The 144,179-nt window shown below is 39.6% G+C and overlaps 2 protein-coding genes and 2 long non-coding RNA genes across 9 annotated transcripts; 3 read left to right on the top strand and 1 right to left on the bottom strand.

The window, feature by feature from the left end:
• Positions 1–22,069: 22,069 nt before the first annotated feature.
• Positions 22,070–30,961, top strand: LOC109144051. 4 transcript variants are annotated; one of them, XR_002044536.3, is made up of 4 exons: positions 22,070–22,213; positions 22,342–22,432; positions 22,537–27,066; positions 28,448–30,961. It is a non-coding gene; the product is annotated as an uncharacterized LOC109144051 (long non-coding RNA). The 4 variants fall into 4 exon arrangements; XR_002044537.3 differs by having other exon boundaries at positions 22,342–22,770; positions 23,115–27,066; XR_002044534.3 differs by having other exon boundaries at positions 22,342–23,328; positions 23,472–27,066.
• Positions 30,962–68,878: 37,917 nt separating this feature from the next.
• Positions 68,879–74,196, bottom strand: LOC109144072. Of its 2 annotated transcripts, XR_002273332.2 has the most exons (4): positions 74,111–74,196; positions 72,446–72,515; positions 71,465–71,540; positions 68,879–70,169 (listed from the first exon to the last, which is right to left on the bottom strand). It is a non-coding gene; the product is annotated as an uncharacterized LOC109144072 (long non-coding RNA). The 2 variants fall into 2 exon arrangements; XR_002044563.3 differs by having other exon boundaries at positions 71,465–72,515.
• A 52-nt stretch (positions 74,197–74,248) lies between these two features.
• Positions 74,249–133,103, top strand: MAP3K1 (mitogen-activated protein kinase kinase kinase 1). Of its 2 annotated transcripts, none has more exons than XM_039566697.1 (20): positions 74,249–74,427; positions 109,354–109,504; positions 111,494–111,697; positions 113,392–113,592; positions 114,362–114,478; positions 114,992–115,140; positions 117,518–117,639; positions 118,385–118,466; positions 118,593–118,770; positions 119,215–119,505; positions 119,945–120,066; positions 121,033–121,124; positions 121,338–121,527; positions 121,842–123,108; positions 124,017–124,169; positions 125,448–125,610; positions 127,035–127,166; positions 128,200–128,342; positions 128,832–128,963; positions 130,247–133,103. In XM_039566697.1, exons 2-20 carry the CDS (start codon positions 109,361–109,363, stop codon positions 130,394–130,396), a joined length of 4,032 nt encoding a protein of 1,343 aa, XP_039422631.1. In that variant the 5' UTR covers positions 74,249–74,427; positions 109,354–109,360; the 3' UTR covers positions 130,397–133,103. The 2 variants fall into 2 exon arrangements, with proteins under 2 accessions (XP_039422631.1, XP_010393588.2); XM_010395286.4 differs by lacking the exon at positions 74,249–74,427 and adding an exon at positions 94,051–94,149.
• Positions 133,104–135,710: 2,607 nt separating this feature from the next.
• On the top strand, positions 135,711–143,148 carry SETD9 (SET domain containing 9). Its single transcript, XM_010395288.4, has 6 exons — positions 135,711–136,099; positions 136,786–137,150; positions 138,782–138,905; positions 139,851–139,966; positions 141,097–141,202; positions 143,003–143,148. Exons 1-6 carry the CDS (start codon positions 135,726–135,728, stop codon positions 143,088–143,090), a joined length of 1,173 nt encoding a protein of 390 aa, XP_010393590.4. The 5' UTR covers positions 135,711–135,725; the 3' UTR covers positions 143,091–143,148.
• Positions 143,149–144,179: the final 1,031 nt, after the last annotated feature.

Below are 144,179 nucleotides of genomic sequence, written 5' to 3'. Positions count from 1 at the left end.
TGGAGGCACACAAAGAAAGCAGATTTATTTATTCTGCGTGTCATTTCATCCTTTTCTTTTATAAAATGAAGCATTTCTGTTAAAAAAAGAGCAAGACAGTCTTACAACTTACATTGTAATGGAATCAGCTTACTTTAAAATAAAGCATGTGACAGTGTACTAAAAAATAGGGTTTGTTTATCTTAATGATACCTCAGCCATATGTAGAGTCCCAGAAGCCTGAGATATTGCAATCTTCTGTAGTATCATGGCACTCACTTGGGCTATTATACTCTACCAAAAAATACAAAATATAAAAATACACCATAATTTCACTGTTAACATATCTGCTTTGGAATCAGTCCCTGCTCTGGAAAGCAATTTAAAATGAAGTGGGAGAGGGGAAGAGGTATTTTATCTTCCATTTTGCTCGTGGAGATGAGTTGATTTGGCTCCTAATTCAGAACTCAGTGACTCAAGGACAGCCCTTCCCAGTGACTTGTTGAAAGTCATCCAAGGAAATTGTCAGAGTATTCATCAAATGCCCACATGTGCTGTGGGGGAAAGAGTTTGAAAGGATAGGAGGAGAAAGACACACTTGACATGCTATGTATTCTGCAAACTCCAGAACATCTCATGCTCACAAAAGCTAGGAATGAGTTTTATATTGCAATAAGTTTGTAAAAATCTGTCAGAGTTCAAGTCACAGCTTGTATGCAAAAACTCTCTTTTCCCTTAATGTTGCAGCCTCTCCCATTATCAGATGAACAAACAGATTATGATGTTTGAGGCAGGATCTGCAGAAAACGTTTTTAGATTTAACGGCTTCTCTGCTGGTCATGTCTGATCATGAATTTCAAGTACATACATTGCAGTATAACAGCTCAGGCAGACACATGCACAAGATATAATTCAGCCTTTCTCACGTGGAAGGACCCTGGGCCAAGCAAATGCAGAAAAGTTGGTTGTCTGTATTCTTATTTTTCTTTCTCTGCAAGAAGATATCATTTATTTTCAGGATAATTGAGCCTACTTTGTAGATCACTGTGTTGCAGAAGATTAGCAAATCACATAACCTGATTCAACCTGAATCCAATGCTCAAGGAAAGAATTCCTCTGAAGTGAGAAACAGGAAAAAAATAGAAGCCTTTAATAGCAGACAGCTGAGACTTGATGGTCCTCTTATGAAAAACCAGTAATCTCAAAAAATTGCACAGTTTACTTGTTTTGCTCCCATATAGTTATTAAATGGTGAAGTTCTAGATTAGAGAATATCTATAAATAAACTGCTATTAAAACAGCTGGCAACTTTTTCATTGCAGTCCAAGTTCATGGCCTTCTTTTACTGTCTGATATGCTTTGCAACTCCAAGTAATATACAGTAGTTTGTTCAAGAAGCAGCTGTATCTCTATTGACCAAAATAGAAATAAATTTCACAACACCTAGGGGAGATCAAATTGAAACAAGAATTGAGAAATTACACTTCAGAACAGTAAGAAAATTAGATTTTAAAAAGTTCATATCAACCCTTGGGGAATTAAAATCTTTAATCTTTGGCTGGTAGAATTATTATTGCTCCTACACTTCCATCTCAGGATTAAAGAATGAGAGTTACTGTAAAAACCTTACAGGTACTGCTATAAGAGCAGGTGTAATAAATTAGAATCTCATTGAAAACCAGATCATCAAGACCAGCTAGCATTCATTCAGTTATGCTGAAGGAGTATAGGAATAAATTGATTGCCTGGTAAAAAAAAAGGTAATTTTGATTACAATTAATAGATGCAAGGATTTTAAAACCAGATACCATGAGCTAGTCTGATCCTTGAAAAGCACAAATTAAAGATTTTACTGAGATGTTTTCTCTGTCACATTCGTACCACTTGAGTGAGACATAGTGCATCTATTCAGAATGCAGTAGTCAGCATCTCAATGTATTTTGTATAACATACTAGCAATTAGACTTAAAACCCCCTCCAAATTGCTGCTATTCTGGTCCTTCCATCACAATAAAGAAAAGGCATACAAAGTACCATAATAAAAAAAGTTATGCTGGAAAAAATTAAAAACTTAGTTCAAGTGAAGAACAAAGTAATGTATTTGTTTATACCACAGAAGTTTTCTCAATATAATATCCTAAAGTCAAAAGATTAAAGGATTCAAAAACATTAAAAGCACTCTCCTGGCTAGTGACAATACCCTCAATTACACTATAGATCATAAAACTTAGTGAGTAAATGTATTAGTAATGCAAGCATTTATACTTTCTGTTAAAAGGCAGTAAGGAGGCACTTGGAATAGAAGTGTAACTGTGGCAGATTGTTAGATATTTTTTCTTTATTTGTTTATTGTACCTTCATCAGATTTCTCTGCTAGATCTGGATCAAAGACATATCTGGCATCCAAGGCAATAATTTGTGGGTTCCAAAAATGAGAAATAAGTCTTATGCAGATTTCAAATTTGAGGATCTAATTGGGAAATATGATGCATAAATTTAAATGCAAAATACTTATGATGCATATAAACAGGTTTATGATTTAATCTCTGCAGCTGTGATAGCCTTGGGTTTGGATCTTGAGCTGAAATCTCTCTGGAATTTGCAGTCTCAAATGATTCTTGGTTTATTTATCCCTTATTTGGTCACACTGCTTTTTGCCACTTGATATACAGTCATAGAGCAATCAGCTACTTACTTTTCAATAAAAGTAGGGGGGTTAGTTTCCATCTAAACCTTGCATTGTGAACTGGTATTTCTTCATGGCATAAACTCCCAGAACCAGCTGTAACACTTATTTTCCACTGGAAGCCTTTCTGTAGTAAGGTGTCTGCTGGCTACATGAAGGTGTGTGTGAGAAATGGGATAGGAAAGGCAAATGCACCTAATTGTGTGACCATCTACATGACATTTTAAATGGGGTTCAGGCCTGCATTAGAATGAGCTTGAGGTGCCTTACCTGAGGAAGTGATAACCACTGCTCTAGAAATATAAGAGTAGCAAAACTAAAACTAATTTCACTGTAGCAGAAAGTCAGTAAATAAATGTGTAGAGGTGGAAATGTGTTTTAACACAATTTATGCTTTCTCAGAAACATTTGACTTGAGGTAATATCACTTTCAGAAGTCAGCACTACATGCTCAAAATTAGTGTGTTGATGTTGATGTGCCTTAGCCTTAATTATATCGGAGAAAAGTGAACTAATAATTGCTTTACTTCAGAGGCTCCACACCCAAAAGACTCTCAGGCTCCACAGTCATCATAAATACTTGTAATGAGGAACTTTTTCTGTAACTTTTGTTTACACAAGCTTACTACTTCTGTGTCAGAGCCTGCCCCTGCTTCCCTTGAAATCAACAGGAGTTTTGCCATTCCCTCTAATAAAAGTAGCCCCTAGCACCCTGTTACTCTTGATGATGATGGATCACTACTCCTTCCTTGCAAGAACAATAGTGCAGCAACCATGCCAGCAAATATGCATGTGCTCAGCTGTAAGCACCTGAATAGTCTCACTGGTTCCAGTGGAATGGCATAAATTGTTGACGTTAAATGCTCTTTCTCTTTGCTTTAATCTAGCCGACCGCTGGAATCCTCCTCTGTCAATTAACATGTCTTTCATTAGGACACATACAAACTTGGCATAATCTAGATGCTATCAGCAAGCATACGGTTGGTCTGGCTTAATAGTACAAGTCATGCAACAGATTATGCAAAAAAATAAAAACCTGAACATAATAAATTTGTTGGACAATGAAGTTTATGTTTTGGGGATTTTACAGTAGAAAAGGAAAGCTAGTAGTGTTTAAATAGAATGTAATTCTGGATGGAAGTGCAGTGTATTGGGTCATCCCACCAAATATAGGAAACATATGTTATTCAACATATGTGAGTCACACAATGAGTAATGTAGTCTAAAGGGTATATTCTATTCTGTGAACAGACATAACTCCCAATAACTAGTAATCCCATAAATCCCAAAGGTCCTTATCTAGCTGAAAGTGTCTGCAGCCTTGTGAGCTGTGCAGACTGCACAGGGCCACAGATGTCAGCTCCTCATCACCAGGCTACCCCTGCTTGTCCTAGGAAAGCAGTGGTTCACTGACAAGCAGTTGCAGAGCCCAAGGTAGAGCCTCCCTTGTATGATATGAGAGGAGGTTTGCTGCCACTGGTTCCTGTATTCCAGCTCCACAATTCTCCTTGAGTTGTGACAATAACTGGAATCTTGACTATAAAGCCAGTTTGAAAGTGATCTGTCTGTGTAAGAAAGCTGGTCTTCTTGGCATGGAGGGCTTCAAGCTCCTTGCCATATTTGGAGAGGAGCCATGTATTCATCATTGTAATTGCTACATTGGCCTCTTCAGACTTTGTTGGTGCTATATTTTTGACTGAAGCTTCTCACTGAGGAAAAAAGAATTATAAATACCTACTAAGGAGCATCAAACTTCTACAAGTTACTACCTGGAACTTGGCTGGGTGCCTGGGAGAGGGACAACTTGTGTCACATATCATAAGGCAGGCAACGAAAGGGACTGTTTTGCCTTTTGAAATACGGAAAAACTATAGCCTGCGTTCTGGACTGGTAGAATACTACAAGTCACTGTGCAGCCTCAGCTGACAGACAGGAATGAAGAAAAATTTCAAGTGTAGAGCTTTGTACTCTCCCTGAGCTATAAAATACACTGATGTAATTTTCTTCTGGGCCAGAAGGGCTTGGAAATTATAGCCCTCCTGTAAAAAAAAAGAGTTGATGTGGTCTGATTTCAGCCATATTTCTCAGCAAAGAAGGGCATATGTGTTCATACCATCCCAAAATACACACTTCTGTGGAGCTGCCTCTCAGTCCTTTTTCAGTAACCTTTGAACAAATCTTGACAAAGCAGTGAACGTATCCAGAAAGTCCTGCAAGTTCTGTGAAATTAGGTCTTTGGGTAGAGAAGGAAAAAGAGGCTTATTACTGCCTCAGCTGTAAGCTTTTATGAGACATCTGGAAAGGTCCATGAGAGAGACATGCTCATCTGTACTGCTGAAAGAGGTTCATGTAGAAGCTTAGCTTCTGGATAGCCACTGGTCTGCAGAGCTCATTTCTTTGTTCACCCCTTAGCTTTGCTTTACAAGACCACAGCTAGCTTTCTTCAATACTACACCCAGACTTGACTTGGGAAGTAGTCTGGTCAGGGTTTGTTCCGAGGAGGTACCATGAATAACCTCCTCTTCTTCTTAGACTTAATTCCTCATTCCTTCAACACTTTCCCAAAGGCACTGAACCATCGCTGTTCACATGCTCTACCCAAGGTCATGCAATGCATATACTAAATTTTATACTAGAAAACAACTGTTTATGTGAACTGGCAGCAAAGTATGACCTTTTTTTTCAAGCACCTAAAAAAACCCACCCTATAACACACTAAGAATAACAATTGTTTCTTAGGGACCATCCAGAAGTAGGTGGTGGTATAGAATGACTCACTTTACTTTACCTGTCCTCAGGACCAAGAATCAATTACTGGCTCTGTTTGTTTTGGTTTTAAAGAAGACTTTCATGAGTCATGCAGTCTAAAGGGTTAGTCTTTAGACAATGTCACTGCACTTGCAGAAAAACATGCCAATCTTGGACTCTCAGCACTTCTATCAGCAGCTGTCCATTTTCAAGGTTTATTGTTTGTGGAAAGAGCTAGAAGATTCCAAATGCCAAAATTAAGTCTGTGCTGAAGGAGCCCCTCTAAACTCAAGAAGATGTGCCAGGACCTGCTGAGTGCCTTTCAGCTCAACCCCTCATTCACAGTTAGCATCAAGTATTCCCAGGAGTCCCTGCTTCACACACAGTACAAGTAATTTGATCAAATAAATGCAATGCTGGGCAATAATTGGACAGTTAATTGAAACCCTTTCCTGCCCGTGGTCTCCCCAATATGTAGAGTGTGTTGAGAGGCATCTTGAGCTTGTGACCTGCTGCTGCTTGGAAGCCTCAACTGAACTGGTGATGCACCTGCAGGACCCTGGTAGGGATAACTGGCCAGACCTCATTCTGGGTGTTTGGGGGAGCAACGATTCCTGGGAAGGTGGGTTCTGGTGTTTATTTTAAATTCCCAAGGAGTTAAAAGCTCCTTTTCAGCATTAGCCAGAATGTTGATTATAAACCCACAATTTTCTGTAATTGGGCCTCATTAATAAATTCCTCAAGTGTTCCCAAAGGCAGGAGAGGTAAAACAAGAGCCACAGGGATCAGAGAAACAGGGAACTGTGAGGATTCCTGAGTATGTTGTTAATTCCACTTAATCAGCTCAGAGAAGCTCTATTCAAAAGAAAATAACCATGACTCACAAAATACTCCTGCCAGCAGGGAATAGGATTCTCTCCATTTATAGTAATATTTTCCCCAATTTTTGTCCTTTCTTCCACTCCATTTTTAAGTAAAGAAAAAGACCCTCCCTCAGGCACCCTGAACACCTTCCACATTTCTGGGCCTCAGTGAAGACTGGAAGAGCTGTGCTCCCAGGGAAAGTCCAGCGTGGGTCCCTCTGAGCTTCTGGGAGACCTGTTCTGTAATCCAAATGTGCCAGAGGGCTTTTCCATCAGATCCAGACTGAATGGAGTGTGAAGCAGAGGCATAATGAGGCAGATACAAGATTTATTGCTGTTTGAAGAGGACTCAGATAGTAGCAAACTTCGAGACAGAGCAGGCCCCGTTCTCCACTCTACACTGCTTGCCACTGAAGGTAGACAAGTCAAACAAAGACAAGACAAATTACAGGGATAAAAACTCAGGTCATGAGAAAAGAGGGATTAAAAAGGATAAGGAGGCAGGAGGGTTTGCCAGGAGAATGGAGATTTCTGAAGGTGGCATGAAGGAACACCTGAAGGGGCAGATTCCCCAACACTACATGGAGAGCCTAACGTGCTGGACTTTAAAAACAAGAAAGGCAGAATGAGAGGCAAGAAAGGAAATGGAAAGCTTTTGAGGAAAAAAAAAGGTAGGGAATACAAAATATTTGGTTAGAGAAGGTTTGCACTGGATTTGCAAGGTGCCTATAAATTTGGGTGCATAAGATTGTGCAAGCAGATGAAAAGCAAGAGAGTTTGTGAAGCCATCAGAGCCCCTACTCAGGCTGCTTGAAAACCTTGTCTCTGCACTCCTCCTCACCCTTCCTTCTCACAACAGAATGTGAAGGTACAGGGTACTGCTGTGTCCTCCATGGCCTGAAGGGATGCCTGAATATCACAGAATCACTTAGGTTGGGAAAGGTGTCTGAGTTCAGGTGGTCCAACCTTTGACTGATCACCACCTTATGAATTAGGCCATAGCACCAAGTGCCACATCCAGTCGTTTGCTGAACCACCTCCCTGGGAAGCTCATTCCAATGTTGGACAATCTTTTCAATGAAGAAATTTCTCCTGATATGCACCCTGGACCTCCCCTAGCACCGCTTGAGGCTCTGTGCTCTTGTTCTGTCAATGGTTGCCTAGGAGAAAAGACCGACCCCCACCTGGCTACAGCCTCCTTTCAGGCAGTTGTGGAGAGTGATAAGGTCACCCCTGAGCCTCCTTTTCTCCAGGATAAACATCCCCAGCTCCCTCAGCTGCTCCTCACAGGACTTGTGCTCAGAACGTTCCCCAGCTCTGATGCCCTTCTCTGGAGACTCACTGCATGCAGCACCTCAATGTCTTTCTTGCAGTGAGGGGCCTAAAATTGGACCAGTGATTTGAGGTTCAGCCTCACCAGTGCCCAGTACAGGGGTACAATCACTGCCCTGGTCCTGCTGGCCACCCTATTGCTGGTCCAGGTCAGGATGCCATTGGCCTTCTTGGCCACCTGGGCATACTCTGGCTCATGTTCAGCTGCTATCACCAGCACCCCCAAGTTCTTTTCCACTGAGCATCTTTCCAGCCCCTCTGCCCCAGCCTGTAGCACTGCTTGGAGGTGCTGTGATCCAAAGGCAGGTCCAGCATTTGGTTATCAACCTCACACCATCGGCCTCAGCCCATCAATCCAGCCTGTCCTGATCCGTCTGCAGAACCTTCCTGTCCTCCAGCAGATCAACGCTCCACCTAACTTGGTGTTATACTCAAATTTACTGAGGGTGCACTCAATTCCTTCATTCAGGTCATTAATAAAGAGATTGAATAGTACTGGGCCCAATACAGAGCCCTGGGGGAGACCACTTGACCAGCTGCCAACTGGGTGTGGCACCACTCACCGCCACACTCTGTGCCCGACCATCCAGGCAGTTTTTACCCAGCAAAGAGTGCACCTGCCCAAGCCATGGGCTGTCACATTTTGCAGCAGAATGCCACTGAAGACAGTATTAAAGGCTTTGCTGAAGTCAGGTAGGCTATAACCACAGCCTTTCCTTCGTCCACTAGGAGTGTGACCTGGTATTAAAGGAGATCGATTGGTCAGGTAGGAAGGACCTACCTTTCCTAAACCTGTACTGCCCGAGTCTGGTCCCTTGGTTATCTTGCATGTGCTGTGTGATTGCATTTAAGATGATGTGTTCCATTATCTTGCCAAGCAGTGAAGTCAGGCTGACAGGCCTGATATTCCCAGGATACTCCTTCTGGCCCGTTGTGGGTGGGTGTCACACTGGCCACCTTCCAGTCATCTTTGTATATTTATATATACAAGATGCCTGTGTATTGTGCTATATCTGGGCATGTTTACCTAGTTAAGGATCACATGCAGAGGTGGCTGCATATGTTCAAGGAAGCTCTGTGGTCTCCTTAGTGCTTCCATGTGTGATTCATCCAGTAAATGCATTGATAGAAGTCGATAGAGCACCTTGCAAGGGGGAAAACACATCACACACAACCCATCTCTTTTATAGCCAGCATGACTATGGAAAATGTGTGCTGGACAACAGGTCTTTTCTTTAGACACACCAGCATAAAAATCTTCCTTGAAACATGTGACTTGTATGTCTTGACAAGCAGCAGAAGGGGAAATAGTATAAATGAAAACAGCTTCAGTAACTGACCCTTATTTCTTTCTCTTTCCCACTCACAGACTTTCTCCCCTATTTGATATTTGGGAATCCTCTGGTCTCAGCATCTATTTACTTTATTTTATTTTTATGAGTGTCCTTGAATGTAATGGAAGAATAAACATTTCAGTTTTCACAGCCTTGTGGCTTTTCATGGGAGCTTAGCTGCATCCACTGTGTTTACAAAACAGAACTGCGTCATTGTGTTTGTTAATTTGATGATTCTTGGATTGTCCATATTTTGGGCTGCAAAACTCCCATTTAAATGTAGAGTTTGTTATGTTTTCATAGGCCCCAAGAGGAATTTCTAGATTAAAGTTTTAGAGGGAAACAGGACCAGCCAGTTTTACAACTCACAGAATTACCAAGTTGTCAACATCTACAGACCGCTGGTGGGAACTCTGTCACAGCAAGGAGCCAGCCACGCATGTCCACTCCGGAACCCACACCAGGCTCCTGCACTCACTCAAGGGAAATGTTAGCAGGCTGAAACCCTTACCCTTGTGCAGGTCTCTCTGTGCTGAGATCAGAGGAAGAGCCATGATTGTGGTTGAAGTCCCTCTTCCCTATCTTAATCGTGAGAGACAGAATCTTGGAGGAAGGGCGTTAAGCATACAGACTTAAATCTAAAAAACACTGGAAGTGATGAATTACAGTAACACAGAGTTCAAGTCTGGGTAAGCAGGAAATACAAAATTAGGACAGGCAGCACCTTCAGGTAGTGGGGAAACAGGGAATGGCAGCACTGGCACAGGGAGGAAGACGTGCTGGCCTGCAGTGAAGGGACAGTAGATGGACCATGGATATGGCTGGAAAAACTTGGCTGGAGATGCAGGAGAGGAATATTTGGCTCAGTGTTCAGCTCAGCCAAAGAAAACAAAGGACCCTTCCTCTCCAATTGCCATTTGTACACAGGTAAGCAAAAGCAAGCAAGCATACTGTGGTTTCTAGAGAGTTAATGTCTTACAGAGCAGTTAAGATGAAAATTATGACATGGATAAGTGTTGCAAAATGTGTTAAGGGAAGAACTAAAGAGAGGGAGAGAGCTGTGTCTTACTCTTATTATATGAGAGATACTGTGACCAGCAGGAATGGGGTTCTAATGGGGTTTGGTTTAGAACCCTCTGTATGGCTTATTCTGCTCTGACAGCAGCTGTGCCCTGTAAATATCATTTGTTTCAGTCCTGTAAAGTATAAGGCAGAACTGGAAGATTTCCACAGAATTTTAGCAGATCCTTTACCTACAACTAGGCACAAAATCATGCCACCTCCACAACCAGGGAGTAATGACAGATTCTTAAATGTGTATTAAGGAGAAAATAGCTTCTTTTAAATGCTATGGAATTTGCTGGCAGAGAGGTGCACTACTGCGGTGCCAAGATTATGCACTTCAGAGTACTCACCTCAGCAAAACCGAAAAGTTCTGAAAACCAGGACACATGCTAAGCATATTAGCTCTGTCCCATTTGAGCAATGCCCCAGCTTGCCCGTTGTACTTATTCTGCCTTTGCACCACTGCCGAGCTCCTGGCCCATGACCATGGGAAGCAAATGGAGGAGAGCTGCTTCTCAGTGAGTGGTACCTGCACCTGTCTCATCATCATGTACTGAACCAGCTTCCCTGAAACAACATCAAACCTATTGCATTTTATAACCCATCTTTCATTATGGAAACAAGCCAAAAACCTGTCCAAGGCAATACTTTCAGTTTAATGTCTTTAACTGAAAAATGTCTATTAGATCTCATCTTGCTCCTGGTTCTCTCCATGCCAAGAAGACCTTTGTAGTTCACGATGTCATAAAATTATGTCATTATACTTCAATCTTTTCCCTCTAATCACACCTACGTTAGCAGCCTGGAGGAAGATTTGGTTCCTTCACTCAGATCTGCCCAGTTACTCTGCAACTGTGGCTGCTGTCCAGGGCACCCTCAACACACATCACCAAGCATTGCAAGCCCTTTGTGTCCTCCCTTTCTCTGCTTCTAAAGAAAGCTTTTAGACATCTCAGAACAGAGAAACAAAAGAGAGACAAGCTTTAGACTATGAGCTGAACACTATGTGTACCTGTGCCAGAAGCAGAAAAGGGATAGAGAAGGATGAGGATGTATCTCCTGCACCTTGACTCACGTGAATAGTCCCCCTGTTGTAAGGGGAAGTCAATACCTGAACTAAGGCATATCCACATGAAGTAGGGGTTCAGCAGATTTTGAGGGTTAAGTATTTAGACTTGAACTGATGGTCAGGTAGCGCGCAGTCTAGAAAGAGTGTGTGAAGGCATGGTGGGGAAAAGAAAATGCCTGAAGTTTTCCACCCCTGTGTGTGAATGGAGTCCCTGAGCATGGAAAGCTTTGCAGAAATACCTATGACCAGAGCTGAATTAGCTGCATCAAATGGGAAGGAAAAACAAGGGATACACAAAAAATAAAGCTGAATAAAAGTAGACAGTTTACCTGGAGAAAGGGTGATTAAAGGAGTCCTGCTCTCCACAGGCTCCAACAAGTCCATGAGCTACTCCTGCTGTATGAGACCTGTTTCCTCGCACTATTGCCTGGGCAGCACAGCTGCAGGGTGTTTGCCATCTGGGCCTCTTTCTTAAGCCACAGAGGAGGTTACTTAAGTAAGGGGCAGGAGGGAGAGGCAGGAAGAAACATGATTTCCTTCAGTCTGAGCAAACTTGACAGCCTGGGCTGAGGCTGCCTTGAGATTAGGACACAACCTATCAGCCCTACTGGTGTATCCTCACTGGGAGCGTACGACCCTGTGCACACGCACAGCCCCTGTCAGTGAGTGGAGACACAGTGGTGCCATTGAGCAGCCTGAGAGCACTGTTAGCTGTCTGACTCTTCCATCCTGTCCTCTCCTGTGAATGCGTTGTTGATGGTGATCACAGAGCTGAGGAACCTGCAGCTTGCCTTGTGCATGGAGGCACCAGCTGCAGCTTTACTGGAATGTTACTGCTGGCACCGGGCATCCTCCCATTGTAGCAGGAGGGAGAGGTGGGGAGGAGAGGCACTTTCAGACCAGGCTTGCCACTGCATTGCACTTACAACTGAATTTTCCCTTGGGATTACAAACTACAGCCCCATGTTTTCCAGGGCTTCAGCACCCAGCCTTCAGTGTTCCCTCTTGTCCACCCCGCAGTAGAGCTCCCACCTGCAGAGTGCAATGTCATCCCACATGGTAGAGAGATTGTCTGTCTGTCTTGCTCACTGTGCCTGCAAGGAAAGAGGGTCTGACAGTGAGTGTCATGTGGGGTGCTGACATCCTGCCCAGCTGCTGGGCATGTATACAGCCTTGGGAGGCACAATGGGCTAAGGGAAACTGTGACAGTGGTCAGTGAAAGACATAGAGTGCAGAGGCCTCACTACAGTGGACCCACATGTGAACCTTTAATATGATGGAGAAAACCTGGCTCTTCTAGGGATCAGGACAGGACAGTGTGAACTTCACTGCAACCCAGGAAGCCACTAAAAATTGCTGCATCTGAAGTGGGGCTTGTCTCTCTCTGTGCAAAGTGTGGAGAAGTGTTTTATTCTATATCACACATCAAGTCTGGGTTTTCCCATTTAAAGACCATATTCCTGGGTTTGTGATATTCTGACAAAGTTGACCCAAGAGACTGGAAACCTGGGGTAGTTTTAGGCATGCTTAGCAGTGTGACTGCCGTACCACAAGACTCTGGCCACTGCATTGCATCTTGTGCTCTTCCACCTTTAGCACTGCCCAGACCTAGGTGTTGCTGAGATCTTTAGTCTCAGAAATAATCAGCAACAGAGGAACCAGCCCCTGGCTTTTTCCAGCATGGAGCAGTGTGCTCTTACTCCACATTGTAATGGTCTGGCAAGATAGTGCACCATTATGCATTGCAGAAAAGGCCCTTCCTCCCACATCCCCGTGTGGACAGCCTATAGAATAAGAATAAGAATAAGAATAAGAATAAGAATAAGAATAAGAATAAGAATAAGAATTAGTTCATCTTTGTGATCCTTTTACCACAATCAAAAATTGGCATAGCTAACAACCTCTCTCTTTCATCTATTTCTTTGCTATTAGAAGAAAAAAATCCATTGGTATTTAACTAAGAATTGCAGAATAACAGAAACTACGACCTAGAAATTTGTTCTTCTCATTCAAGCCAGGATTACCAATCTACTATCTAGGAAAAGACACAAAATACATAGTAAATTATGTAAGGAGTCACTTAAAATGCAGAATTCAAAGAATCAAAGAAGTTTTCCAAAGCAGAAGATTAGTTAGCTAACAAGTTTAGTGCTTGCTTTAGTCTGCAAGCTCTTAGTATATGTCTGCCTCTTAAAAATGCCCAGGGCTGTTGTGTCTTAAATTGGGAGATGACAGTGAAAAGTGATGGGGAAATGGTGGAAATGTTGTCCAGGCCAGATGAAGGACAATTTCTAAATCAATTCCTGCCTTACACGCAGAGACTGTGCCTCTTCTTAAGTATTAAAATTATTTTCTGCCCTTCCGGCTTTAGAGGGAGGAGAATGTGTTGGTTGGATATGCAGAGAGATGCAGTTCTCAGGCTCAGTTCTTTCCCACCAGAGGCAGGTATGTGCTACACCCATCCCATTAATTAGTGCCTGCTCTGGGCCTCTTGTGGAGGAGGACTGCAGTTTGAAACAGCTCTCCATGTCATTGTGAGTGTTCCCATGAAAGTACTCTGGATTGTTAAAACATTCAAAACCAAATATGTGCCTGCCAGATAGAGGATCACTCCAGCTACAAATGAAAAATGTCTTAGATCAGAGAGTCCATCCCTATGCTTAGGAATCGCTATAGCTCTCAACAGAATCACATATTTCTGTTATCCTTCTTGATTTCTCTGCAGGATGCATGCCAAAGGTTTTTATTGTCAATCCAGAAGAGGATCTACACAAGAGAAATTCCAAAACAGCATCAGGGAATAGTATGCTTTTTTTCTTCCCTCTCTTGTTATTTCCTCACATTAAACAATTCATTGACTTTATTGTTCTTGCCTGAGGCAAAGAAGCCTGGCAAATTTGAAAAGTATTTTTATTATTAGTTAGGTGAGTTTACTTTCCCAAGTTCTCTGAACATCCTACTCATCAGTTGCTAACAAAGGCCCCATTCACACAAGGGCTACCAAACAGGTTTGCAGCACAGTTTACAACTGGCCAAGAGGGAGAGCTCTCAGGGCCCCCACTCTGTCTGCTGCTTTGGCATCCAAGGTAATTGACCATTAAATAGGACACTTAAGCCTCAGCAAGGAAAGGACTTGTCTAAAGGAAGGCTTAAGTGGAATTGTGGTGCCTCATAACAAAATAGTAGTTCCAAAAGTTCCTCTTCTTAAACACAGTTGCCTCTGGTTTTTGGCAGAACACTCCCAAGTTACCTCAAACTCTGCCTATGCGGATCCAATGCACATTGGGCAGTCCCTTCTGTATGCAGCCAGTAATTACTCCTTCTCTAATTTAATAGCTCCCCAAATAGGAGATATGGGCTCATCTCCATCTTTTGGCCAAGGGAATTTATTGTCTGTTGCCTGTTTTCCCAGGGAGTGGCCCAGGCACCAAAGCATGGAGGGCAGGAAGACTTTGTCCTACCTTCTAGCTGAAGCTGGACCCAAAAGCTGAAAATAATATTAAATCCAAGAATTTTATAGAAGAGTGAGGGTGAGTCTGTAGAGTTTAGGAGATGACTTAAATAAGACTTTTCACAGTGAAGGAGGAAGTCGGAAGTCCAGGTGCTGCTACCTCAGCTGTGAAGGTGGGCTCTTTACTAGTAGGAGTCCTCAATTTGTCCTATCAGGCTCTGAATTTAATCTGGGGACCCAGCTGCGCTGCAGAGGCAGAGCAACTGCCAGGCAGCTGCGAGGCTCTGCTGGAAATTACCCCGGGGCAAGGAGTGGATGTGCAGAGGAGTGTGAAGGAAGGATCTGCTCAGAAGTTCTGTTTGAAGTTGAATGCAAATTAACTTGTTGGTAACCTCTGCCTTGCTTTTGATCCTTTTGGTTCAAGCAGGAATTAGGTCCAAAGCACTTAGATATGTGTTTGTCTGTAGCTGGCACAGTCGTGTACAGGCCAAATGATAGGAGGATGCTGCTGGAGTAGTCTAGCAGAGGTGATGTGGCTGCCAGGCAATGTCCCAGTAGGACCTGGGAGTGGAAGCAGAGAGGAGATAAAGAGAAAAGGATAGCTGAGCCCTCGAAAGGTGGTGAAGATTCTCTTCCACTTTGCACAAGTGTAGAAGTAAAGCTGCCTGAGAGTTGACATCAGACTGCTTTTGTGCAGGTGCTCTCTGTTACCTGGGGATAAAAGATCTGTGTCACACTTCAGGAGTGCTTGAGATTATGCGGGGCTGCTCCCGGGGCACTGTGCTTGTGAGGAGTCCAAGTTTAAAAACTTTCCTGGAAACAAGAGCAGCAGGGAGTGCAGACCCTGACATGAAGGTCTTCACCGACTCTATGCTGTTACATGGATTTCTCAAACACACCAGACAGGAATCCTGTACAACCCATATAATATTGTATTGCAATGAACAGGACAGTCCGACTCTTCATGACATGAGAGAATCCTTTTAATCAAACGTGGCTGGAAGCAATTTTGCTGAGACTGCCCATGAAAACCAGTTAGAATTTTTTGTGTTTTCTGCCCAGGGAAAATCCAGTTTGACTGTTCAGAAAGCACAGCCTATGCAGTCTGCCCCTTCTGTGCCCTCCTCCCTATAACACAGACTGTGCCTTAAATCCCACAATATATCCTTTTATCTGAATGTAATGCATGGGGCAATGTGAGATGGAGCTGCTGGTAGAAGAGGTCATGAAGTTCCATTGCGCTAGCATTTTAAAAGGGAATCCTATAAAAAAACAGCCCATGACATGGCTGCAGAGAAAGATCCTGCACTCTGTCAATGTCTTGGCATGGAGTTAGCAGGGAGTATGGGACTGGACACAAGCAGGGAGTGGGCTTTTTTTGGCATTGGCCACAATGAGTGTGGTTGTCCAAGGAAAGACTGTGGGGGAGGCTGAGGGGATAGAAGACAGACATGTTAAAGGAAAGTGTGTTCCTACATAATGAGACATTGTACCACATGTTTAAGAAAAAAAAAAGGAGGAAAAAGAAAAAGAAGTCCAGGGTGGTGAAAGAATTTCCCCAGCAATGGGGTTGAGCTGAACATAGCTTTGGCTTACCATTATAGTCTATTGTGTCTTTGTAGGCACAGGGATCTTACACTGGACCAGCCTTTGTGTCAAATCTAGCTGCAGTGCCTGAGTCCCCCAAGCTGCCTCTCATCTGTGAATCAGCTTTGGTTTGTTTCTACCCATGCAGCTGCTATTTTTTATTTAGTCTAATTTTAGCATATCTACCAGCAGCTGCAAATGTAAATGGTCCCCTTTGGTATCCAGCATGCCCAATTAGAGAAGTGGCCCACGTGAGGTATGCTGGGTTCCCCTGCTCCGCATAACTTTAAAAATAGACAAGTAATAAACAATTTCTGCGAAGTGTGATGTTATTACAAACTGCATTGCACAATTTTATGGGGTTTAATTTTTTTCTGATAAATTGTGAACACAAATTGTAAAGTTCACACACAAATATTTCCTCTCAGAATTGGGAAACAAAGGACTTTGTCCCTGAGATGCCACATTGGGCCTGGAGACTGAAGCTCACTGCGAGCACAGAAATAGGGCAGAAAAACAGACTTCTGTCAATGAGTGGTATTTTCACATAATGTTGTGTTTATTTCTGGGGAAAGGAAATTAACCGCCTAGGAGGAAAAAAGGATGATCAAAGAAAAATGCAGGTAGCCATAGTAATAAATATAATACTAATAAATAAATTTTTTCATAAATTTAAAAATAATAAATATCATTGTTTAATATTTAACTTGTAACAGTAAGTGCTAGTCTTCCAGGTTCAAGACAGCAGTTGGGAAATCCCCTGGACTGTCTGGGGGAATTGCTATGTCACTAGGCTTTTGATATATTTTTGGTGCATTTTGAGATACGCGGTTTCTTTTCCCTGCTGACTCTTCTGCTCCCCCACCTGTGGCTGCACCCAGCACCCACCTCCTCCCACAACCCCAGCGTTCGCCTCACACGTGAAGACCAGCGTGTGTTTGTCTCCTGCCAGTATGTGGGTCATGGTCTGCCAAGGGTTCACATATATTGCTGAAGTGATGCACCAAAACCAAGACAAGAACATTAAGACAAGAATCTCTGTCCATTCTTCAGTCACTGTACCTCCACTGTAAGAGTAAAAACCCTTTTATTCCCCTTGCTGACACAGCAGATGGGTGCTTCCCTTCTTTGCTCTTCTGTGCGTGCTGTGAAAGTAATTCAGAGGTGGATATTTTTTATGCTTAGCTAAACTCATATGTTTTAGTTGTTGAACAAGGTTTCTCACTTGAGTTACTCTTTCCTATTCTTTCAACAGAAAAAAAAGAGCAGTGTAGGCCCTAATCTTAAGACTATGCCTAATGATTGCTTATTTGGAGACATGCTTTGATGTCTTGGCTTCTCCCAAATATATTTCCATTTTCTAGCCAGGGACTTGGCAATGTGGGATGGTTATACAGACCCTCGGATCAGCCCTCTGCTGCCCTGCTGGTGTTTTACTAATCCTATTATGGCTCTATGTATGAGAAGAGAGACCAAACTAGTTTCTGTTTATTTTTGTCTGTGTGCCATGAGACAGACTAGTTGGGTGGGAGTTTGAGAATAATAATTATCAGAACGTCAGTACAATAAAATTATCTTGTACCTTTTCTCTTTAGTCATTGTTGAAGTTTCATGTTGAATACTTGAAACCAGCAACCGAACTGTGATCTCACAGACCACTGGCGGTCTTTGCTCATTAATCTTGCTGAATGGGAAGCGAAGATCTGTTACAGACATTAAGTAAGGCCTATCATCGATCCTTGTGAGGATGAACATTGCACCTGGAAGAGACTGTGCCAGTTGAGGGAAGCAATGCCAACAGTATTTGTGGGGTGAGTACATGGGGAATTCAGTATTCTTGCATGAGTACCGGGTTGGCCTATGTTATGTTTGGCCAACACTTTTGGGAGTCTTTACTGATTGACTTTTTATTTTCAGCCATGAACATGCTACATACTAAAATTACTCCTAAATGTACCTGGTGTCAAAAGCAATCCAAATCAACTTCAGTTATCCTCACACACTTGAACAGCAGAGTGACTTCTGTATGTGGTACTTTTCCTTTTTGATTCAAGCTTCAACATCGTTATAGGATTGTCAATACCTGTCAATACCAGATCCACCATAGTGAAAATCGAGTAAGTATGACTTTTAAAATCAGCACAGCAGAATCAGGCCTTTAGGTGTAAATTGTTCACACTATTTGTGCAATGGAAATGACAACCAGGCAAGCAATCCTATAACCAAGATAATTGGAGTTCTAAGTGAGAAGAGGCAGTGAAGTTCATTGACACCTGCATGTGTACTGCCCACTTCATTGTCATCACCATAAAATTCCAACATAAATAAAAGTTGATATAAAACCCTCATCATGGCAGCCATAAGCCAGCCACAGCTGCAAAATTCCGTGCTACGAGGGTGCTGAAAGGCAGCTGAGAAGCAGCAACGTCTGCATACATTGCAGGGGACAGATATCTTCCCAGCACTGCCTCTCTGACAGGGTGCTGCAGCCTGGTGGGGGAGCCTGCAGGGCATCTCTCTGCTGCCTCCTGATGTGAGTGTCCACTTGAGCTGCAGCCTTCCTGTGGAAGAGTTTCCTATGTATATATATATATATATATATATATATATATAAAATATCCAGAATTCTCTTTTAAAAAGTTTCAGTCAAGCAGAAACACAACACAGAACACACTGGGTAGTGCATGGTTTATAGGACTGATAACAAATGGTTAATAATAACAGCTTGTTATTCAGCCATACATCAATACTGCTTCCATGTGCTTCCATATCAGGCAAATACCTAAAAATAATTTTACCTCTCAAATCAGATCACTAACAAATAAAGCACTCAAAATGATATTGCAAAATATTCACAAAAAGTAATTTTACTAACTCCAGCTAACATGAGACAAAGTTGAATTGATCTATTTTTCAATGTAACGTGTTATTTATGTAATTCACTGAAAGAAAATTTAATACAACTGGAAAGAGGCACTGGAGAAAAACCACTAAAATTCCTCAAAGATAGATATACTACTCTGTATTCCTTTATCACCTTACTGAAAACAGGGACAGGGTTACTGGAAATGTGAAAAAAATCAAGATCACGGTTTGTTGTGGTTAATATCAATTTTTTTAGTCATGTGATTTTATTTGCTAAATTGCTAGTGACTGCTGCTTAGCCTTTGCTAAGGGGACCAGTCCCTTGCTGAGGCCCCTGCCTCACCAGCCATCAGTCCCACTCTGCCAAAGAGTGGTGCAGATTCATGAGAGGAGTCATCAAGTCTAAAATCACTTCAGATGACAAAGTCGGCTCTTGCTCACACTAAAAATTTTTCCTCTTTAGCATTCTCACATTTGAAGGTCAGCTGCTGCCACCTCTCCCAGCTCTCTTTGTGCTGCAAGGACCATCCTGCCTGGGCCCTGGTCTTCCAACCCAGATTGTGAACTGCGCAGGGTAGCCTTTAGTTTCATGCATCACCAAAAGCCCAGCTTCACACAAGTCAGGCTTAGGGGACTGGTAGGCCAGTGGCTCTGCAACTCTCACAGCTGGGCTTAGAGACTTTAGAAGCTGCAGAGTGATGGACCTCAATAAAGCTCTTGTCTTCTCTGACTCCTCAACCCCTTCATCTTTGCTGATGGAGCTCCCACATGGGTGGGATCTGCCTTGCCAGCACAGTGGGTTTGTCTGGGGGCAGTCGGAACGGGGCTCAGTGCCTCATCATCCCTACAGGATACATCCTTCCTTTTTGTGCCTCCCAGAAACTCAGTATGCTCATGGGTGCTGGGCTGGCTGGAGCCCTGTGTCTCACCCTGTATTATCCTGCATTGCACCACACTACCAGCACAAACCCACAGCAGCTGAACTCCCTGCCTGTTTTCCCCCGTTTCAGATGGTGTTACTACCTCTCACAATGGACCACTATGATTCATGAGTGAACATCTCTGACATGCTCTGCAAAGAAAAGGTGCTGCATGCTCTCAGTGCTGTTCATTTCTCAGAACAAAGCTGCCTAAGAGCACAGGACTTGTGCCATGTACAGTAGACATTTCTGGCATAGCTTTTACTGAGGTTAATATAATATTCATAACACTGCTAAAGGACTGCTTGTTGGACAAAAGGATTTTGCTACTGGCATTTATCTATAGAAAAGTTTTTCTGTTTTATGCCCACATACTAGCATATAATTATAGTAATAAAGTCTAGTCCCTTGCTTGAAGTGACTGCTGCCAGTATTATGAAATCATGGCAATGGTTGTAAAAATAAAAGAGGTCATAACCCTTCCACACACACACCCCCACTCTGTAGCTGATATGAAATAGCTTTGGTGGGAAAATGCAGACCTTTAAACTTTCTCTACCAAACTCAATGCATTCTGTATTTAACTTATCCTCTAAAACAGTTTGTGTTATAGGAATTTGAAAACTGCATATAACCATGGAAAAAGTCTGTATTTAATTAGCTACTGAGTTGAGCTCAGTTTAAGCAAAATAACAACCACTTCTTTGTGCTAACTTTTTTTAATCGTATGCGTTATATGCATCAGAATGTCCTTATGCCAAGGCTATTCGAGCATCGACTTCTGCTGCACTGTTCTGGTTTTGGCAAAGAGAAGCATCAGGAAAGGTCTGTATGAAGATGCTTTTTCATGTCTACGAGGGCAAGGACATTTCTTTCTCAGGAAAAGAGGCAGATATTTCAGAATTGCCATGACATCAAGCACAATGCATTACAAGCTCCCAGGTGCCTCATGGTAAAGCAGTGGAGGGAAGATGGAAAAGCTGCTGCCCATATTCTTTGCAGGGATTTCTGTAGCAAATACTCCTTTTTCCCCATTATAAATACAAACATTAGAAAAAAATTTTTAGAGGAGTAATGCACCAGCCATGCAAGAAGGAAAAGCAGAGTGGGCACAGTCTGAGCCCCAGTATGTCACACCAAAACACAGCAAAACATTCTTACATGCAGAACCCGGGATGGAACTAGGTTGTTTCTTGCTGCTGAGCATCTCAGGATGCAAGACTGCATCTAAGTCTTTTTGGTTCCTTTCTTTTTAGAATACTTTCACAGAGACCCTGGTTTCACTAAGTGTTTGAGCCACCCTGGTGAAAGAAGTTGAACTTCCTCAGTTGTTAAGAGTAGATCTCCAAAAATCATGCTCTGCTTGTGAGTCTTACTCCTGACATTACTTTTCACTCAAAAAATTCCAGCTTCAAATTGGGCTCTGTCCAAAAGATGGCAGAATTGAAGGTGTAGTCAGAGAATAAGAAGAGGAATTAAGAGGAATTAGAGATAAATCAAATGAGAACAAGACTGCTGCATTTGACAGCCTCTTCCTGTTCCCTCAGCTCTTCATATTTTGTAGAGTGTCAGAGGCATACAGTGGAGACAGTTGAAAAGTACAATTCCCAGCATGGCCCTGAGGAAGCTGTCTTGTTTTGTTTTCTTAGCTGAGGCCTCTGGAGCCAGTGGGAAAATAAAAACAACAACAAAACTCTCTGTTGTTCACTCTTGTTTACTGGAAGTGGAAAATAAAGAAGAATAAGCAATGTAGAGGGGCAGGAAGGTAGCAATAATAATTTACAGGTTGCCGAGGTGAGAAAAGAAGTTCAGAAAGAGTGATACAGGACATAGGCTTTTGGAGAATGCTAAGAACTATGAAAAATTCAATTGAACGAAAAACCGGAGACTTCTTAAATTTTCCCTCCTGCTCCTTTGACTCATTAAGAAGACAACAATTCTGTGCATTCAGAAAATGAGTGCACACAGGGCACAAACAGGTTAAGCTTAGGGAACAGAGTCAAAAATATGGTGACAGATCCTGCTCTTGTTTATCTGGGGTGAATTTTGAATTGTCCCCTTGGGACAGCTCTGGGTTTGCCTCAGCACGACTGAAAGCAGAATGTGGCCCTTGCACAATATGTCCAGATGTTCCTTTTTTCTATGATGAAAATGTGAGAGTTTCAAAGAGATCTCTCAGACTGACGAAATTCACAGCCTCCACCCTCTCCCCATGTAGCTCTACTTAATTCAGCTGGTTACACCAGAGACTGCAAGACTTTTGGCTCACTGAATAGTTTTTTTCGATGTTTTACACTGCAAACCTACTATACAGGTTTGTTGGTGCCTGAAATTTAGCAAACCAAAGCTATCCTGGTGCTTTTACAAAGACAGCTGGCCCAAGGGAAACATTTCTGATGCCTGGGACAGCAACGTGTTTTTTGCTTCTTGCCTTGTCCACAGACTGCAGAGACTACCAACAACCTGCCGAAGGGAATACTCCCCTTCTCATCTTGGGCACTATGACAGCCACAGATAAGCAGCAGGCAGAGAGGTAATTGTTCATTATTTACTGCTGAATTGCCTGGTGCAGGTGTGTATCCTTCATTTCAGTTGTCTCTCTCACTCTCTTTGGCTGAATGATCTCATTTTGCACAGATTCCTTGCACTTTGTAAAGAATCCCAGAGATATGGAAAGGATCCATCATTTTACACTCCCATGCCAAATTCTGGCAGTGTCTAAGCAGGTACTCAGACATGCTGGATATCCAGAAAATCAAGAAAATTGCAAAAGAAGATGGGTAGTTGGTTTGACTCACTGCATTTTGTGGATGTGCTCGTGTATATTGCAGGAGCCAAATACTGTCCTAATGAAACAGTGCACAAGATTTGGTGAGAACAAAGGGGAAGGGAGTGGGCAGGGGTGGTAAATGTGTATAATTCTTCCATTTTCTTTCCCTAGAAAACCCTCCACATTTTGAGGCTGAGGGGGTCATGGCTGGGAAACAAAGGTGCCTTGTCTTGCTTGGCAGCGCAGGCAGATGCCTTCTCTACTTTCCAGTTAAATGCCAGGCTCTGCCAGGCTCTGCCTGGGGCCAGCTGGACCTGTCCATGACTCAGAACTTGCCCTCTGCAGTGTGGCTGTCCAGGGAGATGGCACAGCTGGAATGGCTGTATGATACCCACAAACATCCCTTACCTCCTTGCTCTGACAATATTCCATTGATCTTCTCCAGCAGTTAAGCTGTGGTCTGACACTCCATTTGGAGTTTCGGCTGGGCAGCCAAAAAACTTCTGCTGTTCTTCTGTTGTCTTCAAAAGAAAATGATCTCTGGCTATCTTGTCCCTGATGAATCCAGCTGCAGAAAGGGAGGAGTTACTCAGTCACCACGGCCAAAGAGGCAACTTCCCTACCCTCACTTAAACTACATGACTGCTGGCAAGACACTGGTACAGTACCCTTTGCTCTCTCACCAATTTTAGCCACGCAAACTTCTTCATACCTGATCACCTATTACTATTGCATCTGTAGGGTCTGATCCTATCACATCTGGGGCCCTTTATGGCCCTTAAAATGCCTTTGCATTGTACAGGCAATCCCAGGACTGGTTATACTGCTCCCAGGTTTGATCAAGTGAAGATCAAATGTGTGGAGGGCTGTGCTTATGAGGTTCAGCCCTGCTCCCACAGAAGTTAACACTAATTCCAGTTTTCACAACAGAAGATGTCCTCCACAAACTTGTAACTTCAGCAAGCCAGGGCATTTTTAAAATCAATAATAAAAGATAAAAAATAAAGCATGGCGGTCCATCAGTGAAATAATTTATCTTTCTTCTGTTGCTGAAACAAGAATTCTCTCAGTTTCTCTGGTTGCTTCTTTCCTGGAGCACCACAGTGTCCCCTCCTGCTGCGCAGTATCCCTTTGGTTTACCATGGTGGACCTGGGCTGTAGCATGGTTGCTTTGCTGTCTGCAAGTGGTGCTACGGGAAGGAGTGGGACAGGCAGTGGGCTCCCCAGAAGATTTCCCACTTCTGCCAGGAAAGAGAACCATCACGAGGCCAGTGAGATTAAGCAGAGGGATTTGTGGTCTTGGGTTAGTGTCACGACTCACACCTCATACACATCTCTTGCTCACTGAGAACCTCCTCTCAGCTGATGAATCTGGCCATGGTAAGCTGGACATCAAACTGGGTGCTGGTAATTGGTGTTACTGTATTCTGGGTCTCTGAGTTAACCCCCCACCCTCCCAGGGCAGTGGCACTACAGCAGTGCAAGATGGCCCAGCAAACCTGACACCATCTGAGACTGCTGCTCTGACACTCAACATTTTGGGATAAATTTAACTTACATCAGCAGCTATCTGAGCACACTTCAACTCCAGTCTGTTCTTCCTCTGCAGAACCAAGGTTCTGCAGGGCAAGCACACTTTCTGGTTGTGTGCTTGCACGATGTCCACCAAAACAGGATTGAGTCTACAGATGTTTCCCTAACACACTTGAGAACAGTGACCAAGCGGGTTCCTCGGTGAGCACACAGCACCTGAAATAAATCCTCCATGCCAATGCTAACCCAATTTTTAGCTGCCTAATCGGGGAATAACAGCAGAAAAGCAGAATTGTTTAATACCTTTGCTCAGAGAAATATCCCAACAGCCAGGGAGAAAGAAGTTGCCCTTGGGCACAGACTTTAGATACACAACAGTGAGACACAGGAGTGGGGACAACACATGACATTGCTTTTGGCCAAAACCTATTTCTCAGGGAGATGTTTAGCAAAACAACAACCATCACCACCACAGAGCTCACTGGGTTGTCACAGAAGATGATTATACTGATTAGCCTTGAAGTTAAAATCAGGAAAAAAATAGTTTGGATCGATTCTTGCAAGCAACTGAAAAGAGACTCATACTGCCCTATATGGTAAAAATGCAGCTCACATTCAGTGGGAAAATGTGGATTTTATTTTCTTCAGTTACAGCGGTTAATCCTGTCAGTTCATTTTAATAATGTTTTTTACAAAACCATTCTGATCCAGATGTGCTGTTATTGTGCTCTTTTCAGGGATGCTGGGCATTTAGTCCACGTTTACAACACATTAATGATGCTCACAGAAAAAAAGAAGGGATTCAAAAGCTATGGTCCAATGATTATTTTTAGCATTTTCCAGTATCTTTTTCAAAATGCCTAAATTCACTTTATCTCTACTTGTTGATAAGGCTTGTCTGCATACCAGGTTTGAAAAAAAGATGAAAGATCCTGGCTTGACCTGAGGATGACCTCTCTGTACACAAGCTCCGTTATTGTAGAGGAACTGAAAGCAGCAGTGCTTAGCAAAACCAAACCAAACAAGCCTGAGAAGCAGGCGGAGGGGCTGGAGCTGCTGCCCTGCAGAGAGGTGAAGCTCAGAGCACCAGCCCCTGCCCCTGTGCTCTGCCTGTGCCTGAGTGCCCGGGAGCCAAACCTCAGTGCGGACCTCGGGGGACCTGTGTCAGCAGTGAACCCCAACAAGTCAGGTTCCTTCCCAGCCCTGGAAAGACTTGTGTCTAAAAGCAGATCCGAAAAACTGTGGTATTCTCTCACTTCTGCTGCTCTGAAGAAAAGTGTGGGGGGGTTTTAGGTTTTGGTTTTGGTTTGGTTTCTTTGTTTGTTTGTTTGGGGGGTTTGGGGTTGGGTTTTTTTTTAGTTGAAGTTGCTGTAAGCCTCCTTGATTTCATCATCCTGCGCAGGGCATGTTCAAAGCAGGCTGCAACTGCTCAGAGATTGCTGAGGAATTTGGACTTGCAGTTACTTGCAGGAATTTAGATAATTACTCGTCCTTTACATCTGAGACATTTTTATACCCATGCAGCTCCTAATTACATAAGGAGCATCAAATTTGTGATACCCAGTAGATGTTTTTTAGTGAGAACTGCTATATGATATGAGGATTTTTCACACAGACATACAAATATACTTCTGTCTTCCTGGCATCCTTCCCATATACGAACCTTTGGTGCTTTGACTTTGCTGGGAGAAGCTGCTGACCATGCTCCTGCTCTGCAGATCTCTGCTGCTTAGCAGAACAAATTGGGAAGTGATATTTCCCTCAAGAGAATTTTTTCCTTCAACTGAAAAACAAACCACTTTTTAAAGAACTGCTTTGTCAAAAACTGGTCATGTTTTTTTCTGGAAAAAGCAAAAAAGCAGGTCTCTCTGTAAGAGCCTAGAGATGGGGGAGTCACAGTGTATGGTAGGTGCTCTGTGGTAAGGGCAGCTTCAGGGTTGAATGTGAGATGAGATTCTTCTCCATTTTCTGGTGCCGTGAGCCTGCTGGTAAGGCTGGACCATGTTCTCTAGGATACAAGGGTTTGGCAAACATTTCACAGTGCTGTCCCACCCTGAACTACTAATCCTGGGGTTGGCTGCCCAGAGGAGCTGAGAGACCCTCTGCACCCCAGTGAGAGGCCCAAGAGAGCATTCTGCTCCAGGGCACCCCAGGGCCACCCTTGCCCATAGGCATACAAGTAGGCAGGCAGTATCCCTGATTTTTGTGCAGTTGTTCACAAGTGATGTGGTCAGGATCAGGCCAGAGAAGTCTCGTTCTTACAGCTGGCTGTATAAAGGTCCCTGTGTCAACACCAGGTTTCTTTACAACATTCAGTGCTTCCTTTCCCAGTTCTGGCAGATCCTTGGCCTCCCAAGGTACGGGGAGATTATAGATGAAGAAGCTGAAAGGAACAACATGACCCTCTCCCAAGAGGTACCTTACTAAAGCAGCAACTCAGCTTGTGCTCTGTAGGAGTGGGGTGGTCTTGCTGTGTCAGAAACAGTGCAGCCACCCAAGCCACTGAGTTATTAACATGCTGCATCAATTAATGTGCTTCCTGAATGAACTGTATTTTACTTTTATCAGCCATCTGTTTTTCAGACTTGACATTGATGGTTTCGGTTTTGCTGCTAAAATGCACCTTGCACTCTCGAAAATATTTCCTGTTCGGGTTCCTGCCCAAGTGACTTACAGAAACTGCAAGAGATCAGACAGCAATGGAAACTGTGACCACGTCCTCCTGCAGCTGCTCAGCAGCAGAAAAGCAGACGCAGCTGGCTACTGAGTGGCGGTACACATGGCAAAACCATTGCCTGCCAACCCCTCTGCTGAGAGCAAGCTTGACAAGAGCCTACATGGAGGAGGGAGTGAGACCAGTCTCTGTGAGTCTGACAGACCGATCTCTCCTGTCCTCAGGATCTCTGTGAGCAGACCCCCCTCCCGCACCCAGCAGCAGGGCCAGCGGGAGTGCATCTGCCAGGATGTGTGTGTGATGTCCTCTAGCACCTTGGCCCCGGAATATCCCCTTGCTGCGCCCTGACCTAGCAGCACACTCCCTGGGGCCATCCTGACCCAGGACACAGTGCTCGGCCCTGGCCCCGTGCCCTCCTCTGCTTCCTGGCTTCCCGTGAGCAAACCCAGCTTCTCCCAAGGCAGGGGCTGCAGGAAGCAATGGGGTGTCCTGCAGGAGGAAGGCATCTGGGTAAATGCAGGCGGACGACTGTTGAAAGCACAGGGACATTTTACTTCACCTAAATAAATAAAGGAAGATGATTTAGCAGTTGCAGGCAGTTTCACACTTCAAATTGTCGTGCAATGAGGCTGTCCCATCACGTCCGGGCTCTGTGTAAACTGTGGGTGATTTCACACTTAATATCACTTATATTTATTTCTTGCTAATATTTATATCATGCATAAATTTTCATAAATGAGTACAGAACCCACAGGGTTGCTCATAAGGCACTACTTGCAAACCAGGGAAGAGCAAATCTAAGAAGTCAGTGCAGTTGGCATAAGGGCCACTGGTGAACATGTTGTGAACCAAAAACCATCAGAAATGTTCATCATGGGACTGAGGCATATGTAGGTACACTGCTACAATACCAGTGGGAGCAAACTTACTCAGACCAACATTTCAGCAGTTTATTAAGGCTGAGTGAATAATTTGGAAATAACCATCAATAATTTAACCAGCTATTTCCTGAAACACTAGAGAATTTAAATTATCGAACAAACATTGTTTGACTAATTTATAGCTGGATCTGTATTGTGAAAAATTAATATTCAAACAACTTGAATGACAAATTATGGATATTATTTGACCGAGCTAAACAGAACACAGATGTATCACTCATTTCTTAGACGTATTAATGCCCAGTGCCAAAGCTCTTCTGTTGTGGGCATGCTCCTGTCAAACACACATACCTGCCTTGTACACCCTAGTAGGTGTACATGCCATCCCTGCATGGCTCACCATCTCCTGCTGCCATAAACACTCTGAAATCTATTGAATCAGGCTAAATGGTGATGTTTCTCCTCTTTCCCTCCCTACTAAATTGATCAATGTTTATACTAATCTTGCTATTAGCTAGTTGACACCAGTAAGAGGTGTGTGGTCATTCCAGAATCTGTTTAACCTAAATAAAGCATTTGGGTTTAGCTGTCAGTGCCTGTTCTAACACTTCTGGGAAGGCAGGATCCTGGGTTCAGGCAGGTAGTACCAGGTTGCTCAATAGCATGCTAGATAACCATCTTCTCTTACAGACTTTTCCTGGAACATTGGGCATTTGATTGCCACTAGAAGACTGAAGAAATCTTCTTTGAAGTCGCTGCAATTACTTTGTCTGGACTATACTGTATGGCTATTTTTTGATCTCGTCAAGCACAGGCTGCTTGCAATCGATACAGAAAGAAGGGACGAAGGAGAAGAATAGAAAAGGAATGGAAAATGCCATGGTAAGGTCACTGAAACATAGGTTTCGGATATGTGAAGAATACCCACCAGGATGAAGCATTCATCTCTTCATAAGATTTTCAGAAGTTTTTCCAAAACAAACACTGAATGTCACAACAATAATTAATTAACATGGTCAAGCTCCTTACTCCTATTGTTCACATAGCAGTCTGTAAAAAACAGAAAGCAAAAACATTGAAAAAGCAGCACTTTTATGGCATTCATTGGGTTCGCTCTTGATCAGGCAGCATTCTTTATAAAGCAGCAAACGGAGCAACATGGGAATCTACAAATTGTAACAGACTCTTGCAAAAGAACTGACACTTTATCTTAATGTACATCTGCAATTATAAAAGTTGTGAGAAAGTTTCAAAATAAACCGCAACCCTGGAAGACCTGTTTCTGCACATCTAACTAAGGGAAGCTGACAAAAACCCCTTTATATGAATCTCAGAAAACACTGAAAATTGAAAATCAGGCCTGTATGTTCTTTGTGTATCCAAGCAATTTCCCAGAAAGATTTCAAGTTTTACAGTTAGCTTTTGTACAGAAATAAAAAGAAAGATAGTAACCGTTACAGTGAATGGCAGGTCTGTGAAAGCACAATACTGTGAGAAAACATATTATATTACATATTGCATCATGAGGTAAATTAATTAATTGGACAATATTAGTTTCTGTTGACATCAAGTATTCTTACTTTTCCAAATCAAATCATAGACAGTTTCACAATCAGAACAACATGTTTTTCATCAGAGAAAAAAGGAGGTAATTATACTTTAACATCATGGCCTCAATTCTCAGGTTGCATTAACCTTCATTCTGTGAGAGATTTGTGGAATGGATTTTACCTTGGACTGCCACCAGCTAGGACTTCCTCTACATTCAGAGAATTATGGTTTCTCCATGTTACTAGAAAAAACAATCTGTGTCTGAGCTGTGAATTAGATCCTTCTTCCTCATCAGCATAATTTATTGGATAAATAATGTGGTCTGGAAGCCAGAGATAGGCCTAGGAGACAGTCTTCTGGGTTATGTGCCTGGCTTTGCTACCAGGGCACTTTACAAACCTTCAGCAAACCCATAATCTTTCTGTGCCTCTGCTTTTTGAATACGGACCATAATAACTTCAGCTTTTTGAGCAGTATTTAGAGGAATGGGTAAAGGTGTTATTTTTATCCTAAAAATTATCATTGTTAGTACTGAAATAAATTTAAAAAAAAAAAGTAGTTGCAATATACGCAGGAAGGAAACTTCCTAATTAAAAGATATAGTAGGATTTAGATCACGTAGCAGAGGAGGCTTAGTGCAGTAACAGTTGGAAAAATAGAGCTAGAAAGCTCTACATTCCCATATAATTATAGGGACATAAAGCCGTATCAAGCATAACCACAGCATCCCAGACAGTATTTGTACATTGACAGGGACATAGCCATGGGGAAGATACGGTTGCCACAATGATCCTAAGCAACTGTAGAAACTACCTCTGGAGTTAGAAAATTTTCCTTCTAACCATGCAGACCTTTAGTTAACTTAATTACGTCTTATCCCACTTTTACTGAATTTGGCAAGCAGTTTATTCTTGGATTTTGTTCCAGTTATAGCCAAAGTATGTTCCTTTCCAGTACTGTCATTTGAGTCAGAAAAAATCCAGGTCCCCAAAAGCTGCATTTTCTCTTTTTGGTGTCTCAACTGCTTTGGACTTTCTGTATTTGTTCATAACTTTAAGTGCTGAGTCCAAGTGTAGAGAATTCCCTTTAGTTGAAAAGCCTTACCCAAGCAAATACAACAGAATTGCCTCCCACGGTTTTCACATGGTAGCCCTGATAATATTTAACAGCATAACTGTTGCCATTTTTGTCACAACCTTTTGCTCTTGCCTCCACCCTAATCCTAATGGCCTACAGTGAGACCACTGCCTACTCACTTTGCATTGTACACAGATCTCTATTTCATAATATATCACAGCTGTCTTTATTAAATGCCATTTCTTCAATTTTAGTCCTGTTTTCAGTCTAGAAAGGTCTTCCTTTTTTTTTTTTTTTTTTTTTTGTTATTTTTTATCCTGTCCTCCAAAAACCAGGCAATCTTTTTCGGCCAATTTTGTAGGTGCATCCCTTATTCCCTTATCAAAATTATGGTTGAAAACACAGTATATGGAGAGTATTCAGGTACAGATCACTGTAGACATCAACAGATTTTCAAATTGTTGATGGCACCTCTGTGATTACAACTTTTTGGCTGATTATGAATAAAACTATGCACAAATCAAATTATGCACTTCATATGTCATAATTTGCTCATCAGAATAAAAGTTCTTTCAATTAAAGCCTGTAGCCATATTAAAAATAAGGACTATTTTTCTTCTGTTTTCATCATGTTTTAATCTGAAAGAAACACAGAAGTAAACAGGGTTAAAATAATCCATTACTGTTTCTACACTTAATCACAAATCTCTCTACCATAAGTGACCGGTACTTCCACAGCCACTGAATGTTTTAAGCTAATTTTCATGAATGTAACTGTGTTGAAGTGAATTTTAAGAATAACATGTCCCTGGATTTTGGCTGGCTCCCCTTTAGAGCTACGTATGTCTTCAACCTTTTTCGATCTCTCCGGGGGCATTTAGGTGACTGGGCTTCCATCTCCATTCTCTGACAGCAAAACCTTGTAGCTCATCTCTTGATCTCACAACAGTTACCCCTCCCCTGCTCATACATTTGCCTCATGATCTCAGCCTGCTAGATCTGCCTAGCAAAAATTCCATTTGGAAGCTATGACAACACTCATCCCAAAACAGTCTTCGTAACAGCATCATCCATTTCTATAGAAGTTGCTGCAGCAAGCAGCCCACATTCCTGAAGGAAGGCATGCTCCTCTAGTTCTGTATCCTGGTGGGTCTGATAGGGGGTTGTTAGGTGTCCCATTCACCCCGAGGCTGGATGCCAGGTCTGGGCAGGGAGCAAAATTCCTTCCCCTTCTGGCCTGCCTTCAGCAGGACTCATGCTTATCTGGCCCTGTGTGTGAGCACAAAGAGCACAAAACTCCTGCATCTTCAGCAGCAGCAGGTAATGCTTGAGATTGTGAAAAATGGGTGCCCAAGATAAACTTCCCAGTCCTGCCTCATTTCCTTAAGCTGTGGACGCCTTACTGCTCTTACTGAGTGCACTTGGCTTTGTAGAGCCACGGTGATACAGCACAGCAGGGTTGGAGCTGGGGGCAGCAGAGGCAGTCAGTTTGTTAGCACAGTCCTTTCCTCCTTGTAGTGCTACTGTGGTTTCTGCTGCATGCAGCTGCCCTAAAATCCATCTAAAGTCGCCTGCTTGCCTTTCCACTTTAGACATTGTGTAAAACATCTTAATGGCAGAATTGGACTCCTGTTTTGCACTGATTTAACAGCCGGTGAGGCACTGGAGAATCGGGGTCTTTTCCAAAAACATACAGTCTGACAGCAGTGCTGACATTGTAGCCTTAATGTGGTAGGTACAGAGAAGCTTATAACATCCAAAGTGAAATCACCACATTTCCATGCTGAGCAGCTAGTGCTAGACAATGTATATTCATCTACTCCAACCCTTCCCTGGTAACAAAGAAGAAAGACACACCTAGAGAAAACAATGGAGCAAGATGGTTTTGGATACTATATTAAGACTAAATGCCACCCTGCCTCTGCTGAAGACCATCTGAATGTTGCAGCTGAGTCAATAATGTCTTTTCAAATCAGCTTATTCTTTTGCAGGCAGTTGCCCAAGCCAACGCCTGGAACAATCAATCCCAACCTATGGAACCTGTTTTCTGCAGGCTGCTCACTCTTAGCCACAAGATAAACGGCAGCTGGCTCTGTGGCTGCAAAAAAAGTGAGCACCCTGCAGAGGACATGCTAGAGACTGCACTCGGAAGGACAGCTCTGGGGCAGAGGAGTCGCTGCTTTTCACCGCTGTCATGTAGAACTGCTGAAATCCGTGTGGGCTGGAGCCTCAGCCTCCCCACACCGCAGGGGTGCTCTATGCTGAAGCAGCACATGAATGCAAAGTGTGCTCTCGAGGACCTCCTCTGCTCTGCGAGCACTTTACCTTGGATGCTGCTGTGGATCAAAGATCTCAGAAGGATCATGGGAACAGCAAAACAGTGTTTTCAAGTGGTCTGTTAATTGTGGATGTGCAAAATTTGCCTTTAGTACAAGCACATCCCACATGCAAGCGAGACAGCTAACCCATCAGTAGGTGCAAACATTTTGCCCTAAGCAAAACTAACCGTTAGACTGTTCCAAAACACTTCTCTTCAGCATGTTTTCTCCTCTAGCCTTATTGCTGCGATGAGCATCCATGCATTTCCCTAGAGGCATCCACAAGAGCTGGCAGTTCAATATGCCCTGGACACAGCATACGATAGCAAGTTTTTGGGTTTGCTACTTGTGCTTCCTGCAAACCTGCTCTCCTTTTCAGATGTTTTAGTTGTTATAGCCATCTAATGAAAGTAGAGGAACATAAAACCACTTGGCAGTCAATCATAGATGGTGTAGCACAGCCATTTTAAGCCAAATTTTCTGCCGTTGCTGAAGACACTTGAACGTTTGACAGTGGTGAGAGGTCTTTCGCAGGCAGAGAGAGGAGGTGATCACCCAGACTCCTTCCTGCCTCACAGTTCTTGGATTCTGTGAGTAACGAAATAACTTCCTAAAGGCAGTTGTGCTGAGTGCACTAATAGAGGTGGTTAATTCATGAGACTGTCCATTAATAATGAAGCAGAACATTGCTATGGAGACAATACTGTACTAATTACCAACAACTCTCCAGAGATCTGCGGGATTCTGTTTCTTTTAATAAATAATATATAACTCTGTTATTTCTGTAATATTATACAACTAAATAAGATTTCATTTAACTGTTTCTGCTCATCCTCTTTCACCTGCTATATTATTGTTGTGGTTTGTTTAGAGAGGTTTACTTATCTCCCCTTACCTGCTACATAAAACATTATCTTTTATCTTGACTGTTATAACACTACTTTTTCTGAAGGAGCAACATTCATATTGCTCCTGATATATTAGCCAATATCAAAATGAAAGGCTGAACTTGGGCAATACATCTCCACTGATCATTCATCGCAGTCCTGATTGCTTGTGCATGTCCGTACTGAAACGCGTACCTTGCTTTGCGTTAACACACTGCACTTTCCTCTCTCCCACAAGAGAATTAGCAATGTTAAGGAGGAAGAACAGGTTTTAACCCTGCACAGAGTTTGCCAGTTTGAGGTGAGGAAGGCAGAGGTATATGAAATACATTCAGTGAATAATTTGGCCCATGCTGTGCAATCCCATTTGGATTTGGATAGCTGGGAATGCAAGACTGCTAAGACAAATGTAAAGCTCAGTGGCGACTCTAGCCTTACAACATTTCTCTGACATGAGTAGGATAGACATGTGTCTGGAGTAGGAACCTGATAATTTGCTTCTCTGAAAACGGAGTTTTCTTTAAACCATTGATATGCTCTGACATGGTGTCATATTATATCAAAGCATTTTCCATAAATCAGTTTTGCATATGTGAGAGATGCTATCCATAACAGGCTCAAGGCTGAAATATTTAAATTACTTAAATATTTAATATATGAGCTGTTTACAAACATAAACTTCAATTCTTTTGGTTTTCCCTGGATAATCCATTGTGTCTCCTCTTTTCCCCATGACTAATTGGCTGCAGCCTGAATATATAGAGAAGGTCTGTGTTCTCTGCAGTAACACGCAAGGCCACTATCAACAAAGAAAGTTCTCCTGTTTGGCTTTTACCAGTGTGGGCTCAACATGAAGATAGAGAGTGCTTTAAATTCATATCCATTCTGTTACTTGAAAAGTGGTGTTAGAAAACCTAAAACTAAAAATTGTGTTATCTCTCATCTAGTAGCTGATCTCAACCCCCCTTCAGGCAGTGGAAGAACTTCTGTTCGCATAGGCGGGGGCTTTTTATCCATCTCTGTTTCTGTCTGCAAGTAAGAGCTCCCGTTTTCTGCTGATTTCTGCTTAAGATAATGAGGGATTCCTCTGAGTTTCACTCGAGATTTTAAACATTCCTCCTCACTGAGACATAACTATTAGTTTCAAGTTTCTTGAACAAAACTGTGGGGGAAAACTACCTAAACAAAGTAATTCATGGCATCTAATAGTGTATGTAAAACAACTACACATCATAAAGTTAGATGGAGATGTTGACAATGCTCAGATCTGTCAGGCATTTTTCAATAGACTCCAGGAATCATAATAACCGTATAGGTCAAAAATCAGCTGCAGTGAAGAAGTCTGCTTACAGGTAAAATAGTAGGTCATTATAATGGCTCACAAGTTTTTTTCTGAGATTTGCTTAGATCACCCATTGTGAAAAGTGATGAGCCCAATCCAGTCATAGCAAGAGAACAAAGTGGTGTAAGCCATAGCAGCAGCAATTGCTTTATGAATCTGCCCCTAGGGATGCCTGGTGAGCTCTGTCCTGCAAATAGTCACACTGATGCAGAGAGAGGATGGACCAGGCCCGGAGGCTCACAGCTGCTGCAACACTTTGGGAACATTTTGGGAAATCCCACTTACTGCCTGTTTCTGCAGCATGCAGACCCACTCTGCTGAGTCCCTCACACCTTGAAAAACAAAACAGGTACCAGGTTAATGCCACCAGGTGAGACAAACTGCCTATATGCCAGGCCAGCACTGCATGGGACATATGCTGCAAGGAAAAGTTCTGGCTACATCTAAGTGAATGGATCAATCCATTAAACAAAGATCTCAAATTAGACTCAAAATAGTGCTGAGGAGCTCCAGTGCTGCATACACTGGTTTCAGGTGACTATTTTGCAAGAAAACAGTTTTTAAAAAAACCTGTCTAACCTGTTGAGGCACTTGAAATACCAAAAGCACTTACAGTTTCTGGCAGAAATATCCTTAGGGAACAGTAGCTGTGCTATCTTGCATGCCCTGTAGCACCTCTCTCTTGGCTAGTGTCACTATCTAGGTACCCACCTTCTTGCCTGTGGCACTTTAGGGTGCAGAAATTAAGTGCCCCTATGCCTAAATCCCCTGGAGAGCACTATTTTTCATGCATACCAGGACACACCTAAGACAAACTGAGAGGCTACCTCTATGCTGCTGAAGAAAATGGTTTCTCTAGCCCTCAAGGCAGTTAGCATGGCACATCGTGCATGCATTCTTCGCTTCACCCTGCTTTCCTCAAGCTGTTCCCTGGGAAAGTGGCCGGCTGTGGGCTAACTCTGAACTGCTCCTCCACCTCACCTGCTGCAGTCTGAGGTCTCAGGAGCCAATGCTCTGTCAGGGCTCTGTTAATTAATAAACATTATGCAAGCTGCTGCTCAGATCTGTGTCTGGCTCTGCTTAGTCTATTAGTACAGATCCCCTGTCCTGAACAACTCAAATGCTAGGATGCTTCACTCAGACCGTGGTTTAGGGCATTTGCCTGGAAGTACCCTGCAGTGGTATGGAGAAGTATAATTTCATTTCAGACCCTGTTGCACTGTTCTCAAATATAAGCAGAACAAATAAATGGTCTGATTTCAGAGAAAAACTTGAGATTCACATTTTTACTTTTGCAGTTCAGATGCAACTGAACAGAGAACACTACTTATGACAGATGAACTGTCCCTGCAATTCCCTCCCCAGTTGCCCTAAGGCTGACACTGTAGCTTGGAGATAACTTAATCTGTAAATATTATTTTGAAATATTGGGTTTTTTTCTCTGTTCACAGACAGATTAGAACCACAAGAATATGCTGATTAGGGCCATGATCATTATCCAAGTGATAGGACAAGGGTTCTTCTTCTCAAAGATAATGCAAGCCTCCAGAAGAATCCCTGTTTCCTGAACTCAGGAAACAGAAGTGTGAAATAGGATCCTGTCTAGAAAGGATTTTGATTTACTGATCTGAGGATGAAGGACCTGCCTTCACATTGTGCCTGAGAAGACCCATGAGCACTGTGAACCCTGCAGGGATTAGCTGCTCCCTGACTACTCAAAGAGCAAACTGCTCGAGGATCCAGCCTGAGGGATTGGGAGTTATTCACAGTAATGGCTTTCGGTGCCGCTGTGTTTCACACTGTTCTGAAAAGTAGTTATGACAAAGAAAATTTGCCAGGCCTCCAGCAAAAGCCTGGATTAATGAATAACTTCATTCTGGGCAGAAATATAAAAATATGATCTTGTGAGCTCTGCTCTCAGCCATTTAGGTTGAGGTGCAACAACAGCAATAGACATGATGCAAAGCTTATGTGTCTGTGTTTTAAGATCCTGGCTAGGAAATCAGTTTAAAAGGCAGACAGAAAGGAAAGGTGTTTGAGGATGGTTGAGGTGGGAAAAGATTTTAAGCAGAAGAGGCAGAAGTGAAGAGAGGAGCTAGATGCAGGAGAAGGAACAAGCGCCAGTGACACGCCTGAGAAATTCATAGCACTCCTGTTAGGCACTTAGCAGAGCAAGATCGTCAGCAAGACAGGAAGGGGCTGAAAATGCAAGGGGGAAATCAGTGAGGGGTGAGCACAGCAAAATAGTTGAACCTGGAGATGTTGGGAACAGAGCAGAGGCCAGTGTTCTTGTACACAGCAGAATGCTACACCAATGGGTGCAGAGACAAAACGTGCTCCTGGGTGCATGCCTGTATGTCAGGCTCGAGCTCCAGCAGCCACCTCTCTGTGCCAGCTCCGTTTATTCCTTGTTTCAAGAAAAAGTGAGTTGCACAAGGTCGGTGTGTGTTATCTCCAAATAAGGGCCGGGAAGAAGTCGACGCTGGCAGCTGGGGCTGTAGGGCTGCCATGGCACAGGTGCTGTTGGCAGTGGGCACAGCATAAGGCTGCCTGGCCCTTCTCCCTGGACTTAGCTGCTAAGGTGGGAAGGACTGCCAAGCCTGAGGCCAGGACTGAAAGGAGAGTTTGTTGCCAAACCAAGCACTGAAGTTGTTAGAGAAAAAAATTGTCAGCAGTTCTTAAACAAATATCTTTCACAAACATGATGCTGCCTGGAGTGTATTGTTATGAGCATGCGTGTGTGTTGCTGACATTAGCTCACATATTTGCCTTTCAGAGGTTCAGGGAGATGTGTGCTACATGAGCCTGAACTTGAAAGACAGCAGTCTCTCTCATCCTGTGGTTGGCATCTCCAGTAGGTACCTGGTCGTCTGCAGCATCAGACTGCTGCTTGGGCCCTTCCTCACCAAGGCTACAGCCACATGTTTCAAGGGATGAACCAGACTCTCCCAAGAACTGAGTCAGTGAGTGATGTAGAGTCATTAAGAATATTCACAAGTCACTATTTAGCTATTCAAAGGGCCCAAAAATTTTAGATTAATTAGGCCATGAAACGCTCTGACTTTTCTAGAATAGAGTGCCTCAATTTGTTGCATACAGAGTACCTTACTCCCAAGGACTTATATATCCTCAAATGAATAATTCTAGGTATGTAGGTAGCAACATAGCTTCTCCTCTGAGGTGACTCTTGAAGCATATAGTCACCAGACATACAGTTGGAGCTACTCTAGAAATTAAGCCCCTTTGTCAGCTACCTCTATGCTTTATTGGTGTGTCCGGTTATGCATTAAAATGAAATGTAGTTCAGAGGGTTAATGGGAGTGATCTTTTTTCATCCATGCTTCTGGAGATTTCACCAACACAATTAGGTCATCCCCGTTTGCTAGTCACCAAGTTCTCTGCTCTGTGTGCTGCTGACCCTCATTTCCCTTGCCTTGGCCACAGCTGCACCCTCTGCTTGGCTCACGTGGCACCAGTGCGAGTGCAGGTCAGCCGAGGTGCTGGTGGCTCCGTGCGGCACAGCTCCCTGGGGTGCATTTTGGGGAGGCATGTCGGGAGCTTTGCCAAGCGTGGAGATCTGACAGTGTTGCCTAAGAGCTGCGGGTCCTTCTGGCGAAATAAGGCTTTTCCTGGAGGTCTTTATTGCGCAACCCGCAGTGATTAAGGCTTCCATGTTCTCAAAAGGAAGTGAATATTTTGCAGGCTACGTAAGGAAGAATTCAGGAACTTAGGAGGCTAGGAGGGAAAGAGTACACAAGCATGTAATTGGGTGAAAGATGAAAGCTTTCAAAAATTGCTTCAAAGGTTGGAGAATGAGAGAGTGAAATGGTTCCTGTTAACAGCAAATTCACTGAAAGTGTTAGTAACAGGAAGAAACAATTTGCAAATTTTTACTGGGTTCGCCAATCACCTTTGTCTAGAAAACAGAAGGCAATTATACAAGAAGTTAAAATGTTCCAAAGATTTTGAATTGCTGTAGTTCATTCTGAAAAAGTCAAGTATTCATTTTTCAAATCATAGAAGCTTTGCTTTTCCACTCTTTATTTAGTAGAGACTTTTAAAATAGACCTAAGCATTAAAGAAAAGTGAATAAATATGCATCTTGAAGAAAAATGAAACATATCAGATAAAAAGAAACAAAGTATTTTTTGATGATTATTTTTTCAGGAAAACTGAAAAGTTCCATTTCAGTTTGACCTGCTTTACATCTGTTCCTCTCCATTTGTCAGTGTGGTCATCAAGGCAGTTCATAGTACAGGTCTCTCTAACAATTGAGTTAGAAGCCCTTCTTAGGAGCAGCCTGTATAAGAGATGGATCTGTTGTGTGAAATCCTGTTACTACTGTGAAGTGTCCTCCATATTGAGATGTTTAGCAAACCTTTTTATCTTTGGCATGTCTGGTGCACGTTGTTGTGCCAATAACATTACTGAAAACATAGAGAAGGCATCTTGGCCTGTTATATGATAACCAAAACTAATTGCTAATATTTGAGTCCAATAGTGGAGTATGGGAAAGCTTCCCATTCCAATAGATCATTTCTTATGTGTCACATTGAAAACGCAGACTGAAAATCTTGTTCTTCATCCTTTTACACCTTTTGTGAAAGTTATACCCATATATTCCCAATGGAATACTGGAACACAACATGTTTCATTCTGACTGCATCATTTCTGACCATGCTGCAGAGGTAGCTTAGGCACAGTAGCAGCTCATTATTAAAAACAGTCCAGAACACATTGTCTGAAAAGTCCAAGGAGGAGGAACTCAAATATTTACTGTAACTTCTGGAGCAACCTGGTCTAGTGGAAATTGTCCCATGGCAGGGGTGTGGAACTACATGATCTTTAAGGTCCTTTCCAACCCAAACCCACAATCCTATATTTCTTCATAATAAGTACCATTGTACTGCTCAAAGTTTAATGAGCTTTAATAGTACCACTTGAAGGAAGGGTGTTGTCTTCCTCCACAGAAACTGCCTTGTGAATCTGTACAGAAGTGTCCTATTCTTCATTCAGTGAACTAAGGCTTTGGTTAAGATCAGTTTCAGTGATGAATTTCAGGAATGGGGGGGGGCGGGGGGATAAAGCACATTTTTATGTTGCTGTACACACTGGGAGAATTTACTGAAATATTTCTTGTGATGACACTTCCATAGCTGTACATGGAAATCTTATTAAAAATTATTTTATTTATTTACTACTATTTTGAAACAGGTATCTGGAATCAACAAATTATTTTGATAAATGTTAGCAGGAGGGAGTACTTGATCTTGAATAGTCTCATATTGCCTTAAATTTTGATTATATGGTAGGTAGTATAAACATGAGCACAATATGCATAATACGATAATAGATACACTGAAACAGCATTTAAATTAATACCAATTCAATCAGAAATATTAGTTAGAGAGAAGGGACACTATATTGAAATGAAAATAAATCTTCAAAGAGAAGTAGCAGTTTAGTCATTTGAGACATCTGAAAGACTACAGGGAGTTAATTTAAAGGCAAGAATCTGTAAATATATATAAATAGCTGCTGGCTGACACCTCTTACAATGGAAGTCAAACCTAAGAAATAGAAGGGCAACCAATTTTAAATGTAGGAAATTGTCATTTTCCTTAGTGTTATCCTGTGAAACACACAGTATTATTGTACTTCAGAGCTAGAAGGAATTTAGTATTTCTTACTTATTTGGAAACAAACATATGAAGAGAGGCAAACTACTAAGCTTCATGGTACAAATCATCAGCTAAGAATACAAGTATAAGGGGTAGTGAATGTGTTTCACATTTGCAAGGTTTTTACATTTGCAAGGTTTCTTGCTCCCTCCTTTGCAGTACTCACCCCTAGCCTCTCTCAGAGGCAGGATGCTTGACATGAAAGGACATCCGACTGACTTCATGTCGGTTCCTATTGCCCTCCCCCTGGAGAGAATCAGTGCATACAGAGCACTTTGAGTGTGAAAAAGAGCCAAGATAGAAAATGTTGGCATGCTGTACATGTGAGATATAAATATTCCCTTGTCATGGCTGGAGGTTTGGGAGACCTCAGACTGACTGGAGACACCATGTTGTCACATGCCAGCCCCTTGGGAAACAGCTGGGAAGTCACCACAGAACAAATTACTATTCACAAGGCAAAACCGTAAAACAAAGCCTGCCCTTCAAGTTCTGGTGGTCCAGTAGGATGCAGCATGGTTTAGGGTGCTGGGGTATCATCTGCACAGCCAGAGGACCTCGGTGGCATACCGCCAAGAGCCCAATGGCCATGTCCCATTTGCATGTGCAGAATTGGATCTTCAGCAGAATGCAGTGCACATAGCTTGAGTACTGACAGTAAACACACCACTTTTTCAACCCATAGAGAGAAAGGGTGTGGGTGGTAGTTAGAGAAGCAAGGGGACAAGATGTATCAAATGCGCATCAAGCACAGCATGATTTCTGACATGATGCATGGCAGTTTCAAACTCTTAGGTGGTTATATTCCCTGGGCTTGTTCAGACCTGTGATAGGAAATATCTGTTCACAAATACAAAGAGCATTGTACAAACAGCAGTCCACACATATAACCATCACCAGCCATGTAGCTCCACAAATCCACCTTGGTAAAGTCTGGGCTACAGAACTATAACTTGATCAATTTTTCTTCAGCTATCACCTCAGCTTATTCCAGGGTCTTTCCAAGACATGGATCCCTGTTTTCTTCCCAGGGTAGGAGCACTCTAACAGAGACATGCTCTGAGCTGTCTCATCGACAGCAGGGTTTGGGCATGCTCAAACAGCTGCATCTGCTGAGCCAAGAAAGCCTAAGGCTTCTAGCTGTTGATTCGGAGCCATGTAGGCTTCCTTTCTGTGCCAGCTTCACTGCTTCAGCATCACTTAGAATGCATGGGCTACCCAGACACTCCAAAACAGAGAGGCAGGTGTTCCAAATACGGACAGAGGCAGCCTGCCGGGTGATAGCAGATGTGGTACCTCTTCCTGTGACTTTTTCAAACCCTCACAAGTGGCTGTAGACTATGCCTTCCTCTCCACACAGTGAAGTGGTTGGTTACCATGTGCTGGACAAGGACAGGGAGGCCTCACTCCCTGGGAAGGAGGAAGATTTTGCTGTAGCCCCAAGGCCTTTACCCTGAAAGAACTCGCATTTCCTTTTATGTTATACCTGATTATCTACCACACTTTTTAGCTCCTTTTTTCTAGTGTTTGCTTTCCTGTCCATAAGCCTAGTTTGCATTTGAGCCCAGAGCATGATCTTAGAGTTGGCATTTCTGCAGTGCACATTACTAGTCCTCTGCCAGTCCCACGGAGATCTCCAGAGCACTGTGTATCTACACCCCATCCCTCTTCCACTTCTAAGTCTTTATGTAAATTGCAAATTGTGTTTATTTATTACATTTTCTTCAAGCCACTGATCGAATCATAAAATGGCACAGGCTGCAGTGTAAGTAAATTCAGCCCTATACACTCACATGGAATTACATATGTGGCATATTAAGTAGAGTATTTAATCTATTTAATGCATTAATAAGCTATCAAAGTTTAAAGATAAATAAAATCAGAACCCAATTAAGTGTCTTTTATGTGAACATTTTTACTAAGAACACTCATGGACTAATAAACTGATTTGGGTTGGAAGAGACCTCAAAGATTCACCTAGTCCAAACTTTCTGTCATGAACAGGGACACCTCCCACTAGACCAGGTTGCTAAGAATTCTGTCCAGCCTGGCCGTGACACTTCCAGAGATGGAGCATTTACAGCCTCCCTGGGCAACCTGCTCCAGGGTCTCACCACCCTCCTGAGCAGCAGCAGTTCCTTCCCCAGCCCCCCCCACCAGCCCCAAGGCTCAGGGCCTGAACATCCCACACCAGTTTCTTTCCTGCATTGGGAAGACCAGGAGGGAACAGAGGAGTCCAGACACAGTTGTCAAAGTACCAAATAAGAGAGAGGGAAAGCACATGTATTGTTATTTTATTGAAGTTTTTTTGAGCCAACCCTCTGATTTTTTGCTGATTGAGACCTACATCAACATTATTTTTCTGACATCAAGATCAGGATGAGTTCCAGACTTTAATTGGTTTCTCCTTAGAAGTATTAGTTCCAAAATAGATGCTTCCCAGTTCTCTGGAAGTTTTCTAGGGCTCTAGAAGATATTAAGTAAAAGCACTGTCAACCCACAAGCTTTTTTTTAAATGTTCAGATACAAGTTATCTTGATTTAGTGATTTATTAACGACTTTCTAATAGCTTTGGCTTTTCATTATCCTTTAATATTATTTCAATTAATAGGTTCATTGTTATGAATAATTTAAAAAAGTTATATATATACTGACCATCTGTAATATTCTATCATTTTCGTCTGTTTCAACCCACAATCTTATGGTTGAAATATCTGAATATCTGCTGCTATGTGCATTAGGTTATTTCTCCTGAATATCTGCTGCTATGTGCATTAGGTTATTTGTTGTATACTTTTCTTTCCTTTATTAGTCTTTTACTTCATCTGGCTTCCTCTTCATAGGAGCTTTTATCAAGTTTTCATGTTTCTTTTTATTTTGCTTTATTTTTTTTAAATGTCTTACACTTTACTTTGGTAAAGCTGGCTTTTAATCAATGTAAACATTGGTTCTGATTATAGGTTGCTGTTTTTAAGCTACATATATTTATAAATAAATATCTTCGATCTCAGTTTCCCACTTATATTTTTCCTCTGATGGATTTGACTTACAATTATTTCCAAGTTTGATAAATAGTTCCTTGAAAAGGTCCCACATCTATTTATATTTCTTTTATATGCAAAACATACAAAATATATACATACTTCTTTACAGATAAAACGACAAAATCATGTGTCCTGATCATATTTTTTCTAAAAAAACCTTGAACTCTAATTTTACAGCCAGATTTTGTTTATCTGATAATATAAGACATAGACCTCCATGAGTTGGATATAATTGTTTTGAGGCCTTCTTAAAATGCCAGGGACACTGAAATACAGACAGCATCAGACCACTAAAAAGTCAACAAGAATTCACCAATCTCTATGACACACACTGGCATTTTCCTTGTTTAGTGGAACTTGTCAAATTTGGAAAATACCCCACCTGGAAAAATTATTGGGGATGCTGAAGAGCTCTACAGAATGATACTGAATGTAAACACATTTTAAAATTATCTCCTGGTACTCCTAGCAGCTATACAAAAAAATAAGTCACAAAAATGCAGAAAGAGCAATTGCTGTTAGCAAATGTTACCCAAATGTTTGAAATTAGGCGTATGCTTAACATCACCTGTTAGCAAAAGTTATCCAAATGTTTAAGCATATGCTTAACATCACAGCTACACTGCTGCAGTGTATTCAGATTATAACTTGATATACAATACAGTATAACATCCATGGATGATTAGGAGGACAGATATATCTGTATCTTACAGTGTTCACATTTGTGAGCTTGCAGATGAACTGCTCACAGCTTGTTCCCCACAGCCTTGATCAACCAAAGTGCTTGGAGATATTCAGAAATGAAAGCAAGTAAATAATCCCACTCAATAATGGGTTATTGCTAAGTCTAAAGGCCTTACTTGTTTAGGGCTATAAATAGCATTAACACTACGAGTACTGCCCATCCAGATTTCTGTCATTAAAACCTCCCATCACTCTTTTTTGGAACAGTGCCTGTCAGAGCTCATCAGTGTCCTGGATAGAACTTCTCTAACTGCTTAGCAGCCTTGTATTGAAAGAGTTACCTGCTGAAAATAAAAAATAGCAGCAGATCTGATGTAGCATGAGCTGCATCAGTGTTCCTTGGCTCTTGGGATGAGTTTCTAGAGAAGAAGGATGGCAAAGAGAGCACAGGTACAAGCCCTGACACAGAAACATGGATAGGCTCACGCTCAGAGGTTCACTTCACCCGGAGAGTGAAAAGCCTCCTCCTTTGAGTGATTTACTGCCCAGAGCAAAACCCATCTTTCTAGTCCAGTGAACATTTAGTATCTTATACAGTAAGAATCAATGGTAGCAGGAGAAAGTGTTCCTTGAATAAATTCCTAGTAGCAATCTGATGGAGCAGGGATTCAAACCTGTCTCCAATGCCCTGAAAGGATGCCTTGCTGAGTGAGTTACTATACTGCTGTAAGGATCAGAGATAGGTTTGCTTCCCATCTCTAGCTAAGAACAGAAAAATAATAACGTGAGTGTTAACACATGCAGCCCCTTTGTTGCGGAATGATAGGGCAGGAGTGTGAAAAAAAAGAACAAAAAAGATCATATCTCTGTGTATCTGACCTCTTGAAGAATGTGAAAGTAAAGGGGAGAATGGAGAAGAACTGCTTGCAAAGCAGAAGCAGATGTTCTCCTGGGCAGAGTAATGAAATTGTGAGTTTGTAACCACCATGAGAAGTGAGAGCATGTGCAATGCTACCTGTGTTTTGAGGGAAGGAGCTGAAGGCCTGGAACACCAGAGCTCCTTCTCCAGAGAAATTGGATGCTTGCTCAAAACAAGTGGGAGAAGAAGAGTTAGGGGTTTTTCCCTTTTCTCTTCTGTTCCTTGGCTTGTTTTAGCTGGAAGGAAGCAAATAAAAACCTGTGAAGGAGTCACAAGACACTTCTGTTCCTACTGGACCTGGCTGACCTCAGAAAGCCTAATGAAAGCATGGATCGTCCAATCCATGAGGAGTGAAGTTTAATGGAATGGGGGGCCAGGATCAGCCTTCCAGCCAGTCACTGTGCAGCACCACTGCCTTCCTTACAGCCAAATCTACAACAATAAACCCTACAACCCCTGTCTCTTTGGAGGAAGCTCTACATTTCTAAATCACTCAAGACTTCAGTCTAACTTGAAAAATGTTCAGTGAAGGCAAATAATAAGCTCCAAAAACATGTAAGTGCAAACATATGGTGAGCCAAGCTGCTTATGCAGAAAATAGCAAAACCTTAAATAACATTTAAAGGCAAGCCTGAGTAAAACCTCATTGGGGTCTCTCTCTTTACAAAATGCAGATAGTAATGACCATTTAAACAAGAATTAACCAACATGTACCATTGATTAAAGAAGGATGAAAGACCAGAAACTGATTTGCACTGGTCTGTGGGGCTACCTATCAGTACTGCCACACACCCTGATGTAGCAGGGCTCTGCCTGTAAGCAGCTGGCCGTGCTTACGCGGCCGCTCTTCCAAACCATGCGCTGGGGAGCATCCAATGGGCAAGGCACCACCAGCTCAGGAATGTTGTGCTCCTGACGCTCTGTTTTCCCAGTTGTCAGCTCTGTTTATAAATTGCCCACTTATAGCAAATCTAGCACCTGCTATGGACACCTCAAGCTGCCAAGTGCTTGAATGTACCTCAAAAGAAGCCAGTCCATGCTTTAGTCCGTTATGCTCAACTCTTTGGTTAAAGCAGCTTCCCAGAATTTATGAGGGCAAGTCGTTTTGAACAAAGCTCTGGAACTGCTTTTGGGTAGACCTAAGATGTACAGTATTCCCTTTCAGAACAAAACAGCTGATCCACTGGGCCTTGAACATACTACCTTCCACAGGAGCAATATGTTTATCCTTTACAGCACTTAAAGATTAATTTAGACTGATAATTCAGAAAAACCCAAAAATAATAGCAATTTAAAAATTGAGTCTTTTACTGCTTTGTTCAACTGATTTGCAATTTTGATATTACTGGTATATGGTAGTTATTCGTTAATAACTCCCAGGTGGAAAATATCAGATGCTTGGATTTGTTCAAACTTGATCACCGCTTCCTGTAACCAACCTCCCTCAGCCTAAAAGTGCCCAAACAGCAAAAAGCAAACACTTGGTTACACACAACAGAAAATACAAAAGGCTTGTGCCAGACTAATTCCTGGGCTGGCCCAAGCATAGCCCAAAACACAACTGGGTCTGATAACAACCCAACTACTGCTGCAAAAGCAAAGTGATCCCAAGAAAAATCTCAGCTGCCAGTCTGTGGAGACAGAGATTCCAGAGTTACTAATAACCAGCTAAGAGGAAAGGGGAAGGGCTGGGACTTACACATCTTCAGCAGAAGGAGGAATTTGGGAGTCTGCACAATGCAAGGTCTTCTTGTCTTCCTTTGAAATTTTTTCCTCCTCCCCTGTGGTCAGAAATAGCCCCAAATTTGTGACCTTCAGGAATGGTACAATCAACCCATTTATTAGTCTGGTCTTTTGGGGAGGCTTCAGATGTACAAGGGGTGATTAGGCTCAGAGATTAATGACTTTTAGGGGGTGGTTGTTTTTCACTGGGGTTAGTGGTTTGCTTCTGCATTTCTTGCATTTTATGGGGTATATAGAGTAACTTGAGCCCATATGAAATGGACTTTCCTTATGTAGCCAAGTCAGAATTTATATAGAGATAAATGAAATGTGGCCTTGAATGTTGTGAATGTATGGATTTCTAATTCTCTCTGGACTGTTCATATTTGTGCCAGTGCAAAATTGGCCCCAAATGCTATTGAGTAAAAATTCTTCAACAATAGTAGCCTTTTACCCAGGTCAGGCTGATTCCACAACTCAGAGTGACCTTGGCCTACAAGCTCTGTGGTGCTGCCGTGCAGCTGGGCCACGCTCACTCAGGAAGGGTCTTTGCACCATGAACAAGGTGGTCCTGGTGATCTGTATTCAGGGAGGCTTACACCCGGTGATGCTGAAGACCAACAGTCTAGAAACACTTCATTAATCTGTGAAGCTCACTGCCCCAAGATAAAAGGAGGTCAAGTGCTCAAGAGTACTCCAAATGGATTAGCTTTTGTACTGCTTCTGCAAGATTCTAATTGTACTTGACATTCAGAGATGACAGCAGAGAAATCTTCACATTACAAGGCATTATCCAGTCTTTAATGTAGTTTAAAAGAAAAAGACAAAAAACCATTGTCCAAACAATTTCTCAGGGGCACCTGACAAGGTCTAGGAAAAGAGAAACTGTCTACCAGAGAGACACCGCTGCTGTATGACCCCTCCCTAACACCTCCCAAGTGCCTCCTGACTTGCCTGGGGCTAATTGCAGGGGCAGGGAGCACCACTGGAGCCAGCACCGGGTCCTCACCACTGCTTGGCTGGCCCAGGAGGTGATTACCAGCAAAGTGTAGAAGCAGAGGTTTAGTGGGACAAGGATTAGTGCAGCGTGAATGTAATAGACTGGCAAGCCCAGCCATGGCAACCATGGGCACTTGCACCTCGTGGGAGTGGTGGCAGTGTCCTGGGCCCACGACAAGGGAAGGCAGGGAGTCAGGAGCTGCCTCCTGACTCAGGGCGTGTCTACCTTGCTCTAGCCCTAGGCTCAGACACATACCTCAGAGGGAACTTTGAGCTTATTCCAAAACACTGCTAAAATTATTTGAAATACATTGAAAAGGACTGTGTTATTACCAGCTTGTTCTTCTTCTTTAAAATCGAATGGAGCTGTATATATTATGGGGACAGTATGCATAGAAAACAAGGTTAATCAAGTTTCCTGGCTGTTACTTAAAACACTGAAAAAATGTCATTTTAAGCATATGACCCAGACCTTAACACATAGTTTGGAAGTATGTTTCTTTCCTCTATTTAGTATGCAGAAGAAATCTAAAAATAAATTCAGATATTTGAAGTACACTTTAGATCTTTGGTGCTCTAAATTGATGCATGTTTAATTTTGTTCCAGTCAATCTGAGAAAAAGCTAAGTACTCACACTGAGTACTTTGTATTTAGTCTTAATGTTACTCATTTTTGTGGTTATGTTTTCAAGGTTTTTTTAAAATACCATAGATGTATGAACTTACTGGCAGACAAATCTTTCACACCACAAATCTGCTTTTCAGACTTCAAAAATAATTTCTAAGCACTTAAAGAAATCTGAAATTGCATAACTTTCTCAGAACATAGATTGTTAGTAAAAAGAGATTATGTAGATGTAAATTCACCTTTTGCTACCAAATATAGGAAAAGGGAACCTCTGAAGCCTAAGAACAGCTAAGAATAACTCAGTAAAGAGATGGAGTCACACAGGTAGGAGGCAATACTCACACTGCAGCTTTAGGCAACTATCAGACTGAAATAGGAAGCCATAAACTTCCTACTAAACTTTTTGCTTCATCAGCAAAGTTTAGGTTCACTATACTTGCAGCACTGTGCCAGTGGATCTTTACAGATGAACTCTTTTCCCTTGCCCTTGCCCTTCCCTTCTCTTTCTTCTTGCAACAGTGATTAAAATTACTTTCTCCATGAAAGCCTGAAATACTCAATTTAAACACAGTGTTGTTAAATTCCAGGTGAATCCCATCAGTGAAATAGGTTGGAAAACGCTCAGTGAGGTGTACTGGTGCAGGTAAAAATCTTTACCAGAGCTTAGAAACATGGGTGTTGGCGAATTGTGTCCAGCAGGCATCCAGTGAAGGGACAAATAATTGTTGCAGACTTGCACATTTTCAAGATCAAACTCTTCCGGTATGTTTAGATATTTGAGAGGACACAGTGTTACTTGTCACATTTTACTGACGTGACAGATACCTGCACTCATGCCACACAGCTTGTGCAGGCATGCAGTCCTCCAAAGAAGCTACAGCTTTTGGCTCCAATCAACAGTACGTGCATCTTAACACATTACTTTTGTTTAGGACCTTGGCTGACAGCCCAGCCTTTGGGTCACCGAGTGGATATTGCACAGAGGAAATTTTCCTGTATTTGGTAACACCAGTTTTCCTCATAAATATATCAGTAGTGCTAAGTGCACATTTCATTTTTCATATTCCATATTTTCATATGTGCACCTCAGTGGATGGCATTATGCATACAATAGCACATCACCTACGAATGCTGACTTGCAATGGCTTCACTGATCTCTACTATTTCTTCAGTTCCAGTTGCAAGGTATTTGCTGATCAATATGCCCCTAATATGCACCTCCACTCAGTAGAGAAGTTTCTGTAACATTTAATGTCATTCTGTGTCATTAGGACGACCCTTCTTGAGCAGGGAGGTTGGATCAGATGATCCACTCTGGTCCCTTCCAGGCTTACCCACTCTGTGATTCTCTGATTGGTCACACTCTTGCTGAGTGTGTTTCAGACAATGCTTTGGAGTAGGTAGTCCTGCTTCTCAAACCTCCCCTGGATTTTGTCTGACATTTTGTCTGCAATAATTAATATACTTTGGCATTCTTTTCTCTTTCTACAAGCCAGTTCCATGCTATGTAATATTTCCTCCTCCAGTCTATACAGGAATACAGCATCTAATAACATACTTTAATTCAACTTTCCTTGAAAGAAACAAGGAAAGAATCAGGCCTGAATTGCTGATACAGAATAGATAACCAAACCATGAGCGATACACAACACACCTCAAAGAGCTGCACAAATGGTTCCCCTGCAACTAAACCCATCCGTTTTAAGAATTTGGGAGCATTTTCATTGTAGCACATGTAAAAGACAGAAGTCTTCATCAGCTTCCCTTCAGTGCAGTGTTCAGCTTGGACACTGAAAGAAACATTGCAAGAAAATTACCAGACTCATCTGTGCTCCCACTGCCTGAGAGCAGGACATAGCATGTGAGATCAAGTGCTTTATTACAGGCTAAATCCTGCTGCATTAATTCACCTTTTAAGAGTTTAGTCATGGGATGCAGCTCAAGAAACCTAGGCTTTCTTCACAGCTAACTTGCCCAGGAGCTGGCTGGGTCACCTCACACCCTTTACCTCCCCAGACACTGGTTTCACCATCACTGAAATGGGGCTAACAATGCTTTCTTGCAGTGCTTTAATATCAGCTGCCAAGAAAAGTTATTTTGCTATTATTTAGGTAAAAACCTCTATGACTTTGTGAGACCTGTGCAAAAATCAAGAGAAGATGAGTACTTTCCCTGAAGTGCCCATCACAGGACATGAATCTCTCCAAGGTAGGGAAATACTATTGTCACCCTGCAGCAGGAGGGCAACCGACTGCAGGCTACCACTGCTGCTTTCTATTCACAACCACCTCATACCACGTTCATTCTGACACACAAACCTAAGCCTCTCTGGACCCCTGCCCTCCCACCAGCACCCTGCTTCAAAGTCACATTTCTTCACAGCTGACCTTGATCAAGATCTGGATCATTATAGCCAGAGAATAAGATGACAAGCACTTATTAGGTTAATAGGCATTAGGAGAGTTGGGCTATGCAAAATGAGTTCAGAGGGAATCATCAGCCATGATGTGCCTCAGGAGGACACGGAAAATGGGAGGTCAGGTAATCCATCTGAATCAGCCAGTGAGAGAGGAGAACTGAAATCTCCCATGTAAGCAGCCTACAGCTGTCTGTTATGTCTTGGCAGTGGAGTGAAATTTGAAAAACAGAGAAAGACAAAGTGAAAGAAATTGACTAATTTAGATGCCTTCAGATCAGGATTTCAGATGGAAGACATTGCTTCCCAGCAGACAACATATTCTAGAAACAATGCTCCTCAGCTCTTTCACCTGCAGCCTCACAAGTATGCAGCATGCTGACCTTCATGGGTTTTGTTTCGGGTGACCGGTTGTCCCTTGGGAAGAGCCTGGGCCAACTCTTGACTAGTAAGTGCACTAAAATTATCCATACACTAAAAGTTCTTCTTGCAATACCCAAGAGCTTCTTGTAAATCTAGCTTCCAGTTAGTTTGGGTACACTGGACCACAACATTGTGTAATATCTACACAGACTTCCTGGTGCACTGAAGCCTGTGAATAGGGAAGAATTAAATAGAACTTCCCCCCCTCCCCCTCCTTTTTTCCTCCCCCTTCAGCTTTCAGGCTACTCACAAGTGATCAGGATGTCTTCCTAGAATAGTCAAGTCTTCCACAGAGCTCTGAAAATGCTATCACTGTAATATTGCTTTTAGTGAGTCCTAATTACTGACTTGTGGGAAAAGGAAAATAATGCTATGTCCCACAGCACAGTAAGCAAAACATATTTCATTTTGGAGTAGACTACTATAAAAGCAAATACTAAAAACTGCTATACAAAAACCTCAAGGTATTCGCCAAAACATTTTTTGATCTTTTTTTTTTAATGAAAATGCTGGTGTTTTGCTTCCTTGTATATATATAGAGGACACTTTTTTCCCAGGATGCCTTCCTGGGAGTAAGTCTTTGGGATGCGGGTGGAATTTAAAATCAGGCTTATTTATTTATTTATTCTGGCTAGATAAGTGACTGGCACTTGGTTACATTGTTTCTTCTTACAGTAAGTAATCAACATTTTTCCTTCTCATACAGCATTTCATTCTTCATTTGGCAATAGTTTAAACATAGCGGTATTAGCAATTGTGACCATATCCTGAAATAAACCCACTGATGTGCAAGATACCTCCTAGTCTCCTTTTAATTTCAATTAAAGGTTTAGTAGAAACTCTTCCAGAAGGAAACATAACCTCAAGCAAACTATTTTAATGTTTTAGGGACTAACACTCAGGCAAAGCTAAACGCAGCTCACTGTAAATTACAAGGCAGTCTTTCCAAGAGTATGAAGCGATATAAGCAGCCTCAACTGACTTTCTTCACTCTACAAAATTAAAAAAAACACATGTCAGAAAGAGAAGTCATCTGTCTAATGGTGAAATGAAGAGCCAAGATACTGTTATTATGATTACAGTTGTGAATATTCTCAATAGTACCGTTCTGGTTTATGCCCATCCTTGCAGAAAGATTTCCAATGTGCAAGCACAGAGGACAGCAAGCTCTCTTACAGAAAGATCTGCCATCAAAAACTAGAATAAAGTGGAGGAGTGAGGAGAGGTCCACTTGCAAGTTGCCTAACAGTAGGCAGAGTTGTGACAGACCCACAGCTTTACTGAGGTCAAACAGGAGAGAGAGCAGACCCTGTTGGGCCACTACTCTGTGTTTTATATAAACAGCTATCCCTGTGTCCTGAACTCTGGGCCCAAGAGGATATTCTTGTTCAAGGTCACAAGGAAAACAGAAGATGTAAATAGAACCTGGCAGTTTTTGAAGGAGAAAGGCCCTAATTACATGGAGACAGACAGACAGACAGCTTGCCTGTGGAAAGCCAGCTCTGCTAGCTAAGTGTGTTGTAAACTGGGCACCTCCTGAAGAGCTTTCCCATTTAGTATTTGCGTACAAGATAGCTAACCAACGTGAAATCCCCTGTATTCCATTAACAGATACTGTTACTAAAATGAAACTGATTTCCTGGGTTCTTTTCAATAAAGCTACCAAAAGTAGTCTCATTCCACTGCCAAAAAGTCAACACAGTCCAAATTCCTATGAAAAGAATCGATGTGTGCTTTTCACTATGTATAATTACTCACCAAATTAAGGCCATGTACCTCACCTGGAGTCCAGGAGCCACTACCATCATCCATAAGAAGAAGGCTGTGTAGTACACTATTCCTTTCTTCATATGTATGTTGAAAGAAAAATGCTTATAATAATAAGGTATTTGAGGCAATGTTGTGCTGTTAGGGTCATTAGATGGATCAAATAGAAAATATACTGTTCTGAAAAAAAAGTACTTGTCTTTATAGCAAGACTAAATAAGGTTAACAGAAGTATGTATAGAAGTCTGGGGTGTCTGAGGGCCAAATCTTGTGAGATGTCTCATCTTGCTCAGAGAATTAGGCATTTTTTAGTCTGTGTAACCAGTCCTGGTGACTTGAATAGCTGAATAATTGAATAAATCACAATATCAGATCAAAAATACTTATATTTAATAATTATATCTTTAACACTTCACCAGAAAGAAAAAATCCAAAAAAACCAACAAAATAAGTCGTAGTTTCTTTGGTGTTCTTAACTGATCCAGGCCTTCAGTCTACAGTTACGGGGCACTACTCTTTCACTGAGAGCAGCTTTTTCCAGCTGAGTTTCAGTAAAAGTAATCTTCGGGGTCCTCTGGATGAACTCAGACAGCTCTTAAGTACTGCTTTAAAAATGAGTGCTTGTGACTAAGCTTGCATGTTCTACATTTCTGGCAACTGCAGCAGTTTGTTAGTGCAACAGGCTGTGCTATTAGCATTCGATTTCTGTATCTTTTATGAGCTTTGTGTGAGGCTCTGATCTGTGCCTGCCTTTAAAATAGGACAGAATCAATGTTGTTCCAATTGTCATTTGGTTCATTTTGTGTGCAAGATACACAAGAAACTCTCATCCTTAAAAGTACTTCCCTGCAAAACAACCCTGTCATTGTGACAGGGAACAGGAAATGCTGTGAAAATTTGAGATGGTTAAAGTCAGAAGAATGTTAATTATGTAGTGGGAAATTTCCTGAAGACCTTGTTCTGTTTGGAAGGCCCCAAAAATCTGCAAGTGCATGTAAACCACTTCTAGGAAAATAAATTTACTTTCTAATGTGTTTGTGTTTGGGTTTTCTTTCACACCTCAGAAGAGTAACTTCTAAGCTACAACACCAGTATAGAAATTCCTTCTTCAGAAACTGGGATATACCATGGGTTCTTTATGATGTCCTGTGGTGAGAACGTCAGTTACTAGGATTTTAACCACAGAAAAGGAATTTCATTCAGCAACAGTATGCTCAGGTAGCCTCTCTGTTTGAGCTGTTGCAAAGAAAAGCCATACTAGTGTCTTCTGACAATTGTTTGGATTTTTCTTGGCTAATTGCTATACAGCTTTAATAATACTTAATTTGATACTTCCTGTCATCATAGATGACCTATTTCCAACACAATCATTCTTAATTCTCAGTATCAACTAGAATGGGATCTGATGCTCTATGGTTACAAATCTATGACCTTGCTGAATAGTGTTGTATAGTTTGACCATACTTACTGAACGATTTTTATCTTAGAATATTTGTTTGTTCATTTTTGAAATACAAGGGGAACTAATGTCAATTTCTCTCTCCTTTCTTTCCTCCAATTTTATCTAGTAAAAGTTATATTTACATTTCATACTCTGCATATCTGAAAACAAAGATATAAATTCTTTCAGAAATATGCAACATACATGATAATCAAAGTATCACCTATATATAACAGTTCCATATTTAAAGAGGAGCCTTTACCTCTTTATATCTCTGCTTCTTTGTCTTCAGAAGAATAGAATTCCAGGATAATTTTCTCATGTTTTGGAAGGGTTTTAGACTCCAATATTATTTCTTATTCAAGTACAGGAAGCATCTACATTGTAGGCATTCTTTCTTTCATAAATATTCAGAAAAGATTTATTTTTTGCATACAGATGCCCTGCTCCTCTGAGCTTTGGGAAATTGCGATACCTTCCCAGGATGAATAATAAAAAAACATTCTTTCTAGACTGAATTTCAACAGCAGGAGCTTATAGCCTTCAGCATAAGTAATCAACCTTGGTTACAAAAATATTTGGTTATTTTTGGCTAGTAAAAACTTTTGAATTTACACATCAACACAATTTTTTCTCTTTTCCTGTATCTCCATGTTCATACCATATTTCTTTACTACTTGTAGCAACAAGACTTAGAGAAACTGAAAGGAAACAAATAAGAAGGCTGATAGTTTACAGACACTTTGTTGTATAAAAATACTTACATGGATCATAAAAAAAGTTTAAACCCCTGGTGTGTATGAGAGACAAGTGCATATTTTGTGATTGTCAAAAATCTGCATCTACTAGTCACTAGACACTGTTTGGAAATAAAATTTGATTGTTTATTGACATTTTCAATAGAAAAGAGTATTTCCTATTTACTTCTTACTAGCAGCCTTAAACTTGTGATTTGATTATTTCTGTGTGCAAGATACAGAAGAAACTCTCATGCTTTAAGGTATGGTATGCCCAAAGTGTGGGCAAACAACACACTGAATTTTGTAAACATATGTTTGTAGTTATAGTACATGGGTTCAAACCATGCAGAAATAATACGTGTTCACTCATAAAAGACAAGGCTCAGGCCTTTGATTTGCCTGCTTTCTGTATCCAATAGTGTATTTTTGCTTTTCCATCATGGCATTTTATTGCCTCAAAGTGACCTTTATGTGTGCTGCTATTCTTCCTTTTCTTTTTCCCTTAAGTATTGACTTTGTTCTGGGTGGCTGAGGGCACTGAAGGCCCTGAGGTAACTGCTTGTCTAAGGACAGAATAAGATGAACAGAACACAGCCCAGGCACGCAATCCTGCAGCTCAGTGCAAGCCTCTGGTTTGTAAGGCTGTCTCATCTTATCTGTGATCAGGGCACAGCATCCTAGGAAGTGTGCAGTATGCCCTTGCTACAGCCTTGCCTCTACAGCAACACATGGATGCATAGCCATGCACATTTTGAATCAAAGTTTTCAGTGCTTACATCCACAAGCCTTCAAGACCAAAATCTGAATTGCAGCTCTGTAACAGATATACTCAAATGTGGTTCCAGATATTTTTTTCAGTGTACATATTGAAGTGCAGATGCTAGGTTAGTTGAAAGATTAATGATACTTAACCATGCATGTACATCAGGCAAGTTAAAATCCAGGAAAGTGCCTCTGTTCCTTTGAGCGTGATCCTGTCCCTTGGCTCACAGCTATGGAGCATGCTATGCATGGGTGCATCTGAAATCCTCAGCACTGCTTTCAGCAGAGCAGGTTCAACCTGAAAAGAGTAGTGAATTTCCTGAAAGGTAAAGTAGTCTGTTGCACAGAAATTCTAGCTAAGCAGAGAGCCCTCAAATCATATGAAGTAAATACATATATAACAAGTTCTTTGATCCTTCAAGACCTGATGTCCCATAACAGATTCCTAGTCAACCACAAAGACTTACCAGGGTATATACTAAGCACTTCATAAGTAACTGCAACATGACCAATTTCACGGCCAGTTGAGTAACCTATCCAATGTTCCCCAAACAATGGGACATGAAGAGGCATTCCAGCACAGACATCACCATGACATCACCATGAGTGCCAGCAGATTTAGTTGATTCCATCACCATAAGGCAGTGATAAAACTTTTTGTAAGCTGTATTTTGGAAAATACATCTTGGCCAAAAAGAAGACCCTGAACTTTACGTTCTCTTTTAGAGTCCACATTACTCTTTTACAGATCACATTACTATAAAATTTATTATTGTATAATTTAATGTATTTAATGTATAATTTATAATACTACTTGAAAGATCACATTACTATAAAAAACCTTCTATTTATATTAGACACCACCGCCTTCTCCCATGTCTATGTGTTTATGTTTTCAAAAGAAAAATTAGTTTTCTTCTGCCTTTAATGTAAGTGCCTAGGAATATGTTGTCCCATTAATTCCAATGCAAATTTTGTTCCAAACTCTGTAGTAAAGCCAGATATTCCCTGATCTGTCCCTCTTCCCCTGTTAGGCATCTGGTATATTATAAAGGAGCAGAGTCAAAGCCCTAACAGTAGAGTTCAGACAAGGCCCCCCATGCTGTGTAAGAGTAAGAACAGTCTGATCTTATATAAACTGTAAATTACTTTTCCTGGACATAAGCCTTTCTTGCATGACAAGCTGCCTGGAAAAACAAAAAAAAGATTTTTCATGAGATTTCTTGGGGGGTAGGGAAGGGAGAAACCTTTCTTTGATCACTTTGTTTTTTCTAGACATGAAGGTAATTATTCCCTCTATTTTCTGTTAGTGTAATTTGCACAATGAGAAATAAGTTGAGAATATATGCATTAAGCCTGAAATTTTCCCTGTTATCCCAACAGGCATACATGGTTTTACAGAAAATAAACTACTTAATATAGGCTCCAAATCACTTTTTGATAAAGCCTTTTCAAATTTCATAGAAGTACTATATTATTGTGATGGAAGTAGCTGTGGGGCTCCCTCATCCAAGCAGTATACCACAGGTTATATATGACAATAGCACTAATTTCATGCAGTGCTACTGCTGCAATCCTTTCCTGCCCTGGAAGTCTCCCAACCTTCCATTTAGAAAGATGACCTCTTCTCATGATCATTCCTTAGTCTCAGACAGTCAGAGGTATGAGATGAGGATATGTAACCCTTAAGAAATGGAATAGTAGTGGCATTTAGAAATGTCTCTGTAGTCTTTTTTAATTACTACCACAATCTACCCAAGAAATGAACTAGAAATTATTCTTACTGATCTAATTATTCTAACCCAATCCAGCCTGCAAAATGACCAATACCTTTTGTTTTCAGACATGGTCAGCCATCACTGACTTTTGTCTAACAGTTTACCAAATTGACAAAATCTGTATGAGGAAAACTAATAATAATTAAAATTCTTTCATGAAATGTTTTTAATTTTTTTCCTTTTCTTCCTTCTTCCTCTAATTACAAGTGTTACAGGGCATATTTCCATGACTTTCTGAATAGGTCACAAAATTTACAGAGTTTTCAACTATAAAAATAAGTGTAATCAAAAGTAAACATACTGCTCTGCTGTCAACAACATTCCATTTTCTTTTAGAGTAATATGATGCCACAGATGTATTTTGAACTAAGTTTTTCTATGTAAGTAGTCTTGAGTGATTCATGTGAGCAAAGGATACAATATCAATGCACTTGATCACCTCTTTACAGTGAAGAAGGTATCATATGTAGACAACTTCGTTCTCAGGTATTCTTAAAAGCATGTTTTCCCTTCACTTTACATTCTGTGAGAGAGACAGCACCCAGCTGATGAGTGTTTGTACAGGTCACATAGATTTCAGTAGTCTTTAAAACTGTCCTTATTTTACATAGTGTAGACTGAGGGCATGTATAAATTTAAACAAATTTTTTCCTTGTTGAAATCAGTTCAGTTTGTCTAAACACAAGATTCTTCTTTACATTACTTACAAGATACAGATTGTTCTAAGGGATGCTATAATGTTTATTTCCTTTCAGATCTTGGACTTTTTGATCTGCAAAATGGCTTTGATAGAACTTTTCTTTTGTTACAGGTTATTAAAATATGTGAATGCATTGCAATTGAATGAATGCTGAAATTTTGCATGACTACTCTACATTTACAAAATACACAATTTTCAGTGCTGTGTGCGTGCAGCACTGTATCTGTATGATCATGATTCATCTCCTCTGTCTTTCTCAGCTGCTAATTCCTTGCCAAGTTTCACTGCTGGGTGCTTTGTAGTGTGTAAAGATTTGAAATCAGTATGCAGTTGGCAACAAGTTGAGAAATAAGTTAAAAGAGCCCACTGCATTATTTATTTTTAAAGTCCTGGATGGTTTTCTTTCTCAAGCTAGTAGCATAAATCACCCCTTTTGGGTCTTGGGCTAGACCTCTTTCAGTTGAAGTTTCGCAACATCTGTTTCACAATGCTGAGACAACAGAAAAACTAGTCTGCCTTGGCGACAGTCATTGCTATCCATTTATATTTCTTTTTAAATATCACTGTAAAATTAGGCAGGAGCGGTTGCTGCAAAAAGAAATTTTAATATCATTGCCTTAAGTTAGAGATGAGACTAATGCTTATCTCTGCTTATAATTGCATTTGTATGAGGTGTAATTGATAAAATTGACGAAACTTCAAATGTCTCAAGCTGCTTCTCAGCAAGTACATGGGATTGCTTGTGGGAGGCAGATGGAATAGCTGAGGTGATGAACCTGGGTTTAGGTCCACGGAACCATGTCATTGAGTCAAAAGCTCCAGGGAAGGGGAGGTGCTGCTGGAAAGCACATACTCTCTGACTGTTGTTACTGGCTTGCCAAGTTGCCGCCTTTGTCTCTTGTCTTCCCGGTGCAACAGAAAGCATGTCATGCTTTGCTGCTGTGTGGATGTCATAGGCCAGCTGTGGGACACATTTGTAATTTATCTTTACATTTATAGCAATGTAATATAACAAGGACCTGTCCATCCTCTGCAGTGAGTTGTTCTGGCCCTTAGAATCCTCCTGCTGCCGTGGGTAGATGATTTGCTAAAATCAAAGCACACAGATATGGTGACTTCTTTTTCTGAAGACAATAAACTGGATCATTTTCTTATTCTTTCTATTTACAGAAGGAAATATTAGAAGTCAGAATAGGAATGGGCTGACAGTCATCTCTAATGCCTTCTGCAAGGTCTCCGATGCTGCAGTCTCAGAAAATTAATTGTTTTGTGCACTGTGTCTTGAAATCAGGAACACTTTGATCTACATTTAAATGCATGTAGTCACGGCCTTTACTTACATAGTTCAGATGTTATGGAATGACACTTCTGATCATAAAGGCTGTGCCACCGGACTTTCAAAATTCTGCACATGTGGTCCTTACATAACTGCCTTATAGAATGCAAGCAGACTCTGTTTCTTACCTTTATTCACTGGTTATTGTGGTTGGGTAGAAGGAGGCTAAGCAATGGTTGGACAGAAATAATGGTCATGTCTCAGTGTCCCACTGCTGTGTTGTAGGGCAGACTGGGCTGTGTCCAGCCCTCTTGTCAGTCTGTGTTGGCTCATTTTTCTTCAGAGGGAAGGAACCTGTCTTATTAACATGCTCCATGCCAGCACATCCTGCTCTCAGTTGTTTTCAAAACCTGCCCATCAGAATTTCCCTACTGTGGCAGCTACAACCAGCCATGGAAGAGAGTCCCTCCCCAGAAAAAATACCAGGGTGGGGTGAGTAAAACTATGCAGAGCTGTAGGAAAATCCCAGGTCACCCAAGCCTCATCCCACCACTTTTCTACTGAGCTCTGCCAGGACTTGGTCATGCCAAGACCTCCCACAGCTGTCATCCCTCACATACATGTGCCATAGGCACCAGTGAGGTTTCCATTGGGAAGAGTCAGTGCAGAGGATGAAGACTGCTGTAGGCAGGAGGGACATTACCAGGGCAGGGACAACAGGGCATTCTGAGATCAAGCTACCAGACTCAGTTTGGTAATGTCTTGAACAGATCTGCTTCCAACAGAGAGTCATGTGTAATGGTAATCCAGTATGGACAAAGAGACAACCCAGGTCAGAGTGCAGGATTTCAGTATGACACCACTTGTGATCCAGAAGGCTGTAAATGGAGAATATATGTATTCTCCAACTCCAGTGTTTGGAGGTTTATGCTCCCAAAATGTTGTAATTTTTATGTGGTGAAGAAAAATCCCTGTTTATAAAAACTCCCAGACTAAAGTAAAAGAAACTAGTAAGAAACATGTTTATTTAATTTAAAATGAGGCAAAGAATGAGTTTTCTTCATACAGCAACACTGTAGGAAATGTCAAATGTGAACAGGTAGAAATCCATGGCTTATTCCTGCACAGTTTTATTTGCAGCAAGTTTATCCACATGTGTATCTTAATTTCCTGTACTGTATTCTTCTGTAAATATATATTGTCACAAAGTCTGCACATCATCTTATCCTTCTGAAAGTATTTTAAAATGTCTTTCAGAATTTCCAACAAAAATAAGATTGTCGCAATTAGGAGTGAGGAAGATTCCCCAGGCAGGTGCAAAGGAGAGCCGCTTTATTGCAAAAACCTGGTCTTTTTAAGCAGTTATCAGTTATCAGTTTACATAGTTTTAAAGCATAACAAACATAATTCAACCAACCACCATACGCCATGATGTGAACATGCAATGGTTATATAACATGTTCTTCTACCCCTAATCCAGCTGTGGCTCTTTCCTACAGTCCTTTACTACCTAGCCGAAGTAACCGGCCTGAGCCATGATTTTACAAAGGCAACAAAGCCTCCATTTTATAAGGTTTTACCTATATGCAACATAAGATTATTGAACTTGAAACTTCATTTAATTTATTGCATATAATTTTTCTTGTTTTATCAAGTCGTCAGATGCATGAGCTGACAGTTTGACAGCTGTTCTTCATTTGATGGTACTGTAAGCAGTTACATAAAAGGATAACATAGGAGTGTTATGGCAACAAAAATCAGCAAGAGTCCTGACTTAGCATCTTAGAATATGCCTAATATGTATCTGTTGCTCTGTATATAACTTTATTTTTCAGCACAAGTAAAAACTGGGGAAAAATCCCCCAGAATTTTAAATATGACTTCTTATCATTCTGTTACTTTTTTGTATCTGAAGTGATAATTTCTAGATTTGTAAAATAACTGCAGCGAATCTGTGCTCAGCAAGAACTCTAATGTACTCATGTTTATATAGTCTGCTTCTGATTTTGTCTTGATGTGCATGTATTTCTCATAGCAAGATACTGTTCTGTGAATGAGCTTAGCAGGACACACTGAATAAATACCATTAACTTCCACTTTAAGCCAAATAACTTTGATAGCTTCGATAAATATCCACCCTAATTCTGCTTTAGTATTACTTCAGCAACTCTTCATCATCAACTGTTCTGGGAAAACTGAGCAGTGTAAAAGGTTATTCAGTGTTATACAGCAATATATAGAGATGTTTGAAACACAATATATTTTAGATGTCCCCAAAGAAAGGCCTTAAACCTAAGCACTTCACTGTTTTAAAAATATAATACTTCTACCCAAAATTTACCACTGTGGTCAGAGTAAAAACTCACACTGATTTAAAGGAAGTTAAGAATTCCCTTGTCTGTAGGAGGAAATGTGACTAGTAACAAACATGAGCAGAAAAATCCATTGACAAAAGAATTTCTACATTTAAAAATCTGGCCTTCTTTTGAACTAACACCAAGAGTAAAAAGTCTGAGGAAAAAAATTCAGCCGAAATCAGTGCAGATCTTTTGCTTGATAAGACATTTCATTTCAGATCTAGCTACAGTCTGATCAATTTATATACTATAATATGAAACAAATAGCTTAAAATGCACAGAAAAAATAGAAAACAGCAGAACAGGATATTCAGACTTTATCAGAATCCGTAAAGGGCTTCTTTTCCTAAATATAATTTATCTCAATAACTATATGCCAAACACTGTTTGAGATGTGATTACATTTTTAGGCAGCAAATGGTTCCCTTAGCTTCTTCTATCTCGTTCTAATTAGGAGTAATACTAATATATGAAAATGGTGGCTTCAGATTAGCTATTCCCTACATAGCATAGAACAGGGATGTTTGTACTTCTCTTGCTTTTCTTTTTCCCTGAACAAAAGAGGTAACTGTCTTCTTAGTTTTAATTAGGCATTGATTATAAAATGAAATTGTGGTACCTTTCCCATGATCACATCCTTCTCGCAAGTTAGGAGCCTTTAGAAGTACTGCCCAAAATGGTTAGAAAAGAAAACGGTTACGGATTACAATATCCATGCTGATCTGCAATTTTCTCTTTTATTGCAAAGTGAAAGAAGACTAAAAAAAGGCTAAGTATCATTTGTAACAGGAACTCAGTTTCTTATTCATCTGTAAAACTGGGTTAATGACGGTGACCAATTAATAAAATGCTTCTGCACACAAGACCTGGCTAATATAAAAACCCAATTAATCGCTCTTCTACCATAACAGACAGTGTACCATAGAAAATCGAGTGTTTCCATTTTTTTGAGATGAAGAACTTTCCCAACCCAGTAATTCTGCAAGACCTTGTCTATTCTCAGGATGGTGGGTTGGGGTTTTTTTCAGGTACTACAGGCCAATTTGAATGAAAGATCCATTGCATTCACATCAGGACTATTGAAGTGTTGTTTGGAAGGGCTCTCCTGAGAATATGCAGTTCAACCACCTGCTCAAGCCAAGCCTTTTGCCTGCACTAAATCAGGTCAGTTTTGGGGCTATTTAACTCAGCCTTGGAAATCTCCAAAGATGGAGGCATGACTACATCCCTCAGGTCCAGTGATAGAGGAAGAACATTTAATGGAAAAATATCCACCAGCAGACCAGTACCTCTTAGCCAGTGTTAGGACAGCCTTATTGAGAATGTAGGCTCTGCTTATCTCCACATTCTGAAGGCTAGATGGAAAACTAGGTGGTGTTTCAATAAAGACATGTTTATTCCTTCTTGCTCCTTGTTAAAGCAGTTGTATGTTCACACTTCAGCTGATTTATATCCTGCTATAGCACTATATTTTGACTCTTAGATGGTTTACTTGTATCTGAATATAACTTTGGAATGAACTTCCATGGCCTGACTTTGATGGAAGGAGAGAGGCCCTAGATATTTTACAGGTGCTTCCAGTATGTTTTACATGGCAAACCCTAAAAGATGAGCTGATAGACTATTTTGAAAACAAAACCCCATCACTTTACAGCATGCCCAATAAAACCTATTATTTTGTTGGAGGTATTTTTTAAGTCCAATGTGATTACTATGAAACCACTAGTATATCATTACAAGGTTAGCAGAAATTAGATCCTCAAAGCACATTCATGTCAAGAAAACTTGGAAAACCCATGTAGTTTTGTGGCTGAAACACTGAACTGGCCAGACACAGGTTTTTATTCCCAGCTTTCTACTTGCACACAGTAAGCAAACAATGTCATCTTTTCTTCATCTGCAAAACAGAGCAAATGGCAGTAACCTACTTTATAAAGTGCTATGGGATCTATTGATGAAAAAAACTAATTGAAAGATTTGATAATACTAAATAAAAGATCTTATCTCTGGAAATTACTCAATGGGGCTTCAAATCTTCATACAAGCAGACTACTCTGATTTAAATATGTTCCTTAAGAAACTGATTCAGTTAAATCATTGCAGCTTCTGTGGTACAAACAAGACCAAAGAAAAAGCCTGAAGCAATAAGTACAGGAGAAAGGGAATGTATTTGTAGGTCAAGCAGTGTAGAGCAAAATTTTCTGAAGCAAGCACTTCAGTCTCAATCAGTTCTTATTAGCTTTCATCTCTTCTTGTTTTAGCTTCAGATTATGCTGTACAAATGAGAGTAGCAAATAACAGCAAAAAAGGACCAGCCTTTTTACCTGAAGTTAAACCACGCATTATTATGTGCTGCAATATAAACCCTATTTGAAACTTTTAGTAGATTGTGCAGGCATGAAAGACAATTAGAAGGAACTAAGGAACAACCTGTGCCAGACGTGAACTTCCTAGTGTATTTTTAAGTAAAGATGATTCATTTTGGCAGCAGTTCGAAACCTGGCAGTGGGTGGAGGGGGGAGACTTAGACTGATGGTGTTGTCGCTGTCATCCTTCCTCACAGCTTTGCCTGGAACAGCTTAAGAGCCTTTTCAGCAAAGCATGCTGAATCAACTTATTCTTGGCCAGCTCAGTTTGCTTTTTGCTGAGCCCAGTGCAGGCAAAGAGGAGGGTGTGACCAGTGCAGCCTCTTCATTCTGCAGACTTCCTACCCCCTTGTCATAGTTTCTGGTATCTAAAACTAGTTAAAATTGAGCAGTGCTCATTTCCCAAGGTGTCTTGTGATAGGAGTTGTAGCTTTTGTGTGAGTTCTTTAAGTGCAGAGAAGCTGTGTTATTCACTATAATGCCACCACAACTCCCTATGTCTGACTCATATTGCCAAAAAACTATTAGAGCTTAAAAATATTCATGTGGGGTTTTTTGCTGTATCTAGATAGAAGGCAGAATAAGTACCATGGAATGCAATGACCTAGATGAATTTATTCAATCCTAGATTACTTTCTATTAATTTGTGGGGTATGTACATGTGTTTGCAGCAAAGTATCTTAACTGCAGTCAATGACATTTAGACTAAGAAACACTGAACATGAGATCTCTCTTTTCAAAAAATTACTTGCTTGGGCAAAGAGAAAGGCTAAGATATGACATGGAAGCCCTTTTACCATTTCACAAGGAGATAGGCCTATGCCTAGTGTCCAGAGCAGATGGCCTCATTTTATTTCATTTCTACATTAGGCCATGATTTTTCTGAATGATAGTAAGTTGTTTCACTTGTCTGTGCCTTAGGAGTTGTTATACAAATAAATCATGGATATTCGGAGAATTATATTTAAAAGCGTAGAGCAACCTAAACATTTCACCTCACAATTAATGCTTTGTTTAAGGAAAACTTCATATCACTACTAATACAATATACCACACACATTTCAGAGACAATGACACACAGAATTTTGATTTATCAGAAGTACTTTTCATTTTTTAAGAGGTTCTCCTGAAACTGAACTTCTCATAGGGACAACATCCAGAACCATTAACTTTGGGCCTCAGGAAAGAGAGGACTCTACACAGATGTTGCCTTCATTGGGCCTAGGGACCAGGGATGCAGTGAGCAGGAATGGCAGCAGCATCCTTCCCCCATCCCTGGAATTAAACCATCTGGACCATGACTGGTGCTCTGCAAAAGCTTAGCTGAGATTGCAAAGGAGAAGTGGATAGATTTTGCCTCTCTAATTCTTGAGCCTCTGTATATCCTCTTCTAGACCAATGAATGCCAAAATACTCAGAAGATCGTATGATAAGCTTAGGCTTACTAGCAACATTTTCATTCATGCTTTCCCATCTTCTGCAACAAGACTAGAATGCAAGACATCAGAGGAATTCAGACCTCTGACCTTCTGAATATTCACAATGAACATGCTTTGAAAGCATCATACACTTCAATCTCAGGACATCTTTGTTGTCTTTGGTGTGGTACAATTACTAAAATAAGATGGTTGGAATGCCTTTCCATGTACCAAAACAAACACCCTCACATGGTTCTGTAACATGCATCTGCACCAAATACTCCATGGTTGTGGTTCTAAACAAATTGTTTGACAGGTTTATAAAGCTAGTCTCAGATATGAATCATTATTATTCCAAAAAGTTACATTTTATCTCGTGCTGTGTTGAGAGCAGGGGAAATAGAAACATTTTCTCTATATATGACTTTTATATATTTTATGACTTTGGCTTTAACATCACCAAAATGCACTGGAATTTAAATTCTCTACTTTCAATACTTTTAAAAAAGATGGAAGAACGGAGGAGTCAGGAATTTATGATACATACCTCTTTAATATGCTGTCATTAGTGATGGTTTTAGAATGACAAATAATCAAAGACAATATTAAGAAAAAAAGATTACATACAAAGAATTTTGTATTTATTGACTGATTAACATACGTGTTCAGATGAGTTAGAGAAATAGTCCTTTTTTATTTGAGATATAAATAAGTTGCTTTACACCATTCACATTGGGGGAAATTCTGCGTGTAAAAAATAGGATATTTTTCAACTTTCTGCAGGCTTTTCCAATTGGCCATATTCTTCTTTCATAACTTTCTCCAGTGATACTTTTCAGAGGCTCTTCAGCTTCCTTCAAACACTGGATTACTTAATATGGTAAAAAGATGAGCTGTGTTGTTCTTTGATACCTAGACACTCAGGGAGTAGTGTGTATACTACTCCAAATCCTTCAAAATCTGAAAGAGAAGCTTCTGGTGGACAGGCATAATGTTTCACAGAAGTATATATCTTATCAGACCATTGTGTTGAGACTGAAGATTCCCACAAATCAAATCTGAGTTTTAACAATCTAGGGGGATTTTTGGAAATGTGGAAAAGACAGGAACTCTACTCCAGGGGAAAAAAGATTTCTGTGTACTGCTTAAAGATGCAAATGGCAATCTACTCTATTAAAATTCAATTGGCAGGATAAGAAAATAAAGAACTGACCTGAACTAGAAGGGTGCTTTAATGTATGAAGAGTACCTTTTCTTAAGGTTTAATGAATTTAAACCTGTAGATTAACTGACATGGAAAGCTAGGCTTTCCTCATATTTAAAATAAAATGTTGCTGAAATAATGTGCAAGTGCTTCTACTGAACTAAGTCCTAATACCTCTGAGTTCTCTCTGAAAAAGAAGGAATATATATTGTCACAATTCATAGTGAACGTGGGGAGTTAGAATATACAAAGAAATTTGAGAAAAACTCAGAAGGTTCTGGGGTTAGAAACTTAAAGGCAAGAGAGAGTATTATTTTCTTTATTTAATAACATCAGCCTATGTTTTATTTTTGCATTTGGTATCTCTCCATACTTCATATATACATGAATATATTTCACTAGATGTGAAAGAAGATATTAGAAAGTGGCTGCAGTAGTTCTTACTGTAGACTTAAAGGTATGTACCACCCTGTGAAGGATCCTTTGTTCTGGTTAAACAGAGCAAACAAATAGTTATAATCTCAAGACTTCCATGACTAATAAGTAAATGTGTTAATACACACTCTTATCTTGGATAGAAATTAAAAGGGAGACTGTTCTCTTCAACATAAAGCAGACAGTTCATGCAGCTTGTAATTAAGATGTTAGAAACCACCTAAAGAAGTCAGTATAATGAAACTGGGGTGAATATTTGTAAATAAAATCACCTCCAAATCTTGTGTCTAGAGGAATGAAACTACGAGCAGCAGCTCAGTACTGTTCTGTTGTTAATGAAGTTCAAGAGAAAATTTTGACATTTGCTTTTTAACTGATCTGACTCGCACTGTTAGTGTCATGCTCAGAAAACCTGATTAAGGCACTGTCCTTGAAAAGCAGTTACACAGCTAACTGGAAGTGTTTTGTATGGATAATACCTTCAACTGTAAGTGGTCAGTTATGCTCTGGAGACTTGCAAACCTTTGTTCAAAATCTGAAAAGTTTTGGCTTAAACCACAAAGAACAAGGAAGATAGGCAATCAGTCAAAATAAATTGTGTATCCTACCTTGGCAACCATTATTCTGATGTCCTCTCCCAAATCCACACAACATATTCTGTCAAGGTCATTCTTTGCTTCTCAAAGCCTTTCATAGTGCAAACATGTAGAACATTTGAAGTCAGCTCAGCTTTGTACCCTGATAATACTTTTAGGTTACATAAGTGAGATGAAATGATCAAAATGAAAATTGCAAAACTACAAAATTGAAACCAAATCTGTTAAAGAAGCAACATATATATATATGACACATATATTTATAGTATTTGCATGTATTTATATTACATGCAAATTAACTTTGCAAATGTCAAAGACCACAAACTAGTACAACAGCAGTTTTCTGTGATTCCAGTACCTAATAAAAGGATGGTAAGCGTGCAGAAAATAGAGGATTTTTCTATTAATGATTTACTGATACGATTAATTGGGTGAGGAAAAGGAAGTTATGATGTAGAACAGCTAAAGCTCTATGAAAGATAAACCTCAAGGACACCAATCAAATCCAACAGGTAGGTTTGTACTGTGGAACAGATAGAATATTTTTTAAATATCTTATCAGTAAAGTAGAACTCAACAAAGGTCAGAAATTCGTTTTTCAAAAATATATTTTATTTCTTTGTATTTCTTTTGGAGCCAGCTTTTCATGAATTATAAAGATAAGACAATTGATTTTAACACCAATCAAATACTAGAAGTGAAATGTTACTTTCCTCAGAACTCTCCAGTGCAATTTTCTTTTTCCAAAATCCACATGGGAATCTTTTTTATAACTCCTGGACTCGTACTTACGTCTGGACGTTGAAGCAACATGGTGTTCAAAATATTTTGCCACTAGATAGGCAAATTCCTACTACTGATGTCCAGATCATCTGTTTTTTAAGATGTTTAGTTTAAATGATAGCTTTGAACACTATGATTAAATGGCTTTGAAAACACCATTCTCAGGGCCTGTGACTGGCACACAAGCAATAAAGTAGTGTTGTGCCAACTATATTACTGGAGGGGATAACAGAGATTTAAGAGCCTAAGAAAAAACCATGTAGCCTTTTCTAAAGAGGTGGAGATGATAAAGATCTGACTCTTTGGACATCAAGGATTCCAGAACTATTTTTAAGATCTGCAGATTCCTTGCCATTGTTACAGCTAATAGCTGCTTGATTCACTTCAGCCATGGTGCCAGAAAATTGACAGACTTGGCATAAAGGGGTCACATGATAAACTAGGCACGGATGTTGCTGCTGAGTTTTATTCCCTCTGACAACAGTGAGGTCCTTGGCAGGTCTACCTGCTGGATTTAGGAAGAGGAGCAGCACTGCCATTACTGCTAGCCATCATGAATGGAAGCATACAGACATTATGACTAGAGGGCCAGGGTGGGATGAAGAGAAATTAAAAGGAGGGAGAGAATGTGTCAGGCTGGATGCTGTTACTGCACCCAGAAATGATTATTCAGATATGCACTGCCTCTGGAGAAAGCAAGGAGGGTATTCTGTGGAGGGTGTTTCTGACAGTTCCTTGTCCGTCTGGCAATTATTCAGGGAGGCACTTATCCAGAGGTCTCTATAAAATTGTGTCACTCTTGTCTGCTCTTTTTTTACAGGATGCTCAAAAGGATTGTGTGGTATGTGCTGGATACATCAATCACAGAAGACTGTTGTTTTAAAGCCCACAGCCATGCTGAGACATACCAACAATGGTTTTAATGTTTGCTGGTGGTTGAATGTTTATGCTGTTTTCAGGTTACTGTCCTCTAGGAACTGCAGCTGGCACTGTGTGATTCTGCTGCCGGGAGAGCAAGGGTGGTGAGCAGCAGGCAGAGGAAAAGAATAACTGCAGGGTCCTCTTCAGTGGGAGTGAGGAATTGGTCCTTCTTCCATCCTGTTAAGACAAAAATAAAAGTGAAATTCTTTCATCTGTTTCTCTGTAATTTGGAAATCTGTAGCTTCCAGTGGAAAAAAGCACCCACAATTTATTAAAATATGAGCTTCTGTTTGTGTCTTTGACTCATAGAACAGAAGGAATAACAAACACCTAGGCTGAAAGAGATGTAACAGACAGTGGTAGCAGCAGGGGAAAGGAAAACTGAGCTATCATTGTTTTTCTGAGTCTTAAGTGGTAGAGTTGTTTTCCCCCAGAGAGAGAACAGATAGTGGTGCTTACAATAGATGCAACTGCTGATCCAGGTGAGAACTATGTTTTCAATTTATTAGTCTGGAAGAATACAAAATAAAAGAGCTGTTGGCTGCAATAATTTTGGTAGATCTTCGTAAGTGATGTATGAGAAAAGGTTTAACAGGTTTTGCTCACTTCATTAATATATTTCTTTTGAGCAAGGGTGCACCTGGAAACTCAATAATATCATATCCCTCAGCCTTGGGTCATGCCTTAGGTAGGTAAATAAATTTGTTACACAGTTACAGTTGGGAAAAATTGAACCATGAAAGGATCGTGACTTATTCAAAGCCAGAAAAATCCTCTGTAATACAGTCAAGAAGAATATTCAAGTTAGATATCAAGGTATCAATATTCTAAAGACTGAGGACAAAAATTGAACTGATTTCAGTAGTTAATGCTAGATGTACAAACTAGTGATAAAAAAATCAAGGCACCAGATCTTATACAGTACAAGAACTGCACTCTAGCTTGCTAATTGCTCTGTTGCCTGTCTTTCATACTTAAATTGCAAACTCTTTGGAAACAGATCACCTTTTTGCTTTGGATCATATGGTGGATAGACTAAAAGGTTCACTAGTTCATGAGTAAATGCTAGAGCAAAAAAAAAAGTTAAGTGTAAGGAATGTGACTAGACAGTGCAGGAGTGTTGTAAGTAGCATCAGTATCATTAGTCCTTAAAAAGAATCAGGGAACTGTTGTTACATGCTTTGGCAGAACAAGCAGGTTTAAGTACAGCTCTTTTATTATGCGTCTGACACCTAGGTCAAGACATCACCTTCACTTTTGTAGATCCAAAAAACATTTTTAACAGAAGTTCAGTTCCATGTGGACTGAAATGTGAGGGAAAAAAATAATCTTTTAACATGTTTTCAATTGAAATAATGAAGAAAAGCAAAAGTAAAACATTAAGAAAAGAAATACATAAATAACAGTAGATGAGACATTCCTAGTGTGTCAGCAAAACTGCTAGAATTCCCTGTAACAGATTCCAGTTTTACCTTTCTCTCCCCTGACAAGTGATAGGGGATCCTGCTTTTCGGAAGGAAATTTCTTCTGAAAGGTACACCTGTTATGCTATAAAGTAAGAATAGTGCATCAGCAAGATGGCAAAGCATTTCTACAGAAAACAGAAATGCCAGCAGATTTTCAGTAGGACCTAGGAAACAAGGATGAAAAGGTCCTCAGACTGGTCCTCATTTAGTTGTTTGACTTCTCCATTACATGGAGGAGTAAACAGGAAAGGATTTTGGCTTAGGAGCAGGTTTGTTTTCCCTTTCTCACAACGGAACGAATGAATAGAAGATCAAGGTGAGGATAAGACTTTCTACACAGACTAAGAAGACAGAGAGAATCCAGTTTGTATACAGTATTAAAGCATTTTTTGCATGTTTAGTCAAGACCAGAAACTGTGGACTGTGTTATCTCTCATATTTATTCTGTTTGTGCATGATGATGCCTAGGTTATGTATTCAGGGGCATGGCAGATTCCTATCTCTAGCATGTTGAAAATTGTTGATTATTCATTACACTGTTACAAGTTTTGTGCAACAAGGAAACTCCTTGGCTTGCAAAATCTTAGTGTGTTCCCAAACAGAAGTTTCTTTGTGTACAACAGTAGATGTTCCAAATATTGCATGATGCTAATTTGAGGCCAAAGGCCTCTGTTTCATAACAAACCCTGGGTGCCGCTACTTGTGACTGAAAACTGCTAGAAGTCTCATGTTACCTTCTAGAGCTGTGTTTTAGACAGACTGAGAAATAATCTATGCAAGAGGTAACTGAGTATCTTTCTGAGCTCTTGGTAAGTTTTGTACTTTGTTTTTCAATCAGGTCAACTCATTTGTTTAAGTGCAAAAAAATTTCTAAGAGCAAATGAGAAGAAAACACAGATGTCAATCAGCATGTTCAGTTTCTGATTTCAAAGTGGTAGCGCCTCTATATTGTGCACAAATCTATGTTGCATGCCAGCAACGTACAACCTAATGTTCTGGAGTGAGGACTGGAAGGTGGGTCTTGTTAGTCACTGTGCTTCCTTCTCTGGTCAAGGCACTGTGGAGAAACACACATTTGAAAAAATAAGGTGAATATAAGGATTATAGGCAGAATGCAATTTATTAGAATTGAAATTCAGCCAGTAATAAGGAGATAAACAACCCTTATCAGGCCCACCATGCATTTTTTAATTACAGAATCATAAGGGTTTTCCACTTTGCATCTTATCCAAAAGTAACTCAAAACCTTGACAGTGCTGGCCTTACTCAAAAGGCAAAGTAATGCCTTAACAGGGGTGGTGATAGCACTGGTCTGCTTTTACGTATTTCTTACACCGGTGCCTGTATTTTATGTTTTGCACTGTCCCTGTATTTTATGTTTTGCCCTGTTGCTTTCCAGAAAACATTTCTCCTCTGTGCACATGCACATTCCTCAGTACCCCACTGTTACTCCTACATTTTGCCTTGAATTTCCTGTTTCCTTCTCCCTTGTTGGAGTCTTGGCACTTGGGAAAGTTTTTCCCTAGAACTGTCATACATATTGTATGTACCCTTACCTCCTAGATTTACTTTTATTGAAGATTTGCTTTTTCTTCTCTGTATTGTATTCCAACCAATTGCTATTCAAAGGGGTATTCCTATTCCACATGATGAGCATTTATAAAACACCTAAAGCTGTTTTCTTATTCTGTTTAGATGTCTTTAAAAGCATGAGGTTTTGTGTGGTTTTCTTGTTCTCTTTCCTCGGTCTATTAATGTCATTGTATGGCAGAGAGGAATATTTGAAAAGACACAAGGGCACTGATTTGCATGCAACTAATTTCATGCTGCTTCTACAAAGTGGATACTTTGTTATCTTTTTTTTCCATGAATAACATTCCCACTTTGTCAGTGCGTCTTGGTTTAGGAATCTTCCAGAAACAGTCTGTAATTTATAGCAGTCTTTGAGTGTCAAACGCTACCTTTATGAAACTCAGAACTGATTTACATCTCTCAGTTGTACATTACAAGAGAATATTTACATGATCTGCTTATCCCAAAGAAACCTTAGTTGAAAGACGACAATAAATGCAACTGACTTTCTCACAGCATCTTTCACTAAAAAACCTGCACAAGGGTGGCTGTAGGGGGGCATCTTGACAGATCACCTAAGTAATCCACTCAGTGTGACCTCGAGGCCTTATCTACTGATATTATTCTGCAAGTATATAGAGCACAAAGGGTGCCCTCAGGCTTTCGTCTAGAAAGACCTCTTCCAATCTGGTCATGACATCCTCCAGCAAAGACCCTACATTTAGGTCAGCATCTGATCACGTATGCAAGGCAAGAAAGAATCTTCTTCTGTTAGAAGGTACTTCTCACTCAACTAGTGCTTCAGATCAGATCACTGATCCCAGGAAATTGACCATACTAATACTCATTGTTGAGACGCTTAGTTAATGTTACACTTGGATACCTACCAAATTCAGAGAAACAAGCCTGAAATATTCAGCTTAACTACTTTGAACTGTGTGACTTTTACTGTATCTAAAAATCACACCACCCTGAAAACAACCTTGTGTGCATAGCAATATGCAGTTTTCTCATCTCAGATCAAAAAGCAAAACTACCCCAATGCGGTCGAGTGAAAATCTAAACCAGGAGAAAATTTACTTGAACCTCCCCGAGGTTCTGGTCATGTGATGTCTCCTGCCTTTCTTCTCTCTCCCAGTCTCTCAGGAAACAGCCGCAGCGGTAGGTGTGCGTGGCAGGGTATAATCTCATCTACATGTGCATTCCTGCGCACACATGGAGACGGGTGTGCTCCGACGAGACATTAACGCTTCCCCGTCGTTTGCAGACATGGAGAAGTACCTGAGGACGGGGGCGGCGGCGCCGGCCAACTGAGGGCAGCCGGGGGAAGGACGCGAGAAGGCTACGAGCGAGGATGTGCATTTAATTTCCTACTAACTCCAGACAGGGACGACCAGGTGAGCTGGGGCACATTGGAGAGGCGATTCCGCGGCTGCAGCGCAGCGAGGCACCGCGGGCGCTCCGCTCCTCCCGGCCGCTCGCCGGCTTCCCGGGAAATGCTGGGGGAAGAGGCTCAGGTTACGGGGGTGCGAGCTGGGAGCGCTCCGAGCTCCGGGAAAGCCTTCCCCCCACCTCGTACGGGGGAGCCCAGCCCGCACGCCCGGCCGGCTATACCCGCCCCGGGGCCGCCGGAGCCTCCGCCGTTCTCCCGCACGTGGGGAGGGCCGCGTAGAGGCGGGGCCGCGCTCCCCGCTCGGCGCCTCCACCGGTTCCGGGCTCGGGTCGGCTCGGCCGCCCGGACGAACTCCGTCCGGCCCCTGCTTCGGCTCTGTGGCGCGGTGGCGGTGGCGGCGACCGCGACTCCAACCCGGCTCCCTCCCCGGCCCGACACCTGCGCGGGGGCGGGCAGGGCGCGGCCTCGCGGCACCTACGGGCGCGGCCCCGCCCCAGCGCCCGCCGCCGCCAATCCGCGCCCGCCGCCCGCCCCGCCTACGCCGTTTGCGCAGGCGGCGCTGTTTGCGGCAGCGCGCCGTCCGCCGGCGGCCCCCGGTGCTTCGGGAGTTTCGATGTGACCCGAACAGAGAAAATGGCGGCGGCGGCGGGGGATCGCGCCTCGTCATCGGGATTATCCTCGGGCGGCGGCGTGGAGGCGGGCCGCCAGCCGCCGCCTGCGGGAGCGTGAAGGGCGGCGCGGTGGCGGGGAGCGTCGCCCGGGAGCGGCGGGGGCTCCTGCGGGAGGCGGGCGGCGGCGGCTGCCGGGAACAGCGCTCTGACTGGAGACGGAAGCAGCTGCGTAAAGTGCGGAGCGTGGAGACTGGACCGGCTGACCTGGAGGGCGCCCCTCTTCCTCGCCGGCCGCCCGGCCGCCTCCCTCCTCTTCCTCCTCCTCCTCGCCGGAAGCCCCCCGAGACGGGCTGCTGCTCCACTTACCTGCCCGGGCCGCCGCGGCTCCAAGCCCCGCCAGCCCGGCTGCCTCCCCCAGCCGCTGCGCCGAGCTCCTGGAGTCGCTGCCGGCGGGAAGCACGGTGGGGACGGACCCCGCCGCCGAGCGGAGGATGGAGCCGTCCCCCGCCGTGAGGTGAGGGGCGCCGGGGGCTGACGGGTGTGCAAGGGTCGGTCCCGGCCGGCGCTGGATGACCAGCGGCGCGCGTCGGGGCTGTTCCCGCGGACGGGGCTCGGGGCGGGCTCCGGCGCCGCGTTCCGCCTGGCCGCGGGCCGGTAGCGGACGCGGGGGCGGCGGGAGCTGCCGCGGAGCGCAGTGCTGGGCGCGGCGGGCAGAGCTCGCCCGCCGCCCGCCTTCCCCGGGGTACCTGGTACGGGGCTGAGGGAGGGGCACGGCGGGGCCGGGCTGCCCGTCGGCTGCAGCTGTCAGCAGTGCGGGGCTGCGCGGGAGCCGATCTGCGGGCGCGGAGCGGCGGGGGACGGCCTGTCTGGCTGCGGGGGTGCGTTGTGTTTGACTTCTGCCGGAGTCCCGAAAGGCTTGAAGTGTGAGCTCGGGGCGGTGGCGGGGCCGGATGTGTCAGCAGCCATTGGGGCTCGGGGCGAGCGAGCGCGGTGCTGCCCGCGGGGCTGGGGCCGGGGCTGCGCCGGGGTTCGAGCGGCGGCTGAGCGCCTGCCTTGGGTGCTCCCCAGGCGCTGCCCGAGTACTTTGCTGCAAAACTGAGTAGTCTACCTTCTTTTTTTTTTTTTCCTCCTACTGCCTCCCCCGCCCCCCCCCCCCCCCCCCCCGACTTCTCCGAAGTCAGATTCTAATGTGCAGCTTCGCGATAATGCTGAACTGATTTGTTTTAGTAAGAGGAGGAAAGTCTTTGAAGCATAAATGTCCTCTCTGTTATTCTAGGAGAAAGTAATTTTGTCGTGGCTTAGTTAGGCAGCCCATATTTGCCTTCCATATGTATTAATTGATAAGTCCATTTTCTTGTGAACTGCCCGTATTTCGCCAGTTTAACATGTGTGCTAGTATTCAGGATGAAAGCGAACTCGTGTCTGTGGTGAAGCAGTTTAAGTACTTCAGAACACATTTCAGCTTTAACATGTACTCGCTGGGTCTTACTGGTGTGTGTGTGTGTATGTGTGTAGGCACTGCAGTATGACCGTGTAATTTTGATATGAAGATGACAATTTCTTCTGGATCTTTTGTAAGGCTTTATCTGATGTGGACTCTGTAGTTTAAGAACTTAATGTTGATGTTAACATCCAGGGACCTATTTTAATGATGCCTTACAGTTTGGCTAATCATTTAAACCTCATAAAACGTGTAATTCCTGTTTGGACTTAGGACTTGTGTGTTCTTTTCAGTTGTGACTTATGTCAGTCAAACCTCAAGAATATTTTTTAAATGTTGACTTATCATGGGAGTACCATAATAAGAATTGTTTTCTAGACCAGTGTCCTGTTTATATGTATTCTCAGGAATTCAGATGGATTTTGGCCTGTTCCTAGGGCAGTATAAAAATACTTGTTATGGTGTGGTTGTGCAGATAATAAATGGCTCTGTACTTAGAGAAGGATTAGCAGGAAATCATAAATGTTTAGGGTAAAGGGAATGATGTACGAATTTCAGTGAGTGTCTTGTCTTTTAATAAACTCTTAGCACCATCTTTGTTTTTATCAAGTCATGAAATTATAATGTACTGTATATTGTAATGCAGTTGTATCTAGTTTCATGGCTTTCAAGGAAAAGAAATAATCTGGATCAGAATATGTTTAAAACAGTTGATTCTCATGGTGATAGGAAGTGGGAGTTAGGCTTGACATTAGAGATGCAGGAAGGTCAATGTATATTGCATCAGTGCTGAAATGCTGCATCCATCCTTGGTAGTTGGTCCACAGCAGCAATGACAGAGCAGCTGTGGAATTTTTTTCCTTTCCACATGGACAGTTCTGCTTAATTTTAAGTAGCCGCATTTGGGTAAATCAGTGTATTGAGTGTGTATACAATTTAAAACACTTGTAGTTGCTCTCTGATATTTGACTAGGAATGTTATCAAACCTTAGAAAATACTAAATCCCAAATGCTTTTCTCTTCAGTATTTTAGTGAGATAGTCTACTTTGAATTTAAGTGCAGTTGAAATACATGACAACTTTAATAATGATTGTCCTTCAGAAATACCCTATAATTGCTCATGTAGAGTATCTCAGTAATTCTGTGTGCTGTGTTACCAGTAAACAGATAGTAGACCAAGTACTACTTTATCAGGCTGTTTAAAGAATTTAAACCATCTATCTGCCCTCATTTTAATATTGACTTTTTTTAGCTGGAGAGAGGCTGATTAGTATGTGAGTAACAGTAATACACATTAAATTTGTCTGGGCAGCTGTTGTCCAGATATTTATTAACAGGCAAACTGAAAGCCATAATTTCAATAATGCATTATGGGGAGGTTTTATATTCTGTTTGTAGATACAGGTAGTTATACTTTCTTGTAAGGATCTACTGTTAGTTAGAAGATACTGTGCTTGCTCCAAAGTCCCCCTATCAGTCTCTGTGGTATTACAGTTACTTCCTTTTAAATAGTCTCTGTTTCTGTTTATGCTGGAAGACCTTCATGAACCGCAAAATGAAGATGAGAAGGGAAACTGACTGATGTTAAATTACAGATGTAAATATTACCTTTTTTTTTCTTTAAGCTCTCAAGCATTCTGCTTGTCAGGCAGTAGAGTGAATATTTTCACTAAAAGCAGGGAAGGGTGTAAGGCTATCTTATATCACTGTAAGAGAAGAAGGGAGCTGTTTTACTAGGAATTGCAGCTTCAGCATAATAAAGCACTTCAGATCTCTTATCTCATGTATATTGTTTACTGTCAGTATATTGGTTTTGTTTATAACAAGATCCAAATTGTGAGTTCAGTGATAACTGTAGTGTGATTTCTAGCCTGATGGAAATCCATGGAGGCAAAGTGCACCTCCTTCTCCATGAGGTTAACGATATGCTTTTAAAGCATCCAGACTTTTAAGTGATGTTAGTGGCTGAAATTGGTGTAGATGCCTTATTACTTCCCCAAGTACAGGATTAGTTTACATTGCTGTAATCATGTTTCTATAAAGAAATAAATGGTGCAGTTCATCTCTTCTGTGTGCAGTAACCACATACTGTGTGACTTCCATGAAAATTAGGTGTTTGAAAAGGCATGTGCTTGATAGTTCAGCTGCAAGGCAACCCTTGTAGGTGTTTATACTGTATTTTTCTGCAGTTGTTGTTTGACACATGCTAGAGACAGCAAAGTCACACTGTAAAATAGAAGTTTTGTCTATATGTACAAGTGTACTACTAAAAGCTCATCAGTTTCAGCTCTGTTTATCAATTTGTAGCACCTTTGATGACTTTCAAAGGAAGACATGAATGCTTTTAGCAGAGCACTGGGAGCTGGAGTGGGAACAGAGGGAGAGCACCTACAGTGACAGCACAGCATGGCCAAGGATTTTTCTGTCACTGAAATGCTAACTTTCTCTGTTCATGTCAAAAGGTAGCTAAGGTAAAAAAATATAGCTTATTATTGATCTTGGCTATTCTCAGCTAAGGTAAAATATAATTCTGTATTTTATCCAAGTCCCTAATTCTTGATGTTTTTAACCATCTGTGTAAATAAGCCACCAAATTTTCTACTTCCAGTTTGAGCGGATGCTGCGGTGAGAGGAGATTGCCTTTCTACCTCTTCTGTGCTCTGTGGCTTGGGAGTACTTTTGGAAGAGGGTCACCCTCTACCATGTCTGATTTTTATCACTCTTAGTTATTGCAAATGGTAGGGTTCTGCTTAAATGGTCTGATCTGGTATGGCAGTTTCTTTGTTCCTGTGCAAAGTAAATAGATTGTAACTAACTAATCTGGAGCTTTCTGTCTCATTGGATTTAGTGATACTAAAGGTTCAGTCTCTGCTGTCACTCAGTGGAGTCTAAGTACTGCTCAGTGCAATACCTGTGTGTAGACATCTGCTGTCGTACCTTACCCAAAGGTCGAACATGTAGAGCACAAGATTTGAAGACCAGTTTTTCCTTCTGTATGATGGATTTGAACTTCACAAGACCTTTTAAAAGTAATGGTGCAGCTGTGCAGAGATTTATGCTGCTGCGGGGGAGCATGAGGCAGGAGTAGAAACAAGCATCTGGGGGTGGAGTGACTGTGAGAATGCTTCTGTTGGCTTTCACCAGCTTCCAGTATTGGTGAAACTTGGCTTAAGCTTGTTTAAAATACAAATTATACGTTGCCATGTAGCTATTCTTTAAACAAACTTGTAAAGCTAGTTTTCAGCAGAAGTGCTGATAAGAGGATGGATCTGGTTTGAGTTCTGAGTTTCTAAGGCTAATCTGAGTGTTCTCAGAGTATTCTCTGCAGAGACCTGAGGGTCATCTTAATTTACTTTTTATCTGCTGTGCGCTCACTTAAAGCTCTAAAATGACGGTTCATTCTTTCGCTTTAAGAAGAGTGGACAAAAAACCTTTAAAAGGGCTTCATTACTTGTCTCTGTGTGACTAGGAGAACGTGGTTAAGTGGAGAGTTGCTTTCTGTTACTACCCTCCCTTCTCATCTTTACCCGGCAGCTGAGTGTATTGCCTGCAGGGTTGCTTCCGCTTTCCAGTCTCACAACACTGTAGAACTGGAGAATTCTGGTCGGTGCTGAAGTGTCTTGATTATTTTTTCACTGTATCTTTGGAGTTTTGAGGGAGTTTTGGTGTGTTTTGGTTCACTTCTTGTTTTTTTGTTCGTTTGTTTGTTTGTTTTTGGGTTTCTTTGTGGTTTTTTGTTGTTGTTTGTTTGTTTGGGGTTTTCTTTTGGTCTGTTTCTTGTCTTGTAGGTTTTGGGTTTTTTCTTTCAGTTAGATTTTGGGGGTTGTGTTTGCATTATTTTGTTGGGGTTGTTTGTTGCTGTGCTTTTAGAAGATCGGTGTTGTTGGATCTTGGCTAAAAATGTCCAGAAAAAGCAGCAGCTCTATCTACTTGCTGTTTAAGAATAATTTGAAATTGGGAATTATTTACCATCTGTCTGGAAACTGATGAAATAGTTTTCAAATTGTCTTAATAAAAGCTGATAGAGGCATCACTCCCTCTCTTTCTGGCTCAAAAATGTCCTATTGTTTTGATAGCATTCAGCATGTGATGATTAAGGATTTGAAGGTGTTTGCAAAAAGTAGTTTTTTTTTCTTTAAACTCAGAATGTCATGGAGTATTCCTGTTTCTGAGATTAAAATGGAATTCAGGTCAGTCTACCTTTCTTTCACACTGTCTCCATATATTTCATTTGTGTTCCGAAAGTGTAAACTATTCAAATAATTCATGGAAATAAATACCATGATACTGTTTGTTCTCATCTCTCTTGTCCTAGTATTCTAATTGGTAGTGAAATGACTGCTAATATGACTATTATGCTGGACAACTTCAGATAGGTTTCACCCTGCTCTTGGTACTGCAGCTCCTTGTAACTTACCCAGGGTCACTGTGGAAGGTGGAAGTAGAGTGCTGGGAAGTGAGTTGCATCTGCTTGATCTCACTGACATCTGACCACATCTGACATCTTGTTTTCTGAGCTCTTTTCCATCCTCTTCTTCAGCCTCCAGTCATTTTGTTTTTGAGCAAACTGAAATGAGTTCTTACTCAGCTGTCAGCAGTGATGCTCAGGTACTTTTGGGAGCTGGTAGTTCACCCTCGAATGTGTGCATGTATGTGTTTCATTTTAGTAGTTATTTCTCTGAAATACCCTCTTACATCCTGATGATTTTTGCTGTCCTGTATAACCATCATGTTCCTATCTCCAGGACTGTTCCTTTCAGATGCTGAAAGATCTTGGTGTAAATATTTAAAATGCTGAAGGGGAAAAAAACCCGAACTCTAATTTGTGATAACAAAAAAATTTAGAAAAGTTTTGGGGTTTTTTATACAAATTGTTTTTGTTACCTCCCATTCTACTGCAAATAAAATGTCTGCACAATATTATTTTAGTAATTCTTAGTATTCTTTAAAAGGGAGGCTTCTAAGCTCAGTGGATAATATTTTGCCCTCAGATAACATTTAAGTGTTCTGCATTTGGAGACGTATACAAAAATGTAAATATCTGTCAAAGGTGTGGTGAAATGTGCAGTGACATCTAGTTTGCAGTTCACATACAGTTTACTGAGCTTGTCATATTAATATGCTCTAGCAGGTTAGTATTTGTTTGCTGCCATGGCTAAGACAATATTCTAATTGCTTTGAATTATGATGGTACTTTTAATTTCTGGTTACTGAATATATAGTTTGAAAATTCTGGTGTAGTCAGTGACAGTTTCTCAGTATTCTACTTTTTTTTTTTATTTTTTACTTTTCATGGTTTTAGACTGTGAAGTTGCCAGGTCTCATACTAATAGTCCTTTCAATTTTTTCCTCTGGTTGCACATTTTAACTTTACCGCTAGATCTATAAATAGTGTCTTAAATCTTTCCATTTAAAAAATCTAAAATGTTTGTTATTTCACTAAACTAAATGCCTCTACAGAAGTCTGGGCTATGACTATAGTTTTCTTTGCTTAATGTAAGAAAATATTGCAGTTTGATTAGCATGGAAGTTTGCTGAGACAGTGTTAATGTATTCTTAAAAACTTGGAAAGGATCTTCCATGTTAAGGATCTGTATTGCATATTAATTTTGTTAGATTATTCATATAAATAAAACATAGGGGGTAGCTTCTGTAGTTGTGTAAAGTTCTTTCACGGTTCATACTTGAAATGGAAGGGTGGAGAGCTGTTTTTTCAATTGTGTGGAGCTGGATGGAGTTTTTCTTAAAACTATACTAATATGCATAAGTTTATTTTTTAAAAGTTAATTCAGTAATGCCTGCATATAGGTCCAGAAAACGACTTCTTCTGTAAAGATAGAATACACGTTAAGTTGTTGGGGTTTTTAACTGTAAATTCTGCATTGATTTGTAATGAACAGCTTATTACAGTAGATCTCCTGATCTCTGCATGCAAATCGAATGCCCTGGCCTGTAGAAAGTGCCAGGGCTTTGGGGTTTCTATTAGGTTTTACATGGTGTGGAAACTATTTCTATAATGCCCAGTAAATGCAGCCAAGCTCTTCACTATCTGTCTGGCAGGGGTGGCTCCTGGTTTCTGGCAGGGTCATAGTAACCAGGGATAACTTGCTTTCTCTTTGAACCTCCAAGGTTAGGGCTAGAATTGGTGACCTGGTACATTCTGCTCCACACAGCCTTGTTTACACACTTCCTCAAACATCTTCCTAAAATTAACCAAGAGCTAGAGCTTGTTCCCTGGAGAAGAATTTGCTCTGAGTTGCAACTGCGTGTTTCTTACCCTTCCCAGAGGCTCTTGGGAGGAAGAGCAGGGGTACATGGAAAAGAGATCTTAAGGACATGCAGATAATTCTGTATTTGCTTTAAGCCAGCATTACAAGAAGAGGGAGAAGAAGCTCCCACTCCACGTCCCCCCAGCCTTATGGACAAGAAAGCATGAAATGAGACACCTTAAGCCATGCAGAGCTCTGGCAGAGAGCAATGCAGGTGGCCTCAGGGTTGTCATTTTAGAAATGCCTTTGCCAAACCAATACAGAAAAGTTTGATCTGCTTGGTTTCTCTCACTGTGAAGTAAGACTGATGTTCACTGTGAACATGCAGACTGATACTGAATGCCCCTTTTTTGTGGTAAGGGGGCACATAGTAAAATAATAAATATTTTTTGATTAAACTAAGATGTCTTCCATCTTTTCAAAGTTGTAAGGTGCTTTCATGTAAGGATGTGTTCAGTATTGTAAACCAACATACACTGATACACTCAGCAAGCTGAGTGAGGAAAGATACGGAATGGCGAAGCGTTTGACTTGGGTGAATCATGCCTGACCATTGCATTTGGCTTATGCTGCACGCCAGGATCCCCTGTTCAAAACGGTTACTGTTGTCACTCATTTCTGGTATATTGCTGGTAGCAAAGGACTCAATTCTGAAAAAGAAAGCTTTTTCCTTGTTGAGATACTTCAAAGCCTGATGGGTAGAAGTTGACTCTCTTTGAAATGGAAAATATAGGAAAAGGCTTAGAAAGCACCAGAGTAGTAATACAAAAAAATGTGAAGTGTTCCCTGTACCTGGGATGCTCATTATTTTAGCCAAAAATAATTTCTCAGTCTGAGGCGGTTTTTTATTCCACAAAAGGAGAGAAGTCAGGGTTTGCAGACTCCTAGACTCCCCTACGAATTCTTTTTCTTTTCTACAGTAGAAGATGGACTTCCCTTTCTGAAGAAGAAAAAAAAAAAGGTTGGAAATGTTTGATCTGAACGTTGCCCAATGACATGTCCATGAAAAAGGTCTTGATGACATCTCATTCAAATGTTTACTGTCTGTTCCAAATAAAACAGTGACAGTAACTTTCTTTGGCTGTTGCTCTTTGGGATACAGTTTACTAATAACATCACAAACATTTGTGAAAACTCTGGCATATCTTGGAAAAATAGTGTCTTTAACCAAGCCTTAATTCATGATAGTAAACTAATGAAACTGCTTACTCTTCGTCTTTCTAAACTCATTTGAAGTACAATTATATTTGATCTTGAAATTGTTATTTATATTGAAAATTTTGAAGTATAGATTAGCTCTTTCTAAAAACTTAAGTGCACATATGGTAAGCGGAACACTGCTACTGTATTGTCAGATTTGTCTTTCAAGCATGTGGTTAAGTTACAGCATGTTCAGGTACAATGGTAAACCATCTTGTCCTGGTAAATGTGCTGAAGTATTTAATTCCCCTTGGTGTCTCAGCAGTAAATTAGTATGCTCTACTGTCTGCTTGTTCTGACCTGCTCTGAGTTGCATGTTTGTGGCAGCGTTTTACAGTTCTGCTGCTGCTAGTGAGGATGCCCAGCAAAACCAAGTGGAGAAGGAGAATTGCTTTGACATTTTCAAATCAGCTATGTATGAATTACATTCCTTTATTTTAAAATTGACTGCAAATGAGAATATAGGTCCAGTACGAGGGCAAACCACTTGTAGATCCTGGGAATCAAGACTGCAGGGGAGAGCACAGCCAGAACTTCTAGATTTTTGGCTTCCTTTCAGCCTACAGGGTACACTGTTGAGGAACCAGCAAGGGGAACTAGAAAGAAATCTGCCAGTTTCTATCATGTAGACAGAGTTCCATAGGATCTTCATCAAAATAGGTCTTTTACTTTTTCTTATTTGACAAATAATTCTTTGAAAGTATTGCTTCCCAGGAAGTAAGTGTAGCTGTATGCATTAGTATTTCAACTGTATATAATGAGTTTGCACGTGCATAAGTAGTTGAGGCCTAAATAGCCATAAATAGCTAGGACTTAGACAAAAACTCAGGTTTTAATCTTGTGAGTGAGCATCTAGCAAAAACCTTATGCAGTGGTGGAGCCTTACAGGCTTTATTGGTATTCTTTGTGAGCAAGTGTTCATTTCCTGTTTATCATATTTGTGGTATTGGTACCTTAGCCTGAAATAAAGCAAGGCATTTGTCACTAAGTAGGTGACTAAGTAGTCTGAGTTTTGTTCAAAACATCAATCCCACTTCAGAGGGAAATCAGGACCCAAATTACCACTATGCCTGCCTTGGAGTTACATGTGACTCTGTCAGCGTTCTGAGCTTTATCTGCTCACCAGCTCTGTGTAGCAGCTGGCAGCAGGATGAAACTACCATAAAACCTGTTGTACTCACAGTGACTAGGTAAGTTTTCTGCATCTTGTGGCACTCAGCTGCATAAAACTTTTTTTAAGACTTGTAAAGTTAGCGAGCTGGACTGCCTCTGATGCTTCAGGCACTACGTACCGCTGTAGAACTTGGGGGGAAAAAAGAAGGGTGCAAGGTCTGGTAATGTAGTATGTGCTACAAACTGCAATACTTCCTGACTGTAGCAGAATCTCTACAGAGAAATGTGTGTTTCAATTAGCATGCTTAGGTTGCTTTTGTCTAGGCTATGCTGATAGTGTTTTGGTGCATGCTGGTTAAATATCTAAAACTCATGGGTTTGTCATGACTAAAACCCAGATTCAGTGGATATAGTGCTGAAAGTGGTCAAAAGTAAGAATGTAACTGTATCTTTAATGTACCTAGGACCTTTAGGTGTGAGTAGCTATACTTAAGGAGCTGTAAGACTCTGAAAAAGTACTCAGTTTGGTTCCTCCAGCTTATTGGGAAATAATTCCGATCTGTTCCATTAATGTTTGTAAGGGGAAAGACTACTGAACAAATTTACCTTCTCTGGTTAACATTGGTATAAAAGGTACATTAAGTTTCTTTGATCACAGAGCCAAAAGTGCTAAAGATCTGATTTGCACAACTAGTAAATAGGCAAACTGGATTGTAACAAAGCCAAAACCAGATGGTGGAGGACTGATTTATACTATAGCAGCATTTTCAGAGATGTGACATGTCATCTGTACGAAAGAGCTCAACTGGTTATACTAGTTAGGACCAGCTGTGTTCTGTCTTCCCTCTGTGGGGAGAACATAGCTTGTGTTATGGGAGCCGATACCTTAGGAATGACAGGCTCTTTTTTTCATTAAGTATTGTCAGTTATCTCCGGTTGAGAAGACACCATTGCCTCCAGATCTCAAAATATTTGTGCACCAGACATGATGACAAATAAATTTCTGATTTGGTGGAGGTATAGAATAGGTGTATGGATTTTGCCCTATTGACATTTTCTAAACTACTGTTTTTTGCTTGAAACCACAAATAATTAGTGCATAAGCTGAAATGCAGTCAAAGTTTTCAATGTAGTTATTATTGGGCAAAGTTTGGGCATTTTTCTTAACTGTCAGTCTATCTAATCTTTCCTCATGTTTCTTTTCTTCTTTAGGGGAAGAAAAAAGCTCTGTAGAACTTGCTCTTTTTCCCCCCTTAAGTTCATTTTAGAGAACCAACATTTCACTTTATCTCCTGAAAGCCCAATGTATGCTTCATTGCATTTCTGAATCTCATTGTGAAAAGAGATTTTGCATTTTAATACTTAAAAGGAAATAGGAAATGAGACAATATGGGTCTAGCACTGTTACTCCCTTTCCATGTTCAAATAAATGCCATGTTTTTATAACTGGGAGGGGATGAAGCTGGCTCTCACAAGGGAAGTGGTTAGTGTAGCTGGTTCTTACCGTGGTGACTTTTGATAAGGATTTGTTGGGCTACTGTATACTTATTTGCACTTGCTAAAATAATCTATAATTATAGGATTAAAATGCTTAACCCTTTCTGTGTAACTGCATTAGTTCTTCAGTAGTTGTGAGTGGGCAGCCAAGAAGCAAGAATTGAGAACTCTGCTATTCCATATTCATACAGCAGCTTGTTTAATGCTTAATCCAGACATACTAAGCAAGTAGATGGGAAGTATGTCTTCTGAAAGAGGTGACCTTCCCTGTTGAGAGTATTCAGAGTGATACAGTTTATGTTACCTGAGTGTTGCTGAGGCTCACTGTGCAAATGCCTGTTGGTTTTCCAGGACAGGATCATGTGACAGTGTGTTCTTCACTAGTCCTGGCTGCAGTCAGCATTGTTCCAGCATTTCAAAGGCATGTTTTCTTTCTGATAGCTGCATGGACTTGGGGCTCTGTCACCCTTTGCTTGTCCCAGGTTGCCTGACATTTTAACGTAGCAATTAATTCAATGGGTGACATCAGTCTTCAGCGTCTAGTTCACAGTCAGGTCACTCCAGTACCTAGTAAAAGATTAACTTGTTGAGAAAAGTATTTCCATAAACAGTCCATTAGTAAGTCACAAGGTCATGACTCGTTTCACATGCAGACTCCCCCAACTACAGTTACACCAGTGTGTCCTGGAAACTAGTTTTTATTTCTGGGCTTTTATGTATTATTGTGGTTTCACAATGATTTGAAAAGCACTTGCACACCTGTTTAAAGAAGTGAGCCTGCTTTCCCAGTTGCTGTCCTGTATTTGAGGCTGCTACTGTCATACAAGTTCTCATGGTAAGAAGTAAAATTAGTGTGATATCTTTAGTGATCACAAATGTTTGCCTAATCTTTGAATGTTTTATTAAAATTTAGTAAGTTATCTGTGTGTTATAGAAAATGGTTTTTTGTTCTCTTTTTTCTTAGGCATTTGTCTTGTAAAGGTCTTTCAGAATAGTATTCTTTTGGCTGTAAAATGAGCGTATTGCAGTTGTGCTTCAGTGATGGTGGTTAAACTTTTAAGACATCTGATCATGCATTGATTTTACATAAGAGTCCTTTTGTAATGTCTTAATGTGTGGAAATGCCATTAAACTGGAGAACCTTCTAGAGCTGCAAGAGGTATGGAAATCTTTTCCCCACTTTTTTTCCTTTAAAGTAAAACTTACATGGTGTAGCAAAGTAAAGAAAATTACATTGGGTTATGAAATTGTAATAATCAGACAAATTCTGGGATAGAATTATTACTATGTCCTGTTAAGTTATTTCAGCTAAGGTTGAAAGTCCTTTCAGAGAAGTCATAGCACAGTGGGGTAATCACAAGTGGAACTATTAACTCATACAGTTGCTCTGATGCTCAGACTGCTTGATAATCACCTGTTTAATTTGTTGCCGCTTTACGATTTCATGTGCTGAATCAGTGCTGATGAGTTTCTGGTAACACCTCAGGGAATTCAGATTCAGTTGTTGTTACTGATTTCCTTTCAGTGAAAGATACTTTCTCTATAATAAGTGGGGTAGTTTACCCTTTCTTAAGTTGGTTCAGTGAAATCTTGGGCTTTTATTTCCCATATTTTCATGATTTCCATTACTATCACTTCAAGCTACAGTCCTAGTTTGTGTTTCTTATCTTTAAATGTGTTGCTTAAAAAAACAGCACTGTGGTTTAGGCTATACTGATGTTTGTATGATTCTGATTTTAAATCCTCAAATAGACTATCGAAGTATGGAGAACACAAAACTGACTGAGATTTCACTTACGATTGTGCAGAAGCACCCATGAAACTTGAAGGAAAACTTTATTAAGGCAGATGGGAAAATCTCATCTTTCCAAAGAAGAATTAATGTTCTTGAATATAATTAGCTCTCCATTTTCTTTTCACTTAATTTTGAGTAAAGGCAGTTACGGCTGCTGGCAAATAAATTAAGTCACTTTAAAATCTGTAGATTGGTCCAATCAGTCTAATAAAAAGAGTGAGGAATTTGCTTCAGAAGGAATTAAAAAAATAAAGCACAAGGATAAATACTCTTTTGAGCTGTGCAATTTAGATTTTTACTTTCTGAAGATACTTTAACATAATTGTGTATACAGAGAACTACAGAAATCAGTTGTGGATGAGTAGTGCTTCATCAAATCAAAAAAGGATTAAATGAGCTGGGCCTCCCTCACCTGTGCCTTATGTACTTGCTGGTACTTGAATAGGCTCAGAAACCATACCAAAACTTCAAACTAGCAAATTCTTCTTGGCTTTTTTTTTTAATATCCAGTTGGATTCTCATTCATTGTAGTCTCATTTTTATTGTGAACTTTTTTTCCAAAGTAGCTGTCATATTCCTTATTAAGTGATTTGGTTTTGGTGATTTTTTTTTTTTTTAAATACTGTAGTTTTAAAACACATTCTTGTCTTGTATTGCTGCTTTCTAGGTTGATACATGTCTATGTGAATATTCATAGAGAAAAGAAACCTCACTTCTGTTACTCAATTTTTTTTTAATTTAATTTTAATTTTTTTAAATTATATTTTTAATAGTTCTGAATTTCTCATGTTGGTATTTGATTTATGTGTTTTCTGGACATGAATGCTTCTTCTGTTCTTTTTTCTTTACTGTGCTGTCTTTAACTAGAATTGCTTATGCAGAAAGTGAAGGTTGGTTTTGAATATAGCTGAAACACATATTTAGTTACTTAAATGTGAAGCCTAAATCTGGAAATGGGCTTGGGAGGCTTGACATTTTTTAGAAAATGAAATTGCTCCTTGGATACTTTCATATGAATTGGGAAGCTATTTTAATGTGAAGGCAGGGAAGGGAACAATACCGGGGAACAGTCACTAGTAGTCTTGCACCTTTTATCAAAGCTGACAGTGGGAATAAAGCACCAGAAGGGTGCATTTATCAGCCAGTTTGCTCCAAGTGATGTGGTTTATTCTGACTTGTTAAGGATTGAGTGCACAGTATTAAATGTTATTTACATAATTACTTTGAAGTTGGAAGTAGTTAAGAATCTTCTAAGAATAATGCAGAAAATTTGCTTTTCTCAAAACACATATCTTGCTTGAGGTGCTTTTGGTTAAAAGTCTGTAATGAGAACTGGCTTTCATCCACCAATTTGAGCCAATAAGTTTTGGTGTTTTGCTTTTTTTTTAAGGTCATAATTTTAATGGACCGGAGTTTGTTGTTGCATGAAGAAATTGTAAGATTTTTGAACAGAAATAGAAAAATCAGTCAATGTTAGTTTAACCTTCCCTTAGAACCCTGAAATAAAATGAAGTGGAAAAGCTCTGGAAACCAGATTAAGACACACTTGAAAGCACAGAATTCACTTACTGCCTTTCTAATTTTAGAGCATTGTGGTGGTCAAAACTATATGAGATTTCATGAGAAACTGGTAATAAATTGAAGTAAAAACTCACTGATGTGCATTAGTTTCAGAAAATCCTGTGAAAACTACAATGCAGAAAGAGTATCTTGGTGAACTAAGTGCTGTGAAATTGCTAGGTTTAGAAATTCTAGGTTAGTTCTAAATTGAAACGACAACACTTGCAAACCATCAATCTGTTGGACCTTTTGTAAGACAAGATGGTTTCTCAGACAGCCTTGAAACTTGTAGTCTGTGTTGGTAAGGATTTGTGTCTGCCTGTGGGAGGTGGAAAGGAAAAGAGTCGGGGCTTGGCTTTTCTGAAACTCTGGACCTCTTCAGCACTGTCATTTATGGCCTGTTCTTCTGTGTTTGCCTTTGTTGGTGTTTCAGGTATTTTCCATTTGTTGCTTTTCACTGTGCTAAACAGTAGGGAGAAAATTAAGGACAAAGTATTTCTGTAGTTAGGTTCTGTACCGGATTTTGAGAGGTGGGCTTATGATTCTGGCTTACTTGAAAACTCAGACACCCATGCAATGCTAGTTTAAATAAAGTTGTTCTTGTAGGTGCAACGTTGTATAGATTACTTTCAAACATAAGATTTAAAATGAAGTGCATATTCTTTCCTTATTACACCTATGTTTCAGTCTAACAATTAAATTATTAAATTCTCTCTAATAGTGTCTATTACCAAGGAGGTCCTGAAAAGTACATACATACTTAGATCCCAGCATTAATAGCAGCATAGGTCTAACACATTTTGATCATATGACAGCTTAACTGTGTTTCACACTAGAAACTGTGCTTTTAATGATCAAATGAATTTGTGAAACAGTGAGGGGGTATACAGCAGAATATCATAATTTGCTTAAAATAGTACTAACTGGTGGATATATGAAATGAGAAAAAGATTCAGACAAAGATAACATTTTCTTCCCCACACCCCTGCCTCACCCCCCAGACATCAATGCCACTTGCACATTTGTATTTTAAATTAGACATAGGCATTCTTGCTTATTTTTCTCATACATGTGTAATTTGCTGCCCTTCATAAGGGAGAAAAACAATGGATATGTTGATTGAATAAAATAAAATTTAAAAGTTCAGATAACTGGCTTCCCACACTGATCATAGTTTTTGTTGACAACACTTCCATTCATGGACTAGATTTCATGATCTTTTTTCTTCTTAGTAAGAACATTGCTTTAAAATTAATGCTGTTACATAAATATGAGCACCTCTCCTTGCTTATTGGGTCCTGGACTGAGAAGAGAGTATGATATGCTGTGCTATGGATGAGAGATACCCATAGGATATGGATAAGTAGTTTACTTTCTAAAGCACTGTGAAACTGGAAATAAGTTGTAAATTGAACATCCAGCTGCTAGTTATAAAGTAACATCTCCTAAATTAGATGATTTCTTTACCACTTTCAACTAAATGTATTACATGTGAATGACACAAGTTTCTTCTGCTGGAAAGATAATAACTATAGGATAAATATTTGCATTTTATGAACTGGAAAACAACTTTCCCTAGAAAAAAAAAAGGTAGATTGAGGGGTTTTTCCTCCTAGATGAACCTTTAAAATTACTGCTATAACAGTCTTCTGAGATAAATTACAGGTAACAAGAACCTTGCACTTTTTTTATCCTACCTCATGCAGCTGAATCTTTAGCAGATGGTGAGTTTGCTGGGGACTTGGTGCAAAGTCGAGAGGTAACACAGAACAGTCCCAGTCAGTGTGTTCTACAGTCCAAGAAAACAAAGTCCTCATCCCCAGTGAAACATTTCCTGTTGTGTTCTTAACAGCTCTATTGTAGTAAATTGTTTATTACTTAAACAAGCCATCTAAGGGGAGAAGCTGAACTGTGACATTGTATAGTAAAATTCAGTTCTGTGCTGATCATATCTTTTAAGTTTGTTTAATTATGATATACTTCAAGTCAACTAGTGCAGTGTGCTATTTGGAACAATTCAGTACAAAAGTCATGTAAGGCTACGTCACACACACAATTTCCTCTTCTAATTTTTGAAACAAATTGCTGTATTTTTACTTTGTCTGGCCATTTTAGCTTTTTTAATGTAATAATCAAATTGCTTTTTAAAACATGCTCAGATATTTTAACAGCACTTGAAAGTAACTTCTGTTTTTCAGATATCTGCCTCTCATGAACTGAGTTTCACATAAATTTCTGCAAGCTGCAGAAAGAAATGAGAAGGGCTTTTTCATAGTCAGATAAGAGAAACCGAAAGCATGCAGCTGACTTCGGCAGAATGCTTTTTCATTTTCTGGCTCAGCAAGAGAAGGAGTCCTTATGAAGCTTTCTTAAACTTTCATTAATAATTTCCTTTGTGTTAATGCTGTCTCTGTTATGACAAATACCACTTTAATGTTTGTATTGAATTTTGTGTTTCAGAGAGATTATGAGAATGCATCTTTCTTGATCAGTGTCTGGTCATGCTCTGTCTAGGCTTTGGGAAGAGACAGCCTTTCCATTGTAGATTCCCTCAGAAATCTGGGGTGGTTTTTTTGGGTTTTTTTAAATCTTAAATTTTGCTGCCAGCTTCCCTTCATAGCTGAGGTTCCATTTCTAGTGTGATAATAAAGCACTAGCACCATCTGGGTACAGTATTCTGTTCCTCTCTGCTGTTAAATTCTGAAAAAGTGACAGTTGTTTTGATAGTTCTGCAAAGCAGGAAATTACAGACTTCTTCTGCTTTGTCAGAAACTTCAGCCTGCAGCAGGAAGAGCTACTGGGATTCCAAAGAACATGTTCCAGGACACAAAGTGTTTCTGTTTTAACTCTACTGCTTGGGAGGAAGCTAACTGAACATTTTTTTTGTTTTCTTTTTTCTGATAGATTTTAGTAATTATAATCATCTTCTGATTTCTTTTTGTATAGCTTAGAAATAATTTTTTAACATGCCATGGTGCAAACAGACCTTATTTTTAAGAATTTGTTGCTAGTATAGTTGCCCAAGGGAAAACCTTCATGAAGTGAAACTTGCCTTTCTTCTCCTCTTCTGGGTTGTATACACATGATAACACTGACAGATGTGTTTGTTGAATGTCTGCTGGCACAGACAGCTTCCTTTAGAGTTTTAGCTTAATCTGTAGTTGTAGTTTCTCCTTCTTCTGTCCCCAGAAGGTTACTCGGGTTTTTCTCTCTGCCATTTTGGTTTGAGTAGAACTTTCTCATTGAATAATTCATTGCATAATTCATGCTGAAGTTTAAATCTGGTTGTATATAATGGCAGTTCTGGTGTAACATTTTCTGAACATTGAAACAGTGGAATTTTTTGTATCATTCTTGTGTAATAATGCTGATAGTGTGACATGAAGTCACGGACATGCAGTGTCTTCTGCCTAGAGAAGTCAAGATAAACTTAGTAAAAGCAAAAAATAGGGGAAGCAGAGCGTGTACTTGTGGACCAGTGGGTTTTCTCAATAAGTCAGGAGGGTACGTGAGCACTCTCCTCTGTTTTGACTTGCCTGCAGGAGCAGATTTGATGATTACAACTCCTTTGTACTTGCATCAGGGTTTTAGAAGAAGTGGGAAGCCCAAGGTGTGTGTCCTTATGGTAAAGTTTTAAAGTTACTGGATTCCCTAGCCTACAGTCTTTCTGATTTATAATAGTGGGCGTTTGTTCTCTGACCTACATTTATTCACAAAGTGGCTTATATATTAAAATAAACAATGGGCATTTACCTCTAACGTGTATCTTAACGATTTTCTGTACTGTAGTTATTTTCAACATACGGGTTTTTTTTAGTCTTGTTGTGTGGTGAGTGAACACAATTTTTACTTTTTACCTGAGGTCAGCTCAGCTTCTTGGGTCATTTCCCATGACATGCCTTCAGTTTCTAGAGCGCAGTCTACGTACAAACCAACAGATGAAAGATACAGCAGATAAAAAGTAAACTGGACAAATTCATGTGGAGTATCATCCTCTCATTCATCCCTGAAGCCGTGCATTGGCTGGTGAAAGTGGGGGAGAATCTAGTGGGAGGAGTTGCTCAGAGATTGTTCTGTGGTTTTACCACAGCACGCACAGATAGTTGCAGTTTGACAGAGGATGCTGGGCTGCGTGGACTTGAGGCTTGGACTTACAAAGATGCTTCTATGGGGAGATCCCATGGAGTGACAGACTGTGCAGCTGGGAGCCTTGTGAATGCACCGGGTCTGCGGTTCTCTGTAAGCTCTATTCTTATCTTTAGTCATATTGACATGTTCCCTTTCTGTCCTGGAAATGTAGCATTTTCCTCCTACAATAAATAAGAAACAAAGAAAGTTGTTACTTTTGGGGGGTAACCTCTTGAACAGAAATCAGGAAAAAAAGTTAGTATGAATCGCTTTCAGTGTTAAGCATTCTAATACATTTAATCTCATGTCTGAAGGTCATAACCCCTGCTATTTTGCTGGGTTGAAGGAGAACAAATTTCAGCTTTTGGTTGGGGACTGTTGTTTCTGCTCTGGCAGAATAATTTATTTTAATAATAAGGGTTTCTTCATCCTACAGTTTTTAGTATGTAGTGTGTCCTACATCCTTTATTCGTTAGTCCTACATCCTGTAGTCTTTAGTGTGGTAAATCCCATTTCTGCATGTGGGGGGTCTTCTCCACTGGAATAAATCTGTATTACAATGCATGTGTACTGTAAAAGAAGCTTGTTCATCAGAAATTTCATCCTGTTTTATTTTCCTGGGAAAATGTTGGAGGACCACATGAATTAGGTTGGAGATCAAACCCAGACCAACAGTTTTCCATTTTCTCTTCTCCAACTTAAAGTTTCAGAATATGTGGTGGCGTTTTGGGGTTTTTCTCTGAAGTCAGATGAACATCAGTAGGGGTAAAAAGAAATGAATAACTTAGGTAGGGAATAGGAACTTTTTAAACTGACCTTGTGTCTGCAGAGATGGTATATGGAATTGTTTCAACAGGTTACCTACCTGAGATAGGATAGCTTCTGGTCCCTTCTTCCTTTGCATTGGCATAAATAGCTGTTTTTCAGAGCCTAGGTATTTAAATTACCTAATGTGTTTCTAGGCTTGTTACCACATTAGTTCTAATGTTTGTACTTGATTTAAGAGTCCTAAGAGTATTCTAGCAGCAAATTCAAGATTCTACTTGCATAAAAATATTTTAGGTACTCTTTGTTGTTTGATTTTTTTTTTAAATACTCTGTTTTTTTCATGCTTTTAAAAGCATCTTAATCTATAAATCTTAAATGTTTATGTTTGAGGTTGAGATCCATTACCAAATTGACAAAGTACACCCATCACCTTGCCTCTTCTTTAATTGATACAGAATGGCAGAGAGGGAAGTAAGAAGAAATGAAATTTGGGTGTATTCCTTAAGTAGGTTTGCTTTCAGATGAATAGTTGAAAAAATATTTTAACTTTTTTTCTTTTCATAGCTCAAATTTTTGAAATCTGCTTGGTAAAAAAATAAAATCTTGCAGTTTTTACTTTTTCCGTATTGTCACCTGGAATAAACTTTCAGTAACCTCTTGGAACCTCCAATTTCCACATGTTCCACATGACATTCAGTTTGATAACATGCCCTGAGACTCATTTTTAGCTTTTTTTTTTTTTTAAGACTACATTATAATGCTAAAAATACCTTAATATCTCTGTCCCATACTGCTTGTGTATAGGAAGGCTTTAGAACTTTGTTGCAGCCTGTTGGAAGCTGCTTTATGTGGCAGAAAAATGTAGTATTTCTGATTTTTGTTTTATGATCTAGTTCAATTCTGCCCTGTAGAGTAGACTGTGTCGAATTTCCCCTCTATTGTATGAGTACATGATTAAGTTGGAATATTCAGAATAAAATTGTCGACTTGGGGTTTTTTTGAGACAACATTCAGCATTCGTACTTACTTGATTTTGTGTTTTCAAATGAGCTAACTAGGGAAAATGTTGCATCTTGTTTTTATGCAGGACAGATTTTAACAGATTAATTACACAATTTTGGTTTTTTTTAATAGCCTAACAATATTTCATAATATATTGAATTTTAGGAAGTTGAATTTGAAAAATTTACCTTGGGAAGCAGTTATTTTGAAGTGAACTGCATAGAAAACAAAGCTTTCAATTGTGGCTTCTGTTTGATATCTTATGCTAGCTTTATATGTCATGTCTAAATGTGCTCTGGCTTGAGAAGGGGAGCACAGCAGTCTTTGTGAGTCTAAATGCACATCACACTGCTGTGACTACATTTTCTCACAAACACTAGAACTATGTTTAAGTGTGGCACTCAGCAGTAGCATGGACTCCTGTCTGTGGTTTGCATGATCCACCCAATGCTGAATTTTGTGTGATGCTGGTTGCTGACAGCATTAGGTGGTAAGTTAAAACCCAGTCTGCTCTAAGAGATGAGGGCTGCAATTGTGTTATATCCCTCTAGAGCAGGTAGATGTGTCCATAAACAAGACCACATTTTCTCACCTTTTGTTGTTACAGTGTTAGTTATGAATTAATTGTATGGAAACTATCTGAAATCCAACATTCCTGGGGGGCAGCATAAAAGCTTAACGCATAGGGAGATACAGGTAATGGATAAAACGTATCTGTGCATTAAAGCACATATCTGTGCATTAAAGTTTCCTTGTAGGGAGGGATATATATGATACGCTTGCAGCAGCATACAAAGTTCTTCTGTCTTGCTTTAAAACTTAACAGAACTATGAAAATACTGCCCTGTACATAGAGCTTTGTGTAGTAGGCTTTCTGCTTAACGTGGATTTTTAAAAATGGTTTATGTATTGATGGCAACAAAATGGAATATGAAAAACATTTGTTTCATGGTCCTTTCATAAATGGGATACTTATACCAGGGATTGACACAGCAATGCTTTTCCCATGCAGCCTTAACTTGCCCTGCAAGCTATTTTCTTAATTAATAAACCACCACCATCCCTGCAATAAAAAACAAACCACAAAACCCCCAAAATATTCCAAGTATGGTACATGTGAAACTAAAAATCAAAGTTCTGATACTTCTTTACTTTACAAAAACAAAAGCATGCTGGGACAATCTGAATAAAGCATCTGCTATTCAGGACTGAAATTTCTTTTGAGCTATTTTGAGTAAATTACAGAAATGTTTTCATTTCCACTGCTGCCTGAATCGTACTCTCTAGTTCCTAATAATGATTGTTAATCAGTTGATGGAATAGGACCAAAATATTTGTAATTTGACTTTTCCTTATTTCAGATTGCTTATTTCAAATGGTTGGTACACCTGGCATATTGTTTCTTTAGGGAGGTGGCTGAGAACTGTGGAAAAATCATAGTTGTGATAAGGATCAGTTGAGGATGTTTTTGAGAGTTGACTTCTGAGCTAAAAGTATCAAGGACCAAACATAAATGAATAAAACACAGCCACATTAATTATACTATTAATCTCCAAATCTGCACAGTAAGGGAAGACATCTTAAAAAAAAAAAAAGGGAAAATAAGGTGGATGTTGACATTTGACTTGATTAGTTTATGTTGTAGAACAGGTACTTCTGAATCATGGACCTGCATATTTCTCCAGGATTGATAGCTTAGTTAACAAATTGAGCAAAAGTAAGAAAGGCAGGGCTTTTCTGTACAAAGGTATAATTTTGAAATAAAGTCTGCAAATAAAGACATTTGAAAACCATGCTCTACATTTATTTTAGAAAGCTTTCTTAATAAGCCCAAATTTAATTACTTGAAATTCTGATTTCAGTACAGCCTTACTTCTTTTGTGTAATAGTGAAATGTCATCTTCCAGACAGATGTTTGTTTATACAATTATCTCAGATATGTTTCATGAGAAGTTTGAGAAAACCCTGGAACTTCTTTGCTTACATGTGAGGCTAAGTGATGTTTCAACCTATCAAAAATGTTGTAATTACAGTGCATGAATATTTAGGCATTGTGAACATCATGTGGGAGCATCCCACCATTCTTCCATATATTGGGAATATTCATGAAAGGATTTTGCTATTATTATTTTAGTTTTCTAAATGGAAGTTTAATAATAACGTCTAAATATCAGACAACTGCTCCATTAAATTACAGAATTAATTTGTAGAGGTCAAACACAACTGTGGACAGAAGATGGATGTTTGAGGATTGCATTGATGAGCTTACATGAGTAGTCCACAAAAGCCTAGTGTATAGTATTACAGAACAAACACAATGTTTGTCTTTTGGGCTATGTGGGAGAGCAGTTTAAAAATCTGAAAGCACACTTGTGTGTTAATGTTTTGGTTTTTTTTTTCTTTGAAGCCATGGACTTCACTGAGTGCTGCTATCTCAACTGAAGCAGTGCTTAAGGGTACTGCATAAATGGTTGGTAACTGCTTCCTATCTGTAACTTTCAGGGTCCTTTAGTGTGGATGAATTTCATGACAATTTCTAATCAGATTTTTCTTGGTTGCTGGTTCATGGCTTGAAGTCTTTTCTTGCAGTTCTGCTTTGACTTTATTGTTGAAAAGTTTGGATGGGTACAGACTTGCTGCGAGCTACCCGAAAGGTGGTCTGAGTAGTTGTTGATTTTAAGCGACTAAAGAAAAATACATCTTAAATGTAACTGATATCTTAACTGGTCAATAACATAAAGAAAATCATAACCTTTTGTCTTGAATGCCAACAGTCAATTTCTGATAAAGCAAGAGTTTAATAGGCAGATAGTTACAAAGAAGCATCTGTCATGGTGCACTTTTTGAAGTACTAATAACTGCATTTATGGTGACTGTCAGTGTTAAATATTTAAATCAAATCCCAGATAAAGCTAAATTTGAATTTTAAGTGCATCATTTTAATTCTGCTTCTTAAGTTCCCTTTTTAAGGATATCTAATAGGCAAGAGAAGGATCTTTGTAATTGAAAACATGTCTCCTATGCCTGAAGTATACCTATATCTGTATATTCCTCTGCTCCTTGTTTCATGACAAGATAAATAATTATCTTGTCATGAAACCTACTGAAAACACCTTTGGTGCTTGTCCTATAAACACTGCAGTAGTTTTCTCAATGAGAAAATAAATGAGCTCTTTTGTAATCTTACTTATTTTGTAGCTTCAGCAATATGAGGCTGCTTCTTCAAACACAAGGGGTATTTTTTCTTTTATGCTTGTGGGTTAGGATAAATGAAGAAGTTTTTTTTAAAGTCACTTTAATGTGATACCTATCTATGGTAATAAAGCAAGCAGTGAGTACTGCTGTTAGTATTTCTGAAATAAGTGTTCTAGAGATTTTTCAGTTAAATTGTTTAACTTTTTATAGTTGTTTCTACTCCTTTGTATGCCCATAAGACTTGTGTTCTGTGCCTGTGCTTATTTCTAAGTTTCACATTCTTTCTAAGTTTTTTTCCTCCTTCCCTGATTCTTTTGGATTATTTTTTTAAAAAATGGTAAATTGTAGCTACTCTGACTTTTATTTAACAATAGTGTAATGAAGTTTAAGTTATTATTGTAACTCCTTCCCAGCCAAACCCCATGCAGTTACCTTTGGAAGAGGATCTGAGAATGTAGTAATGGACAGTAATTACTCTTACTCAGTTGTGCTGCTGATTAGAGAGGACAGTAAAATATTAACTATCCAGTTCTGGAAAGCCTTCTTCCCTTCCTCTTCAAAAGGGTTTTTAACAGCAGTAGGAAATTGTTCAGCATTCTGCCAATACATACAGGTGACATGATCTGTTGTTTGTTACTTGTTTTAAAATGTTACTATTTATGTTCAATATATTTTGTGGTCCCAAAGTCCTGTATGAGGTTAGAGACAGATTTGTTTGAACTACCTTGTAAGTACATATAATCAGAATGTTTGAATAATGCAGTAGTGGGAGATGAGTAAATGTCAGTGTAGATTTGGGGTTGTTCCACAGTGTGGTTTATTTTTTCCAATAGGACATATTTTTTAATCTTTTTGTACTGCATTATGTATAGAGTGGCTTTCAGTGTGCAAAGTGGTGGTGTAGTCAGTACAGTGATGGTATTTTAAGAATTTTTGCTAAACAATCACTCCACACAATCCTGGAGAAAAGATAATATTTCTTAGAGCTGGCAAGCATGGGAATACTAAAAAGTGCTTGAATCAAAAATTGCCAAAATAAGTGCAAGAAATTACAAGTAGCCAAAGCATTTTCTGGTGGACTGCTGGAAGGCAAAAGTGAAAGCACCACCTGCAGCTTCCCCCAGAACATTTTGAATTCGCATTAAGTAAATGCTGTCTGGTGACTTTTTGCAGGAAGTGCAATTTGCCTTTTTTTTTCTCCCCCTACTTACTACTTTTCCTGTAATAATTACTGAAGCCATGGGTTTAGAGAACTCAGGATGGTGATCAGAGTGGAATGCAGGGAGTCAGTGTGTACATTCTGAGCACTGGTTTTAATAAGCAGAGAGATGACAGTTCTTGGTAGCCCACAAAACCTGTGACAGGTTGGAAGTGGTCTGCTGGCAGTCAGTATGCTAACTGAAATCTGAACATAACTAAGGCATCTTTATTCACCACTATGGTCTCTTTAAGACTTAGCACTTCATGTCAAATACTTCTACTCTTTCATAAACCTGGACTTAGAAGGACCACATACGTGTCACTAGATTAAAAATGAATTAATTTTTTAGTTAGTTTCATTTTTAAGAGTGTTTCACAAATAGGAAAACTGATACCAGCTGACCTAATAGCTCTTACTTATTCTTACATCATCCCTCAAGTACTGTGTAAAGCTTCATTCTGCTTCTAATTTCTTTTGCATGGTATGTCTTAATGAAATCAGACTATTCCTTTTCATATACTAACATGTTTTGCATAAGTGCAGTATCTGTCTATATAATTTCATTCTGATGCATCTTTCTAGATCTATGTAATGTTATTTTTCTCGTATTATGGAGGGATGACCATGCTTTATGATGCTGTTATTCGCAGTCCCTTGTGTACAGGGGAGGCATTGTGCCTGGGAGCCTGGGATGAAGTGGTTAATCTGAAAGCTTGAATGCAAAGGCCTTCTATCAAATTTGGTTCACATGGAACAGTGTCTTTCCTCAAGTCACTGGTGACAAGCTGGAATTCTCATAAAGTAATGCTCCTCTTGTGTTATGCTTTCATACTGCTATGTGAATGTGTCTGCAGTTTATAAGTCAATTTTTAAGCAAACACTGAAGATACCCACTTTTCTTTACCCAGACCCCTATCATACGGAAATGAGCTCACTGCATTTTTGTTCTGACAGTATGTAATTTGTAATTAGTGTCAAGAATTACATTTTGTAAGGAGCGTGAATTATTATAAATTAAAAACTTAAATACATTGTTATAAGTGAGATGTGAAAGCACCAAAGTTTTAAAATAAAATCTCAGGAATCCACTGAAGATGATAAGGAAAAATGGTATATTTTTAAAGCGTATACTTGCTGTCCTGTATTAGCTTTCTTGTTTTGTTATCAGACCTATTTGGTTATTACGGAAAAATATTTTTATTACTTGCTAACTGGTTTTTAAAAATTTTTTTTAATTGTCTCACTAAACACTCTCTTCCTCATCTGGTAAGATTCCTGCACTTACTTTCTCTTTATTCTGTAGGTTTTAAAGAAGACAAAACAGGAGTTAATGAGGCTGTATCATTTTTAACCATATGCTCACAGAAGTTTTGAATGCCTTTTCCTGTAATTTTTTTTGTCATGGTAGCTTGACGTTGTCTTCAAAAAATAAACATTTGCAATAGTAGCTGCCATTGTTGAAGTGGGTGTAGTTACTGTATAGTTGGCCTGTGGTTAGATTAGCTGACAGATACCACCAAAAGGTCTCCTCCTTCGAAAGGAGGCAGCCCTTTTCAGCACAGAGCACTCTATACTTGCAAGGGCACTGCATGGTGTGAGCATTAAGGAACTGCAGAACCTAAATCTGGATCTGCATGGTGATAGCCAGCTCTCCTGTAGCTCTCTGCTGATAGAAGATAATGCTGTTCAATGTGTGTCTACCATAAGTGGGTGAAAGGGTTGCTAGGGTTGTATTTTTTTACCCAGCAGTTACTCTGAATAGGCTTGCAAGGAATTTTTAATGTTATTTCTGTGCCATAGGAAAGCTTTTTATGACAGTCAGAAATCTGTGTGGAAACATTTAGCCCACTTTGGCCTTTGAGCAAAATTCAGTGTATGCATGAATCTTCAGAACACAAGGCCTTTTTGAATGAGTCTCTGACTGTCAGTGAGCATGACATATATCTCTTTAGCAAGTTTAGTGCCTGTTCAGTATAGCTTATATATATAGCTGTTTCTATATCATGGTATCATACTAATGATATTAATTCCTAGTCTAACTTGGATTGGTAAATACATAGACAAGAAATATAAAAAGAGGGGGGAAAAAAGCATAAACTTTAAAAAATTAATACCAAATAACAAAACATAAATTAAAGAAACAGATTGGGATGCTTAGAATACGAGGGGCCTGCTTTGTGATTCCTAATTGCTACTTCAGTACAACTAATAGATAAGAATAATAATTGGTTGTAATTGTCAGCAGTGTGCACTAAGAAACAGATATAACCGTGGTGAGAAATAATGGTTGTCATGAAAGCATGTCAGTTAGATCATTCTTCAGAAAAGAGCAGGAGACCTGTTAAATTTCTTTCTGCATCTCTGGTCTTCTGTGTGGCCAGACTAACGAGCCATTAAGACCTAAAATTTGTAGAGGATGTTGTTTCTTTTCTAGAAACAACATATATATAAGCCTTAAATTTTTTCATTTGCTTTCTTTTATTGTTTATTTTTATGATCATATTTTGGGGAGAGACCTTTCCAGCAGTAATCTCTGAACATTTGGTATCTGCTGATAATTCTGCCATTTTGAACAGGGCCAGGACATTCTAAATTTTTTCTCATTTATAACTATCACAGAAATCATTTAGTAGGTTGTAGCTTTTAAATTTTATCTAGCTTATTCTGTCCAAGCTACTTGTTTGTATGCTATTTTATTTCCACCATTCTCATTGAAGGTAGAGAATATAGTGTGCAGGTTTATCTGCCTAACCCTAGGATCTTAAGCTGATTCAGAGCATAATTTTTTTTGTATGAAATATCTGATGTTCTGTACTGATGACAGGGGAGTAAAACTGGCTAAGAAACTCTTAATCCTGTGCATTATGTGTGGAGATGTTCTGCTCTTCTCTGACAGTCATCTAATATACAATAAGCAATTTTATCTTTAAAAGTAGGATAGACACTTGAAACAGTAGGATATCTACCTGATACACTGACATATAAAAATAATCTCCAATGAGAACTTTGTTTTAGGACTTGTATTTTGGCTTTTATCCTACTTAAAATTCTCATCTTTCTGTTAATGGCTTAGACTTCTGCATCAAGGACTTCTGCAAGGACTGTATTTGCTCTGACCTGATCCTTTCTGTGTGTTGGCCAATCACATTTCAACTAATACTCCTAGTTTGAGCTAGGACAGCCTTGAAGGATTTGGTGCCTAAGAGATCAAACTTCATACTAGAAGTGAAGAATTTGATTTATAAAGGGAGTTTACTTACATGATATGTAACAAGTAAAAACTTGTTCGTATACTTCAGGAAGAGCTAGAGGAGGTCTCTGGTGGGGCAACCTGGAGGAAAGAATCCCTTTCTAACACCTATGCCTGACATCCTATAACAGATGGTTATAGGTGGTGCAGATGAACTAATCATACAGCTGACTGTAAGTGAGCACTCCAGTTCAGTCTTTGTAATGACATTACTGCTGTTTTTGAAGTAAGGCCCAGTGGTATGTTGCACCACCATGGAGAGGACTTGCATATTCTCTGCAGCTGACGTAACATGAACTGGGCATACTGGGCTCTGCTGGGATGCTGAAGTTTGTAATACTGTAATAAATACTTGAACTTCTTTCATCTCATTTTGGGTATATTAAGCAAAACTCATAAAATTATTTAAAAAATTAAACTGCACAATTACTAGTAGCGTTGGGTCTCTTGTATCAATATAAATCATTTACCTTCTGTAAATTTTAGAAATTCTGCTCAATAAACTTGATAAAATTTCAGGGTTTTAGAGATAAAGTACCAAATTCTCTTTGTAAAGCATTTATTATGAAAGTGGAGAGTCTGAGAGATCATGTAATGTTACTGATGTTTTTCACATTTTGAAAACACCTATGTGTACGCCCTGATCCATCTGAACTGTGACTGGCTGACTAAATAATGATAGAAAGAATTAGAGAGCCCTAAGAACTTTCTATAATACTTGTGTGAGATGTCTGATAGCTTTTTTAGGAAATACACAGAGAGAAGCCCATTTCATTTGCTTTGTAGCAAGCATCTGTTGTAAACGGAGGCTGTTGTTTCTTGTGTTGTTTTGTAGGCGGACTCATTTTCAGTACCTACTGAGTAATATGTATCTCAAAGGATTAGCTAGGTGGTTTCAGAGCAAGAAATAAAACAAATGGTTTACATTGGTGAATTTGACTTCACAGGAGCTAGAAAATCCATGCAGGAAATTTACCTCTGTATGTTTTGACATCCGTCTTTGGAGTTTTGAGCCTTCATCACTGGGGCTCACAGGAAAGATTGACCCTTCTTGACCAGGGCCTGTGAGGTTCCAGTGAAGGGGATGGCTCAGTCTGTGGAGTTAAGAGTTTTGGTTGTGAATACTGTCCTGTTAGCAGTGAAATACTTTTTGACAAATGCACCTTTTGATGTACCAGCCTTCAAGGGAGTACTCTTAACGGAGTAATACGACTAAATTTCATACTTCCATAACATTCAGCTAAAGTCTCTGTAACTATTTTTGGAAGCCAGGTACCTTTGTCTCTAGGAAGTAGCACATTTAGTTCTGTTGTTAAGTGACAGTTGCTGCCATTTATTACCAGGTTGAGAAGGTTCCTATGAAATTTTTCGTTTTCATAGTATCTGCCATACCTGATGTTTTGCTTTGTTAGAACGAATGCATATGGTTAGATGATAGATGCCAGCAGTAATGAATCAGCAGGAGAAGGAACAGGAGACCTGACAGGAGGACAGACCATGCCTTGTCCGTCTTGCTCTGGTTTTTATTTACTGATCTCTACTTCATTAGAAGTACATAGTGGCAAAAGAGAAGCTGTGAGCACTACTGGAACTGTTAGTGGCAAGAAGTTATCTCAAATATTAGTAGCTGACCTCCTCAGTTCAGGGAATGGCTAACTCTTTTGTCCCTGTTCCTCACATTTGAGCACTGCTCCTAGCATGCATCCTGGCTAGCTGACTAGTCTGGTGTTCCTGGGACCTGTTGAGGCTTGGGTTGCATTTAGCTTGGTAACCATATTGTTAACTTGTGCTTAAGATCCTCAAAATGAGATCTTTATGTCCCATCTAAGGTCACTTCCAGTTTTGATTGTTACAACAGATGGCATTTGTATTGAACAAATGATGTAATTTCTCCTGTATTCGTTCTTTCTCATCCAGTGCTCTTCCATCAGATCTGTTTTTAACTGCATTGATTGTTGTGATATAGCTCCTTCGTGACTGCTTTTGTTCATAAATATTTCTTGTGGTTCCTCATGGTTTGACCACTGCTGATATTGCAAGTTACTTTTGCTAAATTGCTTCCAACAAATGTTTAAAATAAAAGAAAAAACCAAGTAACTCAGCAGCTAATAACTTTTCTCCTTGCTATGATTGGGTATTTGTGGATATAGCAAATAGAACGTCCCTTTCTTGGTGAATTGACTCCTCTTTCAGAACTTGCCTTTTTCCTGTCTTCCTAATAAAATAATTAATAATTAATGCTAATAAAATGTGGTCCAGCCTGGCTATTGGATAAAGCTTTTTTACCCAAATAAGATAGCAGAGAAACCAAGACATCTATCTAATTGCTGAGAGGTACACTGGAATGTACAACTGGCAAATGAATTGGAGCTACAGTTGGGCTTTCATATACCATTATATACCCTTTGTAAGAAAAACACATGCAGAGAATTAGTACTGAATTCACTAAGCTATTAGAAGTAAAGTTTGCTTGTGTACTTCACCATCGTTTACTAAAACAGCATGTGTACTGCATACCTCATTCTAAAATCCTGAGTCATTGGTCCGTGGAAAACAAGTTGTTCATAATCTAGCTACTCATTTACCGTTTGCAAGTCTTCAAAATTAAGAAATGAAGGACATTTTGCCTTCTCTGTTGCGCAAGATGTTGCAGTAGATTGTTTCCATGCAGTATGTTAATCTTACTGTATTGAGTTTTATAGTTCATGAAGCAAATAATCCAAAGTGAATAATGCAATTATTAAGTTGCAGATCAGTGACCTTATGCATTAAACTCCTGTATTCATCACACTGTTGACCTTGCTCAGTACTCCAAAACTCAGTTTATACCCATTTCTTTGGAACTTCTTGACAATTACTACAGGAGCTGATGTCTGTTGATTTGAAAATACCGATACAAAGAATTGAGAAGGTACTTGGTGTTGCCTTAAGGGGGAGGGAGGAAAAGTTTAAAAGTTAAAATTTATCAGAAAAAAAGCATATTTTATCTTCTTTTGTTCTACTCATGAGAAGCTGAAACATTTAAGAGCAAAATCCTGATGAAGCAGAGGGGTGGGCTATTGTGAAATGTAAGGCTCCCGGGGTCCAGGCATGTTCTCTGAGGTTTGTTTTTAGTTTGTTCATTAGCTTTGCACTGTGATTCAAATGAAACACCACCTGGGAGTCACTTAAGCACATAGCTATCATGAATAGGTGCTGCTGTATGAAGATCAGAATACTCTGTACACTGGAGGATGAAGTCCTTGGTGGAATATGCTCTGGATTTCTTGTTTTTATTTTGTGCTGAGGTACAGTGATACAGACTGGCAATCTAAACATCGTTGTGTGGAAAAAATCTCAGCTTGCCTGACATAGATGAGGGATTTTGCTTAAGAAACAGAAAACAAATAAAAAAACCAAACCTGGCAGGTTCAGGGCCACAAAGTGAGGGTATCTTCCAGTATGTAGGAGTTTGGTGCAGTTACAGGAAAAATATTTTTTCCACAGACCCAACAGATAAGACTACTTAATGAATATTTTAGCCAAGGCTTGAGTTAAAATATGAAGTTGTTTTGATCACTTAAGAAGATGTGTTCTATAAATAAAAAGAAATATATAGAGATATACATACAACTTAAATTCTGCATAAGATAACTGATTTACTAAGCAAAAGCTTTCAGACTCGGTTGGTCTTTCCCACCTGCGTGTATAGAAAGCACAAGAGTTCTTTGTGCAGGCAAGAGTAGATCGGTTTAGCTGTCACATGAGAGGAAGATAGCTGCTTCTGCTTTTTAGAGAACAAGCAGAGATTGTGAAGCCTCTGCTGTTGTATTACATTGTTCATGAATTCAAGTCCAAGGGCCTCAAAAGACTTTTTTTATATCAGTTGGGAAGTTAATCATGGGTATATGAACAAATGAAATACTGTGTTATTCTTTCACTGCTGGTGGGATGTTTTCTGTCTAGTATATGAAGTACTCAAGCAACTGAGATGGTTCATGTCATTAAATAACTTGCATCTTTATTACTTTGGAGCTGTGCTGTTCTTATCAAATATTTTTTGTCTTTGAACAGATTTTTTGATTGAGGAAAAAAATGTAAAGTCGAGTCTTTTTACATAGTGGTTTCTTCCACATTTGAAACTTTCAGGCACGTTCTTCATTTGGACTCTATCTACTGCTATAGTATCTTTGTTCTTCATTAATTATCACTGTATTTGTCTCTGTTTCTAAAAGGCAATGCTATGGAATTCAGTGCTGGGACAAAAATTACTTCTATGTCACTTGCATTACTTTTAGAATTAAGCAGGCATTAATGCTTAACCTCTGAAAAAACATTAATTCTTAGGTGGATTGTGTTTCTACTTATAAACATTTTTAAGTCCTTAATCACTAGAATCACACAGTTCTGCATATCCAAAATCAGTTATTAACAGTAGGTTTAGAAGGTAGCTTGAAAGAAAATATATTTTGTTTACAGTGTCCATCTGCTTATTACGTTTCAGCGCTGAACAGGAAGAATTATTTCCTGCCTCAGAATCCTTTGTTTCCTTTGTCTCTACGATGAGAGAAGAAAAAAAATAACAGTACTCTCCTGACCAGCAAAAACTTTTAATTTTCTTTAAAGTACAGATTTGTGATAAATTACTTTAGTAACACAATGCTGCTGAAGATAGGAACTGTAATTTTAAGATTTTATTGCAATGAATATTGCAGGGAATATGTTTTTAGGTCATCATACAGTACATAAATGCAGTTGTGACTGCATGGTTAAATGCTTTAAAAGCTGAGACTGCACGGAAGAAAGCAGTGGTTGTAGCTAAATTATTATATAGTCTTCCTCTTTAAGCTGTGATTTTATTTTTGGAGTAAAGTCTCCTTCTGACAGTTGTCTTAATCAAGCTTGCTTATTTCTAAAGAGCACTGACTTCAAGAAGATGGGTGGGGATCATGTGCTCCTGCTTAAGAATGTGGTTTTCTTGGTGATTTCGCAGATAGCTCAACAGAATCAGGAAATCTTCTAGACTGTTCATATTTGTTTTTCAGTGTCTGACAGTATTTTTTGCTTTTTGTTGTTGCTAGCAGTCACAAGGAACTACTTTGCTGTAGGTCAGAAAGTACAAGCCCAGATGGATTAAATTTTCATTTTACAGATATGAACTTGCTGTGAATTTTGCTCTTACTATAGCTGACTTTAAGAGCTCTTGAGTCATTAGTCCCTTGGAAAGAACTCATAAGGCCACTAACCTTAATTTTGTGACTTCTGTGTCTAGTTTAAATACACTTCAGGTCAGTTTGGATGGGGCAACCTAGTCTAGTGGGAGGTGTCCCTGCCCACAAGCGGGAGGGCTGGAACTTTAAGGGCTCTTCCAACACAGGCCATTTTATTATTCTCTGATACTTACTCTCTATTAGTTTACAAGTTCTCTTTTTTTGAGCAGAGTTAATATATGAAGAGGCACTAGGTACATAGTTTCATTCTTGTGCATCCTCTGATTATGGAAAATTTTCATCTTTATATTAATTTCGTTAATTATTTTTAAATGGAGACTGTAGGCTTTGAATTGCCAAGAAGTGTATGAACCATTCCAACACTTGTGAAGATGAATGGCATGACATAGAGGGTAATTTTTGTATTGGTTTTATATTTACCAAGACTTTTTTTTTACTGGTTGTTCAGTGCTACAAACAATACACACATTTTAAAGAAATATCCCTCTAAACAAGTATTGTGCTTCAAATGGCAGAACAACAGATCAGTTGTAACTCTTAAAAGGCTTCTTGCAGTCTGGTGGAAATAATGTTTTAGCAGCTGCATTGTAAGGAGAGGGAGAATAGGGTGGGACAAAGTTTAAGAATGCTGTGGCATTATACTTTAACTGAAATTAATTCTGTTTATGACTTTTTTTTCTTTGCTGTAGTCGTGACATGGAGAATAAAGAAACCCTCAGGGGGTTGCAGAAGATGGATGACCGCCCAGAAGAGCGCATGATCAGGGAGAAACTCAAGGCAACGTGTATGCCAGCCTGGAAGCATGAATGGCTGGAAAGAAGAAGCAGGAGAGGCCCTGTGGTAAGTGGCACTGATGGAAGGACAGTATCTGTAACAGCTATTACAAATAAAAATTACTTACATTTCTTTCTGTTAGAAACCTCTGTTTCTTAACAATTTCTCTGCTCCTAATCGTGGTGGTCCTGCCCGTTTCCTAGGCGGTGTTTAGCAGGACAGCGCGGCTGCCTTTCCGAAACGCAGCGCGTTGGTTGTGTTTATTTTTAAGCACAGGCGTTATCGCGGCGCTGCTGTGAGCGGGCACGGCTGCGGCACTGCTGCCCTCCAGCGGCAGCGACCGGGGCTGCGCCTGCTCACCGGGTGGAAACAGGAACGAACCGAAACCCAGCTGTTCTTCGGCCAGCTCTCAGCTCTGCTGAGATTCGGATGGCAGTGTTCCGTTAGCCTTTTGGGTATTGCTTTGGCATAAACGGCTTGGAAGTGCTTTAAGAAATGCAAATACATCAAACCTGAAACATTTTTAAGAGTAGTTTCAATTCTATTCAGCGTATTGCTGGTTAATTAACAGCCATTAGTTACTTATAAACGTAGTTGCATTGGTTGCTGTGACTCCCATGTACCACTAATGTAAAGATCATCTGATGCAGTATGCAAGTGTTTGGGGACAGCTTTTCTGGAACAGAAATAAGGTTCTGTTCTGAGAAATAACGTTGAAAATACTTAAAAGTGCACCAAACCCCAATGCCTCAAAGGATCAAATAACACAACTTTAAAAATGTAAATGCTTTTGGGTTACTGTGTGGTTTGAAATTGTTTTCCTGCTCAGCCCACTTCCTTTGAGGTTTCTGGGTGTGTCAGTACAACATTTGATGCTCCAGATTCTCAATTACTATAATTTGACATTTTTAATGTTTTCAAGCACAAGTAGCTGGTAACTGTAGCTTGTCCATAGGTACATAAATTTGTATTCTGATCTTCCAGGAAAGGAGAAGCATTACAGTTATTGGTAGGAGGGAAAAAATGCTTTTCACTGCTCTTTATACTTCTCTTTTATCCTGTTCCCTTTAGTAATTGGGCACTGAGTCTAGATGTCTCTTCTTACCCTAAGGAGGAAAAGCCCCTTTCAGTTTTTGTCTCAGAGAGACCTCTGGAACTTTCTGGGAGAGATCTGCTCTGTTTATCTGAGGTGTTGCTTGGAGCTTCCTTCCAGTGTTGAGTCAAGTCTCTGAGACACTGAAAAATGTAGAACTAAAACTGAATCTGCCCAGTGTGACTGTTTTTAATGTGATTCCCAGGGATGTTACTCTTCTTATGCATTATGTGGGTCTGACAGGCAGAAAGCTGAAAGTTGTCTTGAAATATTCTAATCCTCAGTATCAAAATTGTGTTCATGCAACAAAGCAGTGAATTGGAAGTGTATATATTCCCTTTGCTTGAGCAGCTATGTCTGTCCACATTGTGCAGCACCATGCACGTTGGTTAGCTCAGACACCAAATGAGGTATAGCTATTTTGCTTGTATGGCAGACAAAAAATGTGGATGTGGTTTTTACAAAGAACAGCACACCTAATTTTGCTGGATTACCTCCATGTTGGAAGTCTTTATTTTGCAAAAGTGTTGTGCTGTAGAAACAGTAACCCTAGTATTCTTCAGCTGGTACCATGTTGAATGGATGGATCCAATATTATAGCTCTTAATAAGCAGACAGTACCTGTAGAGGAAAAAGTTCTTTTGGCTTCAACTTGGCAGATGGGGAAACTGCTATTCTTTAATATATCGTGACTGATAATTATAGAAGTACTTTGATAATTAAATCAGTTGCTGCCACAAGTAACATAAGCAGCACAAATGGACAGGAAGAAAGGTTCTTGCTTTTGTGTTGCATATAGATCAGGAAGCTAATCCCTCTTAGATGTTAGTAGTATGGCCCAAGGCATATTTGGATATCTGTATAACGGCTTATTTATAGTAAAATAATTCTTGATTAATTTGATTTGCGTTAATGTAAAATTGCCAATTAATAATTTTAACATGTGGTTTAATTTCCTCAAGGTGGTGAAACCTATCCCTGGAAAAGTAGATGGATCAGAAATGAACAAGCTCTGTCTAGATCCTCAAGCTGAAGGACAAAACACTGCTTCACCTACACAGAAAGGAAGACGTAGTCCTTCTCCTAGCAGCTCCTCTTCATCATCTGCTAGGACAGTTAAATCTGAGTCACCAGGTGTTAGAAGAAAAAGGGTATCTCCAGTGCCTGTAAGTTGCAAGCTGTGATGTAATTTTCAGTTTGGCTATATTCTACAATCTTTTGCTTAGAGGGGCAGTTGGTCCTGCCTCTGTAGAGCAAGATGCCGATATAAAGAGGTTATTACAGGGTATCACTTGGGTGACATACGTATCTCATGTGATACTTCTCATGTGTGTTTTCTTTTTCCTTCAGTCCTGCTTCCATTTGTTATTGCTAGGAAATAAATGAAGAAATACAGATACTCAGTCAAGAATACATATAAGTTCTCTTAGCTTGATTAGCATGAAGAAGTGCTGGTAGTTTCTTCTTCTTTTTTTTTTTTTTTTTTTTTTTTTTTTACTGTAGTCAGTTTCTCCTGCCTGTCAGTTCTCTGGGCAGGTATATTCCATTAAGGATTGGATTGTGGATGAGATTAAGATTCCTGTAGAAAAGTGTTACTGGTATACTCTTGTGATCCTCTATTTCAGAACTGATCTTTATGCACAGATAGGGAAGATGTATTTATGTACGTTGTTAGAAGTCTAAAATCACTATCACTGCATTCTAGGGAAAATGTAGAATAGAGCAAGAGTAACTGGCTGAATTAAAGATCAAGAGTATATTTTGAGGAATAATATCTAACATGCTAGGTTGTTGTAAAAATGCTCATCAACAGTTAAATTCACAATGCAATTCACTGTGCAATTCACAGTGCAATTAGAGGAAAAATAAGATTTAATTGGTTTTATTGTCCCATTGTTCTAAACAAGTTTTTCCAGTATCAGTTAAAATATGTACTGCCATTCTTCTGAACTAGGGACAAGTATCAAAAGTTACAGCACAGCAGCAGTAGTCCTTTCCTCCTGACGAGAGAAACTGACAGCTCACCAAAATACTGAATTTTGTCTTTGATCCATTTTTGCTTGGTTGGTGTTTTTTGGTTTATATTAACTTTTCACATTAAAAACATTAAAAATCCTGGTTCTATTTCACTTATGTGATGGACAGTGAATTCATTATTACTTTCATCCTAACATGAAATTCAATGCTTATAAATAAAAGCAGAAGATTTGAAATGGGATTGAACCATTAATGCATTTCATAATGTTAGAAATGTGAAGAATTTAATTGAAGACAATCTTCCTAAAAGGTTTGGGCCACTGATTTTTTTATTATGGGGAAACAATATTAAAAAAAAACCTGAAAGCATCTTCAGCTAAAAGTTGCTTTCATGGTGGAAAAGGGAGCAAGCTGTATCTTTTTTTTTCTTTTCTTTGGAATTTTCTTAAACTTTTGATCTTTGTTGGACTTGTATTCCCTTTTGTAAACTGTAGTCATAGCATTTTTTCATTTATGAAATACATTAACATTACAGCCTTATATAGTGATCTCTTTTATTGAGTAATAAGTCTCTGAGTATCTTCTGATTGAATTATGTTTGAAAATTCAGTAGTAATATGGTAATGCAACCAATGACATTAAAATAAAAAGCAATTTAAGACTCCTTTTGTGTCCCAATGTCAGGCAAGTTTCAGCTACAGAATTCAGTTTTCATATGCCCTCAAGTTCTGGCATGGGAGAAGAGTAATCCTTTTAAATCATAGAGTCTAAGAGATTGTAGTAGTGCCAGGTTTTGGGGACTCTTATTCTGGAAATAAATAAACCATACCTATTTAAACATATTTCTGTCCTTTGAATGCTCATGACGGAGGCACTTCTATAGTTTCAGAGCGGACGGATAACACCACCTCGACGAGCCCCATCTCCAGATGGCTTCTCTCCATACAGCCCTGAGGAGACAAATCGCCGTGTCAACAAAGTGATGCGAGCCAGGCTGTACTTGCTGCAGCAGATAGGACCCAACTCTTTCTTAATTGGAGGCGACAGCCCTGATAATAAATACCGAGTGTTTATTGGGCCTCAGGTAGGGAATGTTTTTGTCTTGTTTATAGCTTTTACCAATTCATAGTTAATTTCAGAAATCTGTTTAAAGCCAAATGAGATCAATCATTGATCACTGTTCTGTAAAGTAATGTTTCAAAGTTGTAGTCTGTACTCATGGAATACCAAAATCAGCTTGTAATTTGTAAACTACATTTGTCTACAGTTTCTCTTTTTTGAAAGAAAAAAGTCATTCCTAGAAGTGGTTCTGAATTATATGTCTTACATACTCTTGGCTAAAATTTGGCCACTTAATTCCTCTATTCATGGGATGTGTATAAATGACAAACACATGACATAATTCCCTTATTGTGTGATAATTTCACTGATACCCATAATGAGGTTCATAGGCTTTCTTGGTACTAATGTGATGCAATATTGGGACACATCCAGGTTGGATAAAGAGAAGCATCTCATTTAAGTTTGATTGATGTCCTGTTGTGGATTTGTGATTATATGCATAAATTCCTTCCAGTTTGAAGCATAAAAATAGCTTCAGTTGATTAAAAAAAAGGGACGGGGTAGAGGGAGAAAATAAATTGAAAACTGGTGTCATAATTATATGCTTTCTCATCTGTGTTTCTGAATAATATTTTAGGAATTCTCTTTTTTTGTAAGTCCATGCAAGAGACATTTTTGCTGTATATGAAATATTTTTGTGTTGGGGGATGGGTAGTGTATGTTCTATGATACACTTAAATGTGTAAAAATTACCAAGTCAGTAGAGCCTTAGCATATACTTTTCTTTGCAGACTTGTAGCTGCGGCCGTGGGACTTTTTGTATTCATCTGCTGTTTGTTATGCTGCGGGTCTTTCAGCTTGAACCCTCAGACCCAATGCTCTGGAGAAAGACACTGAAGAACTTTGAGGTAATCAATTTCTAATAGATGTAATGATGATCTAGAAGACGCTCTATAATGTCTTCAGGACACTATCTTAAAAATGCTGAAAACTGTTAGATTTCAAAGCAACAAGAAATATGTTTATAATTATATCTTTAATTCAGTCACAAGAGTTCTTTCAGTGGAAAAAATTATCTGCAAATATTACACATAACTGCATAAATAGTAGAGAGCTGTGGTTTAGTGAGTGATTCAACTCTTGGGATTTTCTACTCAAATTTATAGATCTGTCTCTCTGAGTTGCTAATAGGAAGGAAGAAAATGGGTATTTTGAAGTGATCGTGTGTTTACTTAAAGCTGTTATTTTCAATAAGCAGGTAAGTTTTTGGTATAAAATGTTTCTTGTGATCTTTTTAGTAGTAAGACTTCTGATGAATAGATTTTTCCTGTTAGCAGTAGTTTATGCTTTGGTAATATGACTTTTAATTACAAGCTATTCATAGGATAAATACGACTGTTGCTATCTTTTTCTGATGTTAGGTTGAGAGTTTGTTCCAGAAATATCACAGTAGGCGTAGCTCGAGGATCAAAGCTCCATCTCGTAACACCATCCAGAAGTTTGTCTCACGCATGTCAAATTCTCATACATTGTCATCATCTAGTACTTCTACATCTAGTTCAGAAAACAGGTTAGTATTTTTTAAAGGAATTACAAGCTTTGTTTTGTAGTTTCAGAGTCACCTACATTCTTTTTGTTCAAAGCTGCTTTCATTTCAAGCCACTTTAAGTCTCTGCATTTGCAAGCTATCAAGTCAAGCATACATTAGTCACTGTGGTACCAAGTGGGCATATTTGTTTTGTAACTTCTGTTGGGAAAATGTTAAGCAGAGTTGTGAAAAGAATTTTTTTGACCCTGTATGAATTTTGCAAAACAAACTTAAATCTGAGTGCAAGACTGAAGCATATGTCAACTTTGGTAGCCTATTGTGTGCATTTTTTCAAATACAGCACTTGTGCAAATGTTAACAGAAGAATAAACATGATTTTTCTTTGTCTCCTATCCTGCTTTGGAGAAAAGCTTGTGTGTCTGACAATACAATGAAAAATATTTAGGTAAATGCACTCTATGTAAACACATACATAAATGTAAAAACACAAGTAAGCATATGTTTTTAAAACTTTAAACATTCATTGAAAATGGATGTTTAAATTATTTTAAAAGGGCAATTAATGTCCTAGCTTTATAGTTTGTACAATACTAAATGATGTCTTGTCTGTGAATTTTAAGTGATGTGTTATTCTTTCATATTTTTTTCCCTGACTTCTACTTGAGTGCTTTTATACATTCTTTTCCATGGTTTTGAAAAGATGCTGATTAATTTTTTAAACAAATAATTTATGCTTGCATTATTTTGTGGGTAAACTGTACATCATTTAGAGAGGTCAAACCAAAGAAGGCAACCCTAACTGAGGCTTTGTTTTGTGTGAAGTGGAATCTAACTTACGGAGTACCTTGATGTGTTACTTTGTGATAATGAGCATATTAGTAAGTATTGAATATATTCAGACAGGTTTATAATTCTGATATACAGACTGTGACATTAACTTCACTTCATCTTTTACTTATTTTTCCAAATTATGTCACGGTAAATAAATTCCATAAACAAAGCTGTAAATACATAATTACTCTGGAACTACTTATCTGTGACAAGCCAGTTCTTTTTATGTAGATACTTTGCATAGGAATTATTTTTTCCCATAGGATTGTGAACTTCGCTGCGTTAGTTACCACTTTTTACAGGGTGAAGGATTTTTCAGTTGTTTGCCAGTACACCTGGTGATACTGATTCACCCTGCAATAATGATTCAATGAGAGAAGCTACTGTTTTGTACTAGTCTAAATTTGTATGGTATAGTTATTGAAGAACACTGAGCATCAGATTCATTTGAAATAGAAGTATACTCGGTTCTGGTATTTCCTGTGACTTGCAGTTATGTTTTGTGTACTGCTAATTCTTCAAAAATAAGTTTCTAATTAATAAATATATATACATGTGGAAAATTATTTTTCATTGTAAGCTTACTTTTGTGGATTTTCTCAAGGAAAAAATAGCTTTGCAAGCATTTGCAAAGAAATAGAAGGGAATACTTGTATATAGAAATATAGAAATAATGCATGTACAAGTTAATTTTATTTTTAAAATGCATTGTTGTTAAACAAATGCAGGGTGCCTGCAAAGTTTTAGATGCATGCCAGCTATACCTTAAATTTTTTGCTATGAGTAATTAGAGTTTTGCACATTTAAACAATGTTGCAAAGGATTAAAAATCTGTGCTTTTCATTGCATGTTGTTTAAGTTTAGAAGAATTTTTTGGGTAGATCTCTGGTTATATCCATTTAAAAATAAAACTGGAGAAAAATAAAATAGAAACAACAAGTAAAACAGGGAAAATAGGGTTTTTTCTAAACGTCTATGTGTGACATGTATGTTAGTGTTCATGTGAATCTATTCCATCAGTTTCTGTTAGTGGCAGAAAATTCTTGAGCAGTTGTTTATTTTTTGAGTTTTACTGTGTTCATCGAAGAGTATTTACAGTTTCCTGTAAAGGGCTAGAGACTACCTTGTGACTCCACATTCTGAAAGGAATGTGATGAAAAAGAATGTGGGTAGCTTTCAAAATACAAAAATTTCTTAGTTTTTCAAAACCAAATTATAAATTAAAAAGTGAAGGTTGGTTTGTTTAAAGAAGCCTTAGAGGAAAAAAATGTTAAGTGCCCAAAGCTGGGCCTTTCAATCTCTAATTGGTATCTGACCTAGTTTGAAAAGATGTCATGCGTTTTGTGACTTTCCCTTTCATTTCAACAAAGTGTTGTCTGTACTCAGTGCTTCTAAAAATCTGGTTGCTTACTTACTCAGACCAAGGTTTAGGAGAATGGTTCATGAATAGCCTATAGTTATCCAGAAGTGACTCTTCCAAACTGGAAGTTAATATTTTTTTCACTGTTAAAGCATGTTCTGAATTCTGATATGCCTCTCCTACAATCACAAATGTCTCTTTTTATAGTATGAAGGATGAAGAAGAACAGATGTGCCCCATTTGTTTGTTAGGCATGCTGGATGAAGAGAGTCTAACTGTGTGTGAAGATGGCTGCAGGAACAAATTACACCACCACTGCATGTCAATATGTATGTTACCTTTGTTTTGTAGAGTTCTGGTGACTCTAAATCTGCAGAAGTACTATAGCTTACTATGGGTTGGGGTTGTTTGTTTTCTTTTTAATAAAAAAACCCAGAAATCTTCTCTTAAATGGTGACTGTTAACTTTGAGAATGTGGTATCATTCAGGTACTATTGATACACCTTATTTTATCACTTACTCACAAATCGAGTTTGTAATTCAGTGCTCTGATATAGAAGTTACCTGCAGCTCTAGAGGTTTAAGCTTCTCTTATCTGAATGAAAAGATGATGTCCAATTAGACCAATGTTAGGAATGGCCTTTTAACTCCCTGTGACTTGTCATTAGAATGCATGAAAGTCATATAGTGTCAGCTTGGATTATATAATGAATTATGAAGTATGTTTATATAATACATTAAATGAAGAGTATAAGTATTTACAGTTTGCATTTACAAATAAAATTTTCCTATATTTGTGGTGCATAAGGACTTGAATTTCAGTTCATAACTCAAAATATTCATTGTACTACTGAAGTGAAGCATTTCTTCATGCAGGAAAAAAAGTTTAAGCACCCATATTTTAATGCCCAGGCTGTTAAAAGCGGCTCAGTTCAGAAGCGTTTATTATGAAACTGATGTTCTTCAGTAAAACTTAGAAATAGTTACGCCATTTAACTTAGAAATAGTTATGCCATTTTCTGGTTTCGTACCTTGTAAAACTTAAATGCATATTATCCTGTTGCTGTATTCCAGGGGCAGAAGAATGCAGAAGAAACAGAGAGCCACTTATCTGTCCACTTTGTAGATCTAAATGGAGATCTCATGATTTCTATAGGTGAGGATTCAGTTGGTGTATAATAAACTATCTGTTTCTGGATCTTTAATTGATATTTCTGAATATGCTAGAGTATTACCTCAGATGTTTTATTTGTTACCTGTGTTATTTGTTCTTGATCTGTAGTCATGAATTGCCAAGCCCTGTGGACTCTTCTGTTCTCCGTGTGGTTCAGCAACAATCTCAGCAGCAGTCTGCAGTTGGATCACAGAGAAGAATCCAAGATAGCGATTTTAACCTTACTCATTATGGAGTCCAGCAGATCCCTTCTATATATAAAGATTCAGCTGAGCCATGGATTCAGGTAATTTTATTTTGTGAAAAACATAATAGCCTTTAGAGTGTAGAGGTGGCTTCAGCTGAACATGGGTCAAATACTTAAAAATGAGAGAACTGCCATTATTTTTGTCCAGTATAGCCAGATCTTGATTTCAGGATTGTTAATATCAATGTCTAGAAACCAACTTCATACTTAATAATTAAAATTCAAAGTGAATTAAGCTGTCCTAACAGTCATTCTCCCACTTCTCCTAATAGATTTTTTACAGAACCAGTAGTATATGATTTATGATGTTTTATTTCTATCACAGAATCTGTTTTTTAAGTCACTGTACCTTTGGACATATTTTTGCTGTCAGCCTTGATGATTTTTAACTAATCTTTCCTCTTTTTTAATTGCTCTTGTTAGGTACTTAAGTTGCATCATTATTAGTTTTGACTCCTGTAATGTTGCTTTCTTCCTTGGCAGGTGTTCGGGATGGAGCTAGTTGGCTGCTTGTTTTCTCGAAACTGGAATATACGAGAGATGGCACTTAGACGTCTTTCCCATGATGTTAGTGGTGCTCTATTACTGGCTAATGGTGAAAGCACTGGAAACTCTGGAAGCAGCAATGGAAACAACACAAGTGCTGGAGCTCTGGGAGCAGCTAGTGGGTCATCTCAGACCAGTATCTCAGGAGATGTGGTGGTGGAATCCTGCTGCAGTGTGCTGTCCATGGTCTGTGCCGACCCTGTCTACAAAGTGTATGTTGCTGCTTTAGTAAGTAGTTGTTTACTTGTTGTATTCTACTCATTTCATAGCTACTTCATTTTTGAAGGTGGAGGGAATGGGAGAAGATACATGAAGTCAGGAATCCTAGTAATTGTTGCTGAGCACCACTGATGACTTTTAACTATCATTTGAAAGTGGGATGATCAAAATACTCATAAGTTAAAGGATATGACTTCGCTGGCACTTGCCACAGTGCTAAGTATTGACAGTATTTGTATGTTTTTCACTCTCAAAGAGGAGGTGACTAACTCTTGCAGTGAATATGTAGTAAGCTATTTATCCTTTGAACATTTCACTGACATTTTGAACACAATTTATGTAGAACTTAATTTACAACTCTTCAATGCTTACTTGCATCTCTTTAAAAATAATAAAAATTGTTTAGCTAGTAAGTTTTAATAGGTATTGTTTTTTTCCTTTCTCTTAGAAAACTTTAAGAGCCATGCTGGTGTACACTCCTTGTCATACTTTGGCAGAGAGGACTAAACTACAGCGACTTCTCAAGCCAATTGTAGAGACGATACTAGTTAAATGTGCAGATGCTAACAGGTATGGTGTCTCATGAACTTAATTTTGGACTATTACTGAAATATCTTAAAGCTTCATTTGTTGCTATTCATGTGGAACTAGTTGGTGTTAAAATGCATGGATTGTAAATATATATCATTGTTTTGCTAGCCTAACTGCTGCTGGCAAACTTCTGGCTTGAAAGATGCAGGTTTTGAAGGCAAGTGAATGTATACTTTGTTTTCTTAAGGGCTTTTTCCCCCCGTAAAATAAAGGGCAGTCATGAAACAATCCCTTCCATCTCTTTTGCTATTGATTTGGTCTAATTCTCATGACTCTCCTTAAAGACTCTCCTTAAAGCTATTAGCAAGTACTCCTCAGTAATCTTCCTGCTTCAGCAAAAGTTGTAACACATCTTTGCCATGAAGCAGTAGCAGTAATTTAACACTTGTGATTTGTAATTCAGAGTGTAATGCTAGGAGATGACTATTCAGAGTGACTTGCTCTTGGCTCGAGTCTTCCTGTCCTAGGCTACCCTGTTTGTTCTGCCAGGCCAACCATTTCTTCTCCTGTACTGTAAACTAATGCAGAACTCCACCAGCTTGAGTTTCGTCTCTCTAGGTTTAGTTTCTAAGCAGCATTTCTTCTGAAACTGCAGCTAGAGATCCACCAGCAATAGTCTAGCAAGAGAATATCTAAAGTTAAAGTAGTAAGTGAAATAGAACTGTTTTTATGTATTTGGCCACATTTTGCAAGAGAATGAGATGATTTGGGGTTTTGTTTGTAGATTAGTGATAGACATTACATTTCTGGAAGTATCCTTGTAAAAATGTTGCAACCATTGGTAGCTTACAAAGAGTGGATTATAGAAATTTACTGGAATAAAGTGATGTGAAATCATTTTACATACAATTCCTAGCTGATGATTTCTTAAGTATAATGAATAGAATATTCTTCCTTGAAAGCATTTTCTAAAGGAATTCTTTTTTTGGTTTTAATTTCTTACAGTCGAACAAGTCAACTTTCAGTCTCAACGCTATTGGAGATGTGTAAAGGTCAAGCAGGCGAGCTGGCAGTTGGGAGAGAAATACTTAAATCTGGTAATAATAACTCTCCATATACAATTGAATTAAATTACAAGCAAATAATACTAGAATTTATCAAGTACAAGCATGGCAAAGAGAACAGTATTTCAGCAGTTAGGAGTGGGGTTAATTTGGGCAAACAATGAATAATTCTGTATGATACAGTTCTGATCTTCATGTAGACTGTGAATCTAATACCTAATCTTCATTTTATTAACTTTCTTATAGGATCCATTGGTATTGGAGGTGTTGATTATGTCTTAAATTGTATTCTTGGGACTGAAATTGAATCTAGCAACTGGCAAGCACTGCTTGGACGACTTTGTCTAATAGACAGACTTCTCTTGGAATTTCCCAGTGAATTTTATCCCCACATTGTTTGTGGAGATGTCTTGCAGGCTGATACTGTAGTTGACAGGTATTTGCTTGTACTATGTGAATTTTACTCTTTGTAGTTGAATTTGTTGGTGGTAATTTCATAAAAGAAGTAGTTGTTCTAATTCCTGTGAACAAGTAACATATATTTCTATGCACTGTGTGCTTGCTTTATGGAGTAAATAGTTGCATTTTAAAAAACTTCTGACCTGTGAAGCATTTTTGAAGCACCAATGCAACGATAAATCTCCTTCCTACTTCAGAACTGACAGCTAAATACATTATCTTGAAACGGCTTTTTTGGTACTAGTTAACTAGAGGATGTCGGTGTATAAAAGACCTCTTTTCTTTTTTTAGGTATAAGAAACTTCTCTCCCTCTTAAATTTTGCCTTGCAGTCCATTGACAATTCCCACTCAATGGTTGGCAAACTGTCGCGGAGAGTATTTTTGAGTGCAGCAAGAATGGTGGCAAGAGTGCCCCAAGTTTTTGTAAAGCTGTTAGATATGTTGAGTGTGACAAGCTCAACTCATTATGCAAGGATGCGTCGACGTCTGATGGCAATAGCAGATGAAATGGAAATTGCAGAAGCCATTCAGCTAGGCATGGAAGAAATGCACTCTGGGGAACGCCGACATGAAGACTTTTTACAGCTACCTGTGCCAGATAACTCTCCAGAAACTACAGAAAATAATACTCCCAACAACACTGTCCAGTTATCAGGGAAGAGTGGGAAAGGTTTAAGTGATAGAAAACTGAGTGCCAGTCCAGATGACATTTCTGAGATGCTAGCTGGCCTTGCTGTGGGACTTCCTGTTTCATCAGTAACCACTGAGCAACCAAAACCAGCCATTCAAACAAAAGGAAAACCCCACAGTCAGTGTGTGAACTCTTCTTCATCATCCGGTCATTCCCAGTCACTATTCCCAACTCTTCTGTCTCCATCAAACCCATCTGTACCAGCTGGCACTGTAACAGATGTCTCTAAACTCAGACCTCAGGGATTTGTTCCCTGCAAAATCCCCTCACCTTCTCCTCAAACACAGCGGAAACTTTCTCTCCAGTTTCAGCGAAACTGTTCTGAAAGTAAAGAATCTGAGAAACTTTCTCCGGTTTTTACCCAAGCCAGGCCGTTGCCATCCAGTCATGTACACAGGCCAAAGCCATCGCGACCCACCCCAAGTGATATGAACAAGCAAGGAGAAACCTTAAAAAGCAGTATGACACTTGACCTGAATGATATTTCACAGTGTGAAGGCAATAGCAGTGCAGTTATACCAAGTGAAGAGACAGTGTTCACACCAGTAGATGAAAAGTGCCGGCTGGATGTTAATGCAGAGCTCAATTCCAGTATTGAGGACCTACTTGAGGCCTCCATGCCAACAAGTGATGGCACAGTTACATTCAAGTCTGAAGTTGCAGTTCTTTCTCCTGAGCGGGCAGAAAATGATGATACTTACAAAGATGATGTAAATCATAATCAAAAATGCAAGGAAAAGATGGAAGCTGAAGAGGAGGAAGCTTTAGCTATTGCTATGGCAATGTCAGCATCCCAAGATGCCTTGCCAATAATTCCTCAACTACAGGTCGAAAATGGTGAAGATATCATAATTATTCAGCAGGATGTAAGTATACATATGTGAATTTTAAGTCTCAACTGAGGGTTGCTGAAATTATAAAGCAGTGATTTTATGTTTCAAAAGTGATAGAAAACATGAAGGTGCTCAATACCCTTTCATAGGAAATGGAATATAAACAGTCTGCCACTTGAGGGTGCTAACAGAATCCTTCCATGTTACTACCAAATCTAGAGAAGGCATTTGGAAGAGAAACACCATATCATGTATCAACATTTAAAGTGACAAATAAAGAAGTGTAAAATTGGGGAAACCAGGAAATAAAACCAAAATTTTTAAGCAGAACTATACTGAGTCCTAATGCTGATTTACTTTGAAGGCAATTGTACAAAACCAAACTAATTTCTGAAAGAAAGTCGTAAAATATCTTGTCTTCCTATCTTGAGAGAAGATGAGAGATACTTTAGTATTCAGAAAAAAAATACAAATACATTTGCAAATAGACAAAAAGCTCAAGAAATAAGAACAGAGGAAGGGATATTTTATTTGTGATCCTTTGAGGTAACAACATGGAAAGCCTAAAATGGAAGGGATAAATTAAATAGGAAAACAACTTGATTTTGGTTCTGTTTACTGTAGGTGCAAGCTAAAGCCTTAACTAGATGTGAGACTAGGGATAGTAAAAGAAGTCATGTTCCTACTTGTCTCCTCTAATCTTCCCTTCCACCTTCACTTAGTAACACAGAGGAAGCTCTGTTTCTGCATAGAGTAGGAGTGTGTGGGTTACAGAATACTCTGGTGCGCTAATCTCAGCTGAGACCTATATAACAAGCAGTACAAAGAAGTGTAAGGGAGAGGAGAGGCATATATGCTTGGATATTTCCTAACACTTTAGAATGTCAGTATTTTAGATGCATGTTAGTAAACTTGGAATTGATCTTGAATTTAATTTGCAGACACCAGAAACCCTGCCTGGACATACCAAAGCAAAACACCATTACAGAGAAGATGCAGAATGGCTTAAAGGTCAGCAAATTGGTCTTGGAGCTTTCTCTTCCTGTTACCAAGCTCAAGATGTGGGAACAGGGACGTTAATGGCTGTAAAACAGGTAAATACTTCAGGAAAGTACCTCCTTTTCTTGTGTTTGCTCTCACAAACCTCTTGTGTTCCTGCTTCTTCTACTCCCTGTCATGTGTTCTGACATAATACATAATTAAAAAATCTCTATGTGCATGGTATTAACCATATACATGGAAGTTCTTTCAATTCTTAGAGTGAAAAAGCGCCCTTTTTTCTATGCCCATTTTCTCCCATAGTTTTTCAAGTGTGTTTTTGCTTCTATCAAGTTCATAAATTGGTGGCTGAGTTAGGAATGGAGCCCATATGTCTTGATTCCAAATTAATGCCCTATTTGCAAGATAGCTATTTAAAACAGTTTCCCCTCACTTGTCAAGAATATTTTTCCTAAAACTTTAAATGGAGGAAATGTAGTTTAATGTTTGTTTCCTCTGATTCAACTTCGCTGACTGACTAAAGCCAACTTGGAGGCAAGTATTTCTTACTATTTAAAGTAACAGATACAGAAGTGTGGCTGAGAAGAGGCCCAATGCTTCAGTCCATGCTTCAGTCAAGGTTTTTGAAAGTTTTAGGTGTGAGTAAATTGTTCACACCAGAGCTGCCCTAGGGCTGAATCAGTGGTAACAAAATAGAGGGAATTTTAGTCCAAACACTCTCTTATCAGTTCTACAATGAACTTATACCTATGGAATTGATGGAACGTTTTGAAGTTGCTCAAGGAAAGAGTGTCTGCCACCAGCTATTTCTCCTTTGAAACTCTTTTGCTTGTGCAAAAGTGGGACTGTCCATGTGGTCCTGGAGAGATGATGATTGTGATGCCTGGGGGAAATTCCCTGCAGCATACCATTATTTCATAAATAGTATGGATCAGAGCTGAGTGTCTCCAGTTCCATTACTTCTGATCTGTCATGTTCTTCCCTCAGTTGAATTTATGTAAGAGCTTTAGTTATGAAATATTTATCATTAAAGTGGTAACATTTTATAAATAACACTCAGGGTCCTATTTCAGGTCTTATCTTTCTTCCTTTTCCTCAATATCTGGAAACCAAGGGTTTTTTTGTAGTTTAAACAGGAGAGAACAGAGATGTTTCCCCACTCTGTACTTGGAGAGGTTTTTGTTTGTTCCCTAGAAGATCACTCTTAATTTTCTGTGACTGTCTCAGATGGACATAGGTTCTCAGTTGATGGGGTTGGAGGTAAAAAAGTAGTTCCAGATGGTGAAAACTGTCCATTCTTTTTGCTGTACTGAAGGGGGATTACAGGACTTGTACTTAAATTAGGTAAGTCTGAATACCATATTTCAAAACAGGTGACATATGTCAGGAACACATCATCTGAGCAAGAAGAGGTAGTTGAAGCACTGAGAGAAGAAATAAGGATGATGAGTGATCTGAACCATCCTAACATTATTCGAATGTTGGGTGCTACATGCGAGAAGAGCAACTATAACCTCTTCATTGAATGGATGGCAGGTAAACAACTGGTGAAAATACCATTTGAGTCTTAAAATACATAGTTTCATAGTGGATTTTGCATCGTGTGAGGTTGTAAATTTATATTTTCATTGCTGTGTTGGCAATCAGTATAAATGTCTACTTACAGAACAGCTGAAGTGCTCATAGCAATATTCTTAGTGGTGCATCTTTTTGTGATCTGTAATTTTCCGTGCCTAACCTGTCACACAGTTAAAGCAGCTGGAAACCCTGAGGAAAGATTCTATTACTTTTCCTTCCATTTCTGACTCCTAAGTGAGAAGTTGGAAATAAATCAAAATAAATTTTATTTCCAATGGAATTACTGTCTCTCGTACTGTTGCATTTTCAGTGTATCTGTGAAGCTTTAGGTTATTATTAAAAATGACTTTGCTAGAAAGTTTGGAATACCTGTCACTTATTTTTGTCCCAAGCTTTTTCTTAAAAATTATGTCAGGTGATATGCAGAAGCATTTAAGAACTGAAAAGTAAGTTTCAAGTAATAAGTAGTAAGTAGTGCATTTGGAAAAATTCATTCAAGTCTTAAATCTCTTAACTGGTAATTTAGTAAAAAATTTTTAAGTCTTTCTGTAATTGTATAGAGCAGGGACAAGAAAATCTGTCTTTTTTTTGAGAAGTAGTTTTATTAATTTTATGAATGTGATTATATGTTGCTGCCATCCAGTTACCAAGACTAGATTTGGTGTTTTATACATCCTTATTTTCTGTGAAAGAAAGCATTGCACCTTAACTTATGGTCGGAGTGCTAACATGCAAAGCCCCCAAGTATGTGTCATTACATGAAGTAGTGCAATAAATATTTTCTCAAAATTAAGAGTGTTAAACTTTTTAACTGTAGTTTTTTTATGAAATATTATTATTTAGATAATGAAATCTCAGGAATTGTATTTACCTCATTTGAGCCCAGGTTATATTACAATACTTTGAGAGACAAATTGGAAATACAAAATCTTCAGAATCTGTTACCAGTTTTGGAAAATAGAAGAAGATACTGCTTTTCCTTGCTTGTCTGTGTAGTTCTATGTAATGGTTAATAACAAACATAAATGAAAATATTAAGAGAGAATTCTTGCTGGAGGTTGCACTTATCTGTTGCCCCAGAGAAAGCTAGTGTTCTGCTGTTTACATGTTAATGTGAATAGATAAAGTGTTGTTTTTAAGGAAGTATAAAATTATTAGGAAGCATGAAGACTTTTGACTTTAATGTGTACAATTCCATGTAGAAAGTAATTGAGGAATGAACTATGTCACTTTCTGCCTATGAAATTATTTTAATTTTTGGGGGAGAAAATCTAGTTATAATTTAGAAATACTAATACCAAGTTCCAGTTTTAGGATGTAGTGTTGCACTCTATTAACAGAAAAGTGTAAATGTTGATAGAAGGTATTGTTTTATCTTTTAGGGGGTTCAGTTGCTCATTTGTTAAGTAAATATGGAGCCTTCAAAGAATCGGTTATTATTAATTACACAGAACAACTGTTACGTGGCCTTTCTTACCTCCATGAGAATCAGATAATCCATAGAGATGTTAAAGGTGAGAATTACTAATAATTTCTTCTAAAAAGAAGTATTCAGAAAGCAGCATTTGTTTTGGCCTGAGAGCTGTTTATTCTCTAAGGTACCATCTCAGGAGTGGTATTTCTACTGGGTTTATCTGATCATTCTTGATCATTCCTAAGAAACTCTATTGCTGAAATTAATCAAAATGCTACTGAAATTAATCAAAATGTTCATAGCAAGCTTGGGGATATTTGCTACTTATGCCAACAGTTTAGAAAAATTGTCTTTCTCAGTTGGTTAAAATAAGATATGAAATTGCCATACAGTTTTAAAACTACTGCTATTTAAATTAATGTAAATGTTTTACACTGAAATGATAGTAAAGTCTGGGAACAAGCCAAGATAAAGAGGCCAGATTTCTAATGTATGGAAATACCGTGAGGAGTTTTCTTCCTTCATCCGAATTGAACATAAATACAGTTATACTCTGAGTAAAATGTGGACTTCACTGGGAAATACCAGTCTTACTGAACTTTTCCCTTTGATGTCACTATAGCTGTCCATGAACTAGAGATATATTTATATAAGTGGCAACATATTGATGGCAAATGTTTGTCTTTACTAATTCTTTTTGAAATAGTAAAACTTTCAATTGCTCTGTAATTCTCCTTAAAGCAACTCAAGGTTGCCTGATAATGAAATAACTTAAATTTCATGAGGAGCCACAGGCAAAGAAAGCTTTTGGGGCTTTACGTCACCATTTTCTTCCATTATACCATCTCCAGGCATTGTTCCAGAATCCCGTGTGTTTGCCCTACTTTGAAAGTTTGATTGCTTCTTGAAATCTCTCAAACAGCCTCAAGCTGTGTGCAATATCATTCAGGCATAACAGGAAAGTGAGGTTATTAGACCGTATCCTTGATTTTTAGATTTCCTTGATACTGGGGTGGGGAATGTCAACCTATTTCATAATTTTGAAGTGAGGGAGGAAAAGTATCAAGTGTCTGTTCATCCTTTTGCTTTTAATAGAAAGCCAACTAGTAGTATTTTTATTGTGCTGTTGACAGGTGCCAATTTGCTAATTGACAGCACAGGTCATAGATTAAGAATTGCTGATTTTGGAGCTGCAGCCAGGTTGGCATCAAAAGGAACTGGTGCTGGGGAGTTTCAGGGACAGTTGTTGGGAACTATTGCATTTATGGCGCCAGAGGTAAGAAACCAATTTTTAAAGTTATTTCAAAAAGTTCGTTTGAACTCTTTAAGCTAATTCATGTAGCCACATAACAGAAAAATGCTGTATATGCTTCAAATGTGTTTCAAATGCCTTTGTTCTAAAGATTAGGAGTGATTCCAGCATGGTGATCATGACATTTCTTTCTTGCTGCCAAAGTTGTTCTGAGTAGTTTGCTGCAAGATACAATTATCACAAGTATTGTTACTAATGCCCAAATGACCATTTGCTCAAAAGCTAGCCATTGCAAGGTACTTTGCTTGGCACTTGGTCAAGTATTGTATTTACTATGACTAGATCTCTAGACCTGTATAAGTCTTGTGGCATTTACGTCACTTATCACTCTCTTAGCCTGAAATGTTAATCTGAATAAACTTGTCTGATGACATTTTGGAGTTTACTTCTAAATGACTTAAAACTAAGAGACTTTGAAGCGTATAATCTGAATTTTGGTGTCTGTCTGTTCAGGTCCTGAGAGGTCAGCAATATGGAAGGAGCTGTGATGTGTGGAGTGTTGGCTGTGTTGTCATAGAAATGGCTTGTGCTAAACCTCCCTGGAATGCAGAGAAACACTCCAATCATCTTGCTCTGATATTTAAGGTGAGGTATTTTGTTACTGCCAATACACTACAAAAGATGCCAAGTAATCTTGTATACAGCAGTGTGAATTTTAGAAAAGTGTGCATGTAGCAGGGGTTGTTGCAATAGCTTTTTTTTTTTATGTTGGAGGTGTTAGTACAGAAGCAATATTGGTACCAATATAACCGTACTTGCTTCTTTAAAAAAACCAAATAAACTGATACCAAAAAAAAGATAGTAATACAAAAATATTCAAAATCATAGAATCATGGAATGGTCTGTGTTGGAAGGGACCTTAAAGATCATGTAGTTCTACCTTCCCCTATGTGTGCTGGGGAACCTTCCACTAGACCAGATTGCTCAGAAGGGTCTATTTTAAGTCATAAAAATACAGTGTAACAGGCCAAAAAAAAAAAAAAATAGGAATAGAGTTGATCTTTACATTTGGCAGAAGATTGGGATTTGAACTTTTTCTTACAATCCTGTAAAATACAGAAGCTTTATTTACCGTAAACTATTTCTGTGTGTATTCATATTTCACAGTGGGGAATGTCCTCTTGTAAAAGCCTAATGTTCCATGAACTGTAGGCATGAATGAAGAAAATACTGCTGCAAGTGAAGAAAGTGTTTGCAGAAAACAGACACTGCACAGCAGTACTCAGATATGTTCTAAGTAAAATCAGTTGTGATACGAGATTTCTTGGTTGTCCTGGTTCTCTGTCTCTGTGAAACTGGTGGTGCCACTCTAGTGTTCCCAGTCATCCTGCTTTAATCTGATCTAGATAAATTAAAATTAATTTGGTTGAGAGAGATCTGTGTCCTTCTGAGACATACTGGCCTTTGGGGTGGTAGCATAAATACAGCAAAGGCAGTGCAAGAAAGCACACCGAGTTTTAACATGTTGTAGTGTAACATCACTCAGTTTTAGCTCTCTCCATGGTGACTTATGCCAGTTAACAGTGAGGGCAGCTAGTAGACTAAAGAATGCCCATATGTGTGCTGTAAGAGCTTCTCCTATGGCCTGCTCGGAGATGATCACTGCAGGATCTTGCTGTAAGAAGAAAATTTAGAGAAAAGTATAAGGAGAAAGTCAAACGGAAAAGCAGTAAAATAAAACTGAAAAGCAATAGGACAACAAACTGAAAGAAGTAGCGTAATCTTCAATTGCAGTAGGAAACATGCTGAACAGAGAAAAGTTCATAAATCTAACTCATCAGCTGAAATTAATCAGCTCATGGAATGTTTTTGGGGTAGAAGAGGGGGCTTAATCACTGACTTCTAAAAAGTTATTTCCCCTTGTTCAGATTGCTAGTGCAACTACTGCTCCATCAATCCCTACACATCTGTCTCCAGGCTTGAAAGATGTGACTCTTCGGTGTTTAGAACTTCAACCTCAGGACAGACCCCCTTCCAGGGAGCTGCTGAAACACCCAGTCTTCCGTACTACATGGTAGCTACTTACGTGTAAGGCTGAAATACTGAAGAAAATGCTACTGAATATACAATAACTGTCTTGCAGTGCAGTTAAGCGCAGCAAATTATATTATTCTGCTGGCCTTAATGATAGATACATCAAGAGCGTAAGGCCAGTGGAGGACCCTACCTAAGTATGTGATTGACAAATCAAGATCTTTACTTAAGCTCAGTATGCAACATTTGACAATTCATGCAGAGATTTGTAAACTGTGCCTTTTCAAACATCTGGCTCTATGTTAACACAAAAACATTTTCCTTAAATCTGCATGATTATTTAGCAGGTAAGTGATTTTTATTTTATTTAGAGCACTTTTTCAGCAATATTAGAAGCTGAGAGGCTCAAGATCTATTTTAATATAGCAATCACTGTTCAATTTCACATGTAGATGCTCTGCAATTAGTAAGTTTTCAGCACTGGTTAAAAGGACATTCTGTATCTGTCCCTTTTAATTACGTGATGTTCTCTGAGTAACAAATCCAAATATTGATGGAAACTTTAAAAAAAGCATTTTGCCTTTCTATGAAGTAAGAGCAGGCACTCATGGTTCACTGTGCATTTACTGCTGGCCATGTAATTTCTTTTGAAATCAAAGTTTGTTTTCTTTGTGTTTTTAACTTTCATGAAAAGGGGATATTTTAAAATAGTCTTTAGAAAAAAAGATGCAAGCTGTGTCATGGAATATTTTCCTGACACAAGAGTTTTAAAACCAGATTTTCTGGAAATCTGGGATAAAATGCCACCTTCAACAAGGATATGTTGAAGGCTCTGATAGTATAGGTTATTTAATAAACAAGATTGTTCTGTATAAAGCAACTTAGTCTGAATCATGCTAGAAGTTGTTGAGCCTTTTTTTTTCATATAGCAGTTTCTTCTGGCAAATCGTGTAGAGAAGTTTCATGTCAAAGGCCCCACAAACAAAGCTCCCATTAAAGTTTTTATGGGAGACTTTGGCATGTACTTCAGTGTGAGCAGGTGCCAAATGAGCAAATCTCATTCTTTGTGTAAAGAAACTGAGGTTACATTCTCTACTGATAACAAAGTTTTACCTGCTGTTTTCCTTCTGCCGTACATCATCTATTTACTGTAGCCATTAGTGATAATTTAATTTGAAAATGTTAAAAATATTACCTTAAGAAAGGTATTTATTTTAACAAGAAACAAACTTGGACTTGAAGATCAAGATAAAGTAAAATGTGAAGTAAAGCTTCACCTGTAGTGCAAAACTTGTCAGTTTTTAGGAGTTGTGGGGGTTTTTTTAAACAAGTTTTTAGAATTATTTTAAAGGCAGGTTTTTAGATTCTGATGCATGTAATTCTGAAGGAAAATGGCAGCTTTTTCTTTTGCTTTTTTAAAAATGGGGATCTTTTTTAATCTAATACTGATTGTGTTTAATCCATTTTGAAAAAAAATACTGTTCATGTTATAACTCTTCAGAAGCCAGTTGGATTGTTGGACTCAGACAGAATTGGTTATTTTCAAAGACTCAGGACAAACTAAATAAGCTATAGTACCTTAAAAGTGTATAATACAAATTGGAAGTTAAAGACATCTTAAAGATAAGTTTACATGAATGATAGTGCTCATACTAATAAAAAAAAAAAACAACAAACAAACCCGTGTCATTAGTTGTGAATGTGTTTCTTTTGGAAATATTACATTCCTTTGTTTTTGAAGATTGGCAGACTTTGAAGAGTTAAAAAGATAATACCGAAATGTGAAGTTTGGTAGCTCTGTTTTGTACTTGACTTTTTTTTGACCACTTTAGAATTTCTCATTCTAATAAGATTGTTTCCAAGTCTTTCTTACGTGCAAGCTTTAAAGGATGCACTCTTGCCAATTCATGTACTGGAAGATCAGTTGTCAGATTAATACTGTTTCTGGCAGAAATGTAAACTGTATAAACTGATGAACCTCAGCTAATCAGTATTACTATGTAGATCACCATGCCTACCACATTTCAAACTCAAACTGCCTCTTAGGTGTCCAAATGCATTTGTTTGAGTTTGCATTTCCCTCGGCTTGCTGGTAATTGTGGTGTTTTTAAAATGGAGATGTGATGTAATATTCTTATTTTCTTTGGATCAAAGCTGGACTGAAAATTGTATTGTGTAATTATTTTTTGTGTTCTTAATGTTATTTGGTACTTAAGTTGTAAATAACGTCTACTGCTGTTTATTCCAGTTTCTACTACCTCAGGTGTCCTATAGAGTTTCTTCTACCAAAGTTCACTTTCACAATGAAATTATATTTGCTATGTGACTGATTCCTAAGACTTCCAGGGCTTAAGGGCTAACTTCTATTAGCACCTTACTGTGCAAGCAAATTTTACAGAAATCTCTGGGTTAAGAAATTTGGCTTCATTGTATCCTTTGTTATTTTAAATATATCAAGATATTTTAATTAAAAGTTTTTACCCCATTGAACCAATTTTATATAGTATAATTTGTATGTATTTTGATGTTTTTTGTCTTTATAGTAAATAAAAGTTTTTGAACAAACTTTGTCCTTTGCTTACTGTGAGATAAACACATTCGTTTTACTGATGGGAATAAAACATTTCTGCTACACTTCACTGTTTATACACAATTTCGTACATCACACTTGATATATCAAGACTTAGTTTCTAATATTAAATGACACAAGTGTCTGAGTACTGGCCTACATATATATATGTGTATATGGTGTATATGTGTCTGTGTATATATATATATATATATATATAGGGCGAATTAATAAAGAATGCTTAGATAAAGGGCAGCAACAAAGACTGATTTTTTTTTTTTTTTTTTAATTAATGATAAAGATAGGAACTTCTGTTATGACAGCAGTGTTTTCTATGAACGTCACTTGATTGTGCCTTTAGGACAAGAATTAAATGCCAGAATTTTGCATTACTGCAAATGTAACAATTACCTGTTCAGGTGAGCTGATTTGGTTAGGTCAGTTCTGAAGCAATTGAAGTGTATGTGGGAAGTTAATCTGCTGTTTTATGTTTTTGGTGAAATGATTCTGTTGCTTGAGATTTTAATAGCAAACATAAGCCTTTCCTTATTCAGGCAATCCATGTATTGCAAAGCTTGGGCTTGTCTTTCTCCAGATATTTTTGAAATTTAAAAAATTAATCTATTTTTTTTATAGAAACAGATTTCAACCATAGATTTTTTTGTGACTATAGATTCTGTATTTTGAAGGATTGCACTTTTTTATTATTTCCATTAGTTATGTGACTTTCTGCAGATAGATACAAGTATATCAATTCACCAGAAGAAAACTGACAGCAGAAATCTTCAGATAAACTCTATTATCTGATTTCTAAAATCAGGCAAATATACTACCTGAAATGTCAGGAAGGAAAACACATGGCAAGGATTAAACAGGAGATAAACTGATCATAATGTATCTTCCTTTATCTGATTTACTATAGAAGTTCTGAATCCTGCCGTAGTATGTCGTAAGGTTGCAGCCCCCTTTTTAGGAGCAAGGGATGACAGAGATCACGGGTGCCCGGCAGATGGCAGTGAATTTCAAAGACACCTACTCAGGGAACCAAGTGTCATCACGTGCACAGGGCATGTTCTGTTCTTCCCCAGGCAAATGGTAAGTTCTATGCCTGTTGTGACTTCTCCAGTGGGAGTAACATCTCATTCCTGCCTGAGGGTCATAGGTTGAAGTCTGGTGGTGGTTCATCTTCGCAAGTTCTCACTCAAGGGTACGGACTGGCTCCAGAACATGTTGGAGTGTCACAAGGGTCACGTATGTCCTTTCATCATACGAAAGTGGGCAACTTGTGTGCGTGGCTGTTGTGACCTGACAGCCCACCTCCCAAAGCACTCTATTTCCCTTACTAACTTTCCATGCATTGCTTAGTCTTCCTTAATGACTTGAGTCACGCTGTGACTGTCTTGCTTTCAAGAGCCACAATATGCATGTGTTGTGGTGAACATGTGTGTTGTTTCCTGGTTATGGCACACAGCTGCTGAAACCCAGAGTTTCAAGTATTGATGAGACCTTTCTTCCGTGTAATTACCGAGGAAGGCCGCGAGATGGCAGGGAAGCACTTCGCGCCAGCCGCTGTGCCTTTTCCTGCATTTTCCCTCAATTACTTCAGTTTGCAATAGCCCATTGCTCAGCTCCTCTTCTTGGAAAAGATTGATTTCTCTGTTTACCCCAAAAGCAATTCTGAAACACTTGCTTAATATTTTTTAAACTGCTTTCTGAATAATGTAAAATACATGCATACATGTTTTTATTTTTCCAATTTATTGGCGGACTTAAACTGCAGCTAAGGAGCAGAATCCAAAGATAAAAGTTTTATGAAACTAGGTACCCAAGCAGCCAACAGTGGCCAAAGATGATAACAGTACCCTTATCTTTACACGTCAAGTGGTTTGTACAGAATGATTTGGGGGCCACTGCTAGTTTTTGAAGATCAATTGCTGAATGGTTGTTTTTCTTACTAGGTTTCTTTTTTAATTACATTAGAGGTAAGTGTTGGTAGAATGTAGCACCGAAAGGGCTCGTGTTTGTAAATGCTCATGGTTTGTAGTATATTCCTTCAATCTGTCTACTTCTGTGCTGCTGCTTGCTGTGCATCAGTCAGCAGGATGCACCTTCCAATCTACAGTATCTTATGATGCTACAAATTATGATTCATGTCTCCTTGTTGTCACAGTCACAAGGCTAAAGTGTGAACAGAAGTGTAACAGGTCTCAGGTCTGAAACTGAGCCACTCTTTTTATGACATGGATCACAAATGTTAACGAGGAGCAGCTGAGGGAGCTGGGCGGGGGGGAGGCTCAGTCTGGAGAAACAGAAGTTCGGATGTGACCTGCCTGAAAGGAGGTTGCAGCCAGGTGGGGATCAGCCTCTTCTCCCATGCAGCAGGACGCGAGGACATGGCCTGAAGCTGCTGCACAGGAGGTTCAGGTTGGACTTTAGGAGGAATTTCTTCACGGGAAGGGTGATTAAACAGTGGAATGGGCTGCCCAGGGAGGTGGTGGGATCTGGTGCCTGAGGTGTTTAAAGGGAAGATTGGACGTGGCACGGTGCCACGGTGGTGTTTGGTCTGATGATCTTTTCCAACCTAATTGATTCTGTAACCATCTGAGGCACTAACAGCCCTTAGCATAGCTAGAAGCAGTCACTGGATTTTGGAGAGGTGATCTGACAGTGCCAGGAGTGATCTTTAATGGCTGCTTCTAGATAATTTTTTAACCACCTTTTAATCGGATCTTGTCGTTTTGGATCGTTCACAGAAGATGCAATAAACATTGTTCGGAGAGAGGTGTGCGTATTTACGTCTGTAAATGTGGGCCCAGGAGCCATGCCTCTTCACTCCCAAAGCGGGCAGCTCTTCCCGTTCCGGGTGCTGCGCGCCATTACCCGCAGGCCGAGCGCGAACCACGCCCTCACCGTGCGCCCTCGGGGGCTCCCCGCTCCCGGCCCGGCCGCAGCTCGGCGCCACCCCGGCTGCTCGCAGCCAATGGCAGCTCAGGACACAAACGCGCCGGCGTGTGTCCGGAGCTCGGATTGGTTGGCCAGTTTGCGCGGGCGCGGCGGCGCAGGGTGCGCGGGGCCGTGTGGAAGCGGCCGCCATGCTGCGGGAGCTGCGGCGGCGCTGGGGCTCCTACAAGTATCGATTCGTGCCCTGGCTCGCCCTCAACCTCCGCCGCCAGCGCAGGTGAGGCGCGGGAGATGGCCCCGGGCGCCAGCCCAGACCCCGCTGCCTCGGGAGGGTCTGGGGCGCCGCAGGAGCTCATTCGGGTTTGTCATTCAGAAGTGCTTCAGCTTTGGTTGCCTCTTGGCTGGCATGAAATTCGTAGTCAGATACTTTAAAATGGTGTTTAACGTTGAAGATGGATAGATAGGTACTTCTTGTCGGTAGGATGTGTATGCCCTATTTTAATCATAGAAGTAGTGTTTGAATTTAAATTATTGCGACGTGGTTATAAGGAACAAAATTAACTAACTATATTAAAACCTTCCTCGCCCACATAATATTTGTCTCACCTCATTTAAAGTGCAATGAACTATTTTTTAAAATAAACATTATGATAATTATGTTTCATTTTTGGTGCGTTTTTCACTGAGAACTCAGTAGGGTTTAACCTACTTGTGGTAAATGCTCAGAGACGATGGTTTTAGAGCAGAACAGGTACTGGTTTAAACAGTCTTTTTTAGTGTTTTTTGTGTTAAAAACCGTGGTTGGAGCTAGAAGAAAGTGGAAAAAGTGTGAAAAAAGTTTGGGGGTTTCTGAAAGAACAGTGCATCTAAGTTACTGGTGCTGCAAAATGGCTCTTCTCTATTTAGGAAAAAAGTAATACTAATACATGTTTTTAATTTTAAAGTACTTTATTTTCTTTACAGGACCCTTCGATATGTTCCTGAAAGCTCTCAAGACAAAATTATTGCTGATGAAGATGTCTTTGAAACACTACTGAAAACATTTAAAGCTTTATTCATAAATGATTTCAGTAGACAAGCAGATATTCTGACCTTACTTCCAGAAGTCAAGTGTCAATATCAGGAGTTACTGACTGTGGAGCAGAAGCAGTCAAAAGTAAATTCTTGTACTCATCCGGGTCAGCACGTGTTTAGTCCTGAGGAAGTTTTGTTTAACACACTTGGGTTCACTGTTGGCAGGGACCAGAGTTCCCTGGTGTCTGCTGGAACTGGAGTCTTTGTTACCAAAGGCTTTGTACGGAAAGGGACGGTTGTGTCTATGTATCCTGGTAATGGAATGTTTTTGTTTTTATTATGTTAGATGGAACTTCTAAGCATCTGATCATGGAATGCCAAAGATGAACACTAATTTTTATTTTATGGGTTTTATTTCTCACTCCATAACAAAATCACCAGTTAAGCTGCATGAGAATATTTATAAACTATTTAGAATTATTTTGGAAGTAAGAAAAACAATATTGGGAAGAATAATTTTGTTTATCAAAAAAAATTCAGTACTGAGAGTCTGATTTTCCAGCAGCTACAAACGTTGTTCCAGATTCTTTAAACACAAATGTATGGGAGAAGTTTCAAGTAGATGAAGAGGACAGTGGGGTTTATGTTTTGGTTCAGGATCTGAAAAATGAGGTTTTGAGATCTCCACACAGGTCAGTAGACAATTGCATGAACTTCAAAGTATGGAAGTACAAATTGGAGAATGAATGAAAATAAAACCTTCATTTAGCATAACTTTATTCCGTAAAGCATGTTTGGAAAAATCAGTACTTCTGTCTTCCTCATTTCTTGGAACTGTGTTTGCATACATTTCTCAAAAAGGTTTGTAATTCTGTCAGTATGGCTAAGCTAGCAACTCTGTTGAGTTGCTTTGGGTTTGTTTCTGTTTCATCTGTCAACAAAATCATTCCCTGTGGTCTGTGGCTTGTGCCAGTAGTGCAAGATCGGGAGCAGCCCAGGCATTCACTGGTTTTTCTGAGTGCTTGGCCATTACCATTGATTACTTGTGAACTGACTAATTTTCAAGTGACATTGAGTGAGCCTGCCACTTTCGCATCTCGCTTCAAATTTCAGGCACATATGAAGTGTGTTCATAGGCTCATTCAGAGTCTGCTTGAACTGCTCTTCTGGCAAAACAAGAGGATGGGCTGTTGAAATGCCTTTTCAGGTTAGTGAAGGCTGGGGATGGGACCTTGTGGACAGGGACTGCAGCCTGCCTGTGCTTGGCTCCTTGTGAGAGCGCAGTACAGGATTTCTGCAGGGGTGCTGAAGACATAGTGGGTGTGAGGGATGCAGGACAATGATTTCGTGAAAAATGACAAGCCAGTCAAGTTGTTTTTCTGTGCTTGGAAGTCATGGCAGATTAAATCTTCTCCTCAGATTTGGGAAACAGTCTGCTGAAATAATTTTTTTTTGGTTTGTCATTTTCCAGCTCCTGGACCAAACAAAATCCCTGGGGTAGTGGATGGAGGTGTTTCAGATTATTTGCTGAATCCCTGTGTGCTTTTCAGAGTCCTGACACAGTAGGATCAAAATGGCTTAGTATCTTCAGCTGTGTTTTCCTGAACAAGTATCCCCTGATGTTTTTGTCTCTGAAGCACACCAGTTGGCTGTGAGGCTTTATCTTCCTCTCCCAAAGATACTCAGTTCAAGCCTTCTATGATTTCCTTGGAGGCTTCTTTTTTTGGAATATATCAGCTCATTTAGTTGAGAGGGGATTTTTTTTACATCCCAAAAAATTGTGTCTGAGAGCTTGTTGGTTTACAAATACCAGTGTCACTAAGTGAGAGGGAACTTCTCTCCCACCCACTCTCTCTCTCCTTTGAGTTTCTGTGTGGAGGGGACTGAAAGCCCACTCTTAACAGTTAACTTATTTTTTTCTGAAATAATATCTGTCTTGTAACAGGTACAGTATACAGAAAACATGAGCCCATCTTTTTCCAGTCCCTTGGCAATCCCTTTATTTTTAGGTGCATTGATGGTGTCCTTATTGATGGGAACGATAAAGGACTGTCCAGATCAGTGTACAGGTAAGCAAAAGAAATAGAGGATTGTTGTTCATCTGATTAAAACGGGTACTTCTTGTCTCAGTTCCGTGTTCCTTACCCTGAGTTACATGTGATTGTCATCCACCTGTGCATATCTCATAATGCAAACACCACAAGGGTGGGAGATGATGGATGCGACCCATTATGTACTTGTGTCTTCATCTATAACACCAGTGAGATGCATTTTGAGGTACAGAGACTTTCCTGTACAGAAAATAGTTTTAATAAAGCAGGAAGTAGCATAAAAGTACTGAAATGTTTCTGAACTGTTAATCAAACCTGCCCAGCTTGGTTCATCAAGTCTGACTCCCTGCTCCTTGCAGAGCTAGCTAAAACCATATGATTAAGAGCATCGTGTACACAGCCTTGAACTGTGACAGACTTGGTGCTGTGACTACTCTCCAGAGGAGTCCAGTGACCAGCCACCCTCTCAGTGAAGAATCTTTTCATAATGCCCAGTCTGAATTTCCCCTGACACAGCTAACCTGGACTGGTTTGGCTTGCCTTAAAATACAATTTGTTGCAATTTATGTTTAAATATGAAATGAAAAGAACTAGTAAAATGATATAATACCAGTTTGAATATTAATACCTACCAGATTTTAATTTCTGGAATGAGTTTGAAGCTAATATTGTAATGAATCTTTGTATTTTTAGAAGTGAATGAAAGGTATTGACACTTCTCTAATGGTAATGTTTGATGTTGATTTTGGGAAGAGTGTGTGGTAGTTTTGTTCAGGCTCTTCCACCAGTCTGAAGGACCCCATAGAGTAGTGGGAGCTGTTGGTCTATGCATATGCCCCCCACCTCAGGTGGGTTAGGCAGCTGTAATGTTATGCAGTGACTGTGGCCATTCCTGCAGAGGAAGTAAGATAACCTGTTAGCCAAAGGAATCACAACCCATGCTAATGCTGTCAGGCATTTCAGGTCTTGCAGCAGGAGAGATCAACTTGGCCCTTTTCAAATGAGTGATGAGAGCTGGCTCACAGCCACCCTGCAGAACCCGCTGGCAGTGGGACAGTATGTCAACAACTGCTCACATGGTAAGTTGCCAGGTAAATTTTCCACGTATGAGTTTGGCTTTATATATATATATATATATATATATAATTTTGAAGGTGACACAGAGAATAGGATATTTATCTTGGGGGACAGTAGTACTAGTTAAAACAAGCACTTAGGAGGTAAAAAGTTTCGGAGGCTTTTTGTCACAGCTGAGTGTTAGAATCATTCACTGCAGCAGTTCTTCAAATATGCTTGTTCTTTTCTCATTGACCCCCCAGTTTCCCTCCTGGTATGTAGAATGAAAAGTACACACCCCAAAATGTGAGATAGTGGGAAAGGATATCTGGCAAAGTACCACTGGACTGAAACAGTAGAGAGTTGCAGATCAAGTTCCCCAGTACGGTTCCAGGAGGTTTCATGAGAAAGCTACACACAGTGACATGTACAGTAGGATTCTATCACTGCTCAGTTTGAACTGTAAGATTTTTTTTAGACTTCCTTACGTTTGTGCACAAAATCTAGGAAACTGTTGGTGTAATCTCACTTGTTGGACCTGAAGGGAACTATTTATTCTGTCTCAGTGTTGATCTTAAGTAACTCATGGGAATGTTTGTACTGTGCAGAAAATGTAATTGATACCATACTCGGGTTCTAAGTGGCTTTCATAGCCTGCATTACACTAAAGATGCCCTGCCTCCAGGTAGCATTCAGAAAGGTGGCTGGAGGAGTAAACCGAGGATTCACTGGCACAGAGATACAGGGCTGTCCCATGAAACTGCTTTTTTGGAGTCCTGTGTCTTATGTAAATGGTGATTTTCTCCTTGCCTGTATTTCTGACATGTTTTGCCACCAGGAAAATTTGTTTCAATAATTTTTTAATTGTAAAAGCAAACATTGTGGTTTTGGAACATTTGGCAGTGCTGTAAGCTACCCCTGGCTCTTGAGCAAGTTGTGCCTCTTCATAGACATGTTGATAATTGGGCAAAGCTCCTATAGTTGATTGTGTACCTCTCGTTTAATTCAAAATAGGACTTCAGAGGAGTGCAGTACTTCCCAACAGAAGAATGGTTTTCAGGCTTGATGAAGCATCTGGTTCTCCTGTAGCAGTACATTTGATGGTTTTACACATCATTAAGCCCTATCTAATAACTTTTTTTTTTATTCCTAGAAAAAGCAGCAAACGTGTGTTATCAAGAATTTGATGTGCCAGGACATTTTCCAGTAGAACTGAAACAGTATCTTCCAAACATTGTCTACAGCCATGACGTAGAGAGGTTGGCAGCAAATGAAAAAGCTTGTAGATTTGTATGATGCATATTGCATGTGTAAAGAAAAGACAGACATGATTAAAAAATAACAAACCATATGAGGATGAATTACACAAGTGTGCAACTGTATGGGAGAGTTACCTCTCTGAGCAGACTAATTTTAATTACAAGACTCTTCATTTATTATTCCACGTAATCACAAATGAAATCAGCATAGCTCTGAAGACAGTTTTACAAGCAGTTGTTGCACTATAGTGCAATTCTTCTGAATTCCATAAAGCTTGTATTACAGTACTGAGGTTTTTCAGTACATATTTCAAATCTGTTTCAGCCTTGTCCAATCAAACTTATTCACCTTCTGAGGTAATTCGGATTTAGGCTTCTTCCTCTCTGTTCTTCATGTCTGCTGCTTATGTGACAAATAAGCAGATGAGTTTGCAAGAAGAAACCTAAAATTGTATTGATATAAGTGAAGTACTATGCAATATAAAGGCACAGACTTACAGTAGTTAGTAAAATTACAACATCCTGGTTATGACCTGAAAGTCCACGTTTTTTAAGAGATTAAAACACTTGGGAATCTTTCTCAGATTATCCTCTTCATTTCAAGAATATGTAAGAATCGTAGAGCAGAGCATCTGAACTTTTAATGTAATTCTGGAGTTATTTAAATACTCTGAAATTTCATTGGGAGAAAGTTATAGTGCATATTGGAAAAATTACTTTTCTGATTAAACTTAAGAGTTTGTTGAGTCAAGGTTAGAGATGCATTTGGAATATGCAGATAATTAAATGAATGCTAATAAAATAAGCAGTAGGACTAAATTCTCAGGAAGCCTGGATGCTGTACTTGAAGTGTGAAAGCACATAAGCTGTGGGACTGCTTCAGGAAAGGGGAATTTTGCTCTTGCTTGGAATCTGTCCAAGAAAATACAGTCTTCCAGTCATCATTTCTCCCAGTTTACAGCCACCAGACAAAAGATCCCATTTACTTCTAGGTGCTTATTTTGATGCTGATGAATACAATGCTGACAACATAGATAATCTGGTTTCTAGATCTTGCTGTGTTTTATGAAAGAGTTCTCAGTACTTACCTACCTTGTTGTTTTGTGTATTTCAAAATGGCCTCACACTAAATTTGTAGAGACTTGGGTTGATGCTGTTTTCCACTTCCTGGTTCGTCAGTATCAGAAGCATGTGCTCTCCTTCCTAGAACAGACACTTCAGCTTTAGGGCATGGCCATTTACTAAAAGGAAATTTAGAGGGGTGGGTTTCTACATACCTCTGTGAGAAACTGCCTGCCAGCACCTGATTTCAGCCTGGAGTTCATGGATAATTTGACACATCACTGCAGATGGCAGCAGGCTTCTGGTGCAGTTGGGAGCTGTCTTCCTGGATGGTGCTGGGCCTTAGGAGAGACACTTTAGCCAGCCAGCGCCTGCAACAGGCGTGTCCTCAGGAGTGGCTTCTGCTGCATCAACTTTGCTGTAGCTTTTCCTCCTGTCTGAGTGAGGGTGTCTCTTGAAGTCTTGACTAATTCTTTTAATCTCTGAATGATTGTGTGGAACAATTAAGTGGAAACATGTTTTGCATACCCACATAGGCTGTGGGTTTTGGTAATACTGCATTTGCTTGTATTTGCTGTCTGTATTCCAGTGTTGTTTTTCCATGTTTCTTGCCCTGTGTTATGCGTATTACTCACTAAACTAATCTAGACACTGGTTCAGCTTCTTGAAATGAAGAATTAAAAACAATTCAAAGCAAAATATAACTGTTCACTTTTACATGTTTTCCTTCTTTTACAGCCACCTGAGGTGTGTAGTTCTTGTCTCTCTCAGAGACATCAAGCAAGGAGAAGAACTTTTTTCAAATTACTACACTGTTGTCAGATGAATTGGTAGATTCAAGACAGAAGAAATATGTGTCAATAAAATATGTTATGGTGCCTGTACTTCAAGCTTCATCATTTTTGTGTAAGGGAGAACTGTAGTTTTGCCATCTAGAGAGCAAGCTGTAGGCTTGAATTTCTCTGAAAAAAGTCCGCATTTGATGCACAGGTGAAGGTTAACCATTGACATCATAAGGTACTCAGCTGTCTGCTGTTGTTGATAGTTTTGCATATTGGTGTTCAGGTGTTCATAAGGTAGTTCATAAAATTAAAACCTAAGTTTTAGACGTGTCATTTAATCTACTAGATTGCACAGTTCTCTGTAACTGGGACTGTTACAGTATTTTTCCATTTAATTTCCTGTGCTTAGAATGGACACAGCTTGTAAAAATTACTTTTCTCTTGAATTGTATAATAATGTATTATGCTAATCCTCATAGCTCCCAGTAGTTACTACATCTTGTTCTGGTATCCTTGAAGTTGACCCCTTTGGTGTCAGCTTGCTTTTAAAACACACAACAGTGCCAGCAGTTGTCCTTCTCTTGTATGAAGGCCATTTTGGACCCATGCTGATGGGCCCCTCAGCTGTGCCTGCATGGTGCACTGTCATCCTGAGGCCATCTTGAGCCGCTGGCTTAGCTGTGCCTGCCTGGATTAGGAGGAAACACGTGTCCAAGTCCTATTTCAGTGATTCACTGAAAGTTTCCTGGCATGTGGCAACTTTCATTGCTTTGTTCTGCAAGAGGACTTCATGTTGCAGTGTAGCTGGAGGAAACAATGCCAACCAAGGCTGCAGCATATTTTTTAATGAGTTTCTGGTATAGACAGGGCCAACTATTCTCACATTAATTTTTGCTGCTGTCTGCAAACTGCCTTCAGAAAGATGAAACCAGTATTTAATGCAGAAGTCCAAGCAAGCCTCCCAATGAATTTGAGGTTGGCATAAGCTCATGGGAGAGGAGGAGCTGGGAAACGATATGCTCTTGGTGAACTGGGTGGTGGTTGGGGCAGCCAGGGTGCCCTGCTTAGCTGCTGAGACATCGTCTCCTTTTCAGAATGCAAAGCTTTGTGGTGTCGGCATTACTTGGTCTGCT

The sequence above is a fragment of the Corvus cornix genome, chromosome Z, assembly GCF_000738735.6.
Source record: "Corvus cornix cornix isolate S_Up_H32 chromosome Z, ASM73873v5, whole genome shotgun sequence".
NCBI lineage: Eukaryota > Metazoa > Chordata > Aves > Passeriformes > Corvidae > Corvus > Corvus cornix.
This window is presented reverse-complemented; position numbering and strand designations above follow the sequence as displayed.

Coding starts and splice junctions, on each gene's coding strand:
- MAP3K1 (XM_010395286.4), top strand. CDS start 94,127: ATGCACCGGGTCTGCGGTTCTCT. Junction 118,467..118,592: donor AGATCTCATGATTTCTATAG/GTGAGGATTCAG, acceptor CTTGATCTGTAG/TCATGAATTGCCAAGCCCTG. Junction 118,771..119,214: donor CAGCTGAGCCATGGATTCAG/GTAATTTTATTT, acceptor CTTCCTTGGCAG/GTGTTCGGGATGGAGCTAGT.
- SETD9 (XM_010395288.4), top strand. CDS start 135,726: ATGTGGGCCCAGGAGCCATGCCTCTTCACTCCCAAAGCGGGCAGCTCT. Junction 137,151..138,781: donor GGTTGTGTCTATGTATCCTG/GTAATGGAATGT, acceptor GTCTTGTAACAG/GTACAGTATACAGAAAACAT. Junction 138,906..139,850: donor CTGTCCAGATCAGTGTACAG/GTAAGCAAAAGA, acceptor CAGGCATTTCAG/GTCTTGCAGCAGGAGAGATC.